Here is a 112,756-nt window from a genome sequence, read left to right on the forward strand (position 1 = left end):
TGTCAACAAGCGGCTACTGTTTGTTGACATTTCCCTTTGAAGTTTTGATTTTAAAGTACATGTTCATATTAATATTTTAGTTCCAGCAATTTACCAAAATACTTGACAGGAAACTCAATCATTGATCATATAAGCAAACCCTTTGATTCGTTTCAGCTATTGTTGGCCAAATTATCTGTTAAAATTAGGAAATTAAAACAACAATTAGACTCACAAGTCCACAGTAAATCCGACTCCCCCAACTTTATAAAAGTTTTATCTAATGATGCCATATAGCGGGAGGAAAACCCCCTGGAGGTCCACTTGCATTTTAAGATACATTTCATGCAGATGTTACATTTTTTCAAAGATTGTTTATCTTGGTTGCTCATAAAAATGCTAATATCTTTCTATTTTTTTATGCCATATTTATATACCTGTTTTTTTCTCTTGACTTTCCGGGGCAGGCACCGTACACACACCGGGTATAGAGGCATGCCACATTGCATTGCTTTTGCATTCTGCAGTGGGTTAGCTGGCGGGCAAGACGTCATCGACATAGTGGTGAGTGTCTCGATTTATACTTCATCGTGTCAGGGTTACATTCACATTCATTAATCATCTCGAAAGCAGACAAGAATTAGTCTTCCCACTATGCCAATGACACCTTAACCAGGATGCAGGTCTGGGGTTTTAGGGGTTGAGCAAGCTCATTAAGCAATGCATCATCTGGCAAATAATGCAAGCGCTGTCGCACATGCAGAGATGGAATGGGGGTTGAGGTCAAAGGTCAGTGGAGTGTGTGCTAGGATAAAATGAGTGTTAAATTGTGAGGTTGTTGGAAAAAATTGACTTGTTTTTATCTTTTTTTTTTTTTGCAAGAAAAATTGTTGGTAGATTATAAAGATTTTATTTTTGCATGGTGGTTAGACACAGCGACAGCTGCCAAAGTAAATGCCTTCGACAGCTAAAACACTTGCTACAACTTCAACAGTTTACAGAATTAATAAATGATTTGTATTAAATGCAGTTTAAGTCAATATATCCTCATTTTGTGCTCAATTATCTTCTGAGTGTTTGACGGTATTGCTAATATGAATAATCAACCCAAGCTGCCCCCAGTCTTACTAGTGTGCAGTTGACTCTATAGTTAAGACAAAAATTGCATATTTCCTTGTTAATTTTATGTTAAAAAATGACCTAGAATTAGTCAAGAACTAGAAAACCCCAAAGCATTTCCAATTTTCGATCAGTAAACCATTTCTCAGTACATGTATAAAGCAGTGATGTTTAGTTTGATTCACTCCATAAGGTTGTTTGTCACATAAAGCAAACGGTCATGCAGTCGAATGTCTGACCATCGTCTGCTCAAACACACAGAAAAACACATTTTTCTCATCACTCACACACAAATCCATGCATAGTTTTTCACTTTGCGATGTGTCACTGTGACGTTCTCCACCCTCTGATCACCTCAACTAATTAGAGAGCATCGCCACAACTCTCAGCACAAATAGATGGGAAGGCAAGGCAGGGAGGGATGTTTCAACTTGGTCAAATGACCAGAGAGGAAAACAAAGAGCAGGATTGTTGGAAGATGCAATGTGTTATTTGTGAATATCTTGTCCACAAGGCACACAGTGTATATTCCAGTATTCATCCGCTCTTCTTCCTCACTCTTGGGGTCGGTAAAACACTCTTGCTGTGCTTGAATATGTTGTCTCAACAGTCTGGCCAAAAAAACACATGGCTAGGTTGTGTCTATGTTTTGTCCACATCTCTCAAAAAAAAAGAGTAAATGACAGAAACGTCCCTCTTTAAATAAACCCACGTGCACTTTTTACCCACCATTCCATATTTTTTCTTTTCTTAAACCTGTAAGATATTGCAGGTAGGAGCATTGGGTAATGGGGGAGGGGCAACAAAAGACAAGGATCATTTTTAAATGTATTATTGATCATCACATGATTTGTAAAGGGTGGGGGAGGCTGCCAGCTTCTTGCCTTAAACAATTTAAACTTCAACAAAGAGAATGAGAGGATCAAAGTTACTAAAATAATGTAATGAAAAAAAGGAAAATGGAAAGTATCATACACAAAATTGGAATGACAAAAGACACTGTTAGTGACTGATGATTAAAATGTATTGTTAATAAGTACTATCTAATAGGATCATAAATAAACACTGTCAGAGGTAAGGATGTGGTCGTGGTTCTCTGCTAAGGGAAGGACGTTGCTCTCTCTCCCCCTCTTTCTCCATCTCCAATTTTCTTCCCATCAATCTCCTCACTCCTCACGAAGCTGCAGGCGGTAGCGGCTATGGCGGATCTGGAAGAACAGCCTCTCCAGTGGCGAGCGGCTCATCCCGGGAAGCCGGTGATCCGGGTTCTGGCTTGTTTGACGGAAGCCTAGCGACTCGTACAGCTTGTGAGCAGCTAACTTGACAGCAGTCGTGCCGAGGACCACAGCGGCGTAGTTGTTGCGCACAGCGAACTCCAAAACGCGCCGACCCAAAGCCTTTGCGATGCCTTTGCCGCGGTAGCACGAATCCACCGACATGCGGCGCAGCTCGACCGTGTTGTCATCTTCTCGACCCTGCGCTGCCACCATGCCCACGACACGTCCGTCAAAAACAGCTACCCAGAAGGATGAGCCTGTAAGATAATGAGGAGAGATGTGTAATCATCAAATTATACAGGCTAATTATACATTCAATTTTATGAACCTTAACAAGATCTAACTCCAGTTGCCATATTAAATTCCTAAAAACTTTAATAAGTAATTATAAATGGTGGTTCTTAAATGGCAGATGAACCTCAAGGGTCACTTGAAAGTACTGAAGAAAGTTAGATGTTATAAATGTATACTTGGTGCTCAAGGCACCTGCAGTAATACATTTTATTTTCTAAAAAAAAAACTAGAGATGAGCTCCAGAATAAGGGGAATAGACAAGGGTGCAGCGAGATGTGTCGAACCAGACACTAATTGTATTAATAACATTCACAGAACAGAGTGGTCACTCAAGGCTCTTATCCTGGCCAAGCATGGACACATACTAAGAGTTTAAAAACAAAGTAATCTTTTGGAATGAAATTAAATGTGTCCGGCTAATCCAAGTCACCTTGCAGCCATATCAGCTGATTCTCGTTTGGTATGAAGTCAACAAGGCAGAATAGAATTGAATGAAACATCTATGGAAGTCAGATTCTATGAAGTTGTATGTTGTTTAAAACCATTAACAACCATGGTGCCATATTGTATGGCACCATGGTTGTTATATGCTAACTGGTTTTAACAATGTCTTTAAGTGGACAGTTATTTGCTGCTCGGCTAGTTGATTGTGGGTAATTCCACTGTAAAATCTTAAATACATTAAATATTCCCACTTTATAGTTTGGTTATTGGTTCTGTGGATTTTGTACTGAACCATTTAAGTATTGAAAAAGAGTAAATATCACCAAATTCAGCATCATATGTTACCTTTCATCATTTGACGATATAAAGGGATTTAACATGGTTGGGAAAGACAATGGCTAAGAGAGGAAAAGAAGAGTTATAAGAGAAGACGTGAGCAAGAACAGAATATGAGGATTAGAATGCAAAGGGAGGATAAAGCAGAGAGGAAAAAGGGAAAGGACACAAACCCTCTGGGAAAAGTTGATTGAGTTGAAGTACTATGTAGACAATGTGGTGCTTTCACTGACTAGACTTAACCAGAAGAAGTTAGCTAGCATCTGTGGATGTGCAAAGCAACCCTGAGATGAAGTTTCATTAAAGCCAGATGCCAGAACTCAGGGTTCAAGCGCTGCTATATTCTGCAGCAGAGGGGGGTGAGTTCTGAGTTCTTCTGCAAAGCCCTCTTGACCATCTGACTAAATTGATCCAGTGCCAAGAATAAGTCGGAGTCATGCATGCCATTTTACCAGACTGTGAATTACTTATCGCTGAATCTGAAATGGATCATGGGGATCAGCGAGTCAGAAAGCATATTGAAAAATGTAGCCGGAGATATTGCATCTCTGTGTTTCTGTGCCTCTTTAAACGCTTTTCTTCCTGATGACCACGAACAACTCTAAGCTCCTGGCGTTCCCAGCTTACGGATATTCGGGTCTGCGGCAGTCTGCTAGGATTTAGAGATCATTATTTTTCTGAGAACTGCACTTCCAGGAGAAAAGGTAGACCCCTGGAAAGAGCAGGGAAGTAAGAGTTGTTTTTTAAAGTCAGCTTTAATAAAGTCCTATTTTTCCGCAAATTTGTGAGTCAGAAGATACATAATATTTATCACTTGTATAGCTTCAGAGAGGAGCCAAAACATTTTATTCAAGAGGAGCGCCAGAGGAATCAAACTTTTCACAGCAGACAAGGGTCTATCTTCAGTGGGGAGAATTGGGAATGTTCTCCCAGGCAGTGTCCCTCTGCATGGGTATGTAAAGTAACAAATAAAATGTTTCAACCTCGTGACAATTTAAATCCATTCACCACAAATCATTGATTTTCCGAATAATTGGCCAAAAATATGTTCACGTTATTGGATCATTTCAGTGGTTGAGTTTTCTGAAAACGACTTAAATCGTTACATTTTCAAATTGTCTGAAAGAGAACATGGTAGGAATCTTTCTTTATTAAATCTAATTACATTACACAACTCTGACTGAATTTATTGTCTGAGGAAATTATCTGAAACGACTGATCAGACTATTAAATGGACCCGGATATTGGGACATAAGCTCAAATGTTTGAGCGACTATGGTAAAAGTGACAATAATTAGTGACTGACCATGAAAGGTGTCTCATAGGATGGTAAAAAACAACAGACATAACATAACATTTACATTTATTTAGTTACTAACTACAACTCAAAGAGATTGCGTTCACAGAGATTTGTATAAGTGAGATCATGAGTCAGTTTGTGGTCGCCACATAGTAATGGCTGACAATTTTTTAATCTGGTATATTAAATAAAACAGTAAATGTTACAAAAAATGAAAGAGAAAATGACATAATTGCAATTCATTCCGGGCTGGGTTTTATTTTAGAGTAACACCACTAAAAAGGATCCATTGTTGAACAAAGGAGGGAGGAGCATTTAGCATGAATTCTAACAGGGAAGTAACGTGATGAATACAGAAAGTCTTTAAACAGATCACAGGACACACGTTCAAACTAAAAGCTGATTAGCCCAGTTAAAGTACATGTTCTAGAAAATAAATGTTATTATGGGCTGATGTAGGATAATTATTACCTGGCTAAGAATGCACCGACACTCGCAAGCGTTCTTTGAGGCGTCTAACAAAATTATTGATATCTTTGTAACGAGCACTAAAAGTCTAACTGAGTTCATAAGCATTTAGTCTCTTTGCCGCATCCCTCTTCGGCACACTGAGTGAGATGTCCTGAAGACTTGTGGGAGGAAACCCTGAGCAAGCGTTTCAGTTGATCCAGTTTTTGGTCTGATCTTGCTGAGTGAAGAATTTCAGTTAAGGCCTTTCACCCAGCTGAACCTCAGGGCTAACATGTGACTGTGTTTTTTTCTGTGTCACCAGTAACCAGGATGAAAAGCTTTGGACATTATAAATAACAAAAGTACGATGTGATTGTTGCTGGAAGTCTCTTAAAACCATCACATTATTTATTTATAGGAGCCCTAACATTTGCCATCACATTGGCCCAAATGTCAAGCCTGCCTGAATGAAGCATTTATGAATTGACACTAGTTTAACTGTGATGTCTCGCTTGCTTGTTGTAATTTTACTTTGGTCCTGCTTATCTAGGTACATGCAAGAATATTTGATGCTCATTGATGAGCCTTTTAAGGAATAAAGCTCATCTCTTAAGGGATTGAATTTTCCTCGACTGGCTTCGCATTCCACATTCCACCGAATGTTTCAGACATCAAAGTGGGGAAAAATGCACTTAAATCCTTCTCTGGTATATTGTCCTGCTACTTCAGTGTCTTGTATTGTCTCTCTATTGATAAGTGAAACCTCATCTGTGGCCAGTAGAACTACTCTGAATTATTAATACCCAACTTCACTTCCTTAAGTTTATAGATGTACACATGTTAACGTTCATGCACAGCACGGCTGAGATTTGCCTGATATGCCTATGTGAATTTCCCATAACTTTATCTATGAGCCAGTGATAGCATTACTACATTTATAATATTTTAATTTCTGCAAATAATATAGAATGGAATTTTGATAATGAATCTTAGTAAAAAAAAATAGTTTATCTTTTGAAATTATTAAAAAAGTAGATGCTTAAATATTATTATTAATTTTATTTGTTTATTCAACACATTTTTAATCACATTCAACTGTTTTTATTACACAATTCCAATAAAGGAAAGACAACTGAACCTTCAGGGGCCAAATCACCAACTAATTTTATGTGGCCCAGTAGATTAATATTAATATCATGATCTACAAAGATGATACTTGCAATATAGAGTAAAACTCATGTTGGAGAAAATTAATTTGATTACATACTTTAGGGTGTACTGGACAAGGACCAATGGGAGATAAAATATACCTACATCAACAACTTAACATAAGTCATCTTATAACCCCAAATCTTTAATTGTCAATCCTTCCCATAAAGCCCCTATAATCACATGACATCTAAACCAGCTATTAACTGTAATGGCAGTTAAAACAGATGTCAGGAACCTTTAATTACAGGATAAGTTAAAGCATGTATAATGATTTAGATGAGAGTATTAATCTAGTGTACCACCACTAGAAAACAGTCTGTGAGTATCTATGGCTTCTTTTCTTTTCCAATGTTGCTCAATGTTTTCTTCAGATATATTAACATATCCTCTCTCATCAAATCAAGCTATATCATGGCAGTTGCCTGGAAAGCTGCTGACTGATCTGAATTCAGGCACACCCTCTTAGCAGGTGTTATGATGGTCTCCTGCCTCTGTGAGACCCTGCTGTGGTCATGATGTCTCATTAATGAGCCAGTGAAGCTGATTATACAAGTCGCTAATGTTGCCCTCATTTAATTATATTCACTTTTTTCTGCACTAAGCTGCACCAGAGAGAATGATGGATCCTGCAAGAGAGTGCAAAGAAAGTACCTAGATAATTGCTCTAGAAGGATAATGTCTTCATGAAAATATGCTAGAAAAGATCCATGTTTTATCCAACTTTGCGCACAAGACTGATTTTTGAACCTTCTTATAACATCTCATAACCTATACTAAGCTCCTACCTGATGGCGTGCCCAAGACTCTGGTTTACAGAGCTTACTTTTTCGTATACCTCTGGGCTTAATCTTGCATGTTTTGGCAGTACTCGGGGCCCAATACACTGATGAGTTATTTACACACCTAAAACAGGAGACGGCAGGCTAAATCTGTCTTCTATTTGCTCAAGATTCAACAGTGAAGTCTGAGTGCATTCCGCCACCGAAGATCATCGACAAGCCCCCGATGGGGCAGCCGTGCAAACAACATTCTGTCTTGGTGCGGGTAAATACGCTCATGGAGCCTCCTTCCATTGCACACAGGCCACAAAGCTGCCACTATTTTCTGCATGGTGTTCAAAGACCAACAGTTTTTAGTATTGATGGCAGGGTTAACTCAATGCTTCGATATCACATGTCTTTCTTATTTTTAAACTACTAGTAGGTTTTTTTCTTCATGCTATTGACTATTGGGGCGCCAATTTGCTTCACAGCTTCCTCACCCACACAAGCCTACTCACGCACAGGGCCAATAAAAGAGATGACAGCTGGTCCTTAGAAGCAGCAGAGTGAGTGATCACAACACACACAGGGGATTAATGTATTGATTGTTGTCGTCACAGGATGTGAGCAGGGATCTGAGGCTGCTTTCACTTCTCTACGAAGGTTCTACTTCTGCATGAAAGCCACGGTTCAGCCACTAGTACAAACACTTGGTCTGTCTTCGTCTATATATACACACCCAGACACATGTAGCAATAGTGCAATAGTATTTCCCAGTAATCAGGGTTGAATTTATGTCCATGTTTGCCTCATGAGTTTATAAAATCTGCCTTTTTCATCTCATATATTTGTTTTACAAAACACGCTATGGACAAAAATATTCTCTAGGTCACATGAGTAACTAAACACAACAACTATACACAAAATAAAACATCTGAGATGCCTCTTTATCAAGGATGCCTGTTGTTGCCCAGGTGTTCCTGTTCGTTTTCCAAATATCTAATCATGACTATTGTTCATGGCCAGTGGTGCTTGACCCCCTCTAAACCATCCTGGGCCTGCATCAATAATGGGAGTGCTAAATTGCAGTTGTGAATGCAGTGGATTACCCCTCCACATGACCAAATATCTACGAGCGACACACAATGAAGGGCAATTGACTGCCATAACCTGCGTTTGATCAATAACCAAGATGTTGAGGGCCGATGTTGGGAAAGTATTCTAAATTAGTGGCTGTCGTGGAAATCCCAGGAGTTTACTGAATAACAGTGGAATTACTTTTTTCGAATTAGAGGCTTTATTGAGTGAAACAAGCCCCGTGGACACAAACTACACTGCAGAAAAGTGCATCAGCAGTTTCCTTTTCAAGATCAATAGCTTGACAAGCAGCCACACACCTTCTTCTCTCTCTAGAGCCCCAGTGGAGCTTCAGAAAGTGGGGGTAGAAAATACAGGGAGGAGCAAGGAAATGGAGGTGTAAGATGGAGAGGGAAGAGAGAGAGAGAGAGAATGAGAAAGAGAGAGAGCGAAGATGATGCATTTTTGATGACCTGCCACTGCATGACTGGTCAGACAAATGTCTATCTTTAATGTTTGATTAGTTTTAACCAGAAATAAGGTCCCCTGGCGAATGCTAACAAATGAAACTAACTCAAACTAGGACATTTAAATGATCCTGTCGTCTTACCTGAAGGTTTCATGTAATACGCCTCAATGTCAGCCATGTCCGTGTGCAGCGCACAGTCCAGATAATTGTGGATAACTTTCTTGCTGTAGTAGTAGCGCGCGCCCATGAGAAATATTGGTGCGCAGCATGTCAGCGTGAAGGATTTGGTCATGAAAAAGCACATTACTATAGAGAAATGGAAGAAAAATAAACGAAACCTGTCAGAAAAGAGAATCACATGTTGATTTGGGCAAAAACTTGATCCCACACAGACAACATGAGACAGCAAATTCAACAACTTGGTAAACAAAACGGTTCATTTCTTTTTCAGGATTGGTTGACAGAGAGGTAAATAAAAAGAAAACCATTACGGTGGAGGAAGTTTAAGGAAACATAATAACATTTATTAATATATTGAAATCATTTTATTGTGTTTTTTTCTCTTTTTTTTGCAATTCACTACAGTGCAATCTGTTGTGGCGCAATACAAGCCTCTGGAAACTCCAGTGCGCAGATGAGACTCAAATGTGTCTGCAGAAAAGCAGGATTCTGTGTGTAATCCAAGATGGATGTGTCTGTAGTGAGACTAGAAGTGAGGCGGTTTGTGCGCGACTGAAGCAGGCAGACATCAGTGCGTGTCTGGCGCAGAGGCGGGGAGCTCCTCAAGTGAGTATGTTATGTTTCTGGGGTGGCGGGGGCAGGGGTGGGGGTACATGCGCGCACCCTGCTGGCCAAACCTCACAACCATTCACTCGTTCATTCACCGAGCCGGCGTTTCATCACATCACCGGCACACATGCAGCCCTGGGCCATGCCTTTTGTTGCAGGGCGTGCAGCATTCCGGGGGGTCTCTTGTTGCAACGAACTGCTGCTTCATACGAACCTCGACGCTGAGCATGAATGTGGCTTCGATTGAATAAACACTCGTGGAAGACACAGACGAGTCGCCTCGATGTGACTTACCTGTCAGAAGAGCGTATAAAAACTGGGTCCTGGGCTGGTGTCGGAGCCCCCTGAACGCGGTGTTGGGTATCCTCTCCATGATCCCCTCACAAAAGATGCGCCGCACCTCCTCTTCGTCCGCGCGCTCGAACTCGCGGATGAAAACCGCGTCTCTCCGCACATCCTTCTGCTCGCTCGGAGCTCTCCACAGGATCGACTCTTTTTTGGTCCCGGGTATAGCATCGTGTTCATCCGCAACAATTTTAGTCTCGCAAACCATTTTGGGAGACGATAAATGCATGCAACTGGCCGCAGGAAACTACTGAGAGGAAAGAGTGGAGATGGATGTGGTTTTTTCTGATCTGGAAAATAACTTAGGGGGGCGATGAAAGGGGTGAGACGATGGGGGTCTGCAACCCTGAGCCTTTTTCTGACGACCACAGTTACCGGCGTTCAACTCGCCGTCTTTATAAACGGATGGGCGGGTAGGCTCGTGCAGGGGGGACGGGGGGAGCTCTGCGCGCTGATTGGCGCAGACGCAGCGCGAGCAGGGCGGGGCAGTGCGGCTCTGCAGCGCCACCAGGATCTGATCCAAGTGTGGAGCTCTTTTGTGGGGGATTCGAGTTCGTCGAGTGGGCTTGTCTTTAGATGTGCGACTTGTAAGACGGTCGGTAACATACGTTAATGTTCACGGTGTGCAAGAAAGGCACCATAACATGTCCTGGTCAGCAACCCACGCGCGTCTATTTTTGGATCCCTGTGTTGGATCCTGAAGCCATCGGTGGCTCCCCAGCCTCCTCCAGCACATGACTGACAGCTCTGCTGCACTGCAGTGATTCCTCCATGGCTTCCCCCAGTCTGTCTCTCTCTCCACTCCAGCCCCACCATCACACTCCACTGCTCGTAAACTTCAACACAAACGGTCGTTCGTCCGTCGCAAGAGCGCTCGATTAACCGGAATAGAAATGTCGATCCTTTGTTTCTCCCCCCACCCTCCTCGACGAGCGTTCAGTCTTCATTGACGTGTTTGCTCGAGATATCTTAAATCTTTAGAGTATTCATAAAGGATGACTTGCAAATGAGTAATATAAAAGGCTCTCGGGAAATCATTGTTCCTAGACCACGAATTCAAAATAATTCTTAAATGCCCCCTTTAAACACAGGCTGCTTATAAGGAACTGTCTTCCACCAAAAGTTTCTATTGTGTGCTGCTTCTAGCCGCAGTGGTCAGTACCTCTGCGGCCAGGTCTTATTCATGTAACATCAGCAGAACCATGTTTTTTGGTGTTAAAATGTCAGTAGAGGAATATGTATGTGTTTTTGGCATTCAATATATTTTCATAGCTACAAACTAAGCTCTTCACCTGCTTTAGAAAGACTGTACAATCTATTGAGTCGATTTAAATGTGTATCTATATCATTCATGTTTGTGTTTTACCGTCACATCTGTGTTCATGACCTGGAGTATAGGTTTTTATGGTACCGTAGAATTTTATTTTCAAATCTGAGCTTGGATTTACGTTTCATGAATGAGAGCCTGTGGGTTTAACATTTAGCTGCTGATTTTGAAAGTGATTCATCGCTGGCCATTTGCCAACATGTGTTGTGACTCTGCATGCTTGGGACCTCATTCCCTCTGAAATGGCTTTGGTTTTTTAACAGACCTAAACATACCTTTATAAATACACTTGAACAACAATGGAGCAGGGTGTGAAAGGAAAAACATCACAAGAGACTGAGATAATCACTTAGCAGAAGTTTGAAGTCGATCATGTGCTGATGTGATGAACGTCAGCACATGATCCGACATCATGATGTGGCCACACAGTGAGTCGGACTGAAGCTCACACCAATTCTGAACAGTACCGTAGATAACCAATTGCCACAATCCAAAGACTGCCATGACAAATCATCGCGTTATTTGCCACTCTTGTCAAGTTTGACAAAAATCAAGGTTTCCTGGCTTCAATTTTTACTTTAAGAAGTGGTTCAGTCATATACAATTCAACAAATAAGAGAGACAAAACAACCAACAATTACAAATTGAATCTCACTTTGTTCCATTATGTTTTGATCTTGTCACGTTTACATCTATTTAGCTCAGACCAAGAGGTCTTCAAATAATGATTGATACATTCACTTCCTCAACTTATTTCCCAGAATGAGTTACAATAGATATAAATAAAATAAATTAATAAATAAAGATATAAATTGAGTCTGTGGGTCCTCAGGTAGCATCAGTCTTCTCAATAATGGTATTGTGCTCCATAATCTTCATCCCTTGTTGTTAAAGAGAGTCAATGTTTTTATTTCAATGTGTAAAGTCACACAGTAATTTTTTTTTCTGGGGCAACAACATTCTGTATTAATTTCCCCACGTCATCAACAGCTATCATCTTGACACAGGCTCGCTGACGTTGGCATGCCAACAAGTGAGCTTTGTCTGGCAGTCGGTGCAGATTTCTTAGAAGTATAACATTAGTGATAGTTTTACTGCTCCAGGGTTTAAACATGTTTATAATCTTCTTGGCTCCCCACCCAGCCGACCATCTACTTGAGATGTAAAACATGTGAGTTGACTCATTAAATGGGCTGAAGGAAGCAACATTTGACGGGTAAGAAAAGCAGTCATTTTCCTAAATCAACGTTTTTACCTGTTTATCCTTACTATCAGTGTTTTAACATGTGTATCTCATTAAAATCATTTAACATGTTCAGCTCAAGCTCATGTTAGTAGAACCAGCCAGTCAATCATAATCTGATACCAGACCCAGGTAAAAATCCTCAAGCAGAAGCCCCCGTATAGTTCTGATAATCTTGAATTTGACCTGACTTTTTCCTCCCTCGCAGCCGAGGACAACCCCCATCCCTTTTCTCAAAAAAGGTCACACCACTGCTGGATACGCTGCACCCACTCTGACCCCTCCCCGAGTGTCTGCAGTTGAACTGGAGTAAGCACACAACTTCGTAGCGGGAGTCTCCCGCCTCTAGTTCCACAGAGGCACATGCAGGGCTTTTTTTCATGGTACACTTCTCAGAAACTAGAGGTGGAAATGAGCTCTCAGTCATTTACTCAGTCTATTGTGTTAAAATAGTTAAACCAGAGAAATGATAAACTTCCAAGAAAGAGTCAATTAAATAGACAGCTTGACTTTCATCAACCTTTGTTAGTAATATTTCATTGTAATAACTTAAGCTCTGTCAAGTTTTTGGGAATTACTGCGAGTCAGCCAATATATGCAGGAGCAAGGGGTGAAATCAAATGACTGTTTCTTCTTGTGGTCAGAGATGAAAATAGAAGCCGCGAAGGATGCAACAAGAGACTCGTATAGAATAATGATTAATATCTAGTTTATATAGAGTTGATGTTTTTTTTCGTTTACAATGAAAGTCTACCTATAAAATGACTTTGCTGATTAATTTCAAGACTGAAATTGTGGTTACATTTGCAATTTTTTTGCGACATTCTTTTTTTTTCCAAGAGTACACTAAATGAGGGAGGCCTGCTGAAGGAATAAAAGACTGCACAAGTCCTCGAACCCTCGTTATGGTGCTTATTCAGATTTATACCGCCATCATCTGGTCACGGTGCAGAAGCACATTTCGTTACATATCTGCGTCACACCTATAAGCACCCTGGATTCATTATAAATCGAGTTGTGATGTCTTAATTTATTTTAGGTGAACACCTTTTACTTCAACAGCGACTTTTGTCATTTACCCAGACAATTGATTTAAAAATATTGTGAATGTTTTTGCATATTTGTGATACATTTGTTATCTCATAAATGAGTGTCTTACACAGCATCTAATAATGAACTTTATTGCAGTTTGGCTAATTGTGTAGTCACAGGTGTTCTCCATAATAGAGAATACATTCAATAAGCAATAAAATATCATGGAAATATAGCATGACATTGATGTTTGTCATTGGTCTATTAAACTTAAAAACGAATAATTGTATTTACCAAAATGCTTTTATTGATCATTTCCATCCCAAAAAATGATACAAACATCTTACAGATTACCCTGCGTTCCATTTATGAATGTGGTCATCCGTGGACGGATCATTCCACCTGATCACTGAATTCAGTTTTCAATCCTCAACAAGAGGTGAAAGTCTTCCAGAAGAAGTTTCGGCAACCAGCCTTTCTCTCTCTGAGTGGAAAAGGAAGTTGTCGCCGCATCACCTCCTCGCCGCTCAGCAGTTCTTCCTCCATATCAGAAAGTATTCCGTCTCGGTTAGCATTCATCAGTTCATAAATATATCTCCACAAATGGTTCTTGAGAAGAAAAATGGAAACATGAGTGACTTCTAATGTCTTTCAAAACCAAGGTCTGACTCACCTGGCTCCTCGTGGGATCCGCTTCCAGGGAAGTTCCCAGTATCCATCTGGGTCGAGCATCATTGACCGGCGAGAAGAGCAGAAGCGTCAGGATCAGCTGCACCAGAGAGCGGAGCATGGCCTCCTTCTTGGACTCCCTGATAGTCTATGTATTGAGGTGGCTGCAGATCCAGAACCCTCCAGTTACAGAGTGTGATCGATGAGTGGGATTTGTCGAGTTAATGTATGAGAATCTTCATCAAGTCCTCCTCATCCTCAAGGAAACAAGGAGGTGATTGGTTGAAGAGAAAAGCTGTGAGTAACAAGGAGGTGACGGAGGACCAAGGAAGGTCTTTGCTATATCTGGTGGACAAAATTCAAAATCCGTGTGACTTGTCAGACGTCGAGAGAGCAAAATGCAACAATAAAAGCAAACTTGTTTTAGTCAGGATCAGAAGGGGCAGCACTGGAGGCGCAGCAGGAGGTCTGCTTGTATCACAGTGTTATTGACGCAAAGTGACTCAAATGTTAATTCCAAAGCAACAATCTTGACGTCACTGGAAAATAGAAAAACATTTTAATGAGTCCCATTTTTCTGCCGTTCAGGGTCAAAGTTCAAAGACAAGTAACCATGCGACTTGAAAATGGAAGTCGGTCTTATGGTTTTTATATAATGTTATAGGATCGTTATAAAAGTATCTCCAGAGTTTCATCAAGGATCCCGCTCCTCCTGCGGGAGACGTCTTCAGACAAATAAGTTCCAGATTCACTTGAAAAATGTGCCGGTCAAACCTCCAAACAAAACCCTTGCAAGGTTTGCAATTTCACCTGCTTATCTGTTGAGATGAGGTTGCATTAGTCCTTTAGATCAGTCATGTGAAGTTTGTTTCTGATCTTTCCATCATGACCAGAGGTGATGACAGTGTGATAAGATTTATTTTGTAGTATACCCAATCCTCTTAAATCAGGTTTGTTAGTCAGATTTAAGACAAGATGGCCATTTAATTCGTGAGAAACATGTCTTCTCAACTCTTCCTTGAAGTAGCCAGTGACCTTTTTCCTCTGTTGTACCTCCACATGACGCCGCCTGATGAGTCTGATTACTCAGTATCAGTAATTTCCCTGAAAGTGAGTGGACCTCGGTAGCATGCGTCTAGCTGAGCCGTTCCAGGTCCATGTGACAGTTCTGACACTTTAATTATGACTCGTACACAACAGGGCCCACGTTCTGTCGTGGTCAGTTTACCATCATCACCTCGTCTATTTTCAGGGTGTGTGGACAAGCATGGTTCCCTGCCGTTCTCATTGTAAAGACACGGCACAGGATCGCCAATAAGTTGTGTGTTGGATATTTAAGATATTCGATGTACCAGCATTTGCTGTGACACCATGTATAGCTCACTGATCGTTTTGCAGCCACCTTTGTACACGATGAGAACGTCAGTCAATATTTCCTGTAGTAGTTTAATATTTCATTCTATAGCTTCTAGAAAATGTGACTTGACTAAATTGTAAACTTGCAGGATAATTCAGAATGATTATACATTTCTTTGGCTTCCAGGAAATGTTCTTATGAACACATTTAGGACTTATTACATTTGAGTGTGATGTGATCAATCGGATGTTCATAGTTTTGTAATTGCGTGCTTATACCAGGCTAGAAGCACCAGCTTCTTTAAATAACATTTGATCATTTTTGCACGGTTAGGCAAGAGTAGGATGCAAGGTTTTAGCAGTGATTGACACATTTCTGGCTCCTCTGGGGTCAGAAGTGTCGATGTCATGGAACCACCGTTGCGAGAGAAAGATTAAGACCGTCCGTTTCCAGGTTTATTTTCTTAGTAGCATCAAGTTCCGAGTACATACATGAAAATAACTCCTTACCCAGTACTGTAAAAGTAGTCACGCAGATAGTCGGACAAAGTGTTGTCAAGAATGAACCAATTCCAAAAAGCTAATGTGTCCAGGGTTTACAATATATAATCATTTAAACTCTCCACAAGGTACCCCTTGACTGGGCTACTTAGGCAAAGATTCTTTATACAAGGTGTGGAAGAGAGATTTACACCTTCCTGCTATCCTCAGATTGAATTGATAGTTTAGTGTGCAGCATTACATCTATGCATTTGAGTGAACTTTCAATCTGGATATACTTGCCATTTCCCTTCAATATAATTAACAAAGCCACTAAGAGTTTAGGATACAAATAAACTTTATTATAAGATACAAAAGGTGTAAAAAACAAACTCATCCCTTGACAAGTTTGTTTCTGCGTGCAGGGTTTTTTGATCCTGGAAGCAAAGGTTTCATTAGAAAGGTTTTACTTTGTCATCCAATTAGAGCCACTTACCCTTCTTAGAGATATTCTGCAGGTACCAAGACTTCTTTATATACTGTGGTTTGTAGCTGTATTTAAATGACACCGGTCTCACGACCAAAGTGGGTGCGGCTGTCGGGGTCACCTTTACTGGGAAATACTCCAAACCTGTGGTACAAGAAAATACCTTGTGTAGTAGCAAGTCAAACAAGTGCACATCCGACTGGACAAACCTTCAGTGGGATTTGACTTGATAATGTTTCCTGCACCAACAACATCAGATTCAAATCTGTATGTCGAGAACAAACGTTTCAGGCCTTCCACAGGATAAGTGCACTGAAGAGTCATCCTGCAAGACATTGTTGGTCAATGGCTGCATACAGAGGCTTTGTAGCAATACACACCTTTTTGACAATGTAGTTTTCATACCAGTCTCCTGACCAATGAAAATGTGGTTCTCATAAGTCACATGGTCCTTGCGAAGCTGGAATTAAAGTAGACAGTTATAAATATTGCATATACATTTAAATTAGGAATTTAAGATAGACCTTCACTGTGGAGCCACAGCTGTTCAGTGGGAATGAGAACAGAGTTCTAGTGCTGCGTGACTCTTTGGGAGCACAGTACTTGTCAACAAGGTGAGGTTTAGCTTGAGTCCCAATGTTGAGCGGGAATTCTGCTGCGACCGTCATCCTGCCATCAGTGGAACACACTGAGAGAAGAACATGTCAGTCAAATGTCTTCATCGCGAGAAGAGCCAAAACCTACTGATGAAGTCTTTCGGAGTGAACAAGCAGGTTTTCACCGCTGAACTCTCCACCTCTGAAGTTTCCCGATTCCGCAGCAGGATTTCAAACGTGCCGAAGAACCCGTCCAGAGTAACGTTCTGGAAGGAACAGAGCCTCAAGATAAAGCCTCAACAGGGTCCACAAGACTCACCTGGTAGTCGTAGCCGTGAGTGAAGAGCGGCACGTCGAGCATCAGACTGCTGCTGTCGTTGCTCATGATGTAGGTGTACTGGGCGGCCAAGTCTGCCGTCAGAGCCTCTTCCCCAACACTCACGTACCAGAGGAAGTCAAACGGCCTGTGGTCCAGTTTGAAGCTGATGCCAGACTCTGAACAAGCACCAGTGAAGACTGGAGGGGCTGAATGACACGATTAGCTGCTCTTCCTGCCGAGAACCAACGGACGATGAGCTACTTACAGACAGCAGTCATTGCCAGGACAGCTGTGAAGTGGTGGAACGAGTCCTTCTCTGGTAGCACAGAGAGCGTGTAGTTGATGTCCAGGCTGTGGTGGATGGCTGCATCTGCTTTTGAGAACTAGGACAGACCCGGTAAAGTCAGCAAGTCTGCAGGGGTCAGGATCCATGGAGCTTCAACAGTACCTGCTTAATGACCACCGGGTCGTCGAAGGCCACTAGAAGCGTGTAGCCATGAGTGTTGTTGTGTTCAATGGTCGACACACTGAAGCTGCTGGTGTCTGCAAGTGGCAGTCTGAACTTTTGGCCGTTGAGCTGAACAGAGACCAGCTCCACATCTTCTGGAAGGTCTCCCAGGTAAACCTTGAACACCCGCTCTTCAACAACAGTTCCTAAAATAGAAGTTGCAAAAAAACTTAAATGTGACACCAATCATTCCAATTGTGTAACACAATTATCAACCATTAGGCTATGGTTCAATTGTTTCAGGCTTGGTGCCTCACAACATAAACAGCAGGTATCAAAGTTTGATAAGCTGTGCATTTTGTCTTGAACACCATTTATTGGGAATTACAAGATTATAGTAGTGATACAACCATTCAGCGAGCCACAAAATGACTTGACAGGCCAGATCTGTCCCCCAAGCAAAAAGTTTTACTTAATCTGAACCAAAACTATGTAGACATTGAATAAGTTTACATCCCATTCACAACTTGAGTAACACCAATGTACAGTCTTCAGACTTACGGTTGGCTGTGAATACATGGTATGGCAACAGAGGAGTGGACAGGGACCTGTGGAGATGAAGTCTAGTTTCTGCCTCATTCTCTGAAGTAAGCTCCATGTGAAGGTGGAAAGTGAAGTATTCACGAAGGCCTCCAGCCACATAGCTCTGCAGCAAAAAACAAAACATAAACCATAAAATTGAAACACTCAACACTGACTCACCTTTCGGAAGCCCCCTTCAGCATCATAGGTGACGCTGACCTGGATGGTGTCATTTGTATTCTGGACAAAGTAGCCCATTTGCTCTGCATCATCGTGTAGATAAAGTTCTCCATTGATGCCAATCCTGACTTGACTCCTCTGAAGGGTGGACATAAAGGGGTGCAATACCTCCGGAGCCTCCCACAGAATAAATCCAGAATCATCATACAAGCCTTCATCTGTTGACAGGCCATCATTCAAGTCAGACTGATGACCTACTGAAGGAATTACAGGTTAAAGAATACAGACGCATTGAGCAGGCAGCCACCAGGTCCACCATGAGGACGACCCAGTTTTGTCTGGAGAGCAGAGTTGCATGGACGACCTCTACTGGCACACCATTCACCTGAAAATTCAGTGTCAACAAGTGCAGAGATTGATTGGCACTGATGTCAGATTACCGTAGTGCTGATAGAGTCAGGTTGTCCATACGGAGTACGAAATATCAGCCTTCCATCTGTCAGGTCAAATGCATAGTGCAGATCGTGAGCTTGTGTGAGGTTCATGGGCATCAGTTCCTGTTGGTCTCGCTGGAACATCACCTGCCACTCAGACGTGGCAAAGTTATAGGCCTGGAGGACAGTCCATTACAAACATGTTTTAAACTGGTCACGGATCAAACTAACCGTTTTGATGGATTCCCAGTCATCCTTTATACTCCGTGTTGGACAGACCATGTCACTCCTGACAGATACCTGGAATAAAACATGGCATTAACTTTAGTTTGCTTTTTATAAAGTGCACCAAAATCTCACCTCCATGTAGTTGAGCTCACAGACTAGTTCTCTGGGAGCCCAGGGGAGTGATGGAGAACAGGTTCTGTTAAAGGGATAGGACATCTCTGTGCCATCTTGCATTACGATCAGGTTGAAGTTAAACGTAAACTCTTCATCATCCTGATGGAGCCAAATCGAAGTTTAGAATGTTATTGCATTTCTTCACCACATTCATACTCTACATTGTTGAGAGTGTGACAGCTGAAGTAAGAGGCCCGGAGCTCCACGTGGTCAAGGGTAGAAACAACGCTGATGGTGTAGCCACACTGTGCTGCATACTGGTCAGTGATAAGAAATACACCCATTCCATCTTTAGGCGACACAAAAATGGCCCAACAATTACATTTTGTTTGCAATATATTCAACAAACAACGCTGTTCTTCTCTAATGAAGTACATCTGTGCAATCAGAATGTTGAATTTAACATTACACATATAGGAGATTTTTAAGCTTCACCCAACTTTAGAGGGTTAAATACTTGTTTGTACTTAGGAAATGTATAAATTATTGTAATTTACTTGTCAAAGTGTATTATTGATGGGCTAAAAGGTCAACTAGATCTATACCCTTTGGTATTGTCTGATAGCACAATTCTAACTTTTAGATATTGAATTCAAAATGCTAAAAATTAAACTCACTTTTTGTTTAATTATCGGAAAAATGAAACTACAGAATACATACACATATATACATATAGTGTACAAATTAGACTTTAAAAATTAACAAATTAAAATGATTCAACATTTGAAATATTAAAAAACAAAAAAAACATTTAGGTCTGGACTAGAACTTACCTACAGCCTCAAAGTGAGGCTGACTTTCAGTAAGTGAGACATCAGCAGCTGCCATGAAGTAACGTTCATGACACTCTGTATGAATGTCTCCTGAAATAAACCACATTATTAAATAAAAAAGGTTCAGTCTGATGTTGTTAACAGGATAAAGACTTCTTACCATTGGATAGATCAGTCTTTGCTGTACTAAGCACTGACAGAAGCAGCAGGACACTGGAAGATACAAAAGTTGAGGAATCTCTGAAAACATCTGGATAAACATTAGAAACGGCTCACCTTAGGGTGAAGCCTAAAGCCATCATCAACAAGCGCTAGCAGTGTCTAAAGCCAGCAGGTATGCTAGCAAACTACACTTACAAACCACCACACACTTTGAGATAAAGACTGTGTGTCTCCCACAGTTTTATGCCTCAGAATGTTGCTGCTACACAGGTGCGTTTAGTCAGCCATTAACCAATCACCACACCTGTTGTAGGTGGTTCCCCCCTCATGCTCAGAGTCTGTATAAATATTCCTCAGAGGGTCTGATCTGGGTTGTGTCTTGCACTGGTGAGGGTTGCTTGTGTTGCAGGTGTAGTTTGCTGGCATCGGAGCTAGCTTTAGACACTCCTAGCACGTAAAAATGGCTGCTCACTTTTGCTTTGGGTAAGATGTTTTATTCGTGAATCATAGTGAAGAAACCCTTTTGCTAATGGTTGGAATTGCTATGCTCTTCACCACAGCTTGGCTGTCCTTCTGTCTGCTTGGTTAGCCGCTGATTTTTCCAACATTCCCAATGGTAACTTGGCTGTGTTTTACTTTGTTGATGTGAATTTGACACAAACTTTACTCCACTAGGAGTTCAGATGGAGTGTCATGATCGCTACCTCATGATAGCTGTTGACCTCACCATTTTCGGGAATGAGACTCGCTTTGACGCGATTGGTAAGTTCCTCCACTCATCACTGTGTTCTAGTACGTTTGGACACGTGTCCCTCTGCAGACCAGGCAGGCGTTCACCCTCTGGACGAGCAGTACGCTGCCAAGTGCGGCTATAGTATCGACCTCTTGGAAATCTTGGGCCGTGTGCAGCTGCGGGCCTCTTACTTCAGCTGCCACACCGACAACAAGGTGTGTTCAGGCTCCATGTGTACCAAATGATTACGTCTAACTTCAACCCTCTCAGGACGATGCAGAGTTTTCTTTTAACTTCAACCTGTTCGATGGAGAACATAAGTCCTACTCTTTAATCAAGACCTGTTCATTGACCCTCGCCTGGTCCCCCAGAGAGGTTACCTGTGAGACCAACTTCATGGAGGTTGGTTCTAGTCTCGTGTCTCTGGGCTTGTTGGCTAATAAGGTTCTCTTTCAGGTGTCTGTAAGGAGTGAAGTAACTTGTCCTACTGCGAGTAGGAAAGATGACTGGAACAACTTGAGACATGTGTGTTACAATTCCAATGTCCTAGTTTGGTTTCATCCTTTTAATGTGTGTTTGCATTTTTAGGCGCATGGTTCTAAAACCTCAGACTGGCAGGTTATGTTCCACAAAGAGGATGAGCAGTTGCCGTCTATGACCCTCTCTGTAGCTCGTAGCCGAGGCTACGTGTTCGATGTGACTCATAGAAGGCTTGTGTTTCGCACGCCGTATGGACAACCTGACTCGTCTGTTAATCTGGTAAACCAGAAGTTTAAGTGTCTCAATCTGACAAACTCGTTCTCATGAAGTCTGTCTTCAGGTGAATGGAGTTCCAGTGGAGGTTGTCCGTGCCACTCTTTTTTCTAGGCAGAGCTGGGTTGTCCTCATGGTGGACCTGGAAGCTGCTTGCTCTCTTCGTCAGTAACTTCTTAAAAGGGTATAATAGGAGTGTATTACTGAACTCACAACTTCAATTCTATACCTGCAGATGACGGGATTTATGACGACGACGAAGGCTTTGTGGTGTTCGAGACTCCTGAGATGCTTTACCCAGGTCTTGAACCTGTACGGCTCCTCATTGGACTGAATGATGACCTGAAGGAAGAGTCCGCTGCAGAGAACTCTAGCTTCATTATCATGAGACACAATGACTCTGTTGAAATTGGCATTCCTTACGATGCTGAGGGCGGACACAGAAAGGTCAGACATGATGTCATGATGTGTTAGAAGTTGTAAATGATTGTTTCTCTTCATTCAGAGCTTTGTGAGCGGAGGACTTTTTGAGTTCTACATCTTCCAGCTGTACATGGAGCAGCTCTGGGTGGATGTTGACCATGTGGTGACCAGACTGCGTCAGCACAGGACACTGCCCACTGCTCTGCTGCCTTATCCTGTGTTTGCTGAGAATCAAACTGTTGTTGAAGAGCGGGTGTTCAAGGTTTACCTGGGAGACCTTCCAGAAGATGTGGAGCTGGTCTCTGTTCAGCTCAACGGCCAAAAGTTCAGACTGCCACTTGCAGACACCAGCAGCTTCAGTGTGTCGATCGTTGAACACAACAACACTCATGGCTACACGCTTCTAGTGGCCTTCGACGACCCGGTGGTCATTAAGCAGGTACTGTTGAAGCTCCATGGATCCTGACCCCTGCAGACTTGCTGACTTTACCGGGTCTGTCCTAGTTCTCAAAAGCAGATGCAGCCATCCACCACAGCCTGGACATCAACTACACGCTCTCTGTGCTGCCAGAGAAGGACTCGTTCCACCACTTCACAGCTGTCCTGGCAATGACTGCTGTCTGTAAGTAGCTCATCGTCCGTTGGTTCTCGGCAGGAAGAGCAGCTAATCGTGTCATTCAGCCCCTCCAGTCTTCACTGGTGCTTGTTCAGAGTCTGGCATCAGCTTCAAACTGGACCACAGGCCGTTTGACTTCCTCTGGTACGTGAGTGTTGGGGAAGAGGCTCTGACGGCAGACTTGGCCGCCCAGTACACCTACATCATGAGCAACGACAGCAGCAGTCTGATGCTCGACGTGCCGCTCTTCACTCACGGCTACGACTACCAGGTGAGTCTTGTGGACCCTGTTGAGGCTTTATCTTGAGGCTCTGTTCCTTCCAGAACGTTACTCTGGACGGGTTCTTCGGCACGTTTGAAATCCTGCTGCGGAATCGGGAAACTTCAGAGGTGGAGAGTTCAGCGGTGAAAACCTGCTTGTTCACTCCGAAAGACTTCATCAGTAGGTTTTGGCTCTTCTCGCGATGAAGACATTTGACTGACATGTTCTTCTCTCAGTGTGTTCCACTGATGGCAGGATGACGGTCGCAGCAGAATTCCCGCTCAACATTGGGACTCGAGCTAAACCTCACCTTGTTGACAAGTACTGTGCTCCCAAAGAGTCGCGCAGCACTAGAACTCTGTTCTCATTCCCACTGAACAGCTGTGGCTCCACAGTGAAGGTCAGTTGTTTTTCAGAAGCTAATGTTCATGTTACCAAAGTAACACCTGTCATCCAATCAGATTGTAGGTGTACATATGAAATTATATCAGTGCCATCAGAATATTGAATTGGTCATTTAAAACATTAACTAGGGGAGTAAGTGGTAGAAAATGAAATTTAATGTCTATATAAACGTTAGTTTATTGAATAATGGAATTTAAAAAAGAGAAATTTAAATCTTTGTTCTGATTAGAGATATATTAATCGCAAAATCTAAATTCGATATAAAGTGGTTGCGCTATAATGCCAACGTTTTTAAAAACTGAAATTTGAAAATGTAATTTTCTTTTTTGGACTAGATGTCAAAATGTAAGTACTATGCTTCTGTATTCAATATGAAATATTGAATACAGAAGCATAGTACTTTCATAAATATGAAAATGAAAGTTTACCATTCTAACATTAAAATTGAATTTGGAGTTATTGAAATGTCAATCAGTGCAAAACTTATCGATTGTAATTCAATTATGAACAAATGTAACCTTTCAATTATGAAAATGTTTATATAGAATATTTAGTTGGCCCCGATACTTGCGTTTCTGTGATGTGAAAATGTCATAACCTGCAGCTCAACAAAGGACTGGTGACATACATGAATGAGATCTTCATTCAATATCCAGCTGCACAGAGGTGAGTCTTTATTGTAAAGTGTATTTTCTCAGCACTAAGAGCCTTGACATGACTCTGCAGACTCGCAACGATGGAGTGTACATATCCTCTGGAAGGTTTGCATCGCCTCTTCTCAGTGTACCGGTTTGAGTCGGACCATGTCGGCACTGGAACCATCATCCACTCTGAAACGCCAACGGGTACACAATAAACCATTCCCCGTCTGTTCTGTTGTTAAACCGTGTTTGCTTCTCCAGGCCTGAAGAATCCAGCAGTGAAGCCCACATCTGCCCTGAAGACTATTCCAGCCACAAGGAGAGCGACCCGGGGTCGTTACAGTGCTCAGCCGGCCGTCTACGTCAAGGTGTCGAAACTTAATCACCAGATCAAGGTGCCGAAAGGTCAGTTCTCAGTTGAACCACCAATCTTTTTTATAAATGTTTATATTTACTCGTTTCTACTTTTACAGGAGGAACTCAGTCCTTTGGACAACGCAAACAAGTATCTACTCACTTTTGAAACATTTTAAATGATAATAAAGGATTTTAAGTGCTTATTGAGTCTTCTGTCCAGTTTTTAAAATCATTTGTAAATGATTAAAGGTTTCTGTAATCCCCGACTATTGAAGATGCAACTATTTTTAATGGAGATCAATGGTTGACTTCATGTGTTAACACTTTCATTTTGGTTTCATCAAAATTATTTAGTTCTCCTGCTTTAATATAAAGTTAAAACAAATTTACAAACCTGGGTAATGGTTCCCTTTTTTTAATGTATTTAGTAATTTGGATTTTTTTTTTTTTTTTCCAAAATGTTCGACTTTAATTTGACCGCAAGGAGGCGCTGTTTTTCGTCAACCAGCAGCGAACTCGGATTTAAATTTGTAGTGTTTGCGTATTCGAGACAGAAGTTACTGTTCGTCCTGCACGCGGCAGACTTTCGTCATGACTCGAGTAAGTCTGGACCTTCATGGTACTTTACTGGTGTCTACGTCATCAATTTGACTTTTTCAGGCGTCAAGTTCCACCTCCTGCAGGACTCTCTATCATCCTTCCTTCATGACCCTCTACAGCATGTCCGCACACAACACTCCTGGCTCTGGTGCTTCTGCCACTTCAGATCCAGTAGAAGCCATAGTCCCAGAGGAAGTCTTCTACTCTGACCCCAGCATGGCCCCAGGCACACGGATCCTCAACAGCTACAGCAGGTGGGAGGTCAGTGTCCCAGAACTATCTAAATGGACTCAGTCAGTTGCTCGATAACCTGTTTAGCTAAACTAACTTCAGGTTAACTAACCCAAATATTGCTGGTTCAATTCCATGTCTTCAGGTTTTGGATGAGTTCCAGCTCAACACTCCTCCACCAGTGATGTCTCGCCGCGTCACTCCACCCACCACCAAAGACCCGTTCAGATCTGGACACCACTCCGTCCGAGAGCTGGGCTGCCCCACCTGGACTGGACCTCCGGGTCGGCAGAATCGACTCATCATTGAGCTCACACAGGTGGAGGACCAGGTCATCACGAGCCTCCTCACCCTGTACTACCAGAGTGCTGACCCACCGATGGCTCCCAAAAATACTTCAGAACCGCCAAAGTTGGCTCTGAACCTTGGGGACATGGGTGGTGTGTGCGGGGGTTCAGAGCGGCAGAGGTCCGATGCAGAGCTGGACGTGGCTCAGATTCTTCTTAGTGGGTTCAGCGACAAATGTTGGTCTCCCTGTCGAGAGAGGATTCCATGACAGAACCAAGTCTTAGGAGATGCTGTTCAGGTTCTGACCCTTAAGTCATGTATCCATAGAAGTGATATCGGTGAATAAAATATCTAGAAATGACTTCTAGTTACATTTGTTTCTATTCGATGTTGAGGCTTTTAGTGCCAAGTATAAAGCTAAAGTTAACATTTCTCATGCCTTAGCAAAGTATGTTCAAGTGTACTAAAAGTACTTTTATACTAAAATTAAAGTGAATACAATAACATCGGTAGCATACATTCTCTATTATATAGAATAGTGTACTCTTCTAAACTCAACTATAGACTGAGCGTATACCTAGTAGACTTGGAGATTATACTTGAACTTAAAATGTTCTGTTAAGTCCTAAGTATCAAACGAGTATACTTTACACACTACAAGAACATACACCTCAGTATACTTAATATACTTAATTAATAATAAACTTGATAAAATGAAATTGTTCTCGGATGGTTAAAGTCAGCCATGTAGGCACAAATATGAATTCCTTATAAAAAAACAAGCCACTACAAAGACAGATTTATAAAAAGCACTTTCTATTGCAATAATTATTCACAACACTGTACACGTCCAGCAGCTCCTCGGATATAACGTTCAGAACTGTAAACAAGTTTCACCTTCATGCAAAGTCTTTGAAAAAAGGCACTTCCTGTTCGTCCTTCTGAGCTACAAGCGTTCCTTTTGTTTGGTGACACTCGTCGCAGAGTTTGAGAATGCATGCAGTCTGTCGATCCGGTGGTTCTAACTGGTGGTCCGCGTCTTGTTGGTGCTCACGGCGCCGGCCGCCTTGATGACCCTGTAGCGTTCTCTCAGGTTCCGCCTTTTCACGTGATCGTTGGTGATCTTGATGACGTTACAGACGGGGAACCATCCCTTCTGACCATCAGAGAGCCGGACCCCTTCGTACCAGCCTGGGGGAGGGGGGAGGGGAGGAGAGGGAGGGTTGTTCATGCAAGAGTCAAATCAACAGACTTCGAAGGTCCAGGGTAAGATTATTATGGGATGAGGGTGAATAAACAAGCAGAGATGAGATGAATAGTCAAGTAAAAAAAATTAATAGCAATATTTAAATAACTAATTCAATAAAAAAACAACTTGAACCTATAAAATGTTAGATTCAATCATTCAATATGATGGCACTGGTATACTTCATAACACTGTTTGAAGATGATCATGATTGAGCTCCTGGCTCATTCGTACCTTCTTCGGTTTTTCGTATGACCTCGACGAGCTCCGTAGGCTCCAGGGAGAGCTCGTCTGTCTGCTGCGCTACATACTGCTCCACACACTGTACCTGAGGCCGGTCTGACACACACAAACATCACATGAATAATAGCAAATACTAAGGCTGATATGATAAATACAAGAATCTGGTGAGATATATATATATCACACACACTGTAGGAACAAGGATACGGTTGTTATTTTCCAACTGTTGACTCTGGTGTTTTTACAGACCACATGACTCTTGACGAAGTCGTTACTGCTTTTATTTGTTTAAACCAAAATATGTCCAAACATCAGCTGTAAAAGCTGCCGGAGTCGACTCGAAGTTGTTATACACAGCGATGTACACTGCTTTTGAATATCACGTATCAACACATAAGAAAATATTGATACAGATGAATATCGCAATTTTTTTTTTAAGACAGTGAAAAGGCTCATTTGCTCACCGAACTCCTCATATATGCCTTCATCTGTGTCTGTCTTGGTCAGGTCAGGGAACGCAGCCATCCACCTCTGCATGTCTGATCTGGAAGAAAACATCCTGACTCGTCACACTGGCGTGAAAACATATTTAATGCAGTCCATACACATCTAGCAACATGCTCAACTTGAAGAGCCTCTCCACACAAACACGTGGACTCACTCTGAGGGGGCTTTGAGCAGACGCTCCATCATGCGGCCCTGATGGTTCTCCAACAGCGTGAGGTTGAAGCAGTGCAGGTAAGGAGCGCTGCCACTTCCACCTCCTTCGAACGGCTGCACCTGCACCAGAGAGCGATGGGCGTGATCCTGAACCATGAAGTGATCTGCTCTGAAGGAGGGGAGCACAGATTGAGGATTATTTATACACACTTATCTCTAGGGTTACATGTGGACCTGCTACTACAACATTGAATTTGTTTTTACAGCGATACATATCAAATGTGGTTGTGAAAGCAAACTTTGCTTTTGGTTTTGATTCAACGACAAACCCTCTATGATGAGAATAAGACCTCAAGCTGCTCATGTGATGATTATAAGGACTGAACTGCACTGACCATGAACAACGAGATTACATGTTGGAAACAAAATAAGCAGAACAAGATGTTGTTTAATTCTGTTTAGTCAAAGTACTTCTCTATTTGTGTCTCACTTCCAGGGCTGCAGACAAAAGCAACCGATCCCCAATCATGCTATTTCTCATATTACGTCAGAAACGTTTGGTGAATAGTTGGAAAAAAATTAAGAAAACAACAATTGGAAACAACAAAACAAGGATGTCAAAATAAAAGAAGTTGTCAGGAAAAAAACATCAATAGACCTCCATGTTTCACTAAATTAAATGTAACGATAAAATATGACAACTAAAACTAGGCAAAAGTGAGAGATAAACTAAAGAATAACAATTTAAAACAAAAGTGATGGTTGTGTTTGAAAAGCAGACACGGAGAGACAATATTGTTGCACGTCGGCCGTGAAGCTGTAGTGTTTGTGGCTGATGCATTGGTACTGACCCCTTCTTGGTGGTGATGATGAGCAGATCGTTGAACAGGAAGAGGAAGATAGAGGAGAACTTTGCCCTCATGTTGAAGAGTGTCGCTCCTTTAGACATTTCCTGCAGCTCCCCCTTCTTCTCCAAGTATCGAGTGGGAGCGATGATCGGGATCGCCTGTGGAGAACCAGACAAATTTGTTTGTGTGCATATGTGTTTCTCTTGAAGTATGTTGTACAGTTGTATTTGTTTTGCTGCATCCATGTATGCACGCGTGTTCACCTTCAGCCGGTCATACTCCAAGCTTTTAGAGACGTGGACCAGCTCCTCCATCCTCTTCATCTTTCCCACCTCTGTGTTGCACTCATCGATGATCTGCGGACACGAGCATTAAACGAGGTTCAGCATTTGGTCCAGACTACGTGACAAAGCATGAGTGCAATTCCCTCAATGAACAACGGAGGGCGCTAGTTCAAACTAAATTTCATGATACAGAGTCCACAGGAAATTGTATCATGAAAGTAGATCTCGTTGTTTTTTAAAATAAAGTTGCTTGAATCTTAAAAAGATTTAATCAAAAGAAAATGCGCTTTATTAAAAAAAATAAAATCTAATAATAAAAAGGAAAGTTCAACCAAAGCTTCAATCAATGACAAAAAGTTTTGGATGCAAAAAATAGAATTGATTTTTCTTTGGTTGAAGTAGTTTTTTTGCATTTAGTATGGGTAGAACATTTTTTGGTTTTAATTTAATCCAAGGACAGTTGCCTCAATCCAAATATATTTTATAATCGTTAAGCAGTCTAGAAAAGTGCTATACAATTATTACTTACTTACTTAAGTAAGAAAGTTTTGAAATCGTTAAAAATAAAAACATTATATTGTTATTAAAACAACTTTAAAAAATTTTTTCTGATTGGAGCTTTTTTAATTGAATTTTGAAGAAAGAAATCCACCTTTCGAATCCATCATCTAACAAAAGATATTTCAAGATCTACCTGGTCAGGTCAGACGGTCAGACATGCAGGTTTACCTTTGCCATTGATGTCAGAGCCTTGGAGGCCATCTGCTCCTCCTTTGTCTCCTCCTTTGTTCTCTTTAAGATATTCTGGAAAGACCAACAGAAACATTTTTTGGAAGAACAAACATCAACATTTTTCTCTCTACACAAGTTATGACCAAGTGTGTCTGAGTCTTCTGCTGAAAGGTCAGTACAAACAAAGAGGAAGATTAAGGTGGAATGAGGATGAACGGAACTTGAGCTTTTACGGCAAATGACTGAAGGAAGTGCTTCGTCTAACAGAAATAATGTGGCAGCAACTGTTAACATTTAAACAGAAACTACAAAGAAATGTTGTGTTGTTCTGTTGAAGGTCACGTGGAAAACAATATTGTGTAAAGCGTTGACATAACCTAAATAAAAAAAAGAGAAAATGCTACGAATAAACAATATGGAATTAACAACATTTATGGAATGAAAATATTTAATTTTAATTCCATTACTCAATAAAATAAATGCAACCTTTCAACATATAGAATTCAATTATTTTAAAATATAATTCAATGCTTGCTAAAAAACACACATCATTTCAATAAAAAATTAAAGATTTTTATTTGAAATGTTAAATTCAACATTAAATATTCCGATGACACTGATATACTTCCATAAGAATGTAAAGTATGTTTATATATATATTTATGTATTCTAATCAATTTAGTTTCATGACAAAACAAGCTCTTTTGGGACGTCAAATTAAAAGAGTGGTGCTACAGAAACTACGTGAAGATCGATATATAGTCAATGTTGTTTGACTTCTGTTGTTACCTCAGTGAGCATCTTGATGCGAGTGATCCTCTGAAAAGGAAGCAGCAGGAACGACATGAAGGGCAGACGCTGGCACTGAGGCGACTCCTGAAGGCGACCGATGACTGTTGCAAAGTGAACGTTCTCCTTCCTGTTGTCAAAAACACATTCAATGATCCATCCAGTAGACTTGTTCAGAGGTTCAATCAAGTAGTTTGGTACTCTTTTGAGCCACTTTATGCTCAAACTACTATATATGCTTCATTTTGAAGACTATGAAGAAAAAATATTTAATTTTGACATTTCTTTCGTTATTGTAATTAGAATATCAAACTCTGTTCTTTAATTCAATTACAAAAGATATATAATTCCACCTTTGAAATTCAAATCATTGATTGAAAAAAAAGTTTTTTTTTATTTAAAAAATCATAATTTAAAGTGTTAACATCTGAAATGTTCGATTCAATCCTTCAATCCTCCGATGACACTGATTAACTTCAGAACACGCGTCACACATCTTTTCCTCACATGAGCGTGGAGTACTTCTTCTCCTGGTACGTCTGATTCCTGACGTAGTCGATGTAAGCCGGGAAGTTGTGCTGAGCATGGTAATGGATGATGTCGCAGATGTCGGAGAACACAAGAGTCTCAAAGATGCGGTCCTCCAAGTCCTTTAAAAACCTGTGGACGAGTCCCTTTAATAAAGTGAACCTGCTCAGCTTCACGCATCACTCGTGTTGCTCTCCTCACCTCTCGCTGACCTCTCGGATCCTCAGGATGTTGGAAAAGAGGGTTTTCTTGTCGAGTATGATCAGCGTCTCGTCCAGGTCTCGATTGTTCTGGAAGTGTTCCGTCAGAACTCTGAGGGAGCGAAGGTAAGAGGTCTCTGATGTCAGGACCTCAAACATGCTCTGTGGAGAGAGGCAGAGTTATTATCGTGCTTTTATTTCTAGCTCGAATCCTCCTGTTGCTTCCTTACAGAGAATCCTTCCTTAGAATTTTTAAAGCCAACACATTTTAGGCACCTGTCTATTCAGTGTAAACTACATTATGCAAAAAAAATCCAATGCAAAAATATATTAAATTAATATAAATTCAGTGTAGGAAATACAGTGGAACATTGTTCCAAATAGTATGGAAGTAATCTGAATATCTGACACTGATTTATTACAGTATCAATAAGTTAAAAACGAAAATAATTCCTTTGATTCCTCTATTTATTTTCAATGTTGTACATTTTTATATAGAATTTTTATATTGATTTAGTTTAAACTAGAGTTTATTTTAGTCTGAATTTATGTCTAAAATGAAAAAAAAAAGATAAAATGTGAGGATTTTAATGCTGTAAAATTCAGTGATAGAAATTCATATTAAAAATCTTCACTTCCTAACTTCCTCACCTCCTGGTACTTGCACAGATCCGGGGTCAGCTGATCCAGCACTCCACTATCCTTTACAGCAGGAAGCTCTTGCCAAAGTGTACTCTGTCCTGTGGTAGGAACAGGACTTCCTCTGCGTCCTCCTCCGGTCCCTGCAGGGCTGCTGGAGGCTGCAGCAGCTCCGGCCCCTGATTTACGGGCCGTCCAGTCTGCAGGGTAGTCCACACTTGTCTTACTGATATTACGCAACACCGTTTGTCGTCGGATCTCCTTGGTGATGACGGTGGCGCTGTAGGTCTGGTACAGCGGCTCTGAGAACAGACAGAAATGTATGGATAGTAAAAAGGAATACCTTCATCAAGTGAGATAACAACCATCCATGTTTTGTTGTGAATATGGTTTGATATCTGACCTTTGGAACAAAAATTAATGCGTCAACGACAATATTAGACCAAAGAAACTGGACCATCAAAACATTAAATCAGTTTATCTTACAGCATTTTACATTGTTGTGTTTAATTCTAACCATAACTTGAATAGCATGTGTTTTGAAATAAACAAAGACAGTTGGACTCAATGTAAGGGTACTCTGCTGACAGTGAAAGTGCAGGATGGAGAAAAAGAATTGTAGTAATTTTATTAATTATTTATCTTTCAGAGTCTAGTTCCTTACTCTGTACACCACATGAGTGTGACCATCCAATCAGAGGCCGGATCTAAATGCAGATATGAATCTTACATCCGCATAGAATTGTTTTATTTGTTTGTTAACTTGCTCCACTTTTGAGCCACTTTGTTCTGGTCACCATGTTTCTCAGACTCTAAACACTTTTTAATGGATTTAAACGGTGACTGTAATTATGTCTCGACTGCCCAATACAGGACGAGCAAACTTTTTATGAAGTTGGTAAAATAAATATTTAAAAACAATGGATTTCTTTTTCTTGCCAGAACGATAAATCTCTCCTGTAGCGTTGAGTTCATTGAACATCTCACCATCTTGCAGACGGGACTCCCAGCTGAACTCAGCGTCATCTGCTTCTGGATTCCTGCAAGAGTCACAACAATAGTCACATTGATGAAGAGAATTTGAGGAAGATTTTTCATTCTCATATTTCAGTTCACACTGTTGTGCAAAGTAGGAAGTTGTGGCGTGAGAGATATAAACAGAAACTCACGCAATTCATAGTGAATTTACAAAACGAAACAAAAAAAAGATCAAGTCAGAACTCACATTTCTTCTTCCTTCTCCCCGTCAAGCTCTCCTTCTAAAATTAGAAGAAAAAAATACTGATAAGTACTTTAAGTCAGCCACTGAATTATCATTATTATTGATAATGATATGCATAATTTCCCAAAGGAATTTATATATAGTTATATCTAATTTAATCTCTGATGTACTGCAGACCTTTCTTGGAGGCGACCGACTGCATGGAGGCGCTGCTGAGCCTTCTGGAGTCAGACTTAGGAGGAGGTGGCGGCGCTCGGTGAGGAACCAGAGTGTTTGCTATCGGGGGAGTCAGAGCACGTTGTGGGCTGAGGCTGCTGCCTGCTGAGAGGTTGTGGCTGTCCTGACCCGACATGGGTACCCGGGGCGGGATTGCAGGCGGGCGGTCCGGCTCATCCTGAAACTCTGAGGTGGGGTCTGAGGTGCTGTAGGAGAGTTTGGAGCGGCGGGGAGATTTGCGTACTCTGATGAGGGGGATGTCCAGTTCTTTACATTGGGATTGGACCACAGGAAGCGTGGCCTCGTAAATGCTCTCCTCCTCCTCGCTCTCGGGCGCCCTCTGCTGCAGCAGACGGGACTGTTTGGGGGGAACCGGTGGGGACTGAGAGCGGGTGACGGCAAGACAGGCAATGACAGAGTGAGGCCCCGGGTCTGACCTTCTCCTGTGACCTTCACCGATCAAGACATCCAGAGAGTGGACAAACTTAACTTTGTCTTGAGTTAGTTCCGACACGTCCACCTTCTTATGGTTCTCCTCACATCCTGCATCCGTTTCCTCCTCACCCCCTGAACTTTCCTCCTCCACATCAGTCCCTTCCAGCTCCGTCACCTCCTCCGTCACCTCCTCCTCCTCGTCACCTCCGTTCTCTGCCTCCACTGGCACCCAGACAAGTTTCATGCCGGGTCTCAGCAGGTGACACTTGCAGCTGCAGCCGGGGTCGCAGCCGAGGTCGCAGCCGGGGCTGAGGGGCATCTCTGGGGTGACATCGCGCTTCGCCTCTCCTCCTGCCGTCAGTGGGACCTCAAACTCCTTTCCATCTGGTTCTGTATCCAGAGAGAGAAGCAGAGATGGACATGCATTATTTGGTGCAACCTGAGATGATGGACCCTCAACATCCCCATTGATTTTCAGTAGTTTTCCCATCAGCTCTTTTCCCAACTGCTGCACTCTGTCAGCAGTTCATCGTCACATGAAGCACTAAGTGCTCTTGTCAACTACTGATGCAGACTATATAGAGCCTGGTGAAGACTTCCTAGAGGTCCACCTATAGATTTAAGGACTGTTGTGAGGGATATCAAAACAAAAGATGATATAAATGAGAATTGAAAAAGCATGTGATCCTAGTAGGAGTTAAAAAAACAAGCTAAACTATTTCTTACTTGATCAACTATTACAGAATTTCATACACTTTGATGTGTAATTGTGTGATTATCATCAGTCAAATCATTAAAAACATTTTTTAATAATCTTGTGAAGAAGAAACAAAAAATGTTTAATATTGATATTAAATAAACATTGATATTAATAATATTACCTATTTAACTAATTTGAAATTGAACTAGCTTATAAAATAATGAAGAACATCAAGGGGAAGGGGGGGAAATAATTTAAATTAAATAACTTTCACTGGTTTTAGAGAAAGTAAACAGTAAAGACTGATGAAAAGGAGTAAAAACTAATAGCAGAAACATTTTGAGATAATCAGTTTTATAGTTTCTTCCGACTTTATGCTAAAATATTTTAACATGCTTATCTGGCATGATGTGCCGCATGTTATTTTGTTGTTAAACTTCACTCATGCGACTCTGCAAGACATCAACTCTACGCAGGTCACTCCAGCTTTACAGCTCAAACAAGTCGTTTTGGGGAAAATACCTGAACAACTAAAGGAATTTGAGCAGAGTTTTTGGTTTTGTTGTTGAACTAGATTTTTGACATTCTTTATTTTTTAAATCAGATTGATTGATTTGATGGATTTTTACTCGTTATTGTAATATTTTGTCCCTAGTTAGTTCCTACGAGTATATGATTGTCAGTCGCTCTTCTACTACAATTCTCTTCACTAGGTGTTGTATCTAGTAGTTTCAGTAATTGTTTTATAGCATAGGTCCCCAACCACTGGGCCAACATTATATATATATATATATATATATATATATATATACACATGTATATTGTGAAACAAGGTTTGCTCAGGCTAGTAAAGCAGTCATTCCACACTCATTACTCTCTCAAATGACGTAACATTACATAACGCTGAGGTGTTACAATGGGCTGTTGTTTTTCTCAGACTAAAGTAGATTAGAGGTGACAACTTTACATTTGCATTCCAAGAATTGGAAAACCATTAAGAGCAAAAGTGTTATAAAACTAAATTAAACTCAGTTAAGTGGATGAAAAAACATCATCATTGCACTCAGAATGTAAAGTTCTCTGTCATCAAATACAAACTGTGTGCCAACCTTTCTTTTCAGAATGATTTAGCACAAAAGACATGATCAATTGTACAAAAACTTGTATAAAAGAAAATCTGAAAAGGAAAATAAGAAGATTCTGAGAATAAATGAAACATTTGGATATAATACAGTATCTTCATAATTTAATTTGATTGGCTGATATTATTGTAAAAAGCACCAACTAAAACTAGCAATGCACGCCTAAAATAACAGAAATAGAACTGGATCTATATTGCAGATCTATACAGACTCAGTAAACATGGTATTGGGTCTAAAGGTGCAGGAGGTCATTTGAGAGACACACAAACAAACACGAAGTTACAAAAACAAACATTCATTTAATGCATTTTTTTTTAACAATGCTGCCATTTGTGTTGTTAAAGGCGGTACGTTTGTGTGATATGTGATGTCCCCGCCATACTTATAATAAATAAAACATTTTTTAAACTGATAGGATATTATAGTATGGTTTATATTATTTTCAGGCAGAACTGCTGGTAGACAATGTCTCAACACCTACATTGATGTAAACAGATTTTCTTGTTTTAAATTGTTCCATATAATGACTGATTGTAGAATTATTTTTGCTGGTTTATAATTTTAACAGATTTCTACTGTTAAGTACCGTTTTTAAAAGTTAACTTCTTAAGTACTTAAACCATTGTACTAGTATAACTGCTCCAGGAGTGGAATCGTCACTAACCAACACAAACATAAAATAGGAATTCCAGGCATATTCACTTATGAAATACCATTTACTGCTTTAAGTTAGCAAAAGCAATTCTCTGCTTGTTTCTCTCGCACAGACCAATTCATATTCACGAGTTAATGTTTAGCTGCACAGGTGATCAAACCTGTTTATGATTTCTGGAACAGATGCCGTGCCCGGGCGCACCACACCCACTAACCGTCTACAGTTCACATTCTAGTGACGACTCAGACTCAGTGCTCACTTCTGCAGACCTCACGCACCGATCCCAGGAACATGGAAGTGATTCTGTTGAGCTTGGTTATTTAACTATGCATTCAAGGCCTCCATAATATGAAAAGTCATGCTGACGACCTTTATTAAAGTGAGAAGTAATACATTCACAATAGTTGGATTTTAAACTTGAACGAAGACTACCTGATCGTGCTCCGTCTACAAGAACGCCGTCCATAGACCCTTCACTCTCCGTTTGTCTCTTCAGTATGCGACTCCTCTTCATGGGAAGTGGGGGGGCCTGCTCCCCTGAGAGCTGGAGCTGAAGGCTGGCTCGGCCTGGTTTGGGCTTGATGGTGGGAAGCCGTTTAACTCGACTTGTTGAGGCATCTGTCCCACCATTGGTCCTTTTCTCTTTGGGTTTTTCCGGACCATCCTGCTTTTTGCTGAACTTGTTCACGATCTGCTTGACCTTCCCATCAGAAGGCGGCAAAGTTTTCTCCCCGTCGGGAGAGGAGATGGCCTGTGTTGACGGTTTGGGAGGGATTTCAGGTTTGGGTTTGGCCATGAGGAGAGGTGATTCAGTTTGCTGGGAGGCTTCTGGTCGTTTCCAATGGCGTGTTTAACTCCAAGCCAGAGCTTGAAGCCAAATGTCAACATAAATGCGTCATCCTTCCCTGAGAACCGAAAGAGTAGAGTTCATGAAAACAGCAACATTCTTTTTGTGTAAGACAACAACAAAAAAATCACTAATATGTATTCTACACACCACTACTTAATATTCAAAAAATGAGAAGGTTGACTTAATATGAAGTTTAACAAGAATAAAGCAGCAAATGGGTAACTTATATAATAGTGATGACGCTGTGAAGATTGGATACATTTGATGCACAGATGTAAAACATAAACACATATTACATTTACAGAATACATTTCCTTTTATTTTTACAGAATAAGTGAATTCTGTTCAAATCCACATGTTAATCATAAATCAGGGCACGAGGGAAAACTGGTTCTCTATGCATCTTGCACTTTCATTTCAACATGTTCAGCTTCGATATAACGGGCTGACATGTGGGTGATGCCGATAAGACTGTCATTGGTCAGCTCTTTCCCTCATTCTGGGATGTCTTCGTAGCACATTACATTTCATTTCTGGATCCACTTGAATTTTTATCGATTGACATGCCGTCTAAATGATCCCTTTTCATGGCAGTGATAAGATTTTCATGTCCTGATTATCCAGATAAATTAATGAATACATTTTCATCCATAAATCTGATGCAAAGTGACATTTTACTAAAAGTAATTTTGACTTCTAGGCAAGAGCAGTAAAATATAAGTTTTATATTTGAGGCACAAATGTAACAACAATACGAAAAATACTATAGAAAATATGCATTCAAATGATGATGTCGTAAATAATCTAAGGTCCTTAGATTTCTTTTCTAATTTGAATTGTGTAAGATTTAATACGGATACATCTAAGGCTCTATGGTCATATGTTTATTCTCCGACACTGGTGAAATCACTCAGGCCATTGTGTATGTCTGTGTTATATTTGACTAAAATCTCAAATTTTTGGATGTTGTGATGCCTTTTGGAACGTTCAAGACAAAAACATTATATACATAAATGACTGAGTACAATACCACTTTTCCAAAGCTTCCAACTAAATCATTGTACGAGGGAGTACAGACAACTGCAGAGCAGACATACACGCCACGCATTAATACACATGACACAATAGTAATTGAAATGTTTAAATACTTTGGGGAAAGAAATTAGGACAATGAATTATATCAAAAGATAATATGTTGATACATGCAATTGCTGTGTAATTACTTACACAGGAAGAAAAAAAAAATCAAAATATATACTTTTGACTTGTATGCACTGCTAGCAGTCCAACTGTAACTGGAACCTGATTTCTTACCAACCAGTCTCAGACACTGATCGTATTATACAACACTTTGGGCAAAATATCCATCTGAAATAGTTTTACAGCAGAAACACGATGGCGATGACCGAGGATGAGAGGATAAGGTCGACTCCCCTATATGGTGAAATGTATCAAATCACTGGATTCCTGCCAATACACACCCATAGTAACAACCCCTAACTATGCCAAGAAGGCCGTTTCTCAGGCGCAGCTGCCCTTGTGATGTTGAAGAAGCCAAGACAACCTCCAACAGAACTGCTTTGTTTTAAAAGAAAATCAATTCCAAAAACATATTTCAGTTTTCAGAGTTAAGAGAAGGCATCAAAATGATTGTTGCTTCTCAACATTTAGGTTATCATCTACCCTACATTACATGCTGGCCAACACTGACGTACTTCTATATTCAAAGGTTAGTCATTGCACACTTCTTTAGGCCTTCTCCTTTCACTATGATGCAAGACTACCACAACCACTCATTCTATGAGTCATCCTGCAAATGGAGCATATGATCACATGCCAGTGATGCCGGACAAACATAGCAGGGACATCTGGGCATACTTCTTTCATGTATGACACAAAGAATTTAAAGAAAATATGACTACATTTTATGGCAGTTGCAAATAATCCTACAGCAAACCAAATAGGACTACGGCCAAGAAAGATGTAAGTGAAATACCACTTAGTAAGCTGGTTGTGTAGGCAAGACAAACATTATAGGTTCAGCCAGTCACACACTAAATATCAGGGGTGATTGTTTAAAGAAGCTGTACTGCCTCGGATCTGTTTACACCAGAATATTATACAAAACTCATCTGACTGCTGCTTCAACAGTTTGGTTTTACTTGAATATGTTCCCCATGTTATGGAGTATTTAAGAAGCTAAAGTACTCTAGTATTTGGTTGCTAGAAAACAAACAGAAAAGCAAATCTTAATAGTGTTCAAACCGACGAATGCCTTGAACTTCAACATAGAAAGTCAATGTAGAGGCCCTATGACATGCAAGAGATTGCAACACTGCCCTGTAGGAGTGAGGAATAACACTTATTTCAGTAACTGATCATCAACAATAAGAAGGGAAATAGAATGGAGCGGATAAGGCTGATATCTGGTCTGAAAGATCTGATGAACTCAGAGACAGACATCTTTGTTATTATTATTATATTCTTGATCTGTAAAGGAAGGTGCAATTCTGCTTCTCCGATCCACCATTTTGACTTTGCACTAACTTTAGACCCTTAGGCAGATTTACCTTTTGTGATACCACTTGAGAAATAGCTGGAAACAGCACACTTGGTTTAAACCTACATTAAAAATAAGGAAGATTTGATGATGGTAGTGGACATAATGAAATAGAAAGAACAAATGTAGAGCCAAGCCTTTACTATAGTCCATGTAAGCCATTATTGTCGATAAGATGATAAGAAAGTAATAGTTAACTAAATACAAGGCAGCATCATTAAAAAAAAACAGCCTTACTCATCAAGAAGGAACTGCATCTACAAAAGAAATTCATTACAATGTGTCAGGTCAGGTTCTCGCTTGAAGATATTCAAGATTACAATTTAATTTCCTGTCAGATAATAATCAAATTCAAAAGTAAAACCAAAACCATCTCTGAATTGAACATGGTATGTTTATTCAGGACTGAAAATACACTGTATTTAATTGTGTGTTAGACAAAAACTACATGGTTAGTAGCATGTTTTCAATCAAAAACTTTGACCAGTAGGTCCAATGTTTAGCTCAGTAGAGAGTTCACACCCCTGCACATATATTTGTTATAAGAACAAACAACTTGTGTTTGATGAGTACACAAACAATATATAACCGACCACTTTGGCTGAAACGTGATATCCCAAGACACATTTATGATGTTGTATTTCTTGTCTTTTCAACGTAAACAAGCTTCTATGTCAGTGAAAACATGCAGTCATAGTAGAGTCAGCTTGGTTTTCAGGTCATCATATTTCTCTCTGAAGAAAGTTCAGGGAACACGAGACAAACAGTAACTATCGTCTCTACTCTATGGCCATAGCTTCACTGCAGACAGACTTTCCACTGGAGAGTTTACTACCAATGCTTCTAAAGGCTTTTTGCGGTTATACCTACTGATTGAAACCCAAAAGCTCAATAGAGGTGTCAACAAATAGCAAATGGGAGCAACAGTGTCCAAACTGTCAATCTGAACAGATAGACAGTCAAGTCATCATTGTTTCCTGAATGTTACACTTCAAATAAAAAAGACATGGAATCCTTTGTTAGCATCTACTGATACATTTTTATTCTTCAATCTTCTTCCTCATAAACTATCAACACATGAGTCACATTTTCACTGATATCACTCACAAATCCCTGATGCCACACCCGTTTCCATCCGTGGACAGGATCTTTAGGACGCAAATTAGCACTAGTATTTGACTTACAATGGTAAATGGTAAAACAATCCACTAGGCTGACCAACATTTTCCTAAAATGCATTTTCTTAGGGTTGAAAGAAATATCCTTGTGTAGCTATCTGACACTGGACATAGAGAGTGTTTTAACCAAGGCAGAAATTCAGTATGCCTTACTGTGGATATTTTCCCAGCTTAGGTGGTAACAAATCTCTAGGCCAGGGGGCGAAATTAAATCTGATTCCGATACTTCAGTAACAGCTAAAGTGGGAAATCATTTTTGATCTTATTACTGCCACCATTATTGGTTAGTAAGTTGTTCCACAGAAGTGTCTCTCAAGTGAACATTAAAGAAAAGAATCATAGGAGATTTAACCTGCTGCTATATCGTGGAAGGTAAATAGACCACCTTCGAGGCAGTGATGCACTCACGCTCTCATAAGTCAACACCAGGAGTCCAGAGAAATGTACTCCAGCTTGAAGGACCTGTTTGGAGAGGAGCTGTAGCTTCAGAAGTATTGAAATAATGAGACAAACAAGGTGTCAAGTTGCATTCCGGAGGTTAAGACCATTTTAAAATGATTAGGGTTTTTAACATCTCCTCTTCCATCTGGTCCCTTGTCATTGAAAAATGAGAAAAAGATCTCTTAGACCATTGAAAACTGAAACATTGGTTTATAGTGTTTCGTAGAGAAGTATGGTAATGCATCAGGTTTAAAATAAGCCTACTGGGCTACTCATCTTGATTGTGAAGACAGGTGCCCTAATACAACAGCCATCTTGGCACCTCTTTGTCCCGATTGTCTCTCTTGACCTGGTTATTTCAATAGTTCTGTCCTTCAGTCTGGTGGACCTGAATAACATCTTCTTCTTACAGGTCAGTGGGACACTCATTCTTCTAGCTAGTGCTAGTTGTCCTTCTAAAAGCCAAGTATGTTTACATACTTCCCATGTGTGAGTCTTGTGTGAAGAGATGAAAGTGTTATCCAGTCTACTATCTGATGAGAATATGAATGGTTAAAAAAACCAAGTACTTTAATAAAAATATTAAAGATAAGCTGCAATGAAGATCAGTGAGATTGGAAGCTCCACGTTGGACAGGAAGAGGAAAGTAAAAGGTGTGTCGGAAAATGAAAACAGACACAAACACAAGATCACGTTACAGTGTTATGGTTGAATGTTAAGCTGTATAACAAAATAAAGTTTTACATTCGTAAAAAAGATCCTAAAAAATATCTGATTGCAGGATATTACAGTATGGCATTTAAAAATAGAACATGGTCAATGTAAAATACATGTTGAAAACATTATTATGATTGATATGAAGAAACAAACGGTGACTTAAGCGTCTGAGTTCTACAGAAAACATTGTTAAATCCCAACATGAAGCCTTCATAGAACAGGTGCGCTCATCCGCAGGTCAACCGAACAGTGACTGGAAGTTACTCATATTTCATTTCTGACACATAATAATACCACTAGTATTTATTTTCACTCACCTTTTTTATCTGGTCCTCACTGGAAATCAATGCTCGACCATTCGGGGTTTGCGTTGAAAGTCCAGTGTCCTTCCGATCACTGCAAACCACCTTTTTAAAGCACCTGGTTAAAGTAAAAACTTTATCGCGTCTTTGGACTTGGAATAAAATGTTGTTTAAAATATATCAACAAAACAGAATAGCCCTGTGTCCGGCCGTGGAAGTGGAAGCATGAGCAGCGCACATCCTTCTTCTGTTGTCTCTCCTTTGTTACCAGCAGCAGCTTGTGTGACAGGAGGCCACAGAAACAACCCCCATGACTACACGCGTCAAGCGGCCGATGCATGTAGTGTTTCCGGTTTGAACTTTCATAATTGTGGGTAGTCCGACCTTAAAATAAATAAGATAAAAATAAATGAAACAAGACGTTTATTCTTCCATTCTTATTATTTACCTTAATCCATTCGTTTATTGTGAATGAATACAATAAATAATTACGTTTTGATCACACATTAATTATGAAAACAAAAACATTAGCACAAACATGGCATAATCTGCCACAGTAAACGCGATTAAATATATATTACACAAAAGCATTGTGTATTTGTTTACAAGGGAGGTTATTATTGTGGGAAACATTGTAAATGAATAGTTTACTTCCGCCATCTAGCGGGCTGGAATTTCATTCTCGTGAAGACGCTCGTTAAATTCGGGTTTAAAATATTGTAGTAATTAAGTAAATACATCTGTGTCCACAGGTACGGATAATGCCAAGCGAGCTATAAACCCACTTATAGTATCACATGTACAAGGTCTAAAGTCAATAAAATTACAAAAAAAATGCACAATTGTTTTATAGTGATTTACCAAACTGGGCGTTGTTTCATGTTTTCTCTGCACATTATAACTGAGCTGCAGGTGGATTTATTTCTGCGTTATAAATCTAATGGGTTGAAATTCACGGAGCTTCATATCTTGCTTTATTTACGACTCACACGACGAACAGGAAACCAGCCATTATGAATGAGAAGTAGAGCCGGTTAGGTGGACTGAAACAATGTATTCCATATTCAATCCAATAAATAATTGCATTTTTATTTACCGTTAAATTGCCATCTGGTAAATATTTAGATTCATATAAATGGACTCAAAACGAACGGATTAAAATAAGGTAGGTCTATTTAACAGGGATGCTGCCGTATGCGTAATAATACTGCGGCAGATGCTTTATACTCTACTCTCTACTCTCGTGGTGCATCCGCGTATCATTCCGCCGGCAGAGGAAATGCTTGTTGACCAATCACGTGTGTGTTTACTCCATCACCTGTCAAACTCACGCCCTCCGCCACGGTTTCTCTCTAGAAGGTAAGCTTTCACGCGTTTGAATTTTGTTTTTTATTTCCATTCATATTGCTGATGAAAACATATCATCTGATTTTGTGAACGAGGAAGCAGGTCCATTTGAATTGTTCATGAATAAGCAGGTTAGTAGCCCGCAGTCACTGAGCAGGAGCTGCTCTTATAGCCTTGTGTGGCTTTCATTGCAGATTAGAAGAAAAAATATTCTTATTTAGAATCATTTTGACCGGAAGGATGTGTTCAATTTTCTCGAAAATGTGCTCAATTGCATGGGATGTGCATCTGGTTTCAGATGATGACCTAGCCGTTAAGCTAACGGGACGAGGATCCTCGGCTAGCATCAGCGCGAGCGTCTGATGAGGCGCGAGCTAAGATGCTTGCATTAATCTCTTCGTCATACACTAACCCTGGAAATGTGTGATTTTTTTTAGACCAATAATTGAACATTTGCATTTGGATTCATGTAGTATACATGATAGCGGTTTAAAACGGTATGTTATTTATTATCTGGCAGGTGGAAAATAAACATGGAGTGAATGTGTATCTTAAGTCAGATAGCTGACATAATGCAACTCTAATAACACCTGCCTCCACAAATGTACATCTAGTTTTGCTATAGTTATGAAAGAGGGATAACAAGATTCCACATTGTGACGATACTATTCCTGCTACCCGTGCAAGGTCTGACGAAAAATAAGAATGAATTATTTTAATTGTCAAAAAAATGAACTTGAGACCTGAGCTTTGATTCGGCGTTCACCCTCATTCTTTTTTGTCACGAACAAATACACAAACTTCTACTAGAAAGTCACTAATTGGTCTTAAAGTGAAATTATTTTATAAGAGTTGTCCTATTTGACTGCTTTTTTTGCACTTGATCAGGGTTTTATTTCTCAGAACTTCATAAATGGCTGTGACTAAAGTGTTTAAAAACACAAGTTGTGTGAGGCACTGTCCTTCCTTGGGATTGATTTAGTTTAAAACGTCCTTAGAGATTTAAAACATCCTCATATATATTTGGTCAGAACATATTTTCTTGCATATTAGAAATCGAAATTCCCAAATGAGCAATTTATATGGTTTTACATTGCGTTATGATAGCAAGTGGTAACTGACTTCTAGCATTTCTTTCTGTTTTTTCTATCCAGACGCTTGAAAAAAACAAACAATTAAACTGAAGCTCAGACGTTAGCCAATAACTGGACGGACTCTCTGGTATTTGACCTTTTGCAGGTAAGCTCATGTTAAGGAAATTGTTTTAAATAGTCCATTTTCTATAATCTGTTGGTTTTCTTTAAATTAGTTACAGATTGTATCTCAAGGTTTATGAAGAGTATTTTTCTCAGCCAGATATGATTTGATTTATGTGGTGAAAAAAACTCTCCTTATTTCAAAAACGAACAAACACAGATTTCAATTTATTTTGCATTGTGTAGCTGCTGCAAAGTCTATATACTCTATAATATAGTTATAGCGGTCTTGCTTGTGTTAGAAGTAGTTTACAGGAACGACATTGTCATGAACAAGATTATATTATCATCTTGTTTGCAGCAAATTTGTCTTGATCTTTGACTGTCTAAGAGGAATCGGCCTCATCAGACCACGCAGAATTTCTCCAACATACATAGTCCAATATTTAGAGCTTCGAGAATTGTAGCAAAATAACCAACATATTTCATGTGAGCATCAACTAGCCTTCAATAAAAAACACTGATGTTGCCCAAAGGCTGGTTTAAAAAATACGTTTTAATACTAATTAAATAAAACCAAAATTTGAAAGTCTGAATAGTTTAATAATAATAATAATTAATAATCTCTATTTATATAGCGCCTTTCTAGACCAGGGTCACTTTCGAGACATCGTTGAAAACAATATTTAAACTATTCAGACTTTGACGATAAAAAACGTTGTTGGTTAATGTAACTCCCCTAATGTGTTCTTTATGTTTTCTAAATACTACAAAACGACAACAAAATCATTTTAGTCATTTCATAATCTTTAACACTGGACTTCCTTTAATGTGGATTGTTATATTGTGGTTGATATTCAACTCACTCAACACTTAAAATCAATATGTTTACATTACTGGTTTTGTAACGTATGTACCAGATGGATTGCAAACATTTATTGACAGACAAAAAGAGGAAGCTAGTCCAGAGTTACGATTAAACATTTCTGCAGCTCCAAAGAGAACTTAAAATTGGACTCTTCTGGTCAACAATAATAATATGTTGAGATGATGTGAAACCATGTGATAAACATACCCTTCTGCAACATTACAATGAAATGGAAATACATGTGTTTCTCGCCACTTTGAGCTCAGAAGATTAGAGATGACTTGCATGTCTTTTTTAGATCATGGCTGGATCATCATGTGCCAGCCTGGTCCCCAGGGGTTTATTGTTTGTCAAAACATGTGAAGCCTTAATTAGAGCTTCTTGGGATGACAGTCGTTCTGCCGGGGATTCACACATGCAGAGCTGTTCTTCAGATGCCAGCAAGTCAGCTCAGAAGTTGATGATTGACAATATGACAGAACACTTAAAACAATTCCCTTTCAAGATTTTTAATTAAAAAAAACAACATTTTTATCATTATCTATTTCATTCATCACATCTTTTCCCATAAACCATCATTTTTGTGTAGTGTGAACAGCGGAATAAGACTTGAACCATGAGCTCGGTTGCTGTGTTGACCCCAGAGAGCTTTGCGGAGCATCGCAGTGGCCTAAAGGACCAGGAAATGACCGGTAATGTTCTCATTCACCTTGATCAGATGAAGCCATGTGGAGGTAACACCTTCTCCATCTCTGATCCTGCAGGCTGTGTCCCAGAGGATGAGGCCTACATCCCAACATACCTTGAGGCATTCCCTCCACTCCCAGAAAAGGGGACACTAGGGGAGAGGGCAGGGGAGCCAGCGCCAGTATGGGGGAGCAAGATCAGGCCTATCATAGCTTCTGTCATCACCCAGGTCAGTCTTAAGGCATTTGCAACACTTTTAATAATTATGATAAACTGAAAGCATTATGTTAAATATAACATTTGATGATGAAAAAACATTTTGTGGTTGACAAATATCAGTCTTTCACACAAAGTTAGAAAACAATCCACTGCCAATTATAAGATGGTTTTAATTAATTATAATATTTTATGGTTCAGTTGAGGTTCCCTTTTTTCCAGGTATTCCACGTTCCCTTAGAGGAGCGACGATACAAAGATAACAGCCAGTTTGGGGAGGGCGAGGAAGCCAAAGTTTTCCTGGACATCATGCAACGCACAGGAGCCCACATTGAGCTGTCTTTGGCAAAAGACCAAGGTTTATCCATCATGGTCACAGGAAAGTTGGAATCTGTCATGAAAGCCCGCAAGGAAATTGTTGCTCGGCTGCAGACACAGGTAAGATCCACATCTGGAATTACACATTTCATGGACTTCCTCCTAGTTTGGGTAGCAAAATTATACTCTTATGTTCTTCTTCAGGTGCTCTCGTGCTCTTTAAGTATGAGACATCTTTATTTTGAATGAATTTAGATGTAATGACATATGCATCACATCAAATTGTTTTGCAACGTTCATCTTTTGAACCTAACTAACTATAGTTAGTTTTTAGTTGTCGCTCGATTCCCACTCATTTTAAGTGTCTGAGGTGTATAACAGATCCTTAATTGGAATTATTTCAACCATTTTGCTTGTTCAGGCTTCTGCAACAGTCTCCATCCCTAAGGAGCATCATCGCTTTGTCATCGGCAAGAACGGCGAGAAGCTGCAGGAGCTGGAACTAAGAACTGCTACCAAGATAGCCATTCCACGTCCTGATGACCCCAGCACCAACATACGGATCACCGGCACGAAGGAGGGGATCGAGAAGGCCCGTCACGAAATCCTACTGATCTCAGTTGAACAGGTCTGCCATTCTTTTAAACGCTTTGAAGATGTGCTGTGATGCAACAAATGGTTGCTCTCATCAACAATGGTAGTACCTGATTGACCGACTGTCTTTTCTCTCGTGTTTACAGGACAAGCGTGCGGTAGAATGTCTGTCTCTAGAGAAGGCTTTCCACCCCTTCATAGCTGGTGCCCACAATCGGCTGGTCCAAGAACTGAGCCAGGAGACAGGCGCTCGCATCAGCATCCCTCCTCCAAGCCTCCACAAGGAAGAAATTGTCATCACGGGGGAGAAGGAGGCCGTCGCTCTGGCGCTGAATCGAATCCGAGCCATCTATGAAGACAAGGTGACGTCATTTAACTATGAACATTAGTAATGTTTGTACTTGACAAACGCATTTGGTCCGTAGAAGAGAAAGACGATCACCATCTCAGTGGAGGTGAAGAAGTCGCAGCACAAATACATCATCGGCCCTAAAGGCAACACTCTGCAGGAGATACTGGAGGTCACAGGGGTTTCTGTGGAAATGCCTCCACTAGACTCGGGGTCAGAGACCATCATCCTGAGAGGGGAGCCTGATAAACTTGGACCTGCTCTCACACAAGTCTATGCCAAGGTTAGACGCGTGTTAAACCAAATGTATTCATAAGTAAATGTCATCATGATCAGAGGAGATTCAATGTTAATCCACTGTTCAGGCAAAGAGTGTGATGGTTGTGGAAGTGACTGCTCCAGCGTGGCTGCATCGCTTCATCATTGGGAAGAAAGGTCAAAACATCGGGAGGATCACGCAACAGCTGCCGCGGGTGAGTTATTGCAGCGTCAGCATATCCTCTGCATTAATCTGGGTTACTGCTTCATCTAACAGGGATGGAGCCTTTAGAAGGCTGTTGCCAAAGAGTTCATGAGAGAGTTTAATGGTTGATCTATTTTCCCTTGTGTCTGTGATCGTCTCCAGGTTCACATAGAATTCACAGATGGCGAGGAGCGCATTAGCCTGGAGGGTCCAACAGAGGAGGTGGAGCAAGCTCAGACACAGATCCAGGAGATCATCAAGGACCTGGTCAGTACACCTCTTACTGGTCGGAATCATTTCTCTGACACCTGAAAACCCTTTCTCATCAGGATCTTATCATAAAATGTTTACGTCTAAACCTGAACCAACACAATGTGTACACTGAAAAAAATCAGTTTCTTTAATAATCATTTTTCTTCAGCATAGATTATTTCATTCATATATTTATTTTAATTTAAGTATTTGCTCCATGTCAACTAATTAAATATGTTGTGATAATAGGATGTTAACAAGAGACATTTTTCCACATAATTTACACTTATTATTTTGAATCATCTCAACTTAAATTCAGCTTCTTGTTACCATTTTGATCAGTGTATCAATGTATCTTTCAATGGTAAAATAACATGGATATCACTCAATTTAGATGATTTTTTGTTTTTGTTTTAATCACAGACTTTCAAGTTTGAAGATCTTAACACATAAAAACACACTTGCCAATCTACACTTTTATTGATGGAAACATTTTATTAGGCAAACAAAGGTAGTTTTTTTTATATATATACATATAAAGATCAAAACAGTCATGAGTGTATTTTATTGTCTTATTGTATAAGAGTTTCTGTTGGATTTTAATTCGATGAGTAACAAAAGTCTTTTGTGCAGCTGGTGAGGATGGACTACACTGAGGTCATCATTGATCAGCGTTTCCACAGACACCTGATTGGAAAAAATGGGGCTAACAGTGAGTTGTGATCAATCTCCTTCAAGGCATAAATAAAATAAGTGTTTTGTGGCCCAGAGCTTTACTAGTGAGAGTCAATTGATAGTAACACTAAGTAGAAGCAAAATATTGTTTATATAATTAAATGTTTACAAACAAATTAAACAACATATTTCATGCACCGACTCCATTCAGAACTAGCATAGAAAGAAAAAACTTTGACTTGACTTTATAAAACACAGCATATGGATTAATTATTACTAACGATTATTAATTATTTATATTTGAGAAAAGGAACATGTGTGGGATTACAAGCTATAAGAACTCGGAAATACCAAGTCTTTTAACCCAAAGTTGGATTCCCGGCCAGAGAGTCTAATTTTTGTATTGAGCCAACACACAATTCTGTAACGGCTTTACGAAAGTGAAGAAATCATTATTTATTGTTTTGTATGAAAAATACATTCATATAATCAACTTCAGTGTCTTTGTTTTCCTTCACTAGTAAACCGGATTAAAGAGCAGTACAAAGTGTCCGTAAGAATCCCGCAGGACTCTGAGCGAAGTGGTCTTGTCCGGATTGAGGGAGATCCAAAGGGAGTCCAGCTGGCTCGGCAAGAACTCATCGAGATGGTTCAGAGAATGGTGAGAAGAGATTCCAGAATCATTTTACACTCATAAAATCATCAAAAAACTATCCCTGTGAAAATATGCTGATGACATTTCAGGAAAACGAGCGCACTAAAGACCTCATAGTGGAACAAAGGTTGCATCGGACAATCATCGGCCAGAAGGGAGAAAAGATTAAGGAAGTTCGTGATAAGTTTCCTGAGGTGAACAGTTATCTTTTTATGCCCACTCGCACCAAACTAACTAATTGCTAATTCAACATCTGTATATCAAGGTCATCATCAATTTCCCAGACCCAGCTCAGAAGAGCGACATTGTCCAGTTGAGAGGGCCGAAGAACGAGGTGGAGAAATGTAGCAAATTCCTCCAGAAAGTCATCTCTGAGCTGGTATGACCTGCAGCTCCTTGAACACCCACCAGACAAAAGTTTAACGCTGACCTTGTTTTGAAGATCGAGAATAGCTTCAGCCTGTCGGTCCCCATCTTCAAACAGTTCCACAAAAACATCATCGGCAAGGGCGGCTCCAACATTAAGAAGGTAGGATTTGTTTGTTGACGTTGTCGCCATTGACATATTTCTGTTTTCTTTTTCCCTCAAAATCATCTTTCTCTTGTCAACATTATTTTCTCCCGTGGAACTGTGAAAAAAGTGATGTCCCCTCATTTTGTGTCATCTTGTTCTTCCTCTTTATGTTCTTCTTACTTTATTTTTTATGTATTATTTTTTATTGTTTATGAAAAATTGCTGGCTATTGGTAAAAAACAATTTCCCAAAGGAGACCTCCTGAGGGATCAATAAAGTTTTACCTTACCTTACCTTTAGGGTTTCTTTTCTCCGCATCAGTTTTTCTTCAATATTTCCTCAATTTTTATACAATTGTGGTCTTTAGTAGTTGGCTACACATTTGATTGAAAAAAATTAAAGCTTTAAAAAGAAAGTATACACAAATAAATAAATTATTATAATAAAATACATTTCAAATAGAGTAAAACCCTGAGATTTTGCTTTAGAGAAACTGTATAGTAATAATAATAATAATAATACAAATAATTTTAAAAAAGGGAGCACCACATATGGATACAAATAAAACCCACAAAATGAGCTATAAGAAATATATTTTAATACTACAAAGAATATTTTTTTATGGGAGAAATACATTTAAAAGTTCTTATGCAATTCCATTAAGAAATAAAACAAATAGGGCTTAAGCTAGTGTCTGGTTTCTAATGTTGTATTCATTCAAGGATCAAGAGGTATACATTGATACAAACATAAACTTGGGTTTGTGTCCTTCTTTACTAAAGAGTTTTTTAAGTTATTGTTTAAATTGTTAATGTTAACATGATGTTAAAATGATTCAAGCCATTATTTCAATGATTGTAATGCAATGTGTTCACAGCTATTGTCTTATTATTTATTTTATTTTCTCACTTAGTCTTATATTTTTAATCCTCTTTTTTTTGACTGCACTGAACAATCTTCTTTCATTGCAATTCAGCTCTTAGAGAAAAAATGTGAAATTATTAACCTAAAGATGCACATTGGTGTCTTCTATTCCTTCCTGTTCATCTAGTTGATAGTAATAGCAAGTATAGACTTGTATAATATAGATTTCCTTCTCTTGTCTATGTATTTATTACATAGTGACTGAGCAAATATTTACAAAGATAAAATATCTACTTGCTCTGATTATTGTAAAGTTAAAACCCCAAAAAATTAAATTGTGTTATTATTTGTTATAATTAACTATCTTTCTTTAACATTCTGACCAGTAACAAATGTCACTTTCTTTATCTGCAAGATCCGTGAAGAGACCAACACTAAAATCGACCTGCCGACTGAGAACAGCAACTCGGAGATGATCGTCATCACAGGCAAGAAAATCAACTGTGAGGCTGCGAGGGATCGAATCCTTACCATCCAGAGAGAACTGGTGCGTGTCAGTCAGACTCACATGGTGCTATAATTAAACATGGAAATAAAGGCAGGAAACAAAAGGTCTGACATGATTTCCAACACATTATAACCATTTCTTTAAGACAAAGGAATGTTTAGAAATCAACTTGTACATGACGTCATGTCCTGATTTGCATCTGTCGTCTTCTGCAGGCCAACATCAAAGAGGCGGAGGTCAACATCCCAGCCAGGCTGCACAACTCTCTGATCGGCTCTAAAGGCTGCCTGGTGCGCTCCGTCATGGAGGACTGTGGTGGTGTCCACATCCACTTCCCCTCAGAAGGCTCTGGATCAGACAAGGTGACCATCAGAGGACCAGCCACTGAAGTGGAGAAGGCCCGGAAACAGCTGCTCCAGTTGGCTGAAGAAAAGGTTAGTTCAAAGACCGTCATCAATAGTTTACTGGTTCTACTTTCCCGGTGTTTTTCTTTAATGTACTTGAACAAAAAAATGACACAAACAAGCCTTTATAAACATTTTATGTACACACTGACTCCACTAATATGAAATTTATATTAGATCAGGGGTGTCAAACTCAAATTATTTTAGCAGTATTTAGCAATATCTTTTATATCTTTTCATTTTGGCAGCTCAATCTATCCTATTTTTTTTGTGTGTTTTCTTGCATCAAAAACATCAAATTCTTTAAAATCGGTTTTACTTGGAAGTCTCTAATTGTTGACATCTATAATCTCTTTTCTTATCTTATCTTATCTTAAACGCTGGCATCATTATAGGTCATTATACAAACATGAAGAGCGATTCACCAACATAAATATGGTGTGAAATGTTCATGTCGGTTACTTTTATTTTGATAAGCAAAGAAACTTATTTATCCTCGTCCAACTGGCAACGCAGCAAGTCAACAACTTCACCGCGGAGCTCCAGGCCAAACCAGAATACCATAAGTTCCTGATTGGTCGTGGCGGCGCAAACATTCGACGGGTTCGCGACCGGACTGGCGCTCGCATCATCTTCCCCTCGCCCGACGACATGGAGCAGGAACTGATCACCATCGTCGGGAAGGAGGAGGCGGTCCGGCAGGCCCAGAAGGAGCTGGAGAGCCTCGTCAAAAACCTGGTACCAAATTTAGTAGCGTATTTTTCTTCTGTGTAGATCAGATCATGGTGGTAAATTAAATTTCCTCAAGGGGCACATTTGATACAGTGATTTTTGTGAGGGGACATCAAGCAAACAGAAAGAAAAGGGGAGCAAAAGTCCTAAAAAACGAAAATAATTGCTACCTTTGCCTCGTGATGGTCAATTTTACAAATAAAATGACTTACTCATAGATACACTGAAAGCATGTGGCCCCGGTCTGGTGTAGATCAACCTTTTTGGTGGGCACACATCTCTACTTTTTTGTCTCCTTGAAATTACACAATTCCTAGAAATGTTAAGTTGGTTGGTTGGTTAATAAGTGGTTATAGAACATCTTGATTTGAAGTCTGATAGACTGAAGAGAATGGCTTTCTTAACTCGTCTTCACATTGTTCTGCAGGACGACGTGGTGGAGGACAGCATGGTGGTGGATGTTCGTCATCATCGACATTTTGTTTGTCGGAGGGGTCAGGTTCTAAGGGAGCTGGCGGAGGAATACGGCGGTATTGCTGTGAGTTTCCCTCGTACTGGAGTCAACAGCCAGCGTGTGACTCTGAAGGGAGCCAAGGACTGTGTTGAGGCGGCTAAGAAACGAATACAGGAAATAATTGAAGACCTGGTGAGATTAAAGTCTGCGTTGATGGATAATCAGAGTGTTGCTGAGTCATCGCTACATGTTGTGTTGACGTCTGCCCTCATCTCACCTGCAGGAGTCTCAGGTGAGTGTGGAGGTAGCGATCCCACAGAGGTACCACCGGGCCATCATGGGACCTAAAGGCTGTCGCATCCAGCACATCACCAGGGAGCACGAGGTCCAGATTAAGTTCCCGGAGAGAGACGACAGCACTGCAGGTCCTGATCACAAAGAGTCCACAAACTCTCGTCAATGCTTACATTAGTTCCATGAACATGAGATTCCAATCATTTCCTGAAGAAGCACATGACAAAAGTTAACCAGGAATTATTTGCTGTTATAATTTTTGTGACAAACACTGATAATGACAGCTGTAACTGGTTACCACCAGGGGGCGCACTGGTTAAAAGGATAATATATAAAAAATAAAGAATAAATATGATTCCAGACATATAGGACACAATATAAAAGTTAAAAAACATGTATGGAAGTATGTCAGTGCCTTCAGAATACTCAACAGTGGAATTTAACACTTATTATTAAATATTAATTTAATTATTTTTTTAAACAAAGAGTTTGATATTCTAATTTAAATTGTCCAAAATATTAAAAAATATTAAAAAAAAAATATATATATTTTTTTATTTTTATTTTTACAGATATTTAGTCTTTTAGGTTCAATATCAAAAAGTGGCACTATAATAACAACATTTTATGTAGGTATCATAGTGCCACCATTTTTATATTCAAAACATTCATAACATATTTGTCATTCATTATCAAACAAAATGTTTAAACTCAATTCAACTTTAGTTATAAAGCACTTTAAAAACAACAGCAGTTGACACAAAGTGCTGAACAAGATCATAAAAACATCACTAAAATAAGAACAGTTAAAAACACTAAGATAATACGATAATACCAAATAAAATGAGTAAAAGGCACAAAAAACAGCTGCAGAGTCTCCTGCTGTGCTAAAAGCCAGGAAATAAAATTGTGTTTTAAGAGGAGATACAAAAAAAAGGCTTTAAATTCACAAATGATTGAATAAAATTATTCTAAAAAAACATTCATCATTTCAATATAGAAACAGAATAATTCATTTATTCAAAAGGTTAATTGTTCAACATGTTAAATTAAATCAATATTCTGATGGGACTGTAAAACCTTTAGAAGAAAATAAGCTATAATTAACTTTTTTGATAAGAAATTTATAGCATTTGATAAGAGAACACTATCCTTGGGATTTAAACAACATCTCTGATCTTCCTCTATGTGATTTCTTAAATATTATTTGGGCTCAAAGATGTTTCTCCTCAGGTCAGGATGTCTTCTCTCAGGAAAACGGTGACGTCAGTCCAGACACAGAGTTTGTGCCGCGCAAGTGTGACATCATCACCATCTGCGGACGAGCAGAGAAGTGTGAGCCTGCTAAAGCAGCCCTGCTGGTAGTTACTCCACTTCATGTCTTTGACTGGGTTACGTGCCGCTCACTGTGGTGTGGTTAGGCGCTGGTACCCGTGACTGAGGACATGGACGTGTCCAACGAGCTGCACCGCTACATCATTGGTCAGAAGGGCAGCGGGATCCGGAAGATGATGGAGGAGTTTGAAGTGAGACGATTGGATTCTCTAATAAAGAATTTTAACTGAATAAGATTCTAAGTTGGACCATTTGTGTGTGTTCATTTGCAGGTCAACATCTGGGTGCCGCAACCTGAAAAGCAGCTGGACATCATCAAGGTGACCGGGCTGGCAAACAACGTGCAGCGAGCCAGGCGGGGTCTGTTGGAGCGAGTCAAGGAGCTGCAGGCGGAGCAGGAGGACCGGGTGAGGCTCAGCAGGGCTTTCTCTGCACAAGCAAAGCCGTGTGTCCCACTGCTGAACAAACCTTTAGAAGCTGCTCCCATCGATCAGAGGTGGAGGAAACATCAGAGGTGGTCTACAAGATTCTGGAAGAGAACACTGCCGTCGCTGAAAGACTTGAAAAATGGGTCTGGAATCTAATGACTATGCGAAGAAAAGATGGGGCCTCTAAGACTGTGCCCCCCACTGTGCAATAAAGGATTCTCTTATCTCTTATCTTAGGTTAATGTGCTTCAGAGACAGAATCGCACATTTTCAAATCAAATCATCCATCTTTGTTTAAACTTTGCACTGCATTCTAATTTTGCAGAAAAATTGGTTGATAATTTCCTCTTTTTTCCAGATTAATTAGAATCAAGGATGATGAATTCAGATGAACGGGCGGATGATGAAAGTGAGGAAGAGGTTCAGCAATGAAGAGAGATTTCTTTTAAAGTTTCTCCAAGTGAGATCAAATCTGAAGCTGATTTTGAGCTGTCGCTGCTCTGACGACGTCTAAAGATGAAAGATGTGATTTTGGTACAAGAGCATGATAATGGATGCCTTGAATTAGCTCTGATTTAAAGTAGAACACAAATAATCAGCAGTCATGTGATCAGCAATGAACTCTCGGTGTTGCTCAGGTCAAATGGAAGTATATCAGTGTCATCAGAATATTATGCAGAACCAGGAAAAAATGGTTGAGTTTAACATGTCAAATGAGAAAACTATAAAAAATATATATTTTTTGTTAAATATATATATATTTCATTTTAAAACTGATCTTTTTCATTTTTAATTTCAATCTTTCCATGTATGAATGGTTTAATTAAATTATTTAAATAAATTATTCAATGCTTAAAGAACTAAAATGAAAAGTTTCAAAAGTTGAAATATTAAATCTAACCATGAAATATTTTGACGACAGTGATGTACTTCAATAAAGTCAGTTATAGTTTTTTAGCAGGAAGGACTTGTTTCCAGTAAGACAAAGAATGGATACAAACATAAGTGTTTAGAACTAGACTCTCATGTGACATCATAACGCTGAATAGTTTTGACACTAATCAAAGTTTTCCTTCTTTTCCAGGCTCTGCGCAGCTTCAAAGTGACCATGTCTGTTAATCCTAAATTCCATCCCAAAATAATCGGCCGCAAAGGAGCTGTGATCTCACAGATCAGAAAAGACCACGACGTGAACATCCAGTTCCCCGACAAAGGAGACGAACAGCAGGTTTTTCCTCATGTTCTCATCTGTTATTTCCCAGAACATAATTTTCTGGGAAAGAGAAAACATTCATCAGTTTAATTGAACAAGATGGTCTCAGTGCTGACGTCTGTCCCGCCAGGATCTGATCGTCATCTCCGGGTACGAGTCCAACGTGGAGGAGGCGCGTCAGGCTATCCAGCAGCTGGTGGCCGAGCTCCAGGAGATGGTGAGTCAAGATGTCCGCCTGGACCCCAGAACTCACGCCCGCATCATCGGCACCCGCGGAAAAGCCATCCGTAAACTCATGGAGGAGTTCAGGGTGAGTTATAGAAAATTATTTTCTTTTCAACGTGGACTTTAAGTTCACCGTTTGACATTTCGGTGGAAGGTGGACATCCGGTTCCCTCAACCAGGAGCGGACGAGCCAGACAAGGTCACAGTAACTGGACTTCCTGAAACCGTCGACAACGCCATCGACCACCTGCTCAACCTGGAGGAAGAATATGTGAGTCACATGGAGCAGGCGTTGGGTTTGTGTATCTGATGCTGCACAGATTTAAACACATTTGTTTTCTAAATAAAATTAATTTAAGAGTCATGATTCCTGGTTCCTAACTGTACTTTCTTTGGTCAGTTGATCCAGAGATGGCTTCTTAAAAGTGTGTTTTTTGGGGTCTAGAAGTGGAAACATGATGTTTCTCTCATAACTAAGCTAAAATGAATGAAAAGAAACCTTTGGACTGTGGTACAGCAGCAGTGGTAACTGTGTCCTTGTTGGCTTAGTGTCTCTAGCATTGCCCCTCGTCTAGGTCATTGTATCGTCACAAACAAGCAGATATTTACTTGTCAAGGTGACCCAAACATGTTTGGGTTATCCCTTGTGTTGCCTCCGGGGCACTGGACTAATATTGAATGAAACCTAATGAAGTCTGAGTTACTTGTCCGCTGACTATGTTGACTTTAAGTGCCATGTAAAATTTGTTCACCATTTGAAACCTTTTTTCAGTGCAAATATATCAGTAAAACTTATTTTTTAATTAAATAGTGATAGAACTGTTCAAGAGATTGTATGTATACGTCTGTCAGAGCTCTAGTGAAGCTTGTGTGATGTTTCTAAAACTGCAAATACATGTTTTCATTCATAACTTGACCAAAGAAACATCTAAAAAAAACGAGTCGTTCATGTGGTTGAATGTTCTTGTGAGCTGTTCAAGACCTTCTTCTTGTTTCCAGATGCTGAGTGTGACAGAGACGGAGACTTTGGCTGCATACATGAAGCCACCGTCACGCTACGGAGGAGGAGGAGGAGGCGGGCCGGATGATGGCAGCGGAGGTCCGACTAAAGGCTTTGTTGTGCGGGATGCCCCCTGGAACGCTTCTGGAAACAAGGTGAGGGATAAAAGAGTGTGGTCCACCAGATGGCGCTCCTGGCTCTTTCATCTATTGTTTTGAAACTACTCGTCATTTATAAAACGTCTATAAAATGTATGAGACATTTTCACGAAGCTTCATTAAGCTGTAGAACCTCCGTTTGTTTCAGGCCCCCGACATGAGCAGTGCCGAGGACTTCCCCACGTTCGGGGCAGGCGTCGCCCCGACGCAAGCGTCTGCTTGGGGACCCAAAAAGTTCTGAAGAGAATCCTGGAGAAGAAAAAGTTGCAAAAGAGTACAGAGAAAAAGTGCTGCTCAAGCTGCTGCTTGTGTTCCTCGTCCTGCTGATGTGTCCTGCTCCTTGACCCAGTGCTCGTCTCGTGGCCCGAGCGTCCAGAACTCTCACTGCTGTCTCCGTACCTTTGTCCAGGATCTGTGGACTTGTTTGTGCTCCAGCAGGTGAGGCGGGTGTTTTGTGTCATTTTCACCTTTCTCGGGAGTAACTGCTGCTGCTGTTGTGGACTTTTTAAAATGCTACATTGAAAAAGTTTGTTCCAAAACTTTTAATTTATTCCAACTGGTTTTAATTTTCTGTGTTGCTTTTTTTTCTTTCTAAAGTCACTGTTCAATCTTTTACTGAAGTGAAAGTTGTACCTTTTTTTCTGTTGTGATCTTAAGTGTACAAAGTTGAGATATTTTTACTGCAATTTCTTGACTTGTGGAATGATCCTGAATGCTTGAGAGAGAAAGAGAGTGAGTGGTTTTGAATGAAGCTTAACCAAACATCTCATGTCCAGAAGCGGAAGATCTCTGTGAACGAGCACAAACATGGCTCGGCTTCCTCCCTGCTGTGTCACTCATCTCCAGCTTCATCTTCTCAGTGTGTCGGTGTAGCAAACATCGTGCAGTCATCCTTCTCCTCGTGTGTTTTAAACTTCTCTGCATCTGCCTGAGAGGACTGACATCAGCCTGACAGCAATGGTTACAGTAAAACAAAAATTGAAAGATAATTGTTTCTGGCCCCCTCTACTGTCACAACAGTGTAACTGCAGTGACGTTAAAATGAAGTTCAACCAACAATCGTTTTGAATTTAAGTATTTTTAAATTCAACTATTAAAAAATATTGAATTTAGAGCGTTTATTTTGTAATTATTGGTATTATGAATATCCAATTCTAAATGTAAAAGAAACATTAGATTTTTTAAATTAAATGATTAAAAAAGAAAACGTTTCAATATGAAAAATATTCAATTATTCAATAAAGCAAATATATAATTCAATGTTTTATTAAATGAGTAAATGATTTAAAAAACACCATTTCAATAATATTTGAAATGTTAAATTCAAACATTCAATATTTTTCATGGCACTGATATATTTTAAATAATAACTGTCGTTCCTGTCTTTTCTTCCAAGAGGATTTAAGTTTAATTAGAGAACTTCAGCCATGATGACACATGATGACACATGACGTCCAGACAAAGTTACATAGAGGGTACAGTAAAATCTTCTACCAACTAAGACTAACTTAGTTATATGAACAATAAAATTATGGTTTAGAATGATAAATTACAAATGTTACTTTTTAGCTATTTTTATTACATTCTTATTGTATTTTGCAAATGGTAGTATTAATACATACATCAGTGTATACATAAGAATAGAGTCATGACATGACAAATATGACGAGGTGATGTCAGTCCTCTCATCAAACTATCTCTTAAATTGTTCAAATCGTAGTTGGATCGGAGCAAACGAAGTCAACCAGCATTTATTAGGTCAACTAAACTCACTCAGGGTTCAACGGTTTTACTCACAGCTGAAGACGAAACGGTGACTATGCAACCCAAAGGATCGTGTCCGTCCGTCCAAACTCCCCCTATGACGTCATCAAACAGTTGAGGTTGTGTGAGACTTTTCTTTGTGTGTATGTGTGTGTGTGTGAGTGTGAGAGAGAATGTTAGTTGTGGGATGAAGTTGCTGAACTTTTTTGCCGAAAAATCTGATCAAACCTTCTATTGGCCTTAATGACGAATAAAGCTTCAGCATTTTGAAGAAGTGCAACTATGAGTGAAGACTTCAACATGTCAACTACTTTTTTCTTACTATAAATAAAATGTGAAATGATCATGTGAAAAATGTTCTTTGAGTCTCACAATACATACATACTGATGATTGAGATCGTTTTTGCTTTTTCTGGATTAAAAAGCTATAATCTCATTTTGTCACTTTCATTTTTTTTCCTTTCCTAAAAAAAGCATTCTATTTTTTTCCCACTCTCTACAACTATTTGAATCACATGTTATTTACCTTGAGGCCCATGTAATGACAATTCTATTAGATTAGATAAACCTAATGGAGACCTCCAGAGGGATCAATGAAGTTAAGTAATTATTTTTAAATTAAGTATTACTTGAGCGTATTTCTAGCTAACTAGTTTAGCTCAACTAGCTTGTGAACACTGGCAAACACTGGCTACTTTAGCATATACATTTACATTGAAGTTTGACTGATCTTCATTAAGCTCACCGAGTCATTCGGCTATGCGACTTCCTCGTATTTGTGAAAATCACACTTTAAAATCTTACATTTTATTCCACCGATCCATGAATGCTAGTTAGAAGTGTAACATCTACACTAGATTCTACAGTGTGCGACTAAAATAGTGCTACTTGTGGCGCTGAAGATCTGGACTTATAAAACTTAAAAGTGAAATCAAATAAATTCTGTTATAAAGTAGTTACAAAGTGAACACATAGGAAAAGCGTCTCTGTGCATACTGTCCATTTATTTTTTCTTTTGTAATAAATCAGGGAGATATGGTTTGTTATGTAACAGCCTGTACAATGCAACTTACAGAAAACTAAAAACAACATTAAACAAATTGTACAAAGCAGCAAGTGGGCAAAATTAACCCTTTAGGATCATCTTCACATTATATTTGGACTGGAAGTTGGAGGACCGGTGCGCTCTGAACGTGCACGTAGACGACGTCTGGAGCTGAACACAATCCAGCAGATAATACAAAACAAATGTAAAATGGAGCCACGATGGAGGACATTTACCTGTGAACGTTGAAGATTAAGACCTTGAACCAGAACTTTACTGTGCTTTTGTGGGAACTAAAGAATCTCGTTCGTTCACCGACTTGAAACCAAAACAAAACCGAGCGGCACTTTTGTTTTCAGACTCAGTCTTTGGTTTTCACCTACAGATCCAACTCTTGAACCGGAGGTCAACTTCTAGCCCCGGCAAGATTTGCTAGTTTGATCTTAAACAGGATTGGAATGCGTCTCCAGCATCCATCAAGATCCGTGTGAACATGAGACTGTGAGGAGACAATAAATCCAAACATTCAAAGAAACCGTAAACAAATTTCCAGTTTTTAGAAAGTTCACAATCACAAGCCGCTGCAGGAGCTGTTCATCTTTTTTTCCGTGGGGTCATGGAGAAAGTGGTCGCACTCACAGCCCAGCAGGCCGTCCCCGAGGTAGGACTGGAGCAGGACGTGAGTTCAGATAAGTGCCGACCAATTAAAAGTCAGTCGAGGAAGAGAGATGATGGAAGGAGGACACAAACGGATATAGCAGTGACTCAAAGATGTGACGCTGATTGTTAAAAATGGCCCACGTGTGAGTGAAACATAAAGTGCAGGCAGTGTCTGTTCTTCCGTGAGCTGCTCCACTCACCACTCCGACAGCAAACCACTACATGGATATTCAACCGGACGCTCAAGTGTCAACAATCAACAGCCAAAACAGCTGGACTTCAGAGGAGTCTATTGCTCAAGGCAGGGGGCGGATTTGGTTTTCAGTTTTTGTTGTTGTTGTTGTTTTTTTTAACCAATAATGACGAGGAGTGCCTCAGGGAGCCGCCTTTGGACTCTCCAGATTACTCTGGTCACTCCACCCGGATTAGCAGTCCGTAGAGCAGCGTCCCGCCCTGCTCTTTAGTCATCCACTCGATCTCAGAGTTGCTGAACCGGGGGTCCAGGGTCTCGCTCGGGCCCAGAGTCTGAGGTCCCACCTTGTAGGAGCCGGGCCGCACGCAGACTTGGAAGCCCACCTGGGCCTGATGAAAGCGGTGTGAGCGAGGGTCCCGAAATCTGTGCAGAAGACGCGAAGACACAATTAAATGTTTGACAAAGCCTGAAAGTAGTGTGTGTATCAAGAAGAATCTGGCGATACAAAATGTATCATGATACAGGTACAAGGATATATTTGTAGTACTGTCGAGTACTTGACTCTGGTGTTGCAGAATTTAAAGACCACATGACTCTTGAAAAAGACGTAACTTCTTCCAAATGGATCCAACCCTTCTGCCCAGGACTGGAGGATGCAGGTTGATCTAGGCCAGACACTCATCTTTCTGCCTGAGATCATTACAACTAGTCTCAGTCTGGACCTGGTCTTGTGGTGAACCTCCCAGAGGTTCATTGTTGAACTGACTGTACCATGGGAGGCAGCCGTTGGGGAAGCACATGAACGCAAACGCACAGGCAGACATAGCAGCTGAGGCAGAGCAGCTTGTGCTTCCCAATGAGGTCGGGTGTCGAGGCTTCATGGCCACCTCCACATCTCAGCTTCTCAAAGGAATGGGAGTGCGAGGACAGGCCTTCCGACGGCCATCAAGTCGTTGTCAGAGGCTGCTTAGCGAAGCAGCAGATGGCTATGGATCAAGAGGAAGGATCCTAACTGGACAGCAAAATAACCATCCAGGGGTAAAAGCAGACCTGGGACGCCTGATGTCGCCGTTGGTCCCTCCGGAGGTGTAATGGGCTTATCAACGAGACACCAATGAAAGGGGGTGCCCACCTGAAGACCCCAATGAAGCATTTACCCCCACCTACCCCCGATCAACCCACTCAATACCAAGTGCCGATTAATCTAAGGCAGTGCACTATCTAGTCCTATGAGCTCAACCAAACATTGGCTTTAGAAGCTGCTGGAGTCAGCCGCATCCTCTTGTCCTCAGTCATTGACAGGATTATGCCGGGTATCATTGCTCCTTTAGCTGCGAAGGACAACGCTGCCAATCTATATATATTTTTTAAATAAACTCTTAAAATATAAACCATAAAGGAACTGTGATAAAAGAAAGAAATATGATTTAAAGCCAAAATAATTTAAATTGATATTAGATGGCATCATGAAAAAATTACTTTGCGAAATTGAATTGTATTAATATTTTACAACCTTAAGTGTCTGTTAATTTTCTTAGTTCTAATTTCCTGTTCTTGGTCCAATACTATTCACAATCTATATGCTCCCACTAGGGGACTTGATTAGAAGACACTCTATACATTTTCACTGTTATGCTGATGACACCCAACTCTACTTGTCCATGAAGCCAGATGAAAGAATTCAGCTAACACAATTACAGTCCTGTATCACAGATATCAAGTCATGGATGACCAAAAACTTCCTCCTACTGAACTCGGAAAAGACTGAGGTTTTACTAGTTGGTCCGCAACATCTCAGACAATTATTAACTAATGATCTAGCTTTACAAAATGGACTTGCTCCTGCTACTAGCACCACTGTAAAGAATCTGGGTGTATGCTTTGACGAGGACTTATCATTTAACTCACACATAAAACAAATCTCACGGACTGCTTACTTCCACCTTCGTAACATTTCAAAAATTAGGCATTTCCTTCCTTTAGATGCTGCTGAGAAGCTCATCCATGCTTTTGTTACCTCCAGGCTGGACTATTGTAACTCTCTTCTGTCAGGATGTTCTAAAATGTCTCTCAGAACTCTTCAGCTCATTCAGAACACTGCAGCTCGTGTCCTGACTAAGACTAAGAGGCGCGAACACATTTCCCCTGTGCTGTCTTCCCTACATTGGCTTCCTGTAGAATTTAGAATACAATTTAAAATCCTTCTCCTAACCTATAAAGCCTTACATGGTCTAGCACCAACATACATTAAAGATTTAATCCAAACTTACCAACCCTCAAGGACCTTACGATCCCTAAACTCTGATCTATTAGTTATACCACAAATCTCTAAATGTAGATTCGGAGCCAGGGCCTTCAGTTTTCAAGCCCCTCTACTGTGGAACAAACTGCCGGCTTCAGTCCGGAGGGCAGACACCCTCTCTATGTTTAAAAATAATCTTAAAACCTTACTTTTCGATAAAGCCTATAATTAACTTGACTGTTTATCTCTAGCTGTCATAACTAACAAAACTGTTTATCTTAGCTGCTATAGGCTGAGAATGCTGGAGGAGTTTTAGTTTTAGTTTTAGACACCGAGCTCTGTATATCCTTCTTTTCTCGCCGGGGCCGTTCTGGCTTGGCTGGTTCGGGTGTGGGGGTCCGGCGGGTGGGGCCTGTGGGTGCCCCTTGTCGCCCTTGGTCCTGGGGGTTGGCTGGTCGGTCTTTCGGGGGCTTCCCGGGTGGGGGGGGCCACACTGGGCGGGGCCGCATTGGGGGGACGGCGGAGGCATTGGGCGGACCCATGTTACCGTAGTGACCATGTACCGCCCATGCAAGTGCTGCTGTCCCCCTGGGTGCTGCATGGTGGGTGGGGGCGGTGGCTGGGGGTCAGTACGTGTGATGGGCGGGGCCTCGGCACCTTAGAGACCGTGGACTGCCCATGGAATACTGCTGGCCCCACAAACTTCCCTCATGGGGAGGTGGGCTGCGGCTGTTGGGGACGGTCTACGGTTCAAGGATTGGGGGCCGTTCCCGGACGGCTGCAGCCCCATTGCCCCCGCCCTGCCCGCACAACCGTGGCCCCCCTGTGACCTGGGGGACCTGGGCCGGTGCCTGGCCATTGCTCCCCCGGGCTCATGCGGTGGCACTCAACCCGGCTACTGGCCGTGTCCGCAGGGTATTGGGGGGGGTTCCGCCGCCGCTGCTGTGGTAGATCCCCATCTCCTTGACTCGGTCCCCTGCTATGGACTTGGTGGCGGCCTGACGGTCTGGGGGTCCTCCGTCGCCCGGCCTGGCCCCGGGGCCCTATCCCCTGACTGGTTCTTCTGGCTGCCCCTCTGCCCCGGTGCCTGCGCCTGGTGCCTCCCCCTCTCTGCTTCCTCGGTCGTCCTCGCCTGTGCTCGCCCTCTCGCGCCCCCGGTGGTGGTCCGCCTTCTCGCTGGTGTTTGGGGTCGGCTCTGGTGGTTATCTCGCCTGCCGGTTCCTGCCGCGGCTTGGGCCCCTGTGTCTGGATCTGCTGTGCTAGGTATGTGCCTCGCCATTGCTCACTGTACAGCTCACTGTACAGTGTTTTGTTTCTTGCTCTTTGTTGAATTGCTGGGATCTATTTTTCCTTAATCAACTGTAGTCTTATTTCAACTGTATAGTGTCTTGAGATAACTTTGTTATGATAAGACACTTTAAATAAAATTGAATTGAATTGAATTGAATTAATTTTTACTTACTGCACTTTGGGAGCAAATATCTCAAGGCCAGAGTAGCGCATGGTCGGAGAAAGACGTACTCTAGGGACCTCTCTTCCCGGGGAGCTGTTCTCCTCTGGGTCACTGTAGCCATTGGGACCCTCGGTCTTCACAGGAGACACAGAAAAGATGGACGAGGCTCCTACAGGGAGAACAAAGTGAGCTGACCACATGGCAACAGCAAGTTGAAGGCTGTGGGTGTTGAAGATGTACCAGGCAGCAGCTGGCTGTGGTCCAGGGTGCGGCGCAGAGCTCCTACACTGGTGCCATGGTAGGCGATGTGCCACTTCTTCAGAGCGTTAGACACGTCACAGTGAGACTTCATCCTGGGGGAGAGTCAAAAGTGCTGGTTAGCATGGATCACAGAGAAGCCCACGTCATCCTGGGGCGTCACCTGAGGGCGAAGCGGCACCAGCCAAAGGGCAGGGCGTAGTCCCGGGGGGGCTCCCCTCTCTTGTAGTACGTCTCGTCCCCCCGCAGCTTGTGACAGGACTCGCAGTAGCACAGGTTGTACTTGGCATCTTCGCTGAAGTAGCCGTCTGGCAGCGTCAGGAGCTCCTTGAAGCGCAGACACAGAGCCTGGTACTCACAGGACTTGTTGGGGTTGACCTCAGGCGGGGGTGTCCAGCACACGCTCTCTTTGATCCCTGCACCAAAGACAAGTCAACCCCGCATGACCACACAAGACCAACTACTGTGTAAGTATATCAGTGCCATCAGAACATTGAAGCATGAATTTAACATTTCAAATGTTTCTTAATAGAAACTTTAGGTTTTTTGTTTTTTGTTTTTTGTTTTTTGTTTTCTTGTATTCTGTATTTAATATTTTAAATCAAACTAAAATTTGCCCAAAAAAAATATGTTAAAACGTTTAAACATTTTTTTATCAAAGTTTTATCTTTTGTTTTTTTTCGTAGTCATTTAATTTAACTAAATTAATGTAACGTCTGTTTTGATATTGTCTGATGGCACTATTATAATTTTTATTATTATTATTATATCGCATTTAAAAGACTATGTATTGAAAATATGAAATTAAGACTTATTATTTTTGAACAATTAATTAAGAAGTTAAACTATTGTACAAATGAGTGAATTCAATATATTATTCAATGATAATGCTAACCCTGACAACATTTCAATAAAAAAAAGTTTCAACATTTGAAATGTTAATTTAATTCTGGTGACACTGATATACTTCCATAAACTGCTCTCACCATCAACCATGTCCGCTTTCTCCATGTCGCCCTGACAGCGAGCCTCGCCCGCCTCTCCTCCGACCGCCGGCACGTTGTTGGTTACTATGGTGACCTGCAGCGACAGCAGCAAACATCAGCTCATCTTAGAAGAAAGAACTTGATGTGATGCGCTCTGACCTGCTCACACTGTCCATACAGGTCGATGAACGGGTAGCAGGGAGAGGGAATGTCCTGCGCCGCCACGCCCTGGTCCATCCCATTCACATAGAGATGCAGACAACTGTTGGCGTCCACCAGCAAACCCAACACCGTCCCCTCTGGACAAGTGTCCAGGTTGGGACCATAATTCTCGCATATCTGAGGGCGATAAAAGGAGTTAGACAACAAAACAATGATGAAGACGACGCTGACAGACGTCCACAGGGGCAGCTGGTGTCACCTTCAGAGAGTTGTGGAAGATGGAGTCTCTCTGCAGCAGCCAGGCCGAGCGCTTGAGGCAGCAGGCGGTGGACGGGAAGTTGAGGCGGTCTGGAGAGTGACCGATCACACCAAGAGACAGTGATGAGGTCCAGGATGGATTCAAACGGTCGATCTGGAACTAAGAACACAACAAAGTATTTTTTAACTCACAGGTTGAAACACAGGAGTAAGAATTAAATGTCATACTTGGAAGAGTTGCTGCTGTGTGAGCGGGTGAGCGGTGACCAGCAGGCCCTGGTTGTAACTGGACACGCGGGACGCGGTCAGATTCTGGTTGGACAGCTGGATGTTCTTGCCGTGGTTTTCCAGGAATGACATGGCAACGGGCACCGACTCACAAGGTTCACTCTCTGCCTGCTCTTTGAGGGGCGTGTTGTCCTCCTCGCCTTCACTGCAGCTTTCTGACGACAGAGATGGAGCCTTGACACTCTCAACGTCCTCGCTGAGAGACGAGCTGACGATGGACACGCCTGTGACCCGACCATACAGGTCCAGCACAGCGAAGACATTCTGCAGGTGAGACAAGAGACGTTAGACTGAAGTGAACAGACACGTGTGTGTGTGTCTCATGATGTGTTCTTGTGTGAGTATACGTGTCTGCTTGGGTGTATTTGTTTCTGTGTGTGTCCCTGTGTGCATTTGTATGCCTTTCTCTCTCTCTGTGTAATAAGAGGTGCTTCAGTGTGGTACTCGGTGCCATAGCATGCGTCTGTATACAAATGTGTACATGTGTGCGCCTTGGTGTTTGTGTGTGGACCTTGGCAACAGCAGTAGCAGCAGCTCCCATGTCTTCCCCATCAATGAAGATGTGCATGGTGTCATCACTGCATCTCTTCACGCCCACACGATTTCCCACCTGAAACACTTAAGGTCATTATTTGGAGGTCATCCTAGTCTTACATTTCACATCGAAATACCGAATACAAACTTGGGGACTCGGTACAGTTAAAGAACCTGTCATCAAATATTGCTGACTAAGCATTTAACCTTCCACGGACTGATGGTCGTTGAATCTCACCGTTAGTCGATCCAGTGAGCAGCCGTAGTTCTGCCGCTGCAACACACCATTTCTCCTGACCTCAGAGCCACACAGCAGCCATGTGACCTTGGTGCGGATCTGCGTGAGTGTGGGGGAGAGACCGGATAGAGGGCAGGCCGGCAGCTCGGTGGGCGCTAACGTGCTCAGACCTATGTGCAGTGACCCGCACCACTGCTCGTCCACCTCATCGATCCTGACCTGCAGCACAAGAGACGTCAGAGAGCGACAACAACAACAACAACAACAACAACAACACACCCGGTCCAAATAACACTCACTTCAAACAGCTCATCCACTTTCAGCTCCTTGGCACTGAACACGATTCCATGAGCATAACCTCCAACCCGGACTGCCTGGCAGCCCTCACCCAGCAGCACCACGTTCTTGCCGTGTTTGCCGTGGAGTCGATGAGCAACACCTGCAACTACACAAAACAACACTGATGCCTTATGGGTAAACGTGTTTAACCAGACAATCCTACTTGGTGGGTAGCATTGGAATCTCAGCAGCTGAACTTGCATTCTCTGTAGTTATTTGTATCAAGTCATCAAACATTTGTTAAAAAAACAAACTTAAATCTGGTGGTCGGTTCAAGACCTGGGCAGACAAAAATAAAAAACCTATAGACATTATAATTCGATGTAATATGTGGTGCATAAAACTAAAGGTTATATTCTTCAAAAACACTAATTTTTTACATGTTTTAAATGTTGTTTTATTCAAGAAAAACAAAGTCACTTTAATGCTCCCACTTGGAAAACATTAAAGAAAGCTTTTGAGACGCAAAACAAATAAAGAGAATTTGAACATTTGTTTCGGGTGGTGTAATGTTGTGAAATGATACATTCATGCAGAAAGATCAATTTACATTTTTAATTAAATAATTGATGTCAGTAAGTTTTTCTCACCATGGATGCCGAGTTTACATCTCCATCCCCTTCTTAAACAAACAGATTTTATTTATAAGCTGCATCATATTTATTTGTCTTTGTGTTTCCCATCTTAACGGAAACATTGAAATAAATAAAAACTAAAATAAATAAACATTATCATCCCCTTTCCTTCCTGCTAGAGCACCTCCTGGAGGCCGTTCCTTTAAAAACATATATTCAAACAGCATGCTAGTAGAAGTAGAAGTACTTAAAACATGTGGAAAAATATAGCAGATTATTATCCTGGATTATGAATATATTCCTATTCTTAATGTGTTGTAGTTCTGTTTGACCAGTGGTCTCCAACCACCGGGTAAGGGCCTGGTAAAGGGTAAAACGGAAAGAAAAAAAAAGAAGAAGTAAGTTCTGTTTTATTTATTATAACTGTTTGAAAGGTTTTTTGTTTTTTTTAACAAACAAAGTCATATACGGTAAGTATGTCACTTGTATTGTTTGTGTAACTCATTTGCTAGTTTAAAAAAAAAAAAAAACATACACTTGACCTAAGAACGTGCTGACTCAGTGTTACAGTATGTTGAGATGAATCTTTAATGTAAAGATTTATTTTATTGTGTGCCTCTATTTTGCCATCAAAATAATGTATAAATTAAGTTCATGGAAAAGGAGGCCAAGGGCCCCTTTGTTTGACAATTAAATTCCCCCACATGACTTTTAGCATTAAAACATATTAAAAAGGTTATAAATAAACAAAAACGAAGGTTCCCTTCACAAGGTTTGTTTAACCGTCTGATGCGCCAGCTGTCTGTCCGTCTGTCCGTCTATCCATCTATCTATCTACCTGGTGAGTGGATGGGGAAGCTCTTCTCTGTAATGTTGCTGGTGCAGAGGCTGTTGTCCAGGGGTCCTGAAGAGCTTGTGATTGACACCTGAACACACTGACCATACAGGTCAATTACTGCAAACACCTCTGTGGAAAGACAAGTATGTGCAATTGGAATATTAATCGTCACATTGTATTAAATCAACAGGCAGCACTGGCAATCACAGCTTTTCACTGGTTGCCAAAGTTCCACATGCTTTGAAGTTATAAAAACAGCAAAATATTTTACATTTGTTGAGTCTTCATCAAAGAGAACTGTGGTCAGAATCTCTCCTAGTTAAAGGACATGTCCTTTTTATGGCGTATATATCATTTTAGGTGATGATTCAATATAATCCGTCACCAGAGAAAACCCAGCAACAGATCAGTCTTCAGCAAAAACTTAATCAGCTAACACAAATACAATCCTTTATTACAGATATAAAGTCCAGGATGACCCAAACATCCTTTATTAAACTCAGACAAAACAGGAGTTCTATAAGTTGGTCCACAAAACTACTTAGACAACCCCTAACAAATAAATTACCTCTTCATAATGGACTCATGACTGCTCCAAAAACCAGGCATGATGCTGTTGAGAAGCACTTCTAACTCACCATCTATATAATCCTTTATAATTCTGATGAACTCATTTTTTATTCCCGAAAAAAAAATGAAACTGCTTAGTAGAAAATGGACTGTACCTGAAGGTAGACCAGAGCAGGCCACACCTTGATCCGCTCCATTGATATAGTAATGGAGGTCACCACTTGCTGAGCGCATCATGCCAATCCGTGAGCCTGTAGTGAGGGAGTCCAGGTCACAGCCGTAGTTGTTGCGCATTGTGTTACCGTCCTGCATGATTGCTGTGCCACTGAAAATAAAATACACAATCAGGCCAATTATATACAGTATATATATATATTAAAAAAAACATCTCATGCTCAAAATAAGCTTCAAACCTGAGCATCCAAGTGTCGTAGTCGATGTCAGTCATTGTGTTGGGGAACTCCAGCTCCTCCGGCCTGATTACCGTCACTCCTGTACCAAAATAAAGAAATTCCTTTATGGATTGCAATGAAAAATTAAATTCATCACAGAAGACACACAAACCTGCTTCTATTGAACCCGACCAGCGGTCCACCATCTTCTGAATAATAATTTCAAATAACTCTCCATCTCGAAGGCACCTGCACAACAAACAGTGACACAAAAAGCAGGTCAATGATAGCCTGAGCCTCTACTTTATGGAAGTATATCAGAGCCATCGGAATAATAAATGGTTGAATTTAATATTTCAAATATTAAAACATTTTATTGAACTGAAATGTTTTTATTTAAGCTATAATTTTAAAATACTTTAAAATATTTTTAATTCATAGTCTTCTAAATAAAAATTCAAAATCATGGTGTTATAGTGCCAACGTTTAAGTTTTAATTTTTTTTATTTTATTAAATTGTTAAAAATAAATCCACATTTCAATATAAATCTCAATCATTTAGATAATGTAATACAAAGTTGTATTAAAAAAAACACACGTCAATAAAATAATTTAAAGTTTAGTAAACTTTTATACAACTCTGACACTGCTTCTAATGAAGGTCTACTCTATTCTTTTAAGCACCTGTTGGAGATTACAATAGCATCGTTGAATTCGCTACGACAGTTTTGACGCAAGGCGGTGCGCCCCCCGTTGGTGATGACAGCGTTGGTGCCGTGTAGTTGGTGAAAGCGCAGGTCTGTGGATGTGATTGCTCCTCCTAGAGAACAGGGGCTCCCGGGGGACATGGCATTGGGGCCATCTGAGCCATCTTCTGGTAGAGGAGGGAGGTCCACTGGAAAGGTAGAACTGAATCAGCATCTCATTATTGTAGTAGCATCTGTGCATGTTTCCTTCTCACCCATGTCATCCATGATAGTGGCCTGGGCAGCCTGACCGTAGAGGTCGACCACTGCATACACATTTGTGGGAACATTCCAAGCTGCTGGACCCTGAGCCACACCGTTGACAAAGAAATGGAGACTGCCGTCCTCCTTCCGTACAACACCCACCGTATCGCCGGCCTGGAGAGACAACATCAAGACATGAAGGTCAATATTCAATCACATGATCTGCTCCTGAGCACCATCATGACCAGAGATTAAAACCGTCTCAGTGTTTAAATGGCTTTTCTTGCATTGGCAGGGAGATATCTCTCTACTTTGATATTACATCATTTTAAAGTGAGCATTCAAATCTCACTCACTTTCTTCTCACCCTCATATTGACTAGGGTTGAGATTATGAGTAATCTGTTCCTTTTTAGAGTTATAGACAAAAAAGCAATGCGTCTGTGATGCTCGTCCGTAATGGCCATCTTGTATTAAAGCTTCAACAAGAGGAATTGATACGGAAAAAAAAAGAGTTTATTTTTAAGCTTGTTTGTATCAGAAGTTTAAAGAATAACAAGCAATAAGACGTTTATACTGTAGTTTTACTAATCCGTGGATCTTTGAGAAACAGAAGATTTAACAACAACTAGACTGAAGAATATCTACACAAAGCAAATGCTGTAGGAATTAAACTAGGAGTACAACTTTTAGCTGTTGCTATTTCAATACACAAGTGCTAAATGATTTACAACATCTTTCATCATTTTGCCTCACGTTCAACAGTAAATGATAGTAGAAAGGTTGTCTGGCCGCAGACTAGACATCCTCCAGACAATCTGGCTGGATCAGTATTTCCCCGAATCATATTAAATGTTCATCCTTAATAAATAAAGTGTTTTTTTAACCCCTTTAACAGATCTATTAGCACCATTCCAACCATTGGGACAGTTGGATTATTTCTGAAATATGAAAAAACACCATGTGTAACTTAATATATTAAATTACAAAATGGTTAATAGATGCTTTTAAGAAATTGTTTGGGGTTGTCAACATAATGGTTTGGAAACTAGTTTCATCTTGCAGGAGGCGGGGGACACCCTGGACAGGATACCTGTCTGTCAGAGGACACACAAAGACACACATCCATTCACACACACACTCATACTGAAAATTTCCCCAGTTTTCCAATCAACCTCTGTATGTTTTTGGACTGTGGGAGGAAACCGGAGTGCCCAAAGTAAGGACAAGCAACACTGGGACATAACTCTTCGAAAATTTAACTAATTATTACAGAAGTATGAAAAGAAGTAAAGAACTATGATGAAGTAATGTCATCTCACCTTAAGTCGATCCAGATTGTGACCATATTCATCCAGAATAGTGGTTCCATTATGCATGACACCATTGCCAGTCATCATCCACGTCCCTGTGAACGTTTCGTCCAATAAACCATTAATGATAAAAAGATGAAGATAGTCTGATACAAGTTTGTAATTGTCTTAATATTTCACCTGAGCGTAGGTTGGTCATGGTGGAGGGCAGCTGCAGGTAGGCTGGGTTGTGCGTTGTGACTCCGATCTCAATGGAACCGGCCCATTTGTCGACCATCTTGTCAATGCGAACTTGGAACACCTCGTTGGAGCGCAGCGGCCTGCTGCTCAGCACCACACCGTGATTGAAATCATCAGTGGCACTGGAGTCAAAAAAACGTTATTTAAAACAAGCCCATCATAGTGCTACTACATATCGATAATTCTAGAAAGTCTTGACTTATACACAGATCAACCAATAGTTTTCTCACTGTGGTCGCAGTGCTGTCCTGCCCTCGCTGATAATGGCCGCCTTCTGTCCACAGTTGGAGTGGAAGAGGAGTCGGTCAGGCCCGTCAGAATCTGGCGTCAGAGAGAGGGACGGACGGGGGCGGCCGACATCAGGCGACATAGCTCTCATGATGGCGTTATTGCGTCTGAGGCGATCGCTGTGGTTGTGATTGTGGACGATGGTGACTTTGACCGCCATGCCATAGAGATCGACAACACCGTAAACCACAGAAGGGGTCTGGGCTGCTGCCACTCCTAAATGAGCAGGAAGAAACATTGATGAGGCATCTTTTTGCAGTTTTTCAAACTTTTCCACTATTGATTTCCCATTTTATGTTCTAATATACTTTGTATCTTTTATCTAACAAACAAAGCAAACAAACTCTTGGCTCCAAAAATGGACCACCAATTAGTTTTATGTGGCCTGTTGGATAGAAGGATGTTAAAGTGACTTCCGATAACAATAAAAGCTGAGGTTACAGACTGAACGATTATTGAAAATATAATTGCGATTATTTCCGAAATATTGCGATTGCGAATATTTATGAATATGTCCTCTTTTTTACGCATTTTTTTAATCTAATACAATAAATGATTAACTTTACATGTATTTCCCTTTGATTCTCAAGATAAAGTTATTAAGTAATTTTTATGATAAAAGCAAATTAAGCAAACCTTGAAATAAAGCGAAAAGGTTTATTTAGTTACTCTAGTTACACTCTGTAAAATGTGCTAAAAGTGTGATGTTAACATTTATATTTATGAGCCAATAATAAATCATACAAACTTCAGTACAGAGTAAAGAAAAGTGAAAACACTCGTCAGTCAATCTTCTTACTGCATATTTCTTTCTTAAGTTGTTGAAAACGCTGTAGTTTGTTTCTTACTGCTGCTCTTTAGCTTCTCTAGACTCACTGTTCAACGGGTTAAAGCGTCTCAACTTGCTGCGCTTAGCGCCTCTAGCAAGACATTTTGAAGGCTTGAAAATTAAATGACCATTAAATAAAATTGCAACCTCTGTGTTTTAATAATCGCATTTTTGAATATCACGATTTTATCGCAAATGCCATTTATCATTCAGCCCTAAATGACTGCTTTCATTTAAAGTTGTTTGTTTTTTGCAACAAAGAAAGTAGTATTTGCATGTTTATTGTAAATAAATATATAATTATTTTATCTATTACCCATTTTATTGATATCTAGACCATTACATAACTATGATAGAAATAAAGTACTGTATGACTTGAAAGCCAAAAAATAAATGTTTTTAATAAATCAATACAGTTCTGTTGAATATTGACATGTTGACAAGATATAAATATTTCAATATTTAAGGGTATCTATATTTTCTTACACCCTTCAAAATATTATGGCTATTTGCAAAACATTCAGAAATTTCAGATTGAAAATGTCTTATAAATGTCTTATATAAAAAAGTAATGAAGAGATTTATATACTATGTGTTATTAAAACTCATCTGTGGAGAAAATTTAGCTTACCTTGATCAATTCCATTGATGTAGAAATGCAGCGCACCACTGGCCTTACGCATTAAACCTATATGATCGCCCTCCTGAATAATAACATAAGCAAGCGCAGGAAACATAATGAGGATTACTTAATGTGACATGTTTCAGTTCAAGCATGTTTGTGTTTCTTTATGCACCTGAAGTTCATCCAGGCTAAACTCGCAGTATTCCCTTCTGGTTCCCTTCCCATTAGTCAGTATTCCACAGCCACTCATCATGATTGTACCTGGAAAAAAAGAAATGAGTCAATGTCAGTCTTCATGGGATGATGTGTTTATCACACAAGCTTTTTTATGACTTAGTGGCTTGAAACCGAGTAGACTCTACTCAGTAGAGTGCATCTACCCGAGCGCAGATTGGTCATGGTTGCAGGATAGTCCAGGTTGTTGGGGATGTGCGTCGTCACACCGATCTCGATTGAACCCGACCACTTGTCCACCAGCTTGTCAATGCGAATCTAGAGAAAAAAAGATTTTCAAAGAAATTGTTATTTTGACATCAGAACATTAACAATGCAGTCCAGTTACCTCAAACATCTCGTTGTGCCGAAGCGGCCGGTTGGTCATGACCACGCCGTTGTTGAACTCGTCCAAAGGTCTCCTTCGCTCTGCCGTCTTGTTGTTGTTGCTCAGTTTGATCAATGTGCCACATTTTTCGTGGAATAGCAGTGCGTCGTTGGTGGTCATCATTGCACTTGATGAAGTCCCGGAGCCCACCCCTCCATTGCCAGCAGGACTGTTGTTAGCATTATCAGCTTCTCGTCCACCAGATCCACCACCACCTCCTCCCCCTGAGGTGCTAGAGTCACCATTAACAGCAACTCCTCCACTGCCACTGCTGCCTCTGTCAGTCCTGGAAGAGTCACTTCCTGCTCCAACGTTGCTTCCACCACCTGCTCCTGATCCATCCTCCCCACCACCTTCGTCTTCCGCTCGGTAAAAAGATATTATTGCATTATTGAAAACATCATAGAGCTGATGCTCTGTTAGAACTGGGGGAAGACAGAAGAGACAAATTGGTGTCAGTACCAGGGTAGATCACTTACGGCCAAAATCGCCTCTCTTACCCGTGTCAGGCTCCAGATTGTTGGGAAACTTCTCTGGTCTGTTGTGACAGCAGGTTAGTTCAGGCACTGTTGGGGAAAGAATAAAAGGTGGCTGGTGAAAAACAGAACACCATAGAGAAATGCAACATTTAATAATTTTCTGAAACACCAACGTGATTTTCTTTCTGAAAATCTTCATTTTATGCATTAGAATCAGCCTTTTGATGGGCCTAACATTATATCTTGAATGTTATAAACAGAACATGCAGAATAGTATCTTTTGATGAATGCATTAATAGCAAAAATAGCATTTATTTGCTGAGCCAAGGTGAGATTGTAAGGATCAGCAGAAGCCAATTAAAGTTTCCTGTGCATGCCTTCCCACTGGGTGTAAGAAAATACTGATACAAATATATCACAATCTTTTTTTTCATAAAACGGTATCAATATTAACCAGCGTTCTACAAATCTTTTTTTCATATCTCACATTCAAATCTTATTTTCTTAACAATCATTATTCTTGCATTGTTTATATATCAATAAATATTGTGTATAAAATCATTTGATGGTTTATTTATACAATTATATGCCAATAATCATGTAGTTCAAACATTTTTGTGTTGCAAATCAAACCTAGATGGCAGAAGTCATTATGTCCTCCACACAATGAACAATGAAATCCAACAAGATCCCGGTGATAACTGAGGACAAGAGGATACAGTCGTCTCCAGCCGCTTTGAAAGCTGATGTTTGGACACATTTGGGTTTAAACAGTTTCAAGTTACGACTTCGCTTAAACAATCAAAACAATACTCAATAAAATATATACTTTAAAGGTCAAGGTAATACTGAGAACAACACAGTAGTGAATAACTTTTAATATATTGTGGTTGGTTTTTTTTTGCCCCTTAAAAGAGTGATACCCATGAATTATACACTATTTTGATGAAAAATGACTTAAACCTTGATATAATATTATTAACCGTTGGGTAGTACATTTAAAAAATGTAAATATATTGCTCATTATATTTCAGGTGTGAAGAGAGTGTTGAAAAAAATGCTTACCTTCATTTCCCAGTACGCCATTCATTGTTGCCACATTCCGTGCCGTTATTCCTGCATCCTCTCGTACCCCACACACGACAACCTCTTCCTCCTCGTCCTCATCTTGCTCCTGATCCCGTTCGATTGTTTCTCTCTCGGCACATGCAGGTGGCGGCTCGCAGCTCACCACAGTCACTTGAGTGCACTTGCCGTAGAGGTCTACCACTGCCCAAAGTTTGGGCGGTAAGCCGCTCGCCGCAGCCCCACAGTCCTGGCCATTCACCCAAAGATGGAGCTCGCCGAGGGAGCTGCGCTGGATGCCCACTCGATCCCCTTCTGCAAGCTGATCAAGGTCCCGGCCGTACTCCTCCAACACCGAACGGCCATCTCGTAGCACCGAGCACCCGGATACAATCCAAGAACCACCCTTGAGGCCCGTTGCGCTGCTGGGGAAGTCCAGGGCAGCCGGGTCCAGCGCTGTCAGGCCAATCTCAATAGAACCGCTCCAGGAGTTTACCTGCGGGCAAGCATGTTTCACATGAAATGTCCCAAATAACCTCTGACAAATCCTGAGTAACGAACAGCAGTGCTGGAGAAGAAAATCCACAACATTGGTGATGTTTTGCTGGCCAGAACAATCCATGCTGGGAATGAGTGAAGAACTGAGCTTTAAACTGCAGGTAGATGTGGAGCAACAACAAAGTGGGCTTGGCTGTACGATCTGTTCTGCTATTTTTAGTTAGTCTGGTGAAGACAGTTGTAGCTTGACTGAAAATGAAACAGACACGACTGTGAACACAGGCAGGAAAAATAGCAGCTGCAGATAATGTTGCAAATTACATAAGTATAGAAGGCATGTTGTCAAAATAGTAAATCTATCCAGTAGTAGGCAACAATAGCCAATGTTATATTTGATTAAGTGCTTTATTTGTAATTGTTGTTTTTCATATATGATATTGGGGTTTAAAGTAAATTCCACTTATAGAATGTCTGTGTCAATTTAGATCATGTAAACAAGTATCAAAATAGTTATGACTAATATGACCCAATATGAGGTTTACTTCTCCATTAACTTTTTATCATTCATAATTCATAATTATAATTCTGTGAAGGTCAAAAGGTCTGAAAGAAATCTGTACCAAATAAAATGATGTGCATTCCGTGTTAACATGTAATAAGAACAATCATTCATCACATGTGTTTTAGGTGCAAAGGTAGAATCAAAAGAATTATATTTTATTCATTGGAAAAAAATCTTATTCAATAGCCCCTCACAGGTTCAGTTTTTATAATATAACAATATTGAATATACATTGTGATATTGTAGATAGCTAATGTACAAAAGGCACACTAAATGGCTCAACTAAAAGGACAAACTAAGCCAAAGCTATTTGATTTAAACCAACTTTTTAATTTTCCTATTCAGCACCAACTACAATAGTGTAGGTGCACGTCGTATACTACTACTTGGCTAAAATATACATGCACATTTTTTTATGATTTCTATGGGCTTATTAGTTTGTTGATTCATTTCTTATAGAGTTGAGAGAGATCTTTAAACTGTTAAAAAACATGCAACATATGGTTTCATACATGGAGGTACAGATGGAATGAAGGTAACTAGGAGAAAAGCACAACCTCTATATTGGAGAAGAATTTTAAATCCATCTTTATGTCCTAAACATAACTGCAGGTGCTAGGTAAGGTAGGGTGTTATGGCAGCACAAGCATCTAGGTTAAACTGTAAATTACCCTTGACCAGTGACCAGGTCACTGTAAGCTAAGACATCTTAGACTTCTTCTTCGCTTCATCTTATGTAATGGCAGCCTGTGGGTATGTATCCTGCAGTCTTGTTTACTGTGTAACAGGGAATCCATGGATGAGTTCTACTAAAATTATGAATTATTAATTGCCTTCCCTCTAATAGCTTCAGGAAAAGGGTGAGACAGTGTGTCGATGGATGTTAAAATGGTCATCATGTCATTATTTTGTTGTCTGCTTTTTGTTTAATATTCATTACCATCAAATACAATGAATATTCAGACTATTTTTCATTGACTAATTCAGCATGTGTAAACATAATAACAACAACATGTAGGGCTGGGCAATATAGGGGGAAAAGAAAAAAAATCCTTATTTTCCGATTTATCCTGATAATTTCATTACAAGTCGACTGTTGAATGACATTTTTCTATTTTTTAATACTTCCAGGTTTTACCATTTAAAGAGCGTAAAAAACAGACTTTTTTTTCATTGATTCTAAATAAATACATTTAAAATCCTGAAATCTCAATAATAAACCTCCAATCTTAGGGATTTCAAGTTTTGAAATATCAATAGAACACATACAGAACAGATCACCTTAAATGTAACATGCATCTGAGAATATGGTAAAGAAACAAGGTCATTAGTATTTTACTCATTTATTGTAATGTATTAAATCTGGGCCTATAAAACATCCCACGATGTTTAACTGTTTAATAAATCCATCTTGCAGTGTTTGTAATAGCATTATGAGCCTGTGAATTTGTTTGCATAAACAAGGGTAATTTGGACTGGACTTTATTTCACTTTATTAACACCAATAAAGATTTTTGAAAAAGATCATTTTCGTTTCATCACAAAATCGAAAGCAATCTTTGTGCAAAAATAATGCTACACAGTAGCATTTCATTTATTTTATTATTTCTTGAATGGCTAAAGCATTTGTAATATCATTAATATCCATCATCACACCAATGCAAATATGGAGTGCAGATATTGTTCTTGTTAATATTCATTTGCATTTCAGGCGAAATAGTGCTCCATCAATTTTATTAAATACAGAGTACCTTTTGTATCAGAAGATTAAGAATGCAAGATCAAGGGAGGGCGTGACTCTTTTCCATATCTGTAATTGTGACTCAAGACACCGCCTACAAAAACCCATTTTAATCAACATCATTCATGACCTTTGTCTTGTGGTTGTGGTCAACAGTTTGGGGTTTCTGCTACCAGGTGACTATGACAATTGTCCAGTAGAAAAAAAGGGAAGGTTTGTCACAGAAAACGTATTGGATTGAGCAGACTACTGCTCTTGCATTAACTGTTCTCCAATGAATTTTATGTCTCAACATTGTTCACGACTAGATACAGTTTGAGAGAGAAAATAATTTACTACTAGTATAAAATGAGACGGTAAATAAATTCGGGGTTTGCATGAAAAGTTTTTCCAGTACAACCAGGCTTGCATTGATATTTTTTAGAATGAATATACAGTTCTCAGGTTTATACTATGCAATAGGGTAAAAACAAGATCATCTGCTTCGTATATTTAACAATTCCGAAAAACTCCATACCTGTGAAGTGGATGTGTTTGTATAAATGAATAAACTGGTACCTGAGCAGTACAAGCACAGAACACACAGCAGCATATGCTGTCTGTCACTCCTTCATAACAAACCACCATGAAGAATTCTACCAGGACCTCTGTGTGACATCAACAAGCTCCAGTACAGTACGGATGACAGCTACCTAATGTAGCTTTGCTAGCGGCTTCTTGGCATGTCTGTCTACAGGCACTCAAGTCAGAATGAATGTATTTCACTGAACAAGCCTCACTTATTGCTTATAAATCACTGCCTGTTGGTGCAATAACCCTGGCAGGTTTAAGCACAAACAGGGACCCAGCCAGGCTACTGCACACCCCCTTGTCTGGAAGCCCATCACTGCAGAGAGCAACAGAGCCCACGGCCGACCACCGTCCTCGCATCCCCGTCTCACCCCCTATGGAAACCAGGCAACGATGGCGTTCCTTGGGCTGTTTACCTTCTTGTCAATGCGGACCGTAAACACGTCTCGCTCCCGCAGCGGCTCTTTACTTAGCACCAGGCCATGGTTAAATTCCTGGACAGGCTGGTTCCGCCGGGCTGTTCGGTTTGAGTTGGACAGGCCGATCAGCTTTCCGCTCCGCGGATGCAGCTCGGCCGCCATCTTCAGGGGGAGGCGGAATTTTACGACAGTCGGGCTTTGCGACAGCAACGTCATAACAACGACGCACGGAGACGTCGTAGTGAAACAACAGTATGTGAAATATTGGTTATAAATCTGCAATTATTATTTTTATTTACATTTTGATACAATAATACATTGCACAGTGTGGATTTTTGTCAGATTCGCTCTCGATATTATTTACATAAACAACTCAATGCTGTTTACTGAATGGGTTATTTACTTGAAAACCAAAAACAAAAAATGAATAGAAAATAATAAGAAATCATCAATAGGTACAAGAAAATAACACAGATAATGTGAAAATCTATCTCTGAGATAACAGATTAGATTATTATTGTTATTATTATTAATAATATTATTATTACTGTAAAAAGTTTTGCTGTTGTTGTTTTTTTTGACATAATTTATTAAATTAAATAAATATATGTCTGTAATTATGTCGAAGTTCATATTCTTGTATATTATTCTAAGATACCCACACATTTAAAACATCATTCATATAATTATGCTACGGATAATAGAATAACATAAAAATATGTCTGAATCTGATGAATATAGATGTTAATTATAAGATGTTAATATAATTTAAAAAAAAAAAATTACATAGAAAAGTATATTATATGATTTAATGTTTATAGTCCAACGTTACATTTTAAAATAAGTCTGATCTTAAATCCACCAACAGATGGAGCCCCACTTACATCATTATATTCATCCTGGTCTAACGCAAGTCTCTGAGACGTTGAATCTGCTCGTTTCCTCATCGATAAATACTACTTATACTAATAATCAGAAGAGCTTATTTAAACCAAACTAAAGTAATTGTATCTTTCAACGTCACATTGTGATCAATGACTCCGACTTCTAAAATTTTTTTGTTACATTTAAAACAAAACAAAAAAGATGTTCGTGTCTTAATGTGAAATTCTAATGTTTATGCAGGACAACTGTGAGAGGAGATTGACTTGTGTTTGTCAGTTAAATCCAAATCTAATATCTTCCCTTGGATGTGAATCTTCTCGAGACAGCCTGTCAAGAATTTGGAGCCAATATTATCATCTCCTTTACCTGCGAAATAAAAAAAGAAGAAGAATATTAATGGCTTTACATTTAATAACTGACATTTATATTATTTTTGAGTAAAATCTAAAATTATAATTTTGTTTTTTTAAAAGTCATTTTTATTTGTTAAGCGCCTCTCGCAAACGAGGGTCACAAAGCGCTAAGACAACTAAACAATACACAGTGGAGGATATATAAAATTGAAAAACTTTAGAAGGCCAAGACAACACAGTAAGAAAAAAAAAACACCCACAAATAAATTAAGAAATAGCCTGCACAAATAAAAGTGTCTTCAGATGTTTCTTGAAGGAGTCAGTAGACTCCATCAAACACAGAGGGAGAGGAAGATCGTTCCAAAACTTAGAAGCAACAGCCTGGAAGGATTTGTCTCCTCTGGTCCGTAAGTGTGTGCACAGAACCAACAGCAGATTCTGATCACCAGGATCTTTCACTGCTTATTATGAAAAAAAACAACTCCAGAGGTTCATCATGAACATTGAAATTGGGTGAAGAAGGATTATTGAAAGGTGAGTTGTAGTGTACCTGTTCCATTCTTTAGCAATAAAGCCATTTGGTCTTCCACACACAACTGTGGTATTCTGGGAGAATTCACCTAACACTAAAAACATACTACTATAGCAATTAAAGCAGGCACTTGATGGAATAAACTTGCACCAGGCTGGTAGTACAGTTAGTCCCGATTGCTCTGAGCTCTGCATGCTAAGATAATGTTTACTCGACTGTGCCCCACCACTTCCAAATTCCACTATCCATTTAGCAGACGAGAGTGTTTTCAAAGCCGACAGGACAAGAATGCTTTAAGAAATAGTGGCGGAAACCTATACAACTACATTACTTTTGTTGCACCAATGAGGTAATTGTGATAGGGAATTACAAATGTGTAAGGCTTTACTGCCTATTTAGGAAATGTAGAAGTGTTTATTTGCTGTGTATGGTCTCTTGAACGCTAAGGTAGCTCAAGCTAGTTTAGCACCACGGTAAAGGAGCACTATGAAGAAGGTTATCAAGAGTAGAATCAAGAGATTGTGATTGACACTCAAATAATTTTACCTGAAGGCTGTATCAACCAACAAAGATATTCCTGAGCCACCAGACTTTTAAATAAGCAACGCCCAGCTTTTGAATTCACTGATCATCTTTAATATAGCTAGAAGAAAGGTTTCAATAGGTGGGCCTTTATGTCTCATATGAGTCCTATATACTTGGGACTCTGTAAAACGAAAGATGATAAACCATGGGCCAAAGGTCCACTGATGGAGCCAACAGTCAATGGCACATTTAAGGATGCCAGACCAGTCAAATCCATCTCAGACCACCAAACTCCTATAATGTTTTCTACCCTACCTTTTATCTTAAAGTGACTGGAGAAAGCTTGTAATCGTATGAGACAAGTCAATCGACCAATGGACCTCTCCCCGAGCACCAGCCCACAAACATTCACCATTTAAGGTTTGAGTGGGTGGAGCCCCTAGAATTGAACAACAGCTACACAGTTGCCTAATCTGTTTTTTCTCCCGCAACAGAAGTAATGCACACTGTCGCAGAATCAAGGATTTAGATTACATCAACAACTGCAGTTGTCCTGGGAAGCATGATCTTTTTGGCCAACAATTTAAGAAAATGTATCAAAGCCACAAAAGCGTCTTGCTGGTGCCATGTCTCTTTTGATGCAAAAAAAGCCAACGGTTGTAATCTTGTTACAGAAAATCAGAGTTCACTACAGTAGATAAACCATTGCTGTCTTGCTAGAGGCTCTAATCAAAGCTGCAGATCTACGGTACCAGGAACATGAACTGTTCTTAAAGAAGCTAGATGGGTTGTTTTCTAGCTGTATGATGCAAAGAGACCTTTTGTAGTTGGTATTAAAATTAAAATCACCTAAGAGGCCACCAACGGCGACAGTTGCATCCTTCCATGTGATTAAATGATCAGCATTTCTTATGGGAATGGACTTAGTAGATGTCAAGTCATTTTCATGTTCTAAAACATTCATGGAATCTTTCTGTAAGGTTATTGTCAGGTGGCTAACATTAGTTTCCATGCTGATTCCTTCTCCTTTCAAGTTGAGTGATATTTCCTGCAAAGTCAAAAGAAGGTTTTCAGCAGAGTTGTCACAATACAGATAATTCACTCAGGTTATCTCTACCTCTGTTTCATTATTTGCCACCAAAGTGAATAACAATTCTTTTGCAGGAGATCTCATGCTTAAGATAGTTCCATCCATACGAGTGAAATTGCCCCAGAGTTCTATCTTCATCCCATGTTCTTCATCAGCAGAGAAAACTGCAACATAAAATATTAAAATAATTTCAAGTGAAGATTGTTTATATATATTCCCTTTAATAAAAGTTGTGTGTATGGATATAAAAGCAGGCTTTCTTACCTGAGTTGTTTAAAATGGCAAGTCCAGAACCAGGGAAGAAGATGCCAGGCCGGATGTTTGGGTAACAAGGCCATAGCTTATCTGAATTCAACTCCCAGGGGAGAGTGAGGTTTAGAAAGCTTCCTGCTCGTATGCAGCCGTCCAAACGAGGATCAAACTGCATTAAAGAGGTCACCAACCAAGGGTTTAAACCAAAAGCAAGCAAGAAAATGTATAATCAAATATTTATTAAAATTCAGTCATAAAGACTATACCTGTATATTCACCCTGTCAGGATTAATCAGGATCCCACCAAGTCCAAGTCGAAGTGTGTAAATTACATTATCCAGCTCTTGAGAATGCAGTCCAAGCACCAGCCCTTTGGCACCATCCAGCTCCAAGATCACATAGTTACCCTGGTTGCTCACTTCCAACTTAGAGACGTCACAAGCAAAAGACAAAATGGTAGAATTCTGTGACTTTGCAGAGTACCATTCTAGCATGCATGAAGGTGACTTGTTTTTAAAGGTTCCACAATGAGTTGGTTTTGCTTAAAATATTTTGCATCAAATTCTCAGATTCCTCATGGGAAATATATTGTTAATGTAGTTTCATTGTTAGAAAAAGACAAAGCAATCCTCAAGACTCACTGTGTGCCATTGTCCGTCATTGAGTTTTGGACCACCAGCCACATGGATGAGGACTTCCTTTCTGTATAGCAGCATTAGAGGGCTGCCATCTTTCAATGCCAAAACGAACCATTCCTTCCCGTTTTCTGTGTCTCCATAGAAAATAGCTCCTTCTGGATCATAGGTCCGTAATTGAAAAGTCGACTTGATGCTGCTCCAAGTAGAACCACACAGTTAAGAACCTCAATTGAAGCCTAAAGACTTATCAGCAGACCTATTAATTTGACTAAGATGTACTGCGATTTGGACAAGAGGCTGCCACAAGTCCCTCTGCTGGCCCAGGTAAAATGTAGATCCACTTGAGACTTGTGTCTGGGAATGATGTGATAAATGACAAGAAATAAACAAAAACATTAAAGCTGACATTACAGTATAACCTACATTTGATTTATAATGATTTTTATAAAAATAATTGTGATTAGGGTGTAAAATAATGAAAATAATTGCAATGAATTTAGTATATTCATAGTTACTGCTTTTTTTTTTTTTAAATAGGCTTAATCACATTTTCAATCCCAAGTTTAAAAGTTTACATTTCAAAGTTTCCTTTTTGAAAATCAGTTTGGTGAATCATACATGCTTGAAGGGTTAAACGAGGGTTAACTATTATGGTCTATGATAAAAAATTGCATCCCATAAACATTTTATTCAAGATAAAAACACCAAATTATGAAGTCTCTTTAGGATCATGATTATTTAATTTAATATGGCATTAAGATATTCATAGAAATACAATGGGTGATAAAAACACAATTATTAACAAAAAAGTTAGCTCATGCAGCTTGAGGCCACAGACGTATTGAGGTCGTTGAGACTAATGAGTAAAACACCAAGCATATTCCAGAACGAGAACTGAACTTTTTTGTGGCAAAATCTTTTCATATTTTGCAAGCCATGTTATCATACCATCCATTGTCCATTCGTCCGTGATTCAGCTCCAACATAGTGTGTACCCAGAATTAACAGCAGTCCTCCTGCAATTCCATTCAAAATCCCCACCATCCTTCAGCGCTCCTAAAACTGCTGGACAGAATAGACGCAGAGCCACTTGTGTTTTAGCCCTCTATCCCAGAATCCAGAGGGTAAATGTCCTTTAGGTAGTCCAGGTTATTGATCCTCATGATTGTTTGATGATGATCCAACTAGACAAACTGCAGAAATGTAGGTGGGTCTAAAAAGTCAAGTACAGGACAAAAAATAATATACATAGAACAAATTCCAAAAAAAGCGTAAGTTTTATGTCAATAAATGAAGAACTCAACTTAAAACTCTACAATAGTTTATTTTCAACTGTTCTGTCCATGTAAGCACATGGTGGATGATTGACCCAAATCATTTTTATTTACCCATTACACAGGAAGCTTGATTAGTCACTTGTGTGCTTACGGAATGTGTGGGAGAGGGAGCAGAGATAACTCTCCAGTTGGCCCTCTTCCCATCTTCCTCCATGAAGCCTTCCGCAACATTTGGAACACAAGAAAGACTTAAACGTAGTAGGGAATTAGCTATATTTTATGATGAAGACAATGTTTCCTCATCTAAAATGGAAGATTATGTTTTTTTGTGTGTATAACATAACATCATACCATCCCAGTCAGCCATTTCAAAGTGAAGTCTGGGTTGATTTCTGCTTCCAGGAGTGAAGTTTATTGCCGTCTTTAAAACTGTTCTTCAGTGTGTGTGTGTATGTAGGTGTGTGCGGGTGGATGTGTGTGGATGTGTGTGTGTGTGTGTATAGAGCTTCCTTTTATAAATGTGACGTTCAATGCCCCGGTCACCTGCTTACATGTAGTAAAAAGAAATCTGATTTGATTTTTTACCATTTGCTTGCTGTTTGTTGTGAAGGTGTTCAAAGCATTAGTTAATTAAAGTTTTGCAACCATATTCGTAGATAATAAAGAAGCAAATCAAGAGTATCTATCCATCTGTACTATAAAAACGATGCATTCAACTACTTTGGAATCATTAGACTTGTTTGAAGTGAAATATACCACATAAGTAAAATTGGAAAAAAACAGACATTGGGTCATCAGGTTAATATTTTATTTTTGATTGCAGCAAAGACAGAAAACAAAGGGGAGCAAAGGGACTACGGACTTTGGGAGAGATGAGGCGACAAGCCTTCGTATCAAATCTAAAGACAAAGTCATCAGGCAACATTAAAACATCTTTTAAAAATAACATTTACATCTTTCCGGGGTTCCAAATGGCACAGTCTTTTCCTAGACATTTACACAATACTAAAAACAGTTTAGTCATACATCTATATTTATGAACAGCTTAATAGCAAACAAATTCATAAAATCTATCTCCATGTGTCTTTCTAAATACAATATTTTCCTTTTTTTTATTTATTATTATGCCGTAAGGCACCATAATAGCTAAAACCTGGCAGAGCCACATCACGCTCTAGATAATCGTGGAAAGATGAAAGCAGAGGCACATTCATTTGATCTTAACACAGTAAATAGATGTTTTTAACCACCAGATTGCAGTCCAAATACAATATGATTTGATTTGCATGCTTTTGGTCTGATAACGGTGATGATAAACCATGTCATAATAATAATGGAAATATGTCCCTCTTCAGGAAGGACACTGGTGAGAAAAGAATCTCACAGCAAACAAAGTGATGAAATGTAAAATTAATTGGTGACCTACCCAAGGCATAATTTTGGTTCCTCACATAGTTCCTCTGATATACTGTACAATATGTTTGCCAGCACATAAAAGGCATGTTACCACACACAAGAGGAAATCTGTACCCCTGAAGACGGTCAAACAATTAGCTCTTGACAAGACCAGAATTCCTTGCATCTGACAACTATGTTTGAAATGCTATGGTGACTACTTATGGGATTAACCAGCGAAATGTCACCCAAAAAATATAAAGGTGATATGGATGTATAGGAGTCACATAAATAAAAAAAATAGCTGATGAGCACATAATGTAAGATTTATGAATATGAACCGTTTAGAAGCAAGTGTTAGCTCATGCTTTGTGGATAGAGAACCCAACTTTACTGACATGTTCCTATGACTACTGTATATATGCATACCGGACGTAACATGTTCATTTATTAGGTTAATTGAATTAAAAAAGAAAAGCAGCCTAAACCGACTAATGTAACTGTACTTCATTAACTCCATAAAAAAAAATGTACATTCATATTTTATGTTTACTCCCCCCTTCAATGATGCCATGTCTATATGACAAGAAGGCTAAACTTCAATTAAAAAAGACAACAAATTTGTACACAACAACAATAAAGATAACAAAAAACATCAAAGGCCCAGAAGAGAATACTGGGGCTTTCATTAAAAACTTTGGCCACTAAGCAACATTCTGACACACACAAAGGAATCAAGTCAGGCAAAAGAAAGTACTTTTAAATGGAGAGTTTGGGAAAGAAACGTACAGTTTAGCTACAGTTTAGTGAATGAACATCCTTGTTTATTGTTAACTGAAGAGACAGAAAAAAGCTACAGATTTTTATTTCCTTTGTAATATGTAGGAAATGAGATGATATATAGAAGTGCAACAATTTACTATTCTGCTATTTTTTTCCCAGTGACGAGCTACAAGTGCTCTGTTAACGTAACTACCCTCTGGTTTATAGGTCGCACGTTATGTTTAAACTATTGTACTTCATTAATTGAACATGTCAACTACCATTTAATGTTTGTCTATACCCTGACCTACCAACACTAGAATTGTGGAGAGGCTCTCACATGGAATGTTTATTTGTTTTCACCCACTTGAGAAAGACAACCTAGTGGTGACACAAATATCGGTGAGAAATGATGGGCTTCATCTTATCATATATTTCGTAGATATTTGATCTCACTGTGGTGTTACAAAAGTAAAGCAGACTGAACTAGCAGAGTTTCCACACAACAGACATCTTCTTAGCAGGTCATATACAGATGACAATATGACAGGTCAGCAGGACACTTGGTCAGGCTCTAGAGCTACAATGCACAACAGCAGATGACTTGGAGAAGATGAATATAAAGGACAGCAATATCTGATCATTTTAAAAATGACGTCCACCTTGTTTTTTCCGTTAAATTCTCTCCAATGAATGTTTATATCTGATTTGCACTAAAGGAACGAGTGCTCTGAATGACCCTTCTTCTGCTACCTCTTATGGTTTTTTGCTGCTACTGTCTCTTTTGGTGCAGCTCCCCCCACTGCTGCTGTAAAGACTGGGATTGGGTACAAGAGGGTGGGATGTTGTACCCATATATGGCCCACCAGGAGCTGTGTAGTTGAAGATAGCAGGTAGGAAGGGGAGTGGTTCCACCTTGTCTCCAGCAGGAGCCATTATGTTGAGGGCAACAGGAAGAGCAGCTAAGTTATAAGGGTAGGCCAGAAACTGTGACCCATAAAGGAGATGATATGGATCAGGATAAAATGGCATCTTGGTCAAGTCACCTCCATTGGGAACAATAACTTTTCCTAGTGGGCTAAAAGACAGTGCTCCTGGAGGATAGGCTGACATCAGAAGATTTTCCTCCTGTTTCTTTCTAGAGTGGTAACTTTCAGGGACAATGAGAGGTAGGGGAAGATCCTCTGCATGGTATCCAACCGGTGTGCACTCCCCCTGCTGGGAATCTCTTGCAGTGTGAATGTTAATAAGCTCTGGCTCTGTGGGTTGAGCAGCCCTTGGAAGAAGAAGAGCATGGGCAGAGGGGCTGTCAACGACATCAGCTAATCCAGGCGGTAGTCTTTCAAGTCCTTGTGTATTGGAGTGAACCTCCTTGCGGGATGGTGATAAGTGTCCAACAGATGTGTTGGGTTCCCATGAGGACCTAAAAATGTGCTTGTGTGGAGAGGATCTATTTAAAGTGGTGTGGTTCTGGCTGTGTTGAGGGGACGGCAAAGGGCTCAGGGGTTCTACTTTGGGAACTAACTGATCGGTTTGATCAATAGGACCATGTTCATCTTTACTCAATTGCTGGACCCACTCTATCCTTGTATCTTTTTCTTTTGCTACCTTATTTACTTCCTCTAGTCCTCTCTGTTTGTCCTCCATCTTTTTCTCTCTTTGCCTTTCTATCTCTCTTTCTCTTGCAAGTATTGAGGACATGGTTAGGTCTTGTGCTTCACTGGGAGAGGGACTCCTACAGAGAGATTGGACAACAATATCTGTGTGCAATGTTTGATCACTATAAGCTACATGTGCAGATGTCTCACTGGATAACGGCTTTTCTCTCTCTATAATGACCCCACCCCTTTTCATGGATCTCTCGTTAAAAAAGGGGAGTGCACAAGTGGATATAGAAGAGGCATGAGAGTTTTTGCTACATGGTGTGTCCGTTTGAGAAGGACTGGATGTTTTTACAATGTGCAAAGGACTAGGAGACCTGAGAGTTTGGCTATCCAAGTTCTTTTTACGATAGTCCAAACATTCAGCCCCATTCATGACAAGTACACTGTGAAGGGTGGAGTGTAAGACAGGTGTCACCTCTGGGTTTGTGTATGGTTTGTTAACAGGGCTTTCCAGTGGCACTTCTGGATTATTTGCACCAGGCCCCGATGCTTGATCTTTATTTATAATGTCTTTATTTTCAGGGTCATAATACACATCTGCCAGCTGTGGTTTAGTTACCAGATCATGGGATAAGACACTGTTCTGATGAGGAGCTAAACAGTCAGAATTACTCGACTGCTCTTGTGGTAAAAAGCTAATGACTGAAACTGTAGGAGAGCTAGAAATAGGATCCTTTTTGGGATCTGGATGAGCACAGTCAACTCTGTCCTCTGTTGTGTGTTCTTTGTCTGTAACATTACATGTTGTTTCTGGTGAATTGTTTAATTCATGCCGCCGGAGATGGCGTATCAGTGCTGAAGATGTTTTACAGACCTTGTGACATTGAGGACAGGTGTGTCTTGATAATGCTCTTCTACTTAAGCGAGTAGAACAGGAGCTCAACACTGAGCCAATACGCCTTGATTTATCATCAAAGGTTTTTTCCGTTACAGTTTGAACCTTGACCTCATCAGTATGTTCTTGAAATGTGACTTTAGATGGAACAGTTGTCACCTCCGTAGGTTTAGGATGCTGTGCTCTCTGGTGGTTTTCTAATTTATCCCTTGAAGGAAAAGTTGCATGACACAAGAGGCACATAAACTCCAGAAGATGACTTAGTTCATGTTTGTCCCTTTTCCTTGAGCTTGAGAACCAGCATCCACATGTACCACATTCAGCTACATTCACATTTGCCCATGGGTGCCTCCTCAGTCCCAGAGAATGTCCAGGAGTGGATGGAGCTTCTGTAGAGTGCAAGGAAACAGTGGATGCCTCAGGACTATTATTAATAATTCCTGCAAAGTCTTTCCTCCCCATAAATGTGCCAGTTCTGTCTGCTTTGTCCATTTCAATGCACGGTTTGAACTTGGCCTCATCAATGTTTTGTTTCTTTCCATTTTCTTTTGGTTTCACTTTTTCTGTATGATGAAGACTTTTCAGTCTCTCTGCTCTCCTTTTCACGCGGATTGAGCGCTTGTATTTTAATTTTCTTTGCCATGATTTGACCCTCTGAAGATGTGCCTGGGCTTTTCTTTTGGGTTTGTATGAATAGTAGGGTCGCCATAAATTGTCCTCCATATCATGATCACTATCTTGTTCACGGACCTCTTGGCGAAAGTAATATTTCCTTACTTCAACATTTGGCCCAGGACACTTTTTTACCTTTTCTTTACTTTCTTTTACTTTATTTCCCTTTGCACCAAAGCTGGTTTTATGGTTCATTTGATGGCTGTGACGATTATTAGAATGACGATATTGTTTTACATCCAGGGTACCTGATGTTTCACCTCTCTTGTTTTTTGGTGGTGATCGGCTCTTATCTCTTCTTAGGTCGGTTTCAGATATACTTCGCTTTACAATAGCTTCCTCACCAATGCGCACAGTTATCTGGCATAGTGGACCTGTCTCTTTGACCTGTGACCCCATCAGTGTCGACAGCTGCTTTGAACCAACAATCTCATCCCTACTGTGGGATTTTCGTGATTTTTGGACTGACCTGCCAGTCACAGCATCTTGTGTTTCCCGCAACCTATTGTCCGTTGTAACAGAATTTTCTCTTGATCTCTTCTTGGCATGATCTTGGCCATATTTTGGCTTTTTTATTAGTGCAGAAGTTCCCTTTCCTGGAGTCTGTGTTTTGCTGGTTTCAGTTGATTGGCCCTTAACTGGAATTTGTTCACTTTCAGAGACTACTTGGTTGCTGTGCACAATGACTGAAGATGACACTGCTGGTCCATGAACAATGACAGAGGGTTTTGTGCACCCATAGGTTATAACAGAAGGCATGCTTCTATCTGTGCATTTTAAAGCCTTAAGTGCTTTTGTTTTGCTGCTACTGGATGTTTTGGAGCAAGCATTAGTTTTACTTTGCTCTGTATCTTGATATTCACTTTCTTGTTTTCTAACTTGTGGCAGATCCAGTTGAGTAACATCATCAAGAGCAGAGGTTTCCATTTGCTCAGTTGTAGGAGGCACAGTAAAACCATCAGGGAAGGCATCAGGGTCGGGCTTAACACTCTGAGATTGAGCTGCACATTCTTGCAGATCATCTGGTCCAAGAGCACAGTCCACATCAACCAGAGACATTGATGATTCATTTGTTGGTTGTAGTAGCAGGTCATGATGCACATTGTCACTGTAGGTCTTGTAGGGTCTCTTTTGTGAACGCATTGGGAGAAGTCGATACAACTTCAGGGCATTAGCCTTCTGCTTGTATCCCCCATTTGCAGTTTTTTCACTGGAAATAAGGCTGGGATTTATTCCATGAATGGTCTTTTGGTGAGTTTTAAGATTGTAATATGTAGCAAATGCATCCCAGCAAAATATGCATTGATAACGTCGCTCTCCAGTGTGCCACACCTCATGTTTTGTGCGGTATTCAGCTAGGGCAAAAACCTTATCACAGTAATGGCATGGGTATTTGCGGCGCCATGAATGCACATTAGAATGACGTTTCAGGCTTGATAAGGTCATGTAGGAACGCTCACAAACAGAGCAGAAATAAATGACATTGCCATCTATCACCTTCACAAAATGGCTGTCATCACCTGCAAGTAGTTCAGCGGCTGCTGCATCATCACCTTGGAAACGTTCCAATAGGCTGCCGGCCTCTTTCTGTGCCTGTATCTTAGCGATGTCCGTTTCTCCGACAATAACACCTCCTTCCACTCTCACCTCACCCTCTTCCAGTGGTTCTTCTTTTGGTTGCATGGTGAATTTAGTAGAATTAAGGCTATTTGGGGACATGTCGGATATTCTGCAGGAGGCCTCATGGGATTGTAACCTCTTGCTGTGGATGAACACTTTGCCACAAAAACGGCAGCTGAGACCCCGGCTTCCACGATGGAGTCGCATGTGTACTGTTAAGGACGCAGCAGAGCTAAACAGGCGATGGCAAACGCCGCAAATCAGTTCAGGCTTCAGGTTTTGTGAGGAAGAAAGGGAGGACAAGTGGAGGGGAGCAATGAGACCCTCCACCGGTGTAATTGGCGGTACGGGTGAAGGTTGGGGAAGGTGGAGTGTTGGTGGGTGTAGAATTGACTCATTAGAGGCACCACCTTTTCCAATTGGTCTTCCTAATACTTTTTCTTTTCTTTGTCCATCCCTTCCTCTCTGAAAGGAAGCGGTACCTAGACTGAATAGTATTTTTGCAGTTTGTGAGGATGAGACCGTACCGTTATTAAGTCTGTGTCTCTCCTCCCACCCATCTGTGACATACGACCCACTCAATGAAGGTCTTGGCGCGGATTTGAGGAACTGTATCCCAGGGTTGAGTTTGGAGCACTTTTGAGGAGGCTGGGATTTCATGTCCTTCTTCGTTAGCGTTTGAATTATGAAGGTCGAGGATGAAGAAGAAGGTGACGAAGACGGTGAGTTGTCATGTCTTGGGGGCTTAAAAGATCTATGCTTAACATCCATAGTGGAGTCAAGTTTCCAAAGCGACCCCTCATCGGAACTCTTGGAAGATGGCCGTCGTCTGTGAGGTGAAGGTGAGGATGATGATGGGCTGTGACATTGCTTTGGTGATGCCAGTGAAACTGGGAGTGGAGCAGCACTGATTGGAAAGCTGAGAGTGATTTTGGCATTTTTTGGTCCATCACCCATTTCTTCCAGCTGATCTTGCTTCATAGCCTCTATCCTCAGTCCATGCCTTTTCCCTTTCATGATGAATTTCTAGGCTGTCAGTTTTTTTTCTTTTAGGTCTGATCCAAACACCTTATCGCCTTGGGTCGGAAAGGCCGAAGGTCGGTGAGGACAAAAGTTACAGCTGCTGTTTCCGATGACAGGTGGTTTCCTCTGCTCAGGTAGCGTGAGGATGTGGTCGGAGGAAGCACTGTGGGTGTGTAATGGTCTCTTTTACACCACACCTATTAAGGCCCACATGGTTAGGATCCAACACCTGCACACTGGACACCATGACATGTCCACCAAATCTAAATCGAGAAAATAAATAGAAAGAGAAAATGTATTAGGAAAGTTTCTTGTTCAATTTCTTGACAAAATACATAAAAATAATGGAATTCTTTGATACTACTCAATATTCTTTCAGCATGTACTGTTAGCCTGGTCAGGAAATCACGTCTAAGAAACTCAATAGAAATGCAACTAAGTTGAAATGATAGCTACTAACATACCAGTCAAACCCCAAAAAAAAAGAAAAGACATTATTTCAGTCGGCAAATTTTGTATACATGCACGAATGTATAACAATCACACACATTTAGTATTGCAACAGTGAAGCAATTCCCTGCTTGTAGACTGGGTAGGAAAACAGAGAACGATGAGGAAAAGAAAAATCCTCTGTCATGCTTTTGTGTCTGCGTTTTCAACAGCAGGGCAGCCAGGAAGGCAGGCCTCTGTAAAATTCCACAGGCAGCCCTGAACAGGCAGAAACTAGGTCAGCACTGTTATTGCAGAGGAAAGAGAAGTGTGTGTGAGAGAGAGAGAGACGGGGAGGGGGTGAGGATGAGAAAGAAAAGAAGGGTGACAAGGAAGGCGAGGAGGAATAGTTAGGGGGACTAAAATGTGAGCAGAGTGACAGGAGAAAAAGATGGTCCGAGATTAAATGGGGAACAATCAGACCAGACTGATAGTTACACACACCAATGGACATACTCACATATTTGCCCTCAGACTACAAAGTCAGACATACAGACCACAGGCATAAACAGCCAGTAAGAAAACGGAAGTGGGCCATGTATTGCCCATGGGTGCTGGTAGAGTTAAATCGGCAACAAGAGATATAAATGTTTGATCAAGAACCAAAGAAAGTGGTCGTTGTTCCCTTCAGATATATTAAAATGGTGCGTAACTACATACCAAGGGAATCCGTAAATGCTAGTGTCAGCAATCAAGAAGTTGGTCAAATAGCTAAGAGAAGAAAATGAAAATGAAAATGCAAACCATTGATCTGCACCATGTACCAATAGGATATTGGGTCCTTAGCTGAGGTACTATTCCATTCAAAGGACAGGATTTGATAATATTACATAACTACTGTGAGTAATTAATCTAAATATATATTTGAGATTGTACCTGTAAATTCCCGTAATGAAGTTAGTATAGATTGAGATTAAAGTCCATGTTGTTTCTGACATTACAAAAACATAAAAAATAGTTTATCATGATTGAGGCTTAGACTGAATGTGTAGTTTAAAATGTATTTTAGATCAGATAGACTTTATTAATCCCTCTGGAGATCTCTTTTGGGAAATTGAGTGTCGTAGGTTTCAATAAAGCATTTACCAGAATGTGTTTAGTTTTCAAATAAACTAGATGAAGATTAGAAATCATTAATAATAATAAAATACATGCTTCAAAAGATCAAGTCTCAGAAAATCAGGGAAAAGCTTGCACAAATAAGAAAGTCTTCAGATGTTTCTTGAAGGAGTCAGTAGATCCATCAAACACAGAGAGAGAGGAAGATCGTTCCAAAGCTTGGGATCAACAGCCTGGAACGATTTCTCTCCTCTGGTCCTGAACCGTGTTCAGGAACCATCAATAGATTCTGATCCACAGACCTCAGAGCCCGAGCTGGGGTGTAAGGCTGGATCAGATCACTGATGTAAGGAGGACCCTGACCATGAATAGATCTCAAAGTAAGAACCAGAATTTTAAAATTGATCCTGAATGCCATGAACATGAAACTATCATATTAATGTGAGTGGTGGCTGCTAGCATATGGGGGGTTTCACAAGTCTTCTGGCCACTGGTTGGTAGGCTTAATCAAAACATTTTATGGGAAGTTAACTTTTATTACTTTTTCATTTGTTGGTTGTAGTAGAAGGTCATGATGCACATTGTCACTGTAGGTCTTGAAGGGTCTCTTTTGTGAACGCATTGGGAAAAGTCGATACAACTCCAGGGCCTTCTGCTTGTATCCCCCATTTGCAGTTTTTTCACTGGAAATAAGGCTGGGATTTATTCCATGAATGGTCTTAATAAGGCCATGTAGGAACGCTCACAAACAGAGCAGAAATAAATGACATTGCCGTCTATCACCTTCACAAAATGGCTGTCATCACCTAATTTAACTATTACTATATTTTCAACTATATGGTTCATGGTTGTCTTAACATGATGTCTGCTAGCTTGGCTCAACAAAGAAAGGCGTTGATGCCAACATGAATAACTAAAAAAAATGTAATATTGGATCAAAATACAGACTGTGACATTCCTGGATGGTGAAAAGAAACCCTGAATAATTTTCAACTACTATTCTTATCTTTTCTTTATCTTTTTTAAATTTAAAAATAGATTTAAATAAATGTGGGTATACATTTGATAAATGTTGTTTACGATTGTTTGATTTTTGTAATAAAAAACAAAGATAACCAAGAAGGTTGAAGACCTACTGAAGAATCTGGAAAGAAAGTGAATGGCAGATCAAATAGTATGAAGCTCAAGGAGTGAAGCATCTATCTAATGAATCAAAATATGTTACTTAAATTTATGTCACGAATAGCATATCATTTATGTTATTACGATAAGGCTAACTAGTGTTGAAGCGAACATCAATGTTGCAGTGACATGAGGTGGTCTGCTGTCAGAGCAACCGTCTGTGATTCAGACAACTAGCTTTCTGTCTGGACTTGGACTTAAAAGCAATTAAACTCTGAAAACTACTAAAATGTTTGAATATGGTATATAATCATTTAAGTGAGACCAGTTCTCCTGCACAAACATCAGAATGGAAAATACATCAAATTAAAGATTCAAATAACTTTGTTGGAAGTCACAACCCCGTAAAAATATTTCCAGTAAATCCAGCTTTCTTCCAAGTGTGTGGATTAACTCATAGATTAGCTTCATGCCTGGAGGCTCAGATCAATAATGTAAATGTTAACCCTTGGGTTATCTCAGGGTCAATAATATAAATGTTAACCTTTGTGTTATCTCAGGGTCAAGGCCACAGGCAACCCAAGGGATACCTCAAACACATTTGTTTTCGGGCCTATGGATCACCTCGACCCTGAGATGACATAAGGGTTAAGGACCATTCAAGCACCAGTTTTAGACACCTAGCTATTGTTTTTTCATTAAAAGACCACTAAAGTGTTGATTTATGTTCATCTTCCCTTGATTTTGGACCTCTATTGTACAATATGTGTCTGTTTGCACTCTCTTTTAATTAAAATATTTACAATAGAAAATGTGATTTAATGTGATTGACTAAAGAATGCTTAGTTTTTCTGGAGATTAATCGCGTTTCCCTAACCACACCCACTCTCCTGTGATTGGCCAATCATCAATGTTTGTCCCTGCGAGTCATTAATCCTGGAAGTATTCTCCTCCAAGAGAGTGAGTATAAACAAAGCGGGGCATGATTGCAGCTGGCTGGAGGAGGAGTGAAGCCGTTGTTATGTCATAATGGACTCGGTTCTCTTAACCTCTCATTCGCCGAGATTTCAGAGGGGGGAGAACTTCATAAAGTATTTTACCATTTGTAACATATAAGTTAAGAGAGTTGTTTGTTTGTTTACATTATTTGCCCTTTAAACTCCAAATTCAAATGTAAAACTGTCTAAGCATTATAGCCTTTTCTATTATTTCCATGTGTGTTGTTCATTCGTGCCATTAATTGTTTATCATTTACTGCGTGTTAGTGGGGAGTGTCTCGGCGTTGCAGCCGGTGAGCTGCATGTGGGCAGAGGAAGGTGTCTGTTAGGATTTCTCCGAAAGCGATGGGCTACAAGAGTGGGGCCCAACTATCTGAGCAGCAGTTGGTCTGGGAGGAGGAAGGGGTGTGTGTGTGCTTCTATTCATGGGCCGGGGGGGCTTCGTTAGCGAGAGCCACCACTGAACTCTCCACAACCCTCAGCCAAGAGAGCGTGGTGGAGTGAGCCAGATGGGACAGCGGGATGGGGAGGAGCTTGAGTCGAAGGAGTGGTCCAGCAGAGGTGGTGGGTGCAATAGACATGGAGGATCTCATGACACCAATAATATACAGATCTCGTTGGCTAAATCTTCTCCAGCTCACACGCAGACACATCCTGCATATGAACTGTACGGTATAGTTTTTGTTAACACTAAACAACCACCTTTTGAAAGTCGGTTGTGTAAGTACGTTTCTCGGGCACACGGAAACACCAGTGATAATGGATATAGAGTGGTATGTTCTAGCTGTAATGATGTTACTAAGAGAACATAGAGGAGAGTGTCCAAATAGGCAGAATATCCCACACCAGGGGTGTCAAGCTCAATTACACAAGGGGCCAAAATATTTAAAAAATGTGACAAGCCAAACAAAACGTATATTTACTAAGCTGTCCATAACAGGCAGGGGTGACTGTATAATTGTGTAGATCAATAATCCATCTTACTTATCTTTTTATATGTGAAAAAAATAACATTATTCTACTATGAGTAAACCATCAGGCAGGCCACTTGAAATTACTTTGCAACTGAATTTGGCCCCCGAGCCTTGAGTTACACAAACCACTTGTGGTACACAAGTGTACACTTTTAACTCAGATTAATTACGCTTTTTCAAATCATATACATCTTACGCACTGCGACCGTGTGGACCACTTTTTCCATATGGTTAACACTCGACAACCCTGGAATCAAAGACTTTGAGTACTTGGCAACAAATTCATTATGTTTGAAAAAAAGCAGTTCGGCTAAGTGCGGCAACAACAGGTTTGGTGACATCAATATGCCCTGTGCTCCTCCGTGAGAGACTTCCTCCACTAACACAATGGGCTGGTAAAAACACTGGACAGAATCATCAGCAGCCAAGAGAGTCCCACCATTACCCACAAGTTTTGCCCGCTAGAGTGATTTTTTTAAGTTGACGATCATTGTCATGTGTCGAGTCATGTTTCCTTCTGGCACATTTTGTGAGCCAGCTGTCTTTGTGTGGTGAATCACAAGAGGTTTTTAAATAAATTAAAAGTTTCGTCACAATTTCAGAGCGAGTCATCGCTCTTGAAAAAGAACTGCGTGGTGCACCAGCGACAGAGGGGAGGATGAGAGAGACCAGGCCTGTTGTTGGCACAGACACACAGCCAGCGAAGGGACACACGCACACAGAAATTCGCTTCCACAAACACGCTTCGTACAATACAAACACACCCACCAACACACACCCCAACACACACATGGTTGAAACAAAAAACCATGTCCTCCTCTGTAAGTGTGGAATCTACCAGCGTCATAGCAGGAGAGTGAAGCAGGAAAAAACAAGCAGGAAAACAATATTCTGGTCTGTTCCTCCGTCTTTCTGGAAGGCAAGCATAAACGAGAACATACCTCCGAAAACCTCCTGCTGCATCTTTACTGCGATGTGTTCTCTCCCCCACACTCCCTCTCTCTCTCACTCTCTCTCCCTCGGTCTGTGTATGCACATGTCTGAGAGTGTGTGTGTCTGTGTGTGTGTGTGAGAGCAGGAGGGAGAGAGAGTGCAGGGAGAGGCGGCTCGCTCAGACAAACACACATACAGGCAGCAGTGTGTGAAGACAGAGGGCAGGAGCGATTCTCACACTCGAACTTGCTGCTCCCTCAGTCATGCACTCCCCATTTCTTCTTCTCTCACACTCTAGTTTTTGCTCCGACATGTTCGTTCTGTTTCTGGTTGTTCTTCCCCAGCAAGTGACTCCCCCCTAAATTCGATCTTTTTTATTTTGAAGTGTACTCTGTCCACACACACTTGCACACACTACTTTAAATACACAAAGCCCAGTGATAGGGAAAGGGAGGGAGAGACATGGGAGACAGAGTGGGAGAGCAAGCAAGCAAGAGGACGCCATTTAAGCAGTTTGTTACAAGCCCTGCAAGTCCCCAAAATGGCTGAAAACAAACAGGAATCCAGCCAGCTGAAAAAATCTGGGCAGGAGGAAGGAGAGACAAACAGCCATGAGCGAGAGAGAGTCAAGGACAGAGACAGTGAGTCGGGAGGGCGAATAATCAGCCTTCCACAGTCTGATGGAAACTTAAAGAGTTTTAGAAAAGAACATTTAATAGAAGGTTTACAAGCAAGTATTGCTATGGACGGTGTAAACTTCAAACTTGCTGCTAATTCAACAATTAAAACCCTTTCAATATTTACAAACTGGTCATAGATCTGTGTCAGCAGGAGTTAACGTCCATCAAATGGAAGGGTCAAAAGTGTTGTAGAATCATAAAGTGTAAAGTTTTTAGGGCCCACCCAACAGATGAGTGCAGCAAGTTCATGTTCATCTAGTTTACGTGTGTCAAACTCCAGGACCGCGGGCCAAATCCTGCCCTGTCATTTGATGTGGCCTGTGGTCAAAGTGAATGAATGATTATGTTGATATTGTCCCTTTTTAATATGTAACCAGAGGTAAGAAATATAGATTATCAATGTACAGAGGTTTCCAATAGAAGTTAATCAGATTATTAAGTACAAAACTAGTATATCCAAATTACACTCATACATCTGTTGAGGAACATTCGTTAAATACACATTTTGTTTAGCTAAAGGATTTTGGTGGATTTGCGTGATTGACTTTCACACACACTCCTTATGTAGATGAAGTCAGAATTAACAAGATTTCCTTTTATAGTGTAATTCCAAACTTCAATTTTACATCTTCACCTCCCAGGCCAATGTTGTCAAATTTCTACATAGAGTTGTCAAAGGTCAATAGAAAGTCATCTTCTCTCTGTTGGTTTGGGTGCTTTTAGAGACGAAAGTTTGCTGCTGTAACGTCATATTATCATCTCACTAAGAACTCCTTGTGATGTCTGGTCTGGTAAGAAAGTTCACAAGACTTTTTAAGACAGCCTTGAATCAGAAGCGAGTCAGAGTGACGGGTTGCTAGAATGTTCAGCCGTGCCATACTTCCAACTGCCCTATTGAGTTGAGCTGCCACCTCGTCTCCCCTGACAGCCAGCAATTGAACCCTGACGCCAACCACCCACCCTTCTCGCCTGCCATTTTCTCTCTTCCCTTTTCTCTCGCTCGCTCTCTTTCTCTCTCTGTCTCCTACTGTAGTTGGCACCCTCGTCTCCATGGGAACTGCTCAAGGTTTGGGTGTTGTTCCTTTGACCTCCGTGGTGCTCAGAGTTGGACTCCCCCCCAATCTCACTGCCCAACTCTTAATCCCTCTAACTCATTTTCAAGGGGCTGGTGTTCGTGGAAAGGAAACAGCGTCAGTTAACTGTCTTCTTTAAACTGCACTTTGTGTACGTTTCATTCCAATTTGGTGACATTTCACAACTAACTATCACAGATAAGTCGAATGATTAAACATATGTATTCACTATGTTTATTTAATCAAGGCCTTATATGTATTTGCTGGAAATAAAACAAGAACACTTTCAAAGAAAAGTTGCACATGACACAGAGTCCATTGCCTCTTCTGCAACCCACACTGGTTTAAAGTTAAATCAGCAAATATTCACAGACGGACCTTCATATAAAAGTGTAAAAAAATAAAACATCATGACTATCAAAAAATTACTGTTAAGTGCAAACGCTGGACTGTTTTTCTGCAGCAAGATGGCCTCATAAAGAGTTTGTGTTTTACACATTTTTACTCGTTAATAGGCTTATTTGTTTTTAGTGAAGTTGACTGACAAGTATCTTGACATGTCAAGGGTCACACTCTGTTTTTTTAATCTTTTACTCTGATTTACCCATTCAATAAACCTCACATCATTTTCAAACAGCGTGTGCCATCTAGTGGTCTTTCACAATGTAACACTGTATCGTCATACCTCATCTGCTGTTGTATGAGGCCTCATCTACACATCACTCATATTTACAATAACAGAATCCTTTGAGAACTTACACTGTGACTACACTGGAAAACACCAGAACTTCACCTTGTTAAGATCCCAAGATTACTTGATCGCGTCTCAGTTGAAATTAATCTCCATAATTACGGCAACATTTTTTTCTTTGCTTATTGGCCATATATTAATTTACAGCATAGTTGGCTAATGCTGACTAATGACAGTAGACTAAACAACATAGAATACATCCTTCTAATAAAAAGTATAATTTAAATAGTTTTAGTCAATTCAGTTGCACTGATAGCAAACTATTCAAGGTCAAGGACACTTTTTGATCTTTGTGGCACACAGGTTCTACTATTGGAAAAAATGATGATAAATATATAAGGCTGCAATATAATATATATAACATATAAGGAATAACTTCAAAGTATTTCATGTTTTATGAATACAGATCCTCGATCGTATGCCATCGTCCACCATCCAACTGTGATACATTTGTCAATAAAGAGCTGGTTTGTTTGCCTTTTATTTGCAGAAAATCATCCAAACTGTTCTTGTGCAGATCTTTAATCACATTAATAACCTGTTTATTTGTTTTCAGGTCATTATGTTTATTCACATATATTCAGAATTTGTTGTAATCTATTTTCAAATATGTATCATATTTAGAAAAATGTGACGTTTTTTTCCGTTTCTTCTGTTCTCTTTTCTGTAAACCTTTTTTGCTGGGATTCCTCCTAGAGAGGGTCCTTCAGGACCCTTTACGTCTTCAAATAAATATAAAATAATATTTCTACATTTTTTAAAGTACATTTAATGTATCTTTTCTCATCTGGGTTCTTAAGCATTCATCAGAACCATTCTGATCTATTACAGTGATAGGTCATCCTCATGTCGACTAAGGGTTCTTATTATTTGCAGAGTAATCTGTTCCTTTTTAGAGTTAGAGGCAAACACATACATCAATTTTGTTGAAGCAACTAAGCAACTCTTTACTGTAAGCGCTCACGCAACAGTTGGCTCTTTAAAATTAAGATACATTTTTGCCTTTAGCTCTAAAAAGGATGTGATTATTCTGAAAATAATCCCAACCCTTGGTCACATGAGGGCGAGTAGAAAATGAATTTTGGGTGAACTCTCCCTTTGTGACCAAAAACGAGACTTCCTGAAATCTAACCTACGTCATCTCAGCGTAGTGGTTAGAGGGGAAGATTTAAATGGCAGCAAACGACATTTGTGACTTGCTACGTGGCATTTCCTTTTTATAACGAGTAGAAACGTAGAAAAACTATGACAAAGTTCGGAGTTAGAGGTAAAAGAAACGAGTGAAAAACATTTTAAGGCAGAAAATGATTGCTGTTGTCCATGGATGACTGGCTGTAAGGCAATTGTTAGTTTTCTAATGTGAATGTTAAGAATAGTCCTTGTTGCTGAGGTGAAGGCTCAGCTGTGGAGCTCATGGTTCTGAACTAGATTATTCTTGTGTCATACACGATCCATTGCATTAGAGAGATTTCCTGCACAGACAGCTGTCAACTCGATATATTCACTACATCCATACTAACTATGTTATGGAAATCTTCTAATATTTAATTGATTTTTATACTCCCTCACTAGAAAACATGATATTATTCAATTATCATGTTAAATATAAAATAGAATAAAATACTGAGTTGGCAAATAGTAAAGAATTCATAGTTAGAATTTAGTTGTATTTTAAAAATATGTTTCATAAAACAATGAACCAATAAAATTGTTACACTCTGTCCTTTGGTCCAGTTTCTTACTGAAGTTATGCAACATCTTCCGCTCTGTAACTCTGGATTAAACTTTTCCTTGCATGCCAGTTACGAGCCTACTTGCGGTTTTCTTGTGTGATGCAGACGGCATTTCTTTCACATTACAGTTCCATGTGTGAGAATGTGACTTTAGGCTCCAGCCTGATGACTAACCTGCTCTCCAGCTGACATAAACTAGGATCAACGAGTGGAGTCAAACGTCCTCCGGGTTCAAATGTCAGAGATTCTTAAAGAGGAAGCGGTGTCTTAACAACTAAGAAGAACTGCAAATGTTATCTGAGTGCAATGTCACAAGTTACAGTCCTATTGAAATGGAAAAGTGATACAGACAGACTTAAAGGACACCTAATGTGAAAACCCAACTCTACTGGCTTATTTACATGTTCTAAATGTTGAAGTCGTCCTCTTCAAAATGCAGTAGGTCATTCATCATGACGTTGCTCCGTTTTGAAGTTATTACTTAATAAAGTAATCTCTAAAAACTGGAACATGTTTTTGGCAATTATTAAAGAATTTCTGTAACACTTACTATGAAGGTCCTGTTGTTGTGCATTACAGGCTTTATGGATTTATAGTGATGAATATTAGGAGCTTTAAGCTTTAAGTGGAAACACATTTGTTTTCCTGGAGTGTGACATTAAGTTCACCACATGCCTGGACATCAGCGTCAATCACAAGCTTCCAGACAACTTTTTGACTGCTAATATACTACCAGAACCTCTCGCTTGGTACTAGCTTTCAGCATGCTCGGATTTATTACGTCTTCTTGCATTTTTCAAGACAAACACAGCATTTTCATGTTGTCATCTCTCACACTTTCTGGAGTTATTTTTACTTTTACATTTTTTTCCTTGCGTTCTTTTCTGTTCTGAAGAAAAACGTATCTATTTAATTTAGAAAGTTTTGTTGGTGCGGCCTACATACAGGGCGTTATGTACCGAAAATATGGCTAGTAGTTTGTTTACAGTTCTCTTGTCAAAAATCTTTTTCACAAATACATATTCATTAATAGATTTGATTTATTTATGATTTATGATGATTTATTTATTTAAAAGAACAATGTGCAGTTACATTAAAATGATGGCTGCACCAGATTTAGCACAAAGTATGTCCATTTTAAATACTCTAAGTAACAATGACGATTATAGTCCATACCAGGTTAGCCCCCCATGATATTAATTGACAAAACAAGTGTTTTACCAAACAAATAAAAACCTTCAACACGTTGAATCGTGTGTTTTTGTCTCCATTTATTTGTCATTCAAGTGCTAAAATGTATAAACAATTGAAAACAAAATTTTTATATGTTCAGTTCAACAAGTAAACCCCCACTAGGTGCTCAATTGCTAAAGAGCAAATGTTGTTTATATCATTTTATAAAGCAAATTAGTGTTGAGAGAGCAAGGAATTAGAGTTGGCAGAGTCATGAACTTCATAAGTCATCTAATAGGTTAAAGGTCAGGTTATGAAAGATCTCATCTCAAGGCGTCAACTAGATTACATTTGTTATGTTGGTGCTGTGTTGTATGTTTACTCACGCTGCTTAAAGTGCTTTGTCATGGTACTGCTGAGACATTGTGATGTGCAGTCATCAGCTTCATATGGTGTTTATTTTGTTCATGATCTTTTCACAACAAAATTCTTAGTTGTAGGTTTCTTATAAAAAAATGAAAATATCATAATTATTATGTGCTTCATCGTGAGTCTCATCATCTCTGTTTGCTCTCTCCTGACCCACGCTGCCTTTGTTGAGAGTGTTCTAAGGCCTTGCATCAGTCCGGTAGAGATTTTAATAGATCTGTGAACAATATTAAGTAGTAGTATTTATTATTATTATTATAGTACTTATTTAATCTACAAATCTACAAATGCAGAATCTCCTAGCAACATCTGAATGACTGAACAGAACATTTCTAAAATGTCCCTTTAACTTTAAAAAGCACAAGCAAGTTTGTTTCATCTTTTACATGTTTGCCGATACACTAAACACCTAAAATAATAAAAATATTCAGTCAAACTTTACAAAGTAGTATTAGTAGTAAGTAATTTTACTACACCATTAATTTGTTTCTCATATAACCAGTAATAGGTTGATAAAAAAACTGACTTTGGTGGGAATCTAACTACACGCTTATCGAGTAGAAGGATACTCTGACTACACAGATTTAATATTACTAATTGAATATAAACACTGAAAAAGTTGTTAAACTGTATAAATGTCAGCCTAAATCACTCATGATCCCCCAATTCCATTGAATCATTTTAGCGATATTTTCAAAAGTGTACCTCTTTATATCCAGACTACATATTGTTGAATTTCACTCATGAACATCTGGCCTGTGTTTACTACATTTACATGAAAAGTTTACACGACAAACTATAAACATAGAAACAAGCTTCATTAGAGCTCAAAATAAACCGTTAAATACATCAAATAAAGCTGTATATGTGGCTGGGATTCTCACCTTGTAGTTTCAGCAAAGTGTCTGACGCTTTGGTTTATGTGACCTGAAAAAAGGAAAAGTATCAAAATCATGAAAACAAACTGCTGTCACAAACATTAAAACAGAGATTTAGTTCTCCAGGAGTTGCACGACCTACATTTAAAATGTTGCTGAGTCATACAACAAAACCACCAACAAATGTCTGAAACCGAAGTCTTCGAAGGTGTAGGAATCGGGTTTCTAGAAATACACTTGCCGAATACATCTATGCAGCGATGCAGAAGAGGAAAAGAAGGGTTGAGAGTGTTGATGTTGCCAAAGAGGACTGGAAAGGATAGGTGGAAAATCGGCTGGGAGGGGTGGCTGATACAGCGAAGAGGGATGGGCGACGGACGTCTGGTTTTTCCACTGCGAGAGAGAGAGAACGGGCAAATCAAATTAATTAGCTCCTTCATCTCCAGGCAGCTACTCAGGCATGCTGCTGGTGAAGAGAGTTGAGGGAAGACAAAGTAGAATAGGAGAGAGTGAGATAGGACATGTTTAAAGAGTGAGAAGCTTGCTGCGTGTGTGTGTGTGTGTGTGTGCCATTCAGCAGGACGAGTAGCAGAGGGGGGGCTGCATAATTCTCTGATAAGCAAGCGGGTTGTTTTGCTGGAGCCGCTGCTGGGCTGCGAGGAGGAAGTGGCTGCGTGTTGACGAACACTGCATGCTGCTGCACTTCATGGTGATGGCACTTCCTGTTACAGACAGCATGTGTTTGAAACGGTAAACATTGCAGCTTCTGTTGCAAAGAAACAGCCTGATAGAACCATTGAGGCAGGAAATTGAAAAGTGACACATCAGTGGTAGAACAAACATGTTATAATAAAGATAATAATTATTATGAATGTTTTATTGATAGTAAGAATAATATGCATAACAATAATAAAACGTTCCACTCTACACTGTACAGTGTACAATATTAGGAGTCAAACAGTATGTAGTATTATCAATATTCTATTACTATATACATTGATAATAACACATTTCAGAAGAGGCAGAAATCCCATGAATTGAGGCCAGAAATTGAAATATTTGTTGTCCCCTATTGCAGGGGCATCCAAACTATTTTGCACCGCCGAGTGGTTTGATGTCGGCATTATCTTCGTAGATGTTCCTTCAAATAAAAATAAAAAAACGGCAGAACCTACGAAACAAACTCATTAGGTAAATTATAATATATCTCACCAGGAGCACTGACTGGCTTCTCTTTCCTTACTATATTCTTTTTTTTCTGCAATACTTCACAAGCCTGTGCTAAGGAGAGTAGAAATAACAAGTTCTAATACATTCACAAAATCACACAATATTGTAGTCATTTGTCCGCAAAACCAAATACTACAACTCTTCCGTATTACTGGAGTCTGCAGATCCAAAATAATTCAAGGTTAAGGCTTAACTTCCCTTTTAGAGGGAACGTTAAAAATAAAAGGAGGTCTTACAAAAAATATTTGAGATGAGACCCTGTATTGACATTACATTTTCTAAGAAGCACATTTTACACATTTTGTGACAACATATTTTTCTCAACAAACTCAGAAAAGAGAAATTCCTTTAGAAAGTGTCCACTGCAGAAAAAAGACATTACAGAGGCAGATAAGCAGGACAAAAAGAGGCAACTCAGTGCTGCTGCTTCACCTTTGCTGCACCTGTAAGAAACCTGGATTAGCACTAAGCGGTTTACAATGTTAAGTGAGATCACTGTTGTACTATTCAGACAGAACCTGGTCTGAAAAGAACTGACTCTCAATAAATCACATGTGTGAGTTGTAGAAGTACAAGTGTTGTTCTAATGACAAACAAACTGGCTGACCTCCTGCCTTTGATTCTCACGGTCCTTTTGCGCAGTGGTTCTCAACTAGTGGTTGGTGGCACAAAGCCGCTTTCAGTGGATTGAAGGCCTCACACTGGGCAAAAAAGTGGTTTTACTTTGAAGGGAAGGAATTATTTTAAAGAGCAAAATTCATTTTGACATGCCTCCACGTTACAAAACACTTTTATGAAACTAAACCTTTTTCTTTTCAAGTTCTGTATATTTAACACAGCATAAAGAGCATCTAATGTTTACAAATGCTGTTGAACTCTTTTTTTTTTAACAGCACGGCATTTTGCTGAAACATACTTCCAAAAGCCCATTGATAAACTAGTTATGTATTGTGTAACGCAACATCCACATCGTGCCACCATGAGGTCAATGTGAAACAACAAGACGAATCAGACGCTTTTGCGGGCTTTTCGAACAACTCCTTTGTCAATTGAAAAGAAAAAGTAAAAAATGAGACCTGAAGGAAATGTTTATTCTATATTTTATATGTTTGTTTTTTTTAATAAAAAAGCCCGAGCATTGTAAAGTCGTGTAAATAAAATTCCCTGTTACACACAAACCAACATATCAGAAAACCACATATGAAAGATACTTTATTTAGTGCTATATTATTTTCTTGGGTTTCAGAAAATCCTGATTAATTTCAGACAAATGTGTGGATCAGAAACGGTGATCAAAACGACTGGAATCATATTAGAACAATCCAGAGGGGGGCACTGTTGCTTTTTTTTTTTGGTCTTTTAAATCCAACTCAAGCCACGATGGAAGTATTTCTAAATCTATAAAAATCTTTTTCTTCTTCCAGCACCAATTACGTTACACCTTTTAATGGGAAATAGCTTACGTAGAAACCACGTTGCGGATGTACTGTAGATGAAAGGAAACAAGATCAATTACATAACATAAAATAAATCTAGTATTTAAGAACAGACAAAATCATTGTATGTACATATTTACCTTTCTAGACTAGACATAACATTTTAATAACTATTTTCTTATTGTGACTGTTCATATATATATATAATCATGATATTGAATACATACAGATATGAAACCATAAAACAACTCATAACATACAAGCATAACTGAAAAAAGTTCAAACAGGGCTTTTGATTTAGACAGCACTCCTTAGTATCATTTTTAGATGAAAAAATGTTTTACTCTCCGTTGGCAAATTTTGACACAAACTCTGTGCCATGGATTATAAAGTGTTTATTACATTTCAAAACCCAAGTGCTATTTTAAAAGTGCAATCCATATTCATTTGCTGTAGATGTCATTGGTCCTCTTGATATACCTTGTCTTTCAAAGTCAAATGAAGAAAGGGATCTTGAGGTCCATGCAGTCAGACGTGGAGTAATAATGCAAATCATGTTCATTACTGATGAGCAGAAAACGTTTGCAAAATCATTTAGTTTAATAAAGACAGAATAATGACCGATACATATTCACCACCAAGGACAGGCCATACTGTGCTCCATTTTTTCCTATAGGGGGGTTAAAAATATAAAATTAAAGTTTAAGGACAGTTGAACTTTCAAGTATTTCCATTAGAAATGGAAACAAGAGTATGTGATATACAGCAATGTATACAGCGAATGCATAAAATATTGTTACACACAGAGTTATCCATTATTTCATTAATCATTTTACATCTTTTACTTTTCCCTACTTGGAGAGACATTTATCCCTCTGGAGATCTCCGTCGTAAAATTAACAAGAACAAGGTGCAAACAAAAGAAAAGGATACAAAAAGTAACACGGAATAGAATACATCATCCTTTCTCTCCGCCCTTGCCCCAAAATTCAGAATTATACAATCTAATAGCACGAGGCGTGAATGAGTCCTTGAGTCTATTAGTGTTGCAACTAGGGAGGAGCATTCATGCACTCCATCTGCTTCTCTGCTCACTGATGGTTGTGTACAAACTACTGTCCATGATGGAGATCTCTCTGCAACCATCACCAGTGAGTCCAGATTCATGCCACCCATAAAGAAATCCCGATCAACCTGTTGAAACTCCTCTTGGACACATTCCCACCCAAACACACCACAGCATAAAACCGGACAGTGACTACCAGACTGATTGAACCAGCAGAAGTATTTCCTGCAGATGTGAAATGATCCGAGAAAAGTACAGTCTGACTACTTTCATTATCGTGTGGCGTTATAAATTACATATTATCAGCTTGAGTTACTTACCTGAATTAAAGAAGTCATGACTTGGCATTAGAACACATTTAAAAATATTCATTCATATACCTTTGTGTAGGATAAAGTATTCCTACCACTGTCCAGATGTCTGTACTAACCTGCTGAGGCAGTGGTGGGAGCCACTTGTTCGAAAAGAAGGTGGTTTGGAAATCTTTGACGGGCTCTTCATGGCCAACATGAACCAGAGGAGGGAGCCAACTGCTGGATAAAGAATCCTTTGTGTGGAGCATTTTTCCTTCTTTTTTCATGGCACACACCGGACTCAGGCTTACTATCACATTCTATAAATCTGGTAAAAACGCATTTAGTCTACCACAAATTTACATTTATGATACATTATAGTCTTTTTACAAGAAAACATCCAAATGTCCACTGTGAAAATTGTTGATGGCAGCATTTTACGTTTTCCACGTGTGTTTAACTTTAACAGCATAAAGAAATGACAGCGACTCAAGTTTCAGTTCAAACTATTGCTTTATTCATTCAAATGTTTAATACAATGTAGTTAAGTGATTACAAAACGCACAAAAATAAGACGGTAACATTGCAATGCTATACAAACACAGATGACTTTCACTTTCCTATTCATAGTAAACAGAGCATATAACTTACACAATATTTGGTAGACCAAAAGCCATTTAGGGCCACAGAACAGCTTCAAATTAATACAAATTTAGTTTATAAACAAATGAAAGAATAATTTAAATCGAGATAAAGCAGTTACATAAAAAGGACAACAAGTGAAGGGTAAATAACTTAAAAAGACGAATGTGTCTTAATTCTCAGAAAGACAACCACCAACGTGACTTGGAAAAGAAGTCGTGACTATTGAAGTTATAAAAAGCGTAAACAAAATCAAGAACTTCAAATATGAATATGCTTTGTTAGAAATATGTCTGATGTGTGGCACAGAACCACATATGCTCTAGATAAGTATTCGAGCCAACAAGAGTACTATCCGGACTCCATCTTCCCGTTTACAACAAGAGCGTTGTTAAACGCCGCCATGTTGGATGCTAACAGTTGGTTAGCAATGTGTTTTGTTATCAATAAAGGTTTCGAAGTATCAATCACCTTCAACAATGACTCGGTTTAAAATAAACGTTTAATAGTCAGAATAATCGCACGATTTGGTTAAAATAGATAATTAAGATTTGTAAGCCAGTGTCCATGTTGTAATCCTTATGCGAATGCTAAGGAAGAACACATTCTAGTGAAATTTAGGAATAAAAAGAACAAGTTGGGCAATAAACGGATTACGGTCGGTTTGTTATTCAGTTCGCTCCATCTCTGTTGTGAATAGAACGAAGCGAACCGTTTAATCGAGGGTTAAAACCTAAAAACCTAAAAGCGATGTGACCAAAATGAGTGGAACTATACACAGCTTAATACATTTTCTCAAATTGAAACCAACAGTTTCGAAAAAAAACTTGTTATTTTGGCCTTCGAAATAAATCTTAACGCAATGCTACTTAATTCTCTACTCAAACGTGGCCTACAGGAACACCCGCCAGAATATAGAAATACGTAAAAAAAGGTCACAGTAGAATGTGTAAATTATACGATACGTTAACACAACGGAGATATGTACATACGCTTGTGGTGAAATTTCGACAAAAAAATAACGTTTTGGTCATAGGGAGGCTTCTCCCGGACTTTCCTGAACGACCGACCGATTATCCTCCATTGCCGTCGCGTGCATTCTCCGGCGAGGCCCAGGCTTTAGAAGGGCTCCCAAGAATCCAAAAATCTGGCAAAGTTGAAATCCGGAAAAAAAAACACCTCAGTAAACTGTCTAGAATATAAATTATACTGACATGTTTCTGTGTAAAAAGAGAGAAATTATTTATCATTAACGTCTGTTTGATCGAACATCTTTACTAGGCCTCAGCCCTGAGTCTCTTTTTCAGGGAGAC

The 112,756-nt window shown here is 39.9% G+C and overlaps 9 protein-coding genes across 12 annotated transcripts; 3 read left to right on the plus strand and 6 right to left on the minus strand.

Annotated features, from left to right (window-relative positions):
- Positions 1–1,566: 1,566 nt before the first annotated feature.
- Positions 1,567–10,197, minus strand: aspnat (aspartate N-acetyltransferase). Its single transcript, XM_087790054.1, has 3 exons — positions 9,802–10,197; positions 8,860–9,024; positions 1,567–2,632 (listed from the first exon to the last, which is right to left on the minus strand). Exons 1-3 carry the CDS (start codon positions 10,079–10,081, stop codon positions 2,265–2,267), a joined length of 813 nt encoding a protein of 270 aa, XP_087646180.1. The 5' UTR covers positions 10,082–10,197; the 3' UTR covers positions 1,567–2,264.
- On the minus strand, positions 10,100–20,479 carry LOC148082793 (uncharacterized). The gene is made up of 20 exons (XM_087790233.1): positions 20,457–20,479; positions 20,341–20,393; positions 20,181–20,270; positions 19,569–19,696; positions 19,366–19,506; positions 19,237–19,305; positions 19,012–19,182; positions 18,860–18,956; positions 18,572–18,789; positions 18,371–18,515; positions 17,810–18,015; positions 17,627–17,744; positions 17,362–17,567; positions 17,191–17,308; positions 16,971–17,134; positions 16,827–16,906; positions 16,656–16,771; positions 16,456–16,590; positions 10,514–10,688; positions 10,100–10,436 (listed from the first exon to the last, which is right to left on the minus strand). Exons 1-20 carry the CDS (start codon positions 20,477–20,479, stop codon positions 10,100–10,102), a joined length of 2,790 nt encoding a protein of 929 aa, XP_087646359.1.
- Positions 20,480–20,802: 323 nt separating this feature from the next.
- On the plus strand, positions 20,803–24,698 carry LOC148082794 (uncharacterized). The gene is made up of 18 exons (XM_087790234.1): positions 20,803–20,825; positions 20,903–20,958; positions 21,018–21,104; positions 21,163–21,290; positions 21,346–21,477; positions 21,532–21,600; positions 21,664–21,834; positions 21,896–21,992; positions 22,064–22,275; positions 22,334–22,690; positions 22,756–22,873; positions 22,933–23,138; positions 23,192–23,309; positions 23,366–23,529; positions 24,139–24,200; positions 24,261–24,379; positions 24,437–24,580; positions 24,649–24,698. The coding sequence occupies exons 1-18, from the start codon at positions 20,803–20,805 to the stop codon at positions 24,696–24,698; spliced, it is 2,313 nt and encodes a 770-aa protein (XP_087646360.1).
- Positions 24,699–25,094: 396 nt separating this feature from the next.
- LOC148082795 (uncharacterized) lies at positions 25,095–25,919 on the plus strand. Its single transcript, XM_087790235.1, has 3 exons — positions 25,095–25,132; positions 25,193–25,393; positions 25,509–25,919. Exons 1-3 carry the CDS (start codon positions 25,124–25,126, stop codon positions 25,917–25,919), a joined length of 621 nt encoding a protein of 206 aa, XP_087646361.1. The 5' UTR covers positions 25,095–25,123.
- A 527-nt stretch (positions 25,920–26,446) lies between these two features.
- On the minus strand, positions 26,447–42,535 carry arhgef15b (Rho guanine nucleotide exchange factor 15b). The gene is made up of 16 exons (XM_087790056.1): positions 42,254–42,535; positions 36,623–37,095; positions 33,220–34,083; positions 33,046–33,079; positions 32,808–32,860; positions 31,833–32,122; positions 31,183–31,343; positions 30,961–31,113; positions 30,454–30,583; positions 29,662–29,736; positions 28,912–29,004; positions 28,652–28,806; positions 27,802–27,969; positions 27,605–27,684; positions 27,132–27,236; positions 26,447–26,842 (listed from the first exon to the last, which is right to left on the minus strand). Exons 2-16 carry the CDS (start codon positions 36,984–36,986, stop codon positions 26,673–26,675), a joined length of 2,895 nt encoding a protein of 964 aa, XP_087646182.1. The 5' UTR covers positions 36,987–37,095; positions 42,254–42,535; the 3' UTR covers positions 26,447–26,672.
- Positions 42,536–43,516: 981 nt separating this feature from the next.
- Positions 43,517–60,095, plus strand: hdlbpb (high density lipoprotein binding protein b). 2 transcript variants are annotated; one of them, XM_087790058.1, is made up of 28 exons: positions 43,517–43,597; positions 44,740–44,824; positions 46,239–46,341; positions 46,414–46,565; positions 46,775–46,990; positions 47,292–47,498; positions 47,611–47,826; positions 47,890–48,096; positions 48,179–48,286; positions 48,439–48,543; positions 49,162–49,240; positions 49,725–49,864; positions 49,948–50,052; positions 50,124–50,237; positions 50,301–50,387; positions 51,652–51,783; positions 51,960–52,178; positions 52,665–52,886; positions 53,308–53,526; positions 53,618–53,759; positions 54,862–54,989; positions 55,050–55,154; positions 55,236–55,370; positions 56,476–56,619; positions 56,735–56,914; positions 56,984–57,100; positions 57,829–57,984; positions 58,136–60,095. In XM_087790058.1, exons 3-28 carry the CDS (start codon positions 46,266–46,268, stop codon positions 58,226–58,228), a joined length of 3,804 nt encoding a protein of 1,267 aa, XP_087646184.1. In that variant the 5' UTR covers positions 43,517–43,597; positions 44,740–44,824; positions 46,239–46,265; the 3' UTR covers positions 58,229–60,095. The 2 variants fall into 2 exon arrangements, with proteins under 2 accessions (XP_087646184.1, XP_087646183.1); XM_087790057.1 differs by having other exon boundaries at positions 46,239–46,565.
- Positions 60,096–60,734: 639 nt separating this feature from the next.
- On the minus strand, positions 60,735–81,177 carry neurl4 (neuralized E3 ubiquitin protein ligase 4). 2 transcript variants are annotated; one of them, XM_087790073.1, is made up of 27 exons: positions 80,959–81,177; positions 77,172–77,667; positions 76,128–76,193; positions 75,589–76,052; positions 75,407–75,518; positions 75,199–75,287; positions 75,033–75,105; positions 73,515–73,788; positions 73,225–73,406; positions 73,054–73,139; positions 71,744–71,906; positions 71,467–71,677; positions 70,955–71,031; positions 70,804–70,882; positions 70,546–70,715; positions 69,821–69,949; positions 68,368–68,513; positions 68,069–68,287; positions 67,808–67,906; positions 67,237–67,560; positions 67,010–67,168; positions 66,748–66,927; positions 66,589–66,682; positions 65,766–66,018; positions 65,585–65,697; positions 65,354–65,513; positions 60,735–62,072 (listed from the first exon to the last, which is right to left on the minus strand). In XM_087790073.1, exons 1-27 carry the CDS (start codon positions 81,175–81,177, stop codon positions 61,868–61,870), a joined length of 4,842 nt encoding a protein of 1,613 aa, XP_087646199.1. In that variant the 3' UTR covers positions 60,735–61,867. The 2 variants fall into 2 exon arrangements, with proteins under 2 accessions (XP_087646199.1, XP_087646198.1); XM_087790072.1 differs by having other exon boundaries at positions 70,804–71,031; positions 80,959–81,131.
- Positions 81,178–81,225: 48 nt separating this feature from the next.
- shbg (sex hormone-binding globulin) lies at positions 81,226–86,353 on the minus strand. The gene is made up of 8 exons (XM_087788284.1): positions 86,185–86,353; positions 85,493–85,590; positions 85,240–85,429; positions 84,865–85,023; positions 84,611–84,767; positions 84,374–84,510; positions 84,106–84,304; positions 81,226–82,212 (listed from the first exon to the last, which is right to left on the minus strand). The coding sequence occupies exons 1-8, from the start codon at positions 86,278–86,280 to the stop codon at positions 82,079–82,081; spliced, it is 1,170 nt and encodes a 389-aa protein (XP_087644410.1). The 5' UTR covers positions 86,281–86,353; the 3' UTR covers positions 81,226–82,078.
- Positions 86,354–87,299: 946 nt separating this feature from the next.
- On the minus strand, positions 87,300–107,050 carry zbtb4 (zinc finger and BTB domain containing 4). 2 transcript variants are annotated; one of them, XM_087790060.1, is made up of 3 exons: positions 106,919–107,050; positions 106,783–106,825; positions 87,300–94,747 (listed from the first exon to the last, which is right to left on the minus strand). In XM_087790060.1, the coding sequence occupies exon 3, from the start codon at positions 94,476–94,478 to the stop codon at positions 89,427–89,429; it is 5,052 nt and encodes a 1,683-aa protein (XP_087646186.1). In that variant the 5' UTR covers positions 94,479–94,747; positions 106,783–106,825; positions 106,919–107,050; the 3' UTR covers positions 87,300–89,426. The 2 variants fall into 2 exon arrangements, with proteins under 2 accessions (XP_087646186.1, XP_087646185.1); XM_087790059.1 differs by lacking the exons at positions 106,783–106,825; positions 106,919–107,050 and adding an exon at positions 100,068–100,197.
- Positions 107,051–112,756: the final 5,706 nt, after the last annotated feature.

Source organism: Callionymus lyra, chromosome 4, assembly GCF_982586985.1.
Source record: "Callionymus lyra chromosome 4, fCalLyr1.hap1.1, whole genome shotgun sequence".
NCBI lineage: Eukaryota > Metazoa > Chordata > Actinopteri > Syngnathiformes > Callionymidae > Callionymus > Callionymus lyra.

Bases quoted from the DNA above. Each gene is read 5' to 3' on its own strand.
- aspnat (XM_087790054.1), bottom strand. From the start codon at position 10,081: ATGCATTTATCGTCTCCCAAAATGGTTTGCGAGACTAAAATTGTTGCG. The intron at 9,025-9,801 runs GTAAGTCACATC...ATTTCTCTATAG, and splicing joins TTTATACGCTCTTCTGACAG to TAATGTGCTTTTTCATGACC. The intron at 2,633-8,859 runs GTAAGACGACAG...ATTATCTTACAG, and splicing joins GTATTACATGAAACCTTCAG to GCTCATCCTTCTGGGTAGCT.
- LOC148082793 (XM_087790233.1), bottom strand. From the start codon at position 20,479: ATGGCTTTAGGCTTCACCCTAAG. The intron at 19,183-19,236 runs GTTAGTTTGATC...ACTGTCCTCCAG, and splicing joins ACTGGGAATCCATCAAAACG to GCCTATAACTTTGCCACGTC. The intron at 10,689-16,455 runs GTAAGTGGCTCT...TTTGTGTTGAAG, and splicing joins GCAGAATATCTCTAAGAAGG to TTTACGAGCAGTGGAGTGTG.
- LOC148082794 (XM_087790234.1), top strand. From the start codon at position 20,803: ATGGCTGCTCACTTTTGCTTTGG. The intron at 21,993-22,063 runs GTCAGTAACTTC...CTATACCTGCAG, and splicing joins GGAAGCTGCTTGCTCTCTTC to ATGACGGGATTTATGACGAC. The intron at 22,691-22,755 runs GTACTGTTGAAG...GGTCTGTCCTAG, and splicing joins ACCCGGTGGTCATTAAGCAG to TTCTCAAAAGCAGATGCAGC.
- LOC148082795 (XM_087790235.1), top strand. The intron at 25,394-25,508 runs GTCAGTGTCCCA...CCATGTCTTCAG, and splicing joins ACAGCTACAGCAGGTGGGAG to GTTTTGGATGAGTTCCAGCT.
- arhgef15b (XM_087790056.1), bottom strand. From the start codon at position 36,986: ATGGCCAAACCCAAACCTGAAATCCCTCCCAAACCGTCAACACAGGCC. The intron at 34,084-36,622 runs GTAGTCTTCGTT...CTCTGGATACAG, and splicing joins TGTAGACGGAGCACGATCAG to AACCAGATGGAAAGGAGTTT. The intron at 33,080-33,219 runs GTCTGCAGTACA...TTCTAATTTTAG, and splicing joins GTCGGTCGCCTCCAAGAAAG to AAGGAGAGCTTGACGGGGAG.
- hdlbpb (XM_087790057.1), top strand. From the start codon at position 46,266: ATGAGCTCGGTTGCTGTGTTGACCCCAGAGAGCTTTGCGGAGCATCGC. The intron at 48,097-48,178 runs GTTAGACGCGTG...TCCACTGTTCAG, and splicing joins TCACACAAGTCTATGCCAAG to GCAAAGAGTGTGATGGTTGT. The intron at 54,990-55,049 runs GTAGTTACTCCA...TGGTGTGGTTAG, and splicing joins CTGCTAAAGCAGCCCTGCTG to GCGCTGGTACCCGTGACTGA.
- neurl4 (XM_087790072.1), bottom strand. From the start codon at position 81,123: ATGGCGGCCGAGCTGCATCCGCGGAGCGGAAAGCTGATCGGCCTGTCC. The intron at 71,032-71,466 runs GTGCTTAAAAGA...TTTGTTGTGCAG, and splicing joins GCTATTGTAATCTCCAACAG to GTGCCTTCGAGATGGAGAGT. The intron at 65,514-65,584 runs GTACATCTTCAA...TTCTCCCTGTAG, and splicing joins CCACAGCCAGCTGCTGCCTG to GAGCCTCGTCCATCTTTTCT.
- shbg (XM_087788284.1), bottom strand. From the start codon at position 86,280: ATGGTGGGGATTTTGAATGGAATTGCAGGAGGACTGCTGTTAATTCTG. The intron at 84,768-84,864 runs GTATAGTCTTTA...TCTTTAATGCAG, and splicing joins CTGACAGGGTGAATATACAG to TTTGATCCTCGTTTGGACGG. The intron at 84,511-84,610 runs GTAAGAAAGCCT...TTTATGTTGCAG, and splicing joins TGCCATTTTAAACAACTCAG to TTTTCTCTGCTGATGAAGAA.
- zbtb4 (XM_087790060.1), bottom strand. From the start codon at position 94,478: ATGAAAGGGAAAAGGCATGGACTGAGGATAGAGGCTATGAAGCAAGAT.